At 44.3% G+C, this 119,164-nt stretch overlaps 1 protein-coding gene across 1 annotated transcript; it reads left to right on the top strand.

Annotated features, from left to right (window-relative positions):
* Positions 1-38,264: 38,264 nt before the first annotated feature.
* On the top strand, positions 38,265-109,853 carry PTGFRN (prostaglandin F2 receptor inhibitor). Its single transcript, XM_065676429.1, has 9 exons — positions 38,265-38,432; positions 69,199-69,564; positions 70,412-70,831; positions 74,151-74,534; positions 78,816-79,241; positions 85,268-85,687; positions 97,874-97,981; positions 104,768-105,073; positions 106,332-109,853. Exons 1-9 carry the CDS (start codon positions 38,372-38,374, stop codon positions 106,496-106,498), a joined length of 2,658 nt encoding a protein of 885 aa, XP_065532501.1. The 5' UTR covers positions 38,265-38,371; the 3' UTR covers positions 106,499-109,853.
* The last annotated feature ends 9,311 nt before the right edge of the window (positions 109,854-119,164 follow it).

Raw genomic sequence — 119,164 nt, 5'->3', positions numbered from 1 at the left:
CTTCCCCCCCCCCCCCCCCCCCGAAAAGCACCCTGAAACATGAAGGTTTCAGTAAAACATCACCTGTGCTCAAACCACAGTGGGGCTTGGAGCCACCTCAGCAAGCAAGAATGGCAAGCTGAAAGCATGTCTTTTTGAAATGCCACCTCATGCTGGCCCTCTTTGCTGGTTGGATGTTGCTCCCTGAAAAGCCTGCTTTTCCAAAGGCTGAAACATTTTAGACAGAGATCCTGCCCATCAGACTCGGGCATCAGGCCTGAGAAATGTACAGAGCCCATCTGCAGTGAGGGGTGGCTGGGTGCAACACCAGTATCAGACAGATTATAAAGCTCCCAGCATGTGTTTGGGGTGAATTTTAACACACGCAGTCACAGTGCAGCATCCCTGCTATGCTTCCCTTCTGGGAACGTGAGCATCCTGTGGTCTTCCCTCTCTCACATGTGCAGGACTGCACTCTTTTTACCCTCAACCCCAAACACACGCTGTTTCCTCCTCACTTCTCATGGGTGCTTGCAGATTCGTGTGAAAGCTCTACCAACAAATGCTTCTTACAATGCTCTGCTATGAAGCCTTGCTGTATACCCTTACGCCTTAACTGCATCGCTTTCCTGCAATTCCCTTCCTCAGGTTAGCACCCCTCTCTCTTCATCGACACATGCACACAATAAACATTTCGTGCTCTATAGCTATGCCCAGAGAGCCCACATATAACTCATATGTACGTCTCCACTTTCTAAGCACAGAGACATTATCTTATCTGTAACGAAATATTACAACAAACTGTGTGTAGATAGGCACCTTTTCCACAACTTTAAGTATAAATATACTCCTTTTCTTTGCACAGACACATATGCACACACTTACTTTCCTTTCTCCGAAACAGACAAGCCTTTGTTGTCAGGCTGTCTCTGTTCCTCTGGTCTTTCTTTCCTGCCTTGTTTCTGACTTGCTTTCCCTAATGCCTGTCTCTCCTGCTTGTTCAGGCTGTCAACTAAGCTGCAAGGTGCTCCAGATGAGCTGCTTGAAATCACATTTGTCCAAAGCCTTTTCCTGTGGTGACATGTGACTTATTAAAATGGGCTCCATGAGTGCTCTCTCTGTGAATCCTTTGCCCCATTTCAAGGGTACAAAATGAAGCATTCTGATGGAGCATTTTCCCCTGTGGAGTGCTCTGTGCTGTAGTGCCAAGGAACTGGGCTCCTCATCAGGGAGATGCAATATACTTCCATTGCTGTTGCAATAGCAAAACCCCTGCTCTTGCCAGGACAGGCTGGGCGGCCATATCCAATCTGCATGGGCTTGCCTGCACACATTGGCCCTGGGCAGTGTGCTGCCATTGCCACTCTTTTTGTTTGACAGGTAGGTTGTTCATATGCTGGAGCTGAGGGAGCAGTGGAAAGCCAGAATGCAACAAGTGGTGAGTGTTGGTGGTGAGTGTTGGTGCTTGGCTGTCCAGGAGAGGCTTTGGGGTGGCTCACTGGTGCCAGCAAAGGCTTGTGGTTTTTGGGAGGGCACTACTCATGGTAGGGGATCCCTGTTGCTGGAATGGGAGGTGGCCAGGCTGTGCTGCAGCACTGGGAGAGGGGAGGTGGTGTGGGTCTCCTCTCACGTCCATCCAGAGCACTCAGCACTGCTCTTTGGCTATTCCTGGAGAGGTTTCTTGCACCTCACTGCTGCCTGGTTTGTCCAGGGCTCTTAAGGACCAGTCTTGCTGGAGCATTTACAAGGGGTGCAGTGTCCCTGCTCTGGGCTGTCAGCCTCTGCAGAAGCACAGCCTGAGCCCTGAGGAAGTGGCTATAGCCCCAGCCAGATTTCAGGTGCTTTTCCAGCTGCATTCTGCAGTTAAATTACAGCTTCCTGCTGCTTGGAGTGAATCACCTCTGGTTGAGACGGGCTGTAAGGAGGTGTGGGAATGACACTGAGAAGTGTTGGCTTTGCGGGATTTGCTTGGTGCAAAACCAGCTTCTGCCTTTGCACACCTGGATGCCAATGGTGTCCTGTCCCAGTGTCAAGGCAATGTGCAGAAAAAGGAGCAGTACTAAATGTCTCTGTCCCTCTTCCCTGTCTGCACTGACCCTAAATGCATCCACCTCTTGTGGGAGGCTCTGCTGAAGCAGGATGTATGGATACCAACTCACCTGAAAGGGATGTGGTGTACTGTGATGTGGTATGGGAGGGAGCTTTGCATTTGAACAAGTCACTTTGACTCCACTGGGAAAGGCACAGCCAGGCTCTGAGAGTGAGTAGTACCTTGTGCTAAGCAGCATTTTTGTTATGAGGGTGACACCGGCGGCAGACTCTCAGGTGAAACAGATTCAAAGACAGCCCACTGAGAAGCTGGCCTCCACTGCCTTTTCCTTGCAGTGCTGTGCCAGCAGCCCCCTTGATACTGGACCCAATTCCCCTCCTCTACTGGCCTCAGTCTACTGGGTCTCTCACTGAGGTTAGAGTCCTAAATTGGTCTTCATTTTGCTTCCTTTTCTTATTTATTTCTTCTGTTCAGAACAGACATGATGCAGGAAGCAATGTCCAGCAGATGTACTGCCTGGCCTGCATGGTTTCCTTGGGACAGCCTATCTCCTCAGAGCAGTGGCACTGGTACTTCCATTTCTCATCTCTTCATCTCAACCATGTGTTGAGTCACAACAGTCATGTCTAACAGAGCCAGATTTCACATAAGTTACTGTATTTTTCATCAAACTCTCTCATCTGCTCAGTCAGGGGATGGCAGCTGCTGCTGTGATGGTGGGGAGGATCTCCAGCTTGTTTTGCTCGGCCTGCTCCATTTGCCTCCTGCACAGGGTTCCCAGCCAAACCAAAGACAGGACACAAATGTCTCTCACATACAGTAAAGCAATGGCTCCAGCTCCACTGGCTCCAGTGGCTCGCTGACCTGAGACCTCTGGGCATAAAGAAAGGGCAATGTTAGTGGAAAACTGGTGCAGCCCCCAGAAGGTCCCTAGGAAACATGTGAGCCTGGATTGAGCCAGCTCTTCTGTGTGGGAAGGCGAGAGGTTAGCCCGGAAGACGCAGAGGGGAAAGGCGAGCCAGAGCTGGAGCACATTATTTGTCTTGTGGCTGAGAAGATGAGTGCATTGGGCTGAATGTGGGTGAATGGTGCTTGGCCACGTTTTGAGGAGTGACCCCCAAGGCAAGCTAGAAGAGCCGTAGGTGTCAGCTCTTGTGAAAAGGATGTTGGAAACCCCACAGCCCTGGGAGGCTGATAGGGCAGTGTATTTCTGTTTGTAACCATTAGCTTGGTTTTTGCACAAGTTTACTGTAGCCTGCTGTTTCCACAGTGAGAGGCGCAAACCCAGTAAGTGGGTAGCTGGGCAGCCTGTCTGATGCACAGCTCCTCCCTTTTCTTCTGGACTCAGATTATGTAACTGATAATCATCCAGACTGCCAAAGGAGACATATGACTCCTTGCATCCTGAGGAGGTGATTCAGGCTGAAAAGGTCATTTCAAACATTGTCTGTGTTCTGGGTACTGGGCTGGATGTGACTATGATACTGTGAAATGCATGTGTTAATCAGGGGGATTTGTTGGTGCTAATGGGGAAGCCACAGCTTTTTAACCACCTTTTGAAATACAGTTGGGCTCTGCATGTGTGTTGAGGGTAATCTGGACTCACACACTGAAAGACCTCCTTCATACCGCTGCCATGGCTTCAAGACTCAAAGCAGAGTGTGAGGCAGCATCCTCTTTGTGCAGTGAGTTGAAATGGTCATTTTCCTTCAGAAGTTTCTGGGTGACCAGCCATGTTAACACAGCTGCAGCTGTGTCTCCACAGGAATGTTGTTTTTTCAAGCTGAAACTGAGAACAATTCCCTCAAAGATGCACTGAGGATAAAAGTGATTATTCTGTAAGAAGCAGTGCTGTCACTCGAGTGGTGCTTTGGCTCAGACCTCTCAAAATTGGAGAACTGTAGGATCAAGGCTTAATTTAGGCTGGAAGGTACCTTCCTGGAGACTATGTAGTGCAAGGCCAAATGAATCCCGGAATGAAGCAGGTAGATTGTGAGGTGTTGTAGCATTGCTGAGTAGAGAAACTGGAGATAAGTCTTGGCTTATTGGGATTCAGTGGGTCTTTTGTGGTGATGTAAGAGGGGTCAGATCTGTGGTTCGCATCCAGACACTTGGATGCTCATATCACCCTCCAGAAGGGTAAGGGTGCTGGTCCAAGCACGATCCTTTGCTTCATTACACATAATGCTGCTGCCTTCCCCATTTCCTGTGTAATCTGGCTGTGACAGTGTGCTCTGCACCCATTGTCATGGTTGTGCTCTCCTTGCTTTGGCTGGGTAAATAACTGCCTCTTTTCCTTCCACGCTGACTATATGTCAGTGCAGTGATAGAAGCACAAGGGCTACATGACACACTGCTTTGACTCCCCAGTGAAAGGATGGTAGGAACATAGCTTGTGGATGTAGCAGGTATGCATGGACCATAGCAGGTATGCATGAACCCAGAAGCAGAGCAAGGAAACCACCTTAGATGCCCTACAGCTTCATGCAGGTGCTGTTTTTGCCTTGCTGCTGCTGCTCCTTCTTCCTGTTGGTGTTCTATGCTCCTCCCCTCCCACCCTTTTGCAGCCATGGGAAGCAAGGAAGGTGCTTAGAAACCTGCCTCTTTAGAAAGCAAATATTCCTGCTAGCTAGCAGCAGTCATGCCCTGCCTTACCCTTGGTAGGAGTTGTATCTTGTTTCACAGAAGGTTAATGCATCTGGTGTTTCTGCTCCCTAGGTCTCTGAGCACATGCTCTTGGGTGCCCAAGCCATTCCCCAGGTTTGTATGAGTTTGCAGCTTTACTTCATGCTACTGGTTGGTGTGGACATAAAAAGGGAACAAATGCTGGATAGTATTTAGCACTTCAGTCAGGTCATGCTGCAGCCAGGAAGCTCAATAGTTTGTAATGGAGAACGTATGGGATCTCATGCAAACATCCTCACTTGCTCTGCCCTCGCTTCCCTGCCTGTGAAATGGAAATAGTAATTCAGTGCCTCAAAGAAGAGCTGTGGGGCTTGCTTAGCAAATTAGGATTTGTGAAATGCTCACAGACCTTCACCCAGAAGGGGTGGCAGGAGGGTGTTGTGTTTTAAGTGCAAGAGCATTGCCAGTCTGTCTCCTTTACTTGCATCTGATGCAAAGGAGATGCTGGTGGCCTATTTGAATAGCAGGCCATGGTGCAAGGCCTTACCACAAGGGAACTTCTGGGGTCCTGTTGTACTGGATGGGGACATAGCATGATGGCCACCCCACATACTTTGTGGCAACAGTACCTGAGGTGAGATCAGTCTCGCTTTGGGAGGTGTTGGATGGTTTCTCTGGCCCTGACATCCTTGTAGCCACCTGGGTCTGTTTCTCACTGCTTGTGTAGGAAACTGGTACCCTCCCATGCAGCTGTCCTTGCACAAGTGTGTTCTGTATCAAATGCTGACTCCAAGAACAGTAGCATTGAAAAAGTCCCAAAAGATAAGAATATATCACCAGATAGTAAATAAAGTACAAGTTAAGGCAGTATATTTTTCCTCTCCTCCACCTCTTTCTGCTTTTTTTTAAGGTGAGGCTTTTTATTTTGACTTCAAGGAAAGCAGTAATTTATCTTAGAGCTGGTTCTAAAAAATCATTTTCCTATTCCATACTGACCTTTCTCAGGCAGATGAAAGGAACAACCTTTAAAGAAGAGAGCTGGGTAAGGCAGAAACCTTTCTTCTTTCTCCTCCTCATTCAAGGTACTGCATCCTCGCTTCCTCCATCCAATGCTCTTGGCATTGGTTTCTAGTGGGGGAGGACATTGGCTCCATTCTGTTACCTGACTGACAGGCTCTGATGTACACACACACGCACACACAGATATATTGGTTGATATTTTCTTGGTCTGTTTGCTCCTCCTGAGCCCAATGCACTGAGGTGATGAGCCTGAGGCTCAAGAGCTTTCAAGAGTGAAAGTCTGGGCTCCCGTAACAGGATGTCCTCTCCAGTTTTCTGTGGCAGGGGTTGTAAGAAGTTCTCCTGGTCCCCAAAGCCGCCTGAGAAGCAGGGTGGCTGAGCTGCACTGTGACCAGCGGTGTTTGTGTTTGGTCAGGGCAAGACTGTGTCTCCCAGCATTTAGTATGGCCTGAAAACCTGTAAGATTGAGCACACAGCATGAACAAATTGCCCATGAAACTCCAGCTGCCACTACCTGGCCAGGACAGAAACCAAACAGCTGGCAGAGCTCCAGGGGCCAACATCGCCAAAGAGGTATCTGCCCAAAGGGCAGGGAAAGAGCTGGCATTGTTACTGGGCCAGGGACTCATCCTGGTAATCCAGTGTAGGAGGTGGTGAAAATCTGTCCAAGCTGAAATGCACTGAGCACACCAACTCACCAGTAAATGAAGTGGCATTCTGCCAGAGAAATTTTTGCTCAGCAGAAACTATGCGGCTGCATCTGATATGGGCTCTGTAAATGACCATTAGCCTGTTCCAGATGACAGCAACATAACTGAATTTAAGGAAAAGGTTTAGGAGGGAATAAACTTTTTCTTTTGCATAGTTTCCCAGAAACTCTTTTTATTTTTTCTCTCCACATGATAGCTGAAAATGTTGATAGGTTGCAGTTAATACACAGAGACAAAAATAAGAACCAAGGGAGGGCAAATGAGAAGGAAAACTAGGGATGTCCATCTTCACTAGAGTTGGGTGTATGTAGCAATAAACGTTCACAAAATGTGCTTGTGAATAAAACATGCAGCCTGTCTTCCTTAGCGATTGTGACCCATTTTGTTCCCAAACACTGCTGAAAAAAAAAGATTCCTACCCACAAAGATGTTCATGAAAGCAAACTATCTTTTAGAGTAATGTGAATAAATATAATTGAATGCTCAGGCTGGCATTATTCTCAAAACCATTTTGAAGAGCCCTATCAGTTGCATAATAGGCTCATGGAACAATTCAGCATGATTGCAAATAACTCGCAATGAGAGGATGTTTTTGCTGTGTGCGAAGCACGGCGCCTAGCTAGAAGCAATACAGGATGACTTACATGACCAATGGCAGAATGTAAACAGTGAGTGAGGAGTAGGATATTTACAGCAAAAGGGGTCCCAACTAAACCATACGTTAGAATGCCTTCACGCAAACCACTTGTCACAGCCACCCAAAAAGCAGACCCATCTGGAAGTAGACAGGCTAATGGCTGATAATTCGGGGACAAGATAACAGGGCTGTATTTGTCAGGGGCTTTATCTGTAGTGAGCAATTTGATCAGCTTTAATCATATGTGACAGAAATGTGTAGTGTAAAGTTGTGGCCAATCAGTTTGAATTAATCCCTCCATCAATGTCACTGAACTGAAGATCGGGGCAATTTGGTGTTATTTTCTGGCTCAGCACATCACCAAGAGAAATGGCTCTCCCCGCCTGCAGGTATCCCCACATTTGCTGCACTGGCCTACATTCCTCTTTGTGAGCCTTCCCTGCCCATGGTATCAAAGGCAGGGATGGAAACGAGCTATTGGTTCACACAGAGTCCATTCACCTCTGGCTGTTGCAAAGTCCTCTCCAGTGGGTTTTTCTTTTTTTCCTGTGTGTAGCAGCAAGTTGCATTTCATACGCCCAAAACGCCTGGGCTTTCCTGGCATCTCCTGGCTGGCTATTACACATTAAACTGTAATTGCACTGTCAGGGAGTTTTCCTTTCTGATGGCCTGCCAACATGCTCCCTTTAAAAAAATTATATCTATCAACATTAGCAGCTTGGGCAGGAAATAATCCAGACAAATTCAGGCTGCCCCATCTTCGGGCCAATTAATCTGAAACAGATATCCAGTGAGAGGGTGATAGAGGAAATGCTGAATGAGATCTGCTGGGAGTGGACAGCAATTTAGCCAGGCTGTAAACTTTCAATTCAAATGCTGGCAGCGGTGCTCAGTGATTATGGGCTATAGAGAGGGCAGAGGAGGACTCTGCTGCAGTGGGCAATGGATGGCACATTTACAGGCAGCAGTTACAATGCTAAGCACTTCAGGCACCCCAGGGCCAGCTCCATATTGCTGGGTGTTTCGAGGAGAAAGGTCCAGCAAAACTGCTAGGCTAGAATAGCATTCTGGTGGAGATAATAGGTTAGTAAAGTGCAGGAGAAAAGTTTGCATTGCTCAGACCTCTACCCAAGAAACAGTTTTCTGTGAAGCACAGCACAGGTAAAGAGCTTCCCCATGCAGGGGCCAGGTCTTGGTACTGCAGAGAGCACACATGGAAAATTAAGAGCATCACTTTTTGAGCAGAAGTAGTTGTAGAATACTGGGTGACTGCATGGATGCGGCAGTGTGGACTGCAGCAGAGCCCAAGGCTAGGTGTTCCGGGTTCAGCTGTAGCAGTCATTTTTCTCCTTCTTAGTAGCTGGTGCAGTGCTATGGAAACAGTGCTGATAACACCAATGTTTTTAGTTGTTGCTCAGCAATGTTTACTCCGATAAGGACTTTTCAGTCTCATGCTCTGCTAGTGGGGAGGGTCACAGGAAGCCAGGAGGAAGCAGAGACAGGACACCTGACCCAAACTAACCAAAGGGGTATTCCATACCACAGCACGTCATGCCCAGTATAGAAACTGAGGGGTGTCACTCGGGAGGCCCAGATCACTGCTTGGGTCAGGCTGGGTATCAGCTGCAGGTGGTGAGAGGTTGTATTCTCTCCCCTTCTTTTCCATTACTATTACACGTGGTAACAGTAGTGGCTTGTGTTATACCTTAATTACTGGACTGTTCTTACCACAAACTGTGGGAGTTATTTTCTTTCCATTCTCCTCCTCATCCCTCCGGGAGTAGGGGGGGAAGAAGTTGGGAAGTGAGTGAGCAGCTGCATGGTTCTGAGTTACTGGCTGGGCTTAAACCATGACAGTAGGGAAGTTGTGAGCACCTCATTCCTTCGGTCTAGAAACTCAGCAGAGCCTGCTGCAGCTGGCAGCTCCCAGCAACCCCAAGAAAGGACCACACATGAAGAAAACATGAACTAACTTAAAACATGGCAAAAGGAAGAGGAAGAGTCATGCATTTAATATTCTTTATTCTGCCTATGAGGATTTGAGACTTTTTTGGTGTAGAAAGAAATGAAAAATTGTTTTGAATGCTTCATTTTGACAATACTGAAATGAAAACTTTTGGTTGGTGACTCCTTTTTTTTTTTTTTTCTTTTTTGGGGTTTTGTTTTGTTTTGTTTTTTGTGCCATCAGATTCATAGATTCATCAGATGGTTTGGGTTGGCAGAGACCTTAAATGTCATTTAATTCCAAACCATGCTATGGGCAGGGACACCTTCCACTCGACCAGGCTGCTCAAAGCCCCATCCAACCCGGCCTTGAACACTGCCAGGGAGGCAGCATATATGGGAATTATATATATACCCGTACTAGATATTACTCCTGTTGTCCTTCAGAAAAATATTCTAAAGAGGAAATCTGAATCTGTGTTGGAAAACGTATTACCAGTTGTATTCAGGTGCAGTATCATCAGTCTGTCACCTGAAAAAGGGAGAGCCATGGGATGGGGCATGAATTTCCTCAAGGAGTGCCACAAAGTCTGTGATAAGATTAGTAGCAATCTGATGAACATTAACCAATGGGGGAGGATGTGTCTAGGAAAAGTTTGATAGCAATGTCTACTAGAAGGAGATTAGCCTGAAATAATGAAAATGCCTTTGCACTACAAATTGATTGGGAAGAAAGAAGTTTTCACTTATTCTCTCTCTCTTCCCCATTTGATTCATAGTTATAATGCAAATAACACAATATCCATGAACCTTGTCTCAGAAGCTCTTCTTCCATTCCTGAACCTAACTTAAGAAAAAAAATCAAAGCAACAGAAAACCTTAGATAAAAATGTTCAGGAATGGGTAGCATGCAATATATTTTGTATAGATTTTAGTGCTGCTAGTTGTCCTGTTTGAGAATGAATTGGATGCAAGCAGGGAGGTCAGCACAAGCTGTCATTAATAGCCATTCTCTTTCAAGATAGATACATATAAAAAAACCCAAACACATTTCCTTTATGAAATACAAAATGACAGGAGCAGGAGCTGCTATCCAAATCACAAGCAGTACAAAAGGCTGGTCAGCTATTTGAGCTATAGGAGGAGATTGTGACTAGAGAAGAGAGTAACTGAGTGTAAGTGCAGGAGGCCAGTGTGGAGCAAGTAGGGGAGCTGTATAATTTTGTGCAGAAAAGCCACCAAAATGTCACAAAAGCAGATAAAGGAGGATGTAAGCAAACATCAAAGCAGGGCTTGCAGCACTACTTAAGAGTTTTAGAGGAAATGAGCCTGAAATAGTGAATGGGAAATCTCTCCTTTGTTTCCCTTCTGTCTTCAGGAAAACAGGCTTTACCCTTGCTTGCATCCTCAGTTCTTCTTCCAAGGAGATGGCGATGTCCCCTGTAAGCAGCTCACTTCCTGCCCTGCTGCAGGACATGGCATGACAACATAGGGATGCTGAGGGGCAGCCACGGCACTTGCTTTCTCTCTAAATCCCTGCTCCCTCATTGCTCAAAATGTTCATCTTTCAAGCAGTAGTCACTGTTGCAGCCTGGGTCTGTGCAGAAAATGGGAAGAAATGTGGTTTGACTGATTCTTAGGAAGAAAAGAAGAATGTTCTTCATGGCCTTTTTGCCGAAACCCAGGAGAATAACAAGCTGAAATTAGGCAGGGAAGTAACCTCTGCTAGAAAGAGCTTTCTCAGCTAATGTCTGCAAAGTTGGCTTTCCTTTAAGCACATTTTGATTGCTTTAAAGTAATGTACTGTGCATGTATGGCACTTTTTGTGCAGCTAAGCTAAGCTCTCAAAGTGAGCAGCTGAACAAGGCTTTGCAGTCTGCATGAGTGGCTGATTTCCCCGCACAGAGACAAGTCTGGTTAAATGAGCCCCTGTCTGACCCTCTGCAAAGCTTGGAGAGAGCAGAAGACCCTGTGCTGCAGCTCCTTGGTGTTTGTCAGAGGCAAAGTGCAGCTGAAATGACTGGCAGGAGAACAGGGGAAGATGTCCTTCCCTAGGGCTTGGGGAGCCCTGCAGCTGCTAATGGTCCTGGAGGACTTCTAGACCTTTCAGGGAAAATGAGGTGGACAAGAGAGGTAAAAGCCAAAGCACTGGGAGATGGAAATGCATGTGGGCTATTCTGCTTTTAGGGTAAACAGCTATTTCTGGTAGGCAGCAGTGCTTCAGAGACCTGCAGAATGAAACTCCTATTTTCTTTCTGTTTGTCTTTAAAGGCAAAAATAACACAAGCCTTTCCTTCCTCAAGAACTAAGAAAAACTGTAGAAAGGGACACTGAGGGGAATGGCTACCTTCTCTGGGATGGGAGGCAGGATTTCTAGTTGGGGTGAGTGGGGAGAAGCCATTAGGCACAAGCAACTTGCTTGAGCCACAGCATGCTGCTGGCTCCTTGCTCTCATGCTCTCCATCTCCCCATGCTGCCCATCTCCCCACACTGCCTCCTCTCACCCCATGTGTCAGCATCTGCCACAGGTGTTAAATCCGTTAGCCCCCGAGCACCCCCTGGGCTTCTGGATGCTGATCCCCCACAGACAGCAGCTTTGTGCACGCAGACATCACCAGTCCCCCAGGTAAAGAGATGGGGCTCAAGCCCAGCATGGGGGTTTCTGGGTGCAGCACTGGGGACAGGCAGAAATGGGGCTGAGGCCAGAGGGGAGCAGCAAGGGGAAGAAACAAATCTGTCCCACTCTTGGGTGTGTGGGGAGGGAAAGTGGGTGCCCTCCAGTGTCCCCCAAAAGGTGCTCCACATTTCTCCTGCCCAACAAGTCTGCTCAGAAATCTCTACTAGGGCCAGTCCTTTTGGACCACTTGACTGCTGCTTCCCTCCACAGCCTGCCGCATCCTCTTTCCCCCATGGGAAGGTGTGCAGCATCCTCAGAGGGCTTGGTAGCACCTTGAGACCCTCCGGAGCTCAGTCTGGGGGCTTCTGTTGTGCGCTGCAGCCCTAGTGTGCCTGGAGGACAGGACGGTTAACCGGAGCTGGCAGTGCTGTGTCTGGCACCTCTTGGGATGGGAAGCTCAGCCTGAACCAAAGGGGCCATTTAGCGTTGTGAATTACTGAGTAGTTAGCAACGCGGAGGAGCTGAGCGAGTCAGCTTTTAGAAACACCACCTGACCAGGGGGGAAAAATTCACACCTGCAGCTTAGCAAAGCTGGGGTGGGCAGGCTGGAGCCCCTTGCAGTGAGGTGGGGATGTGGAGGCGATGCTCGGGGTGTTGCTGACAGCGAGCCAGGCATTGGGAGCAAGGGAGATAGGGACACAGTTTTACCTCTGGGGCTGGGGAGAGCAGGCTGGGCAGTGAGCTGCCAGTGCTTAATATCTACTAATAACTTGGAAAAGTGGGGGAAGCAGCAAGATTTGCAGATGGCATGAGATTATTTAGGTTAGAGGAGATGGTGTAGGCACCCAGCAAGACTTACTCAAGTAGGCAAAGGGGCAGGCAAACCCCGCTGTTTACAAACACGGTGGTGAAGGCTGGCTCCGTGGCGCTGCTGCCGCCTTGCTGGGTTCTCAATAGACTGAAGCCGCCTGGGTGACGACTGGGGGAGTCGGGGTGTCGCCTCGCACAGTTCAGTAGGAACATCTGCTCAGTCTGCAGCAGCCGTCTCAAAAGAGAACAAAATGGCTGGCTATATAAAGAACAGGATTAAAAAAAAACCCACACTGAAAATACCGCCTTTCTGCTGTCTAAGAACAGCAGGTGAATTATGGGTTGGAGTAATCCTCTTGTTGCACAAGTAATGAATGAAGAAGAAAAATGGGCAAAGAAAATGTGGATGCAGAGAAACTGAAAATAGAAACTGTCTTTTTCCCACCTGTATGAAGAGGACATATAAAGACAAATAAGTTTATCCTCTTAAATAAGCCACAATCAGACATCCGTTGACACTGATGGACAAAATGTCTACTATGGGCAGAAGGATGGATTCTTTCAAGCCATTGTCCTGGGTTTAGCAGTAGCAGTCAGTTTTTCTCCTTCTTAGTAGCTGGTGCAGCACTGTGTTTTGACTTTCAGCCTGGGAACAGCACTGATAACACCGATGTTTTTAGTTGTTGCTAAGTAATGTTTACCCTGTATAAGGACTTTCTGAGCCTCATGCTCTGCCAGGGAGGAAGGGAGGCCGGGAGGAAGCAGAGACAGGACACCTGACCCAAACTAGCCAAAGAGGTATTCCATACCACAGCACATCATGCCCAGGATGTAACTGAGAGTTACCTGGAAGGGCATGGGCTCTCTTCTGGGGGTTGGACCTGTTTTGGCAGGTATACGTATTCTTTGGACTGTTCTTATCTCAACCCGTGGGAGTTACATTCTCTCGATGGGGGGGGAGGGGGGGAAGGAAAGAAAGAGGGAGAAAGGGCGGAGGGGAGTGGTTGAGCGAGCTGTGTGGCTGGGTTTAAACCACGACAGCCATGTATCATTACCCCAGGGGAAGAGGTGGCGCAAGATACACCATGCACACCAGAAGTCCAGCATGATTCAGGGTAGGACTGTAGGTGTAAGTGAATCATAAAGCCATTCATGTTTTATTATGGGGTTAGGAGGTGGTGTGGCAGGTACTAAGGTGCAGCTCCTGAGAGCTGCCCTTGAGGTCAGAGTGCACAGATGATGCACCAGCTGGGCAGGCTGGTGAGTGGCCCCCAGCAGTGCAAGGCCATTGGCTAGCATACGGGAACCATCACCACCTCTTCACAAAAGAAGACATAGACAGTGGGCTGTGCCACCAACATAGCTGACGAAAAGAGGAAGAGATGATTGGAGTTTACACCCAAACTCCTGCTCATCTTTGCCTACCCATCAGCACCCAGGACTGAGGTTCAGTCTTCCCCCTGTACCAAGATGGCAGCATCTCTCGGAGTGGGGCTTTCACTGCCTGGTGCAGATAGCTGTGAGATAAACACATCATACAAAGGCTGGATCTCAGTAGCTAATGGAGAAAACGTGAGCTGGAAATAGCTTGTCTCTGAGATACATATATCCATAACACTGAAGAGGAGCTTTTTCTCACCTAGGATTTTAGAGCAGTGAGATGGTAAACAGCATTTGGTCCCTTGCACAGGTCTTTTTTACTCTTCCAGAGCAAGGCAAGGGGAGTAATCACTCATCACCGCTTTATAATGTTTTTCTAGGGTGGCTAAATCACTCATGCAGGGCAAGCCTTTGCCTCCAATACGGTTAGGAAATGTGACCTAGTTAAGCCAAGCTGTTTTTGAGTGCGATTAAATGGAAGCAACTAGTGCTTGCTGAAGCTGGACACTAGAAAAAGGGTATTCACTGCTCTCCTGGCCAGCGGAGCGAGCAAGCCCCAGCCCATAGTGTGTGCAGGTGGGTGCACAGGGAGCACCCTGCTGCAGCAACCCCATTCCAATCTTGCTCATCCGCAGTACTGTGGCTGCCCTGGCAGGCACCAGGGACCCCTGCAGCCCCAGCCATCCCCGCTCTGTGCCTCACTCTCCTCCATGAAATGCAATTAAAGAGTGAAATGAATTTCAGAGTCACTGATAGGGGCTGGGAAATGGCCATGTGTAAGGGAGGGGGAAAGGCCAGTCTACTCGTGTTGGAGACTGGCTCTGGTCTTTTTTTAAGCCCAGCCCCACTGAAAAGCTGCTGCCACAGCTTCAAGAAAACTATAAAGAAAGCATGCAATAATATTATCACTTTGATGGCTGCTGTAAAGGCTTTTTTTCTTTTCTTCCCTTTACACTGTGGTCTTGTACTTTGCAGCCTCCCTTGCTGCAATGTACTTTTTTCTTTTGTAACTCAAATCCTGCCCCTTTCTCTCTCCCTGTCTCTTTTAATGGGCAGAATACCTTTGTTTGCTGCTCCTTTCCCACAGGAAAAGTGAAATGCTCTACCATTTGAGGGAAAAAGCCTTTCTCCACTCCCCTCACTGTTCCCAGGGCAGGTGTAAGCCTCTCCAACACTGATTAGCATGGTGGTGACCAGAAAGCAGCTCCAGCACAGGCTGCTCAAGTGCCTGGGGCTCCTTTCTTGGGGAGGGACTGGCCTTGTAGGGACTGCAGGCTCCTCTGGATGAGAAAGAAACTTACTTCTTGGTCCTGAAAATCATTGGTTTTGGCATTTTCTTCCTCAGAAATAGTTTTCCTTTTGACAGTGTTGTGCTAGAGGTAGTCCACTTGAATGCACTGCTGATGTCTTGGACCCTCCAAGAGTGAGGGTGATTATGAGAGCTTGGGAGTGCACCATGGAGATGCAACCTCCATTTGCCATTTAGGAGTGCTGTGCAAACAGCTGGGCTGGCTGATGCAATAGGTCCTTTCCCAGAAGGATCCCCTCCATCCATCCCCACTTCTCAACAGCTTTCCTTCATCCCTCCCTTCCTCTCCTATGCTTTCCCCCTGTGCATCCTCAGGCTGTGGAGCTCACTGCTGCCAGTTAGGAATGGAGGCCAAAAGCACACAGGGGTTTGCGAAGCAATTAGGTTCAGAGGAGAAAAGGTCCCTGAAGGCTACTAAAATTGCAGGCACAGCCCCTGGCTGGAAGAGATGCTATGGCGTGGACTGCCAGAGGCTGGGAGTCCTCTGGGGAGTCACACGCTATGCCTGTCCTTTCTCCACTCTTCCCTTAAACATATCAACCTGGATGCGCACCAGGCTGGTGAAGTGTGGTCATTCTTGTGTCCTGCTCTCCTGCAGTTTTCTGACCTTGTTCACCCTCCTTCTTTTGTCTCTCTGGCTGTTTCCCTGCTAGGATGACTTCTTTTTCCCACTCTGCTGTGGCTCTGTTCTCACCTCACACAATTTGTTTCAGCATTCAGCCCTTGTTTGGCTTCGGGTGTGGGTGACTCACTCACTGTGCCTTGCCTTGGTCCCACCTCTTGGCTGTCTCTTAGACATCTGCTCTGTGTTGCATCATTCAAAGGTAGCATGCATAGAAACCAGGCCCTGCTCTGTGCCCTGACACAGCCCCATTACAGCAAAAACTTGCCTTCCCTGGAGAGCTGAGGCTTCTCCAAGGTCACAGTGGGCTCCCAGTGGATAGCCTCAATAAGAAGGCATTGGTACAGTCCTCTCCTCCTATCCCCAGCCTAAACATAACTTTATCTCCCAGTCAGCTTGGAGTCAGAAGAGCAGTGCCCATCAGGCTCCACCTGGGTAGTCAGTTAAGGGGATTTTCTAGGCTTGTTGGTTGCAAGGAGCCACTCATAGCCTGCTTGCACTGCTGCCCCATGGCTCCCTCCCTGCTCCTAGACCAATGTTCTGAACATGCCTTGCTCAGCATGCTCTGCTTTGCCTGCCTCTTATTGCCTGTGCTGCTGCAGGGCTGCATAATCTCTCTGTTGAATTCCATCTCATAAAAGAGGAATGGAGAGAGCTACTTTGTGCTACCCGAGGCCCTGCTGAGAAGAAGGGCTGCCCCATCCCTGTTTGTTTCACAAATTAGAACCTCAGGGACCTCAGTTCCGCAGGGGCACTGAGCACAGGGACCTCACTGCAGAAGGATGCATTTGTACCCAAAAAGGTGGAGTAACAGTATAATTTCTTTTGGTCTTACTTCCATATTTGCTTCCACATAGAGCTTTGGAGTCAGATGTAGCTGATCAGCAAGGGTATAAAATCTAACAAAAGTAGAAGGTTGAGTTTCAGGCCAGTATCATTAGACTAGAGAAAACTTAATGAATGTGTTTTCTTTCTTCCCTCCTCTCCTTAAATAAACGCAGACCAGGCCAGTGTTTCCTTCTTGGTTAGGGATGGCTGAGCTTCTGGTTCTATGGAAAATGTGACTGGCATGGGTGTGCGGCCAGTTTTTGAAGACGACATTTGTTGAGGGTTTGCTCAGTGCTTTGAATATAAAACTGAACTAAACATATGTAGAATGTAGAATGTAACTCCCTTTCTGTGTATACTGTGCTTTCTGTGTGTACTGTCCAAACATGCAGGAAGGACTCTGCTGCTGGAAGTGGAAACCCACTGGCCAAATTAAATACAGATGTATGCACGTAAAAAAATCCTGTGCAGATTTGCAGTTGAACAACATCTGTGCTATGAAGAGACAAAACCCAGGTGTATTTCCGAGTGAAGGCTTCCACAGCTTCTTAATGTCAACAAAAAGTTCTTTTATAGGTGCCTTTCACCTTGAAGCATCTTCAAATGCTTTGTAGATCTGTGTGTATATATGATTGTTTGCTGAGCAATGAATGGGAGGCTCTGGGGTGGGATGTAGCAGCCATTCTTTGTTATGTACAGTGCCCTTGGGCTCCTCCTTCTACTTCCAGAGCCCTGCAGTGCACAGGCAGTGTTGTTAGCTCTCTCTAACTTCCTCCTCCAGCCTCCTTTCCCTGCACGTCTCTGGGCTTTCTCCATATCCCTTCCTGCATCCTTTGTTTCCACTCTTGCCATTCTGTGCTGCCTGGACAGCCCACCCTGCTTTCACTTGTGCACGCCCTATTCCTCTTCCTTGGCAGTCCTCTGCATAACTGTCCTCCTGAAGCACTCCCCCATTCCATCTCCTCGTACAGACTCCTCTGTATTTGAACTCTAACTTTCAGTTGAATTTGCATGCCATGCCTGTTTCAGCTTGCATGCTGCCTGGACAGCAAAGATGTTTTATCTGCAGTGACAAATTGCTGCTTAAAGTTACAGTGCTACATGAAAAGAACAACCACCCTAACCTGATGGCCATGATACGCCAGGGAGAAGAAGGTTAAAGAAAACAAAGTGTGGTGCCGATACATTAAGGTCTGAAAGCAAAGAAACATACTTAAAAGGTTTGCTTACCTAATGTTCTGCATCTAGACGCTTTCTGAGATCATCTGTCAATTCACAGAGTCTCCTGTTACAGGCAGAGAAAGTACAAACTTCCTTGCACCTCAGGGGTGGTCAGAGCACTCTGATCTGAAGAGCCATCTGGTAAACCTCCACCGTGCTGGGGTTCCCGGATTTCAGTTTTCCAATGGTACCATTTGAATTGTCTCAAGTGAGGACTCCAATGCCATGAGCCCCACTCAGCCCCTACCGCCTGATCCTCTGCCATACCTGTTCTTAATTTTTGCTTCTGGACTGAGTTTATTCAGGATTTCAGATGACTGTACAAGAGTGAGGGCTGCGTAAGTGCCGGCCAGCTGGCAAGCAAACTGCCCCGAGCTGCTGCTCATCATCTACCTGGCACTTGCAAATCATATTTTAGTACCCTTCTCCATGCCTTTGTCCCAAATCTAGCTCTTCAACACAGAGAGTCATTTATGATGTGCTAGCACTGCAGGAGTGAGGTCTCTATGTGCTTTGGCAGTAATGGTTGATAATAACTGATGTCCCTTCACCCTAGGCAGGAGCAGAGCTTATCTCAGTGCACCAGGCAGCTTGGAGCCTTTGGCTTATTCCCCCATCAGAAACAGGCTTGGGATTATCCTTACCAATTTCCACAAAAAATGGGCTGGAAAGTATCCAGGAGACAGTACCAGGCCTCGGCTGTGAATTCTTCTAGTCAGGAAAACAAGGAAAACCAGATAGCTTTGACAGCCCAAAGGTAACTGAATACCACAGGTGGAAAACCTTAGGTTGTTGAATGAGATAGGCACATGAGGACAGTGGACAATAGGACTGAAAGGGACATTCTGTACCATACTGGCCAATTGCCTGTTGTTTAGGGTGGCTATGGTATCTGTAAATAGCTGCCTCATCTCTGTTAAAAACAGTTGGGATTGTTGTCACAATAAAACCTTCTGGAGGTCAATCCCAGAAATGCATTTCATGGGCAGTCAGGACCTTCTTCTAATTTCCAGCTCAAATGTATTCCTGGCAAATTTATAGGCACTTGTCCTTGTGCCAATGCTGCCCTTCCACTCAAACAGCTCTTCTCTCTTCTTGGTGTTTCCTTCCAGGGTATTTGTAAGCAACAAATATATCTTTTTCCAGCCTGAATTTTGCTAGACTCAAGAAACCAAGCTCATTTGGTCTCTTCTTGTAGAAGAACGCTCTCTCCTGCCCAGGTCATTCTAAGAGACAAAGGCACAGAAAATGCAGGTTTATATTCATTCATATTTTACATGGACATACAATATTCTGTACTTCTGTGATGGCATTAAAATCTTGCTACTTCTGTTAGAAACCCCTCATCTGACATGTCTTAGGTTTGCATTTGTCTTTCTCACATCGGCATGCTATTGCCAACTTACAGACATTTGAGTGGCTCATGTGCTTGGGTCTTTTTCCTCCTCTGTCACTTCCAACTGATGAGCTCCCAGCTGGTAGCAGAAATTCTCATTATTACTCCCTCTGGGCACGACCTCGCATTTTGTACTATTAAATTTGATTCCATCTCTATTGCTTCTGTCCCTTTTTCATAGGAAAGCTGCTCTGATTAGTCACCGTATAATGCGTTAGAGACCTAAAGACATACTCAGTATATTTTTATTTTTAGAAACTGTTTGCTGTTTCAGTATTTTCATTCAGTGAATGATGCTGAAGTCTCTCTGTATTACCACATCTTTCTAACAGAAACTCCAGGCTGACATGGAGAAGGGCAGGGTGAAATTGCCTTGCAGATGAAATATATTGCAAGAACAGGTAGATTTCCAAACAGTTTCAAGGAAATAATTAAGTTCTTTGTCACTGTACTGCATGAAATTATCAGATTTGCTGTCCAATCAACAGCAAAACAGACATGTACAGGTATGAAAATATTCTGTTTTACCTAACTGATTGTTTTCCAGAGTGATCCACTGTTGCAGTGAGTGAATTTACTTCATCTTGCTTCTGGGATGTAGCTCTCGTCTACAGAGCTGTCACAGTGATGACTCCCAGCACTTTGGGTTTTAACCATTAAGACTGTTTTTATGATACTCAGAATACTTCAGAAACAACTAGCTTTATTGCTTAATTGTTGCGTTCAATTACAGAGGCAGTGGGCAGCTTATGAAGATCTGCAGTGGTGAAGAGAATTCATTTATTCTAACCTCTCAATTACAAATAATGCTATGTAGAGATCATTTTACCCAGTGAAAGTCTGATGTAATTCAAAACAACCTCCCTGTTCTCAAGATGCTGTAGCAGCTCTGAAGAGTGTCTGGTGCTGCTGGTGCTTTGCAAGGAGACACCTTTGTGTGCTGAAGAAAATTGCCACCGCAAGAAGTATTTAATGGAAAAAATGTTTTCAGAAAACAGCTTGGGAGAGGTGCACACAATAGTGCTGCAGAATTTTATGTCCCATATCTGAATTGCCTGCTATATGTTTGTGATGTGTTTATAGGGCTCTGAGCTCTTTACTGGCTTTGTAGGTGTTTGAGCAGCACCTAAAGCAATGGGACTTCCCACCCTGAGGCCACCTCTGCAAAGTCCATCTCTGCAAGTGAGTATCGAGGTTACTTTGACTGTTTGGGAACCAGAAAAGGCTCATGCATGTAGGCAGCTGTAGTATTGACATGGTATTAAAATCAAAGGTGGTTTCAGTTTGTTCTCACTTATGCAAACGGGGCACATCCCACAGGCACATGACAATACGCCATGGTGGGCCTTATGAAAAATTGAGTTCTCATGAAAGAAACAAATTTTCTTTCCACACCGTGTTCTCATATGCTCTGAGGATCCCTCATGTTGGGATGATGTGGGGATGCGTGTCTGAGGGGAGGACACTTGCTGTGTGCCCATGATACAGGCTCTGGTAGCACCTCAACACCCTGCTCAAAGCATCAGAAGGGCAGGATATCTGTGCACCTTCCAAGCTGTGCATCATGGTTTTTTGCCAGCAAACCCCGTATTTCCTGCCTTGTCCAGACATGATAACAAGGCACCCATGACATCTGACAGAGCACACCTACAGAGATGTGAAAGAAAACAGCAGGACAGGGAAGGTGAAGTGTCATTTTGGCACCATGAGAACTTCTGAGACATTAATCTGGTGAATAACTCTCTGCCAACAAAATTTCACTAAACCACTGATGTGAATCACGTTGCAGATGGCACCATCTTCCAAAGTGCTGGCAAAACACAGGGCTCAACCTTCAGTGGCCATGCATCGCTATTTCTGATACAGCATAACAACACGCCTGTAAAAGACAGAGCTTGTAATAACTGCAGTTCAGGAAAAAATCCCCACCAACCAACCCGTTTGAGATCTGAATACCTGGCTTGCAGAAGAATTGCCCATTTTGCTCAATGCAGCAGTGAAGATGGGCTCATAGGATAAAGAGCACTGCATGCTCTAGTAGAGTGAGAGATCTGCACTGATGTTTGTTTCTAAGAAGTGTAAAATACTGTCATTTTTTGAGTGGAAGGTGAAGGTGACAGGCTTGGTAAAGTAGGACCAGTCATGGCACAAGTGGAAGGAGGAAGAAGAGATTGCATATCAGCAGGGAACCTCTGCTTATGTTATTTCATGGCTGCAGGAAGAATGCTTGAAACATTGTTTTAAATACTAAAACCAGCGTGACCTGATACCAGGATGGATAAATAGTAGTGCTCTTGGGCATGCGATCTCTTGTATACAAGCTACAACTGTTTGTTTTATCTCAGCCTAAGGTCTTTTTGGCACTCAAATTTAGAGCCCATCCTCAGCTTTTCAATAAGAAAAGATTAAAGGTCCCCATCCCCCTACACCTGATTTCCATGCAGGAGGACATGCTGGCTCCAGATGAGAGCTGCAGTTGCTTTCAGTGGGTGCTCATTCGCATGGCCAGGACTCTGAGAAGAGCCATGGCACATATCCAAGGCAGTTCTAAAATGTGAGCACCTCTCCCAGGTGCCTGGGGTCTGGGCAGCCTCATCTCAGGTGGAGTTTCAAAGGAAGGAGAACCGAGGTTTCCACCACCCTGGATTTCTGAGGAGGGACAGCCCTCCCAGGGGCACTGGTACCTGTGTCCTAGGCTTTACCTTGGCACCCGGCCCAGAGCTGAGAAGTCTTTACAAAAGTTCGCCAGCCTTTGCACACACTCCCCAACACAATGATGTTAAAAGAACGATTCTGAGGATTGCGAAAGCAGGCCCTCCTCAAGCAGGGAGACAATGTAGGAGAGCCAAAATAATGGCTGCCTTGAGCAATCTTATTTTGGGCTCCATGAGTGTCTAACTCACCTGCTGTTTTAGTGCCTGGAGCCTTGCCTTTCTTAGTGCACAGACTGCAGCTGCAGAGGAGCTGAACAGCAAAGCATGTTCAGCTTTGGATGGAGGAGGCTATTGCTAGTTAACTTTTTTGTTGGAGAAACTGGAAGGATGTAGTAGTTGAGGTGGAGGCTGAAGGAAGACATTGTCCCACCGGCAAGACCCTGGACTGCTGTCCCAAAGAGCTGGTCTTTCTCCTTACCTGTGCTGCCATGTACCTGTGGGGTATCACAGACATCACTTCAACCAGGTAAGGTATGCACTGCCTCTGAGTGTTTTCAGTGACCAGTGCCCATCTTGAATTCCTAGGGTGCTGTTCTCTGCAGTGACAGAGATCAACTAGAGTCCTGCTCTCAACCAGTGCATGCTATGGGAACATGGTGGTCCCTGGGTAGGCAGACCCTAGGCAGCTCAAACAGGGTATCAGAAATGACTGACTCTTCCCATCAGGTGGTGAGCTGGTGATAATAAACACAGGAGTTGCTGTAAGCACTTCAGCATTATAATGGTGTTATAGAAGAACTTGAGAGGAAATTAATAGGGCCAGAGTAACCGGACTTGAATAGCATGTAGTACAAAAGGCTGAGGAATTTGTAAGCCCTAGGCAAGACCCCTCACAGAAGATGTCAGCCCAGCCAGTTAAAATCAGGAAGCATTAGAAGATACTGAATATAATGCCAACCTGCATAATAGACACTGCTACCAGCTATCACAGGAATGAAATTTCATAAAGAAGAGCCCATCTTGGTGTTTCCAGAAGGATTTCCTTTAGCAGACAGCTGAGCACCTGGGCTGATTAAACACAGATAAAAGTCTGAGCAACTGGAACAGTCTATCATGTTTTACTGCGCCCTGGCAGTTCCAGCTAAAAAAGATGCAGCAAACACATCCAGACCATATTTAGCTCATCTCTGAATGTATACACACTGTGAGATAACTACCCTGCAATGAACGTAGTGGAACACGTGGTCCATTGGCAGTCCTTCCATGGGAATGGGCACCCTGCTCAGCTGCTAGGGATGGGAATAGCATCTCACAGCCTCTGCCATGAGACAGCAGGAGGCAAAATGCATAGATTTGCTGTCACCCCAACTTGCAGGCTAATGGAGAAAAGCAGGACAATGGCACTTTCTCCTGGTTAGGGAGGACTAATCTCCTCTGTACTAGAGAAGGACCTGAAAGCAGCAGTTAGCCATGAGTCTTTCCATGTTTGGCTCCACACACAGTGCAGCTGTGATGCTTCATGGCTGGCCAGAGCTGCAGGCACAGCCCCACTGCTTTGAGCAATATGTTGGTGAGGTTGTTATACCTCTTTGTTGGTTTGAAAATTAGGTGCTGCCAGGTTCAGTTAAAGCACTCCCAGCTGGAGTTGAGGCTATACTTGTGATTTTGATCTGTGATTGCCTGGTGATTTGTCAAAAGCAGTAAGTCATCAAGGAAAGAGCTGGGGTGAAACCTTGCAGACACTGAGCTTGTAGGCAGGGAGATCCTCAGACCTTGTTTTCCCCCACAGAAAGGTTTTGTTTGACTCTCAGAGTGATCTGGGTCCCAGTTCACTTCCTCAGGACCCCATTGCCTCCCTGACAAATGATGTCACCACTAGTGGCTTCTAGCACCAAGCTTTGTGAAATGTCCTACTTTACACCCAGAGGTCTAGCAATGGAGAGACAATCTAGTGAAAAGAAGGGGACAGTGCAATTAAGTGAAGGGGTGCCAAAGGCAAGAAAGTTTTAGATTTGCTCGTTATCAATCTTTGTAAAGCTGGGACTGAGGCAAGGCTATGATTCCTTAAACCCAACACCTGGAAGCCACTGGCAGGCTCACAGCACAGGCAGATGGGATGTTTCTGTTACTGATATTATTACCATCAACAGTACTACTAACCAAGTGTTGTGGTTTAAACCCAACCACAAACCTTGTTCACTCATTCCCCCCCCCCCTTCTTGCCCTCCCCCTGCTCCTGGAGGGACGGAGAGGAGAATCGAAAAGAATGCAACTCCCATGGGTTGAGATAAGCACAGTTTAGTAACTAAGGTATAACACAAATCACTACTGCTACCACCAATAATAATAATGCTAAAGGAAATAACAAGGGAAGAGAATACAACACCTCAACACCAGCCAACAGATAACTCGCCCCACTCCCCCCAGCCGAGTGCCGACTGATACCTCATCCAACCCTGCAGTGCCCAGCCCTTCCGGGTAACTCCCCGTTACATCCTGGGCATGACATGCTGTGGTATGGAATACCTCTTTGGTCAGTGTGGGTCAGGTGTCCTGTCTCTGCTTCCTCCCAGCCTCCCCTCCTCCCTAGCAGAGCACGAGGCTCAGAAAGTCCTTGGCCAGACCAAACATTTGAGCAGCAACTAAAAACATCAGCGCTATCAGCTCTGTTCCCAGGCCAAAAAATGAAAACATAGCACTGCACTAGCGACTAAGAAGGAGAAAAATGACTGCTACTGCTGAACCCAGGACACCAAGTGATGATAGAAAAACGTATCATCCAACGAACAGTGTCCACCCTCCATTTCTGCACAACATGGCTTTAATTACACTCAAAGGTTCTAATATAACAAATTAGGGCTTAGTCAGTGTCCTTTGAAGTCAACAAAAATATTCTTGTTGACTTGAGTGGGTATCTGCTGAGGACCACAAGCTGCAGAAGTAAGTCTGAATTGCTGTGGCCCCATACAGGACTCTACTAAGGGATGGCTTTGCCTCCATGAAAAGCCATTGATGTCAGAGCCAGCAGAACTGAGACCCCATGACTGGCAAAATCAGGAGCGTGGATTTATCAAAGCCCCCTTGCTGTGCTGTTCTCACAGACTTATGATCTGCAGAGGAGTTGCATGCTGGTCCATAACTCTCACCACTTACCCACACACCATCCTGTCCTATTCCTAGGGAGTCACCCTTCTAGGGCTACTATTTTGCTAGTTGTAGAATGAGACCAGGTCATGAGCTCAGGCACCAGCTCAGAGTCTGGCCTATGTTTCTCTTCATCCAAAAGAAATGGCAATCCACATTAATTTTTAAAACTGGCAGAGCTACCAAATCAGATTCAATTAGGTTCTTTCCACCCCTTGCACATGCCTGAAATAAAGCTTCTGTTATTGGAGTTTAGCTGACAAAGCTTTTGTGTGAGAAAGGAAAGGCTCCAGCTAGTTTTTCTGTAACTGAAGCCATATGAACTTGAAACGTGTTGAATCAATAGCAAAACATGTCTGCGTCACAGAGCAGTTTTGATTCCAAGACATACAATTGACTACAAAGTCACGTTGCTGGTTAAAACTACTTTTTTTGTTTGCTTGTTTTAATTGGACAAATAATTTAGGGACTCAGCTGCTTGGGAGGATATGGTCTAGCTGACTGCCTGAGAAAGCTTTAAAAAGTCCCCAAACCAGCCTGAGGTTCCCTGTTGACTCATTTTCATAATACATTTAACTACACTGTGGCAAATGCTTGCCAGCCATTTAGGCTAGTTGCTTACGACATGCCAAGACACATGAAGAGTAAAAATTATTTCAACCTTCTAATATCCCATCCATCCTTCCCAACACATACATGGTAGCTGCACTAAAAAGCAGGTGAGTTGCTAATGCAGATTAAGCTGTCCTTTGAGGAGCTACAGCAATTAATCCACCCAGTAACCACTGAACAAATAAATATTTCTGTGACACATCAGTGTTTCCAGACTTGGAAAGGACTTGACAAATGCCTAACTGAACTTGCACAGCAAGTGAACTGTGGTGGAGAAAAGAGTGTGCAGCCTCTGGAGGACAGCATGGAATGGCTGAGGGTGCTACTTGCTCAATGGTAGCATTTATTTCATTTTATTTAGGTGCTTGAAGTGAAGGAGGAAGTTGGAGGATGCCAGAAGTGCTTCAGCAAAGCTTGTCAGTGTCAAGAATGTTCTTCACTTTCGCATAGCAAGCTCTTAGCCACCTGAAGTCAGTTCATACAATAGGAGGTATTCCCCCTCGTTCTGATTCTTGGCCTCAGTGTCAAATGGCTTTGTAATACGGATATAAAACAGCATTTTGTGGAACTCGAAAAGCTTTGCTAATTCTTTTCAGAAAGCTGAGATTTTATCAATTTCCTTTATCATAGGCCCTGAGAATATTGCTCTTCATAACCTTTTGGTTCCTACTGGCCCTCAGGCAAGCATAAGACCCCCATGCTTTATGAGCAGGAGGAGCGCTGTGTTGCATGGTGGTGGACTCCAGGCTGGTAACTTGGGTTTCCTCCTCGGGGACTGTGGGAGAGATGCCTTGGAGCTCTGTTTTCCCTGGGTTTTCTCTTTCTGTTCTGATTCTGTGTGAGGTAATGAAAGGTTGCCTTAAGTGCAGCCTTGGGAATTGTATTTTACTGCAGACAGTGTTCCTTGTTATCAGTTATTGTGTTATAACAGGGCCTAAAAATCCAGTGCACATATGATTCTTTCTTGGAAAGGTTTAGTATTGAAAAACATTAACCATAGAGGCAGATAAAAAGATATCTGCGATTATGGTGCACTGTGGCACTGTAAATAGAGGTAACTGAAGCCAGTGTGTGCTGGAAAGAGGCAGGGGTTTTTTTTTTTGTGTGTGTGGTTTTTCTTTTTTTTTTTTTTTTCCCCTCAAATTCCAGTTCGGTGTCTCCAGCAAAATTGGAGTCCTGGAGCAAGGGAATGGAAGCACCATAAGGGACAAAACTGTTACTAACCAAAATAGCTGACATCATCTGCAAGGGAATGGAAGCACCATAAGGGACAAAACTGTTACTAACCAAAATAGCTGACATCATCTGTGCTTGCATGGTAACCTGCCTGTCAATAGGGATATATCTCGATTTTCTGGTGTGAATTTTACATAGTAATTCATAACTTTGGCAAAAATAAAAACCTCAACAAAACCCAAACAAATGAAGTGAAAAAACAAGAGTGCAATGTCTCATAATAAGCCTTCTCTGTTGTGGCAGCAGCTGCAGTTTCTCCTCTCAGATTTCTTTCCTGCTATTACTCAGAAAGAATCAGCAGCTGCTTAGGAAATATTCCAGAAAGATTCACTGAGAAGTTCCTGGTTGTTTTTCACATACTAATCTGACAGAAGTAACGTCTTCAAGGAAGGCACTGGTTCTCCTGGTTTTTGTCTGGTCCTCGTAAATTAGTGGCTTCTGATAACATGGTTATCTAAAAGGAAACAACAGCAGGAAGAGTGCAGGTCCAGGTGATGGGAGACAAGTACAATTTTTATGTTACAGAGGGGGTGTGGGAATTGCTTAGGTTATTATAATGATCGAGTTTGCATCTTTTCAAACACTTTTGCTCTTTTAAAACTGCTTTCCAAGTGGGTGTATCTGGAGGCAACACCCATATGAGGGATCATTTGGAAAAGATGCAGCACAGGCTCCTCTAAAAGTATCATGTCTTCAGGACATACTAACTCTGGAGTTATTTTGGTGCTGTTATTGTGCTCTGTGCTTTAGGGCTGGAGTGTGCTGCATTCAGAGTCTGTCCAGAGAAGCTGTTGAGGTGGAGCTCAGTGGGACACTCCAAATCAGTGCCTCTGAAGAGACAATCCTATTGATGAGCTTTGCTGTTCTTTCTTGTATTCCTTCTTTTAGCTGGGACACCTGCTTGACAAGAGCATTTCTCCCCATAATGAGGATGCCTCACAAGAGTTAGAGCTGATGCCCAACCCCAGTCAGGGAGCTGGAAACTAGTGATTGTTAAAAAGGTCAGGGGGTAGAGGTGAGCAATCGTGTCAAGGCTCAGTTCCTCCAAACTGTGGCTGGAAGCTGTCACCCTGAGCCTTTCCCCTGCCATTGGCCCATAGTTGTAAAATAAATCACATTCCTATTTCCAGGTCTCTGGTGCATGAGGGCATGCACCAGAGATATTTGCCCATCATTCAAAATCAAAGCCTGTTTGCCCTTCCTCTGTCCTTCTGTGTTACAGGCAGCCCTGCCTCTGAGCACACTCCAGGCAAAATCTAAAGCTCTCATTGGCATCCACAAGTGGAGACATGAGTCTTCACAGAGCCAGTATGGAGCCTCCAAAGCTCTCAAGACCATGAATCTTGCTGCATGAAGAATTAAATGTAAAAGTTGCTTCTTCCTCTTCTGCTGTCACTAGAGGAAAAAAATGCAAGCAAATAAAAAACCAAAATCCTTGGTAAAAGCAGTTTGGATCTGTGATGTCCAGTGCTGCAAAACACTGTCCACTGAACTATACAAGCTCTCAGGAATGTGAAACACATAACTGGGGCTTAATAGAGCTTTTACTGCTGGCTGCCTGGCCAATTATTTCTATGGAAAAATTCTCTTTCCCTTTATTGGAGTGAGTTCATGATCATCTGTATAAAAGAAAGCTGTATTCTGAGAACACATACACATTTGCATACGGATGGTGTTCTCTAGAAAATTATTTGAATAAAAATAAAAGAAGAATGAAAACAGGAGTTTTCACTCAAGGGAAAAGTTAATGAACTCACTTCTCTTTCTTTCACTCCCTGATTAAATATTATGTTACCATTTTATCTTTGTGCATGAAGAATAAAGCACCATTCTGTATTTTGCCAGTTTCATTCATGAAGCTTTGTATCATTTTTACTGCAATAAACAATTAAAAATTACTCTCTCCATATGAGAGCAGAATGGAGAAGAGCAATAATTCTCTGCAGTATGGAGGAAGGAGAAAGTGAAAGACTAGATAGCCCCTTTTGTTTGTCTGAATAAGCATGAGATGTGCTCCAACATGTGCTGATGGAAGCAGTTGGAGAAGACTGGCTACAGAAGCTCAACAAGAAATGCAAAAGGCATTACCTACTATGTGAGACCTTTCTTTCTGAAGAGTGTTTTCTCTTTAATGCTCATTATTTCAGTGAGCCTGTGGGCTCAGAAGCAGATTGCAGGGATGTTTTAAAGTTGACAGCTTGGTCATTCTAATTCAGACCCTGTGTATTTTCAGTGTTGGTAACTAGTGGATCTTCACAAGCACCACTGGACTTCTTGTTCTGCAGTGGTCAGGTAGCTCAGCTGAACTGGTTTTACTCACATGGGGCACCACCTAAAAAGGTGGCAGCAGAAGCACTGGCAACATTCAGATAAATTAAGTCCAGAAGTCCTTTGTATGGCCCAAGATTATTGGACATTTTCCAGTGACTTTATATTCAGACACTGCTTTCTCAGTGAGAACCAAAATTTGTCCTCTTCTGAAGAGGTCTACATTAGCAAGACTTTTATATATTGTGATTTGAATCCGAATGTGTTTCCTTGCTTGCAGTCCCTGTGGTCAGAGAGTAGGCAAGGATACTTTGTGCTGTAGTTTACTTTGTGCTGGTTTTGGTTTTGCTATCCTGGTGAGCCACAGTCCCTGTGTTGCCAATAGAGAAGCATCTTCTAAAAGTGAACATCTTCAAGTATGCAAGGTTTGCGAAGGCACAGATGTATGGAGCATTGTCCTAGAAGGTAACAGGAGCCCCCACCTGATGGCTCATCTGAAGGTCTGGGATGAGGTGTAGCTTCTCTAAGTTAGCATCTGAGTTTCCTCCCTGATCATTATCCAAGAGTCACAGAAGTGATCAATGAGCTTATGAGCCTTTTGTACTGCAGATACCCTCAAAATGCTGCAGGGTCAACAGCAAAGTGCCAAATCAGAATCAACAAGGCTTTAGTAGACACTGAGGAGTAACAAGCCAACCAATGGATTTACAGGCAAATAGTAACAGCTTGTTATCTGTTGTCCCCTGGGCATGAACACTGAGACATCTGCAGGTTTTGACCTGTTTTTTTCTCTGCTGGCTCAACAGATAGTTAGCTGGTCATCCAGTGTGAAAACAAAACAGACAGGATAACAGAGCAAATTGCAATAGGCAGAAGATGATAGACTATTAGGATGCCAAAAAGACCGGAAATAAAATGCTCAGGATGCTTTGCTTTTCTTTATTATTTGTGTATCAAGAACTCAGATGTTTGTTTCTGGAACTCTGTTAAAAGAAGAGGTTTCAGTTTGCCAGTTGTCATTGAACTTTTATGTTAGTTTTATTTTGCATATATTTTGCACCTCTAATCTCTTTGCTTGGCACAGCAAATTAGAAATGAACCTGAAAAACACACATTGAAACTTCACTGACTTTCACTGATTTTTATCTGAGAACAAAAAGCTCTTTTCATATCATCTCCTCCAGTCCTATCAGAGGAAGGGAAGACCTCCCCAGAAGACTGACTTTTGGATAGTCCTTTGGACTGAGATCTCTGCTCCTTGGGATGCAGTGGCTGTGTTACCTTATATCATGCCTCTCCTGTTTCTAAGCTCTTGTTAAGTGTGTGCCCAGATTGTCAGACAGGGTCAGGATCAGCAGCCCCAGCCTAATCTCTTAATTAACCCCTGTTAATGTAAATGAATTCAAAAAAATTCTTTTAGCCTCAGTGTTGATTCTTTTAGCCTCAAATCCTCTTTTGAAAAGACAGCATGTTTCTTCTTTCATGTTTAGGTATAGCAAGAACACCGTCTTGCTGTATGAGAAGGACCTGCAACATCCTATGGTGCTCACTTCTCATCCCTGGATTATAGATTATTTTAAATCAACTCAGGATAATAGGTGACAACTCAGTGTATGTTACATGTAGCATTTCAGTTTTGTGTAGGCAAGACACCTCCTGGCTTTTTGTTTCCATAATTTCCATGTCTCAAAAAGGCCTGAAGATTGGGTTATTTTCCTTGTGTAGTAGAAGGTAATACTATGTGAGGTTCTGGGACCTGTCAGAGATATGCACTGTTACTGTTTCTGTTTTAATCTGATTTATCCTCATCGCATATATATTCTACTCATCGCAATCAAGGTCAGAAAAAGATTTGAGCCTGTTTCTGATGTGGGAAGACAGCAGTCTCACAGGTAAAAAACACAAAGAAGAGCTAAACTCAGACTGACCTTAGTGAATAAAACAAACTCCCAAAATGGAGTGTAACTGGACTATATCAAGAGAGTGAATTTGAAGCAGTGTAAGAATTGTACCTGCTCATGTTAAAAGCAGACTCTTCTCTCCCTCATGACTTCAATTTTGCCTAGGAGAATCTGTATAAAAACAAACAAAATGCCAACAGAAATGCTTCTATTGTTTTCCTCCTCTGTTTCTAATGAAAACTGTTCCTTTAAAACAGAGCAATATCCTCCCCTATGATTTTTGCAGTCACAACGCAGAAAGAGAGAAAACCTGAAAGGAAAATTGACTCATTTTGATTTTTCCTAGCTCAAGACAGGAAACATGCCAGTGGGAAAGAGAACAAAAACCATGTTGAGTAAATCTGGATTTTAAACGGCCTCTAATGATCAACAGCAATCATACAAATATTTATTTCTGGTTTTAACAGTTTATTTGTGTTTAAGCTGACAGCTGATCTTTAATTTGATACTCCATTTCCTTTACATAAATATATATATCTTTTAGATTGGTTCTTAAATTACATGCTTTCGTAGACGTTCAGACAGCAACTTGTTGGGGAATGATTTTGTCACATACTGCCTTAACATGCACTTTCTGTTCACTAATTCTTTGGTTGCTGATGTTCAATTCAGTACTTGAGATCAAATACTGTTTGCACTGAAGCTGACAAGAGAATGTCCAATAGTTTCAACAGGGTGCTGATTTTATCCTTAATGTTCATGCCACAGTGGGAGCTGCCATTAACATCTAAAACAAAATTTTTAATACCTATCTAGTGCTTTGAAGTGCAGCTACTCACATTGAATAGTAAGCATTCACAGTTTCAACCAAAAAGCCATGGAGGGACTGTACCACTGCTGCGGGAAGTGTGAAAGAGAGGCATGAAGTAGGAGGACATCTAATTTATGGCATAACAGTTTGGATAACTTTTTTGCATATGGTTTGCTCACATGGCATCATTAACACGGATTGTGCAACCCACAGCCACAAACAGGTCTCTGCAACCTGCCTCTTTCCTAGTTATTATATCTCCAACCTGTAGACCATCTAGACCACCTTGCTGAAAGCAAGCATCTAGAGATACGCTGCTACATCTGTATGTATGCAAGGAAATACCATGACACATGAGTTTTTCTACTTGTGTGTTTAGTGCTGAAAAATGCCATCAAATTCAACAAGAGCTCAGCATGTAACATAAAGCAACTGCTTATGAATGCTTAAATAGTTAGGAATTGAACTTCAGGTAGCCAGATTTGAAAAATGTAGGCAGTCTTTGAAAGATGTGCTGTATTGAACATGAGCCGGCAGTGTGTGCTCGCAGCCCAGAAAGCCAACCGTATCCCGGGCTTCATCAAAAGGAGTGTGACCAGCAGGTTGAAGGAGGTGATCCTGCCCCTCTACTCTGCTCTCATGAGACCTCACTTGGAGTATTGTGTGCAGTTCTGGTGTCCTCAACATAAAAAGGACATGGAACTGCTGGAACAAGTCCAGAGAAGGGCCACGAGGATGATCAGGGGACTGGAGCACCTCCTGTATGAAGACAGGCTGAGGAAGTTGGGGCTGTTCAGCCTGGAGAAGAGAAGGCTGCATTGAGACCTCATAGCAGCCTTCCAGTATCTGAAGGGGGCTATACGGATGCTGGGGATGGACTCTTCATTAGGGACCGTAGTGACAGGACAAGGGGTAACGGGTTAAAACTTAAACAGGGGAAGTTTAGATTGGATATAAGGAAGAAATTCTTTCCTGTTAGGGTGGTGAGGCACTGGAATGGGTTGTCCAGGGAGGTTGTGAGTGCTCCATCCCTGGCAGTGTTTAAGGCCAGGTTGGACAAAGCCTTGGGTGGGATGGTTTAGTGTGAGGTGTCCCTGCCCATGGCAGGGGGGTTAGAACTAGATGATCCTAAGGTTTTTTCCAACCCTAACTATTCTATGATTCGATGAAAGGAGGCTAGTCTAAAACTGCCCATGAAGTCTGAGTGTTTATGATGTAAAGAAACCTGTAGCTTACAGTGTGTGCTCCCTACTTTTCCTGGATTTCATTATGCCTTCCTGCCTGACAGAACAGCTGTAACATTAAACCTATTGAAATTTGTAAAGTGCTTAGAGACTCACTGAAGGGAGGCACTAGAGGAGTAAAAGGTACTCAATTTTCATCGCTATTCTATCAGAAAAGATAGTTTCCAGAGTGTCTTCATAATAAGTAAGAATAAATAACTGCAAATGTAGAATCTGTTCCTTGATCATTAATGGGTATCTTTGGGCCTGTGGTTGAGGAGAATCTCCTTTAAGTAGAAGGTGAGTATAGATTTGAAGATTTGAATTAATATTTCAATACCTTTCATAGGGCCATGGCTTGAACTGGTGTGCTTTACTACTGCATGAACACTATCCAGATCTACTGGCATTTAAATAATAGTGGCAAATTGTTTGACCATTTTCTCCTGTCAAATTTCAACTAGGTTTTCCAATAAATCATTGACTAATGCTTTTTCTTCATTATTTGGTTAGTTCAATAGCCAGCTGAACAATATTCATCAAACAAATTACTTACTTTTTCCCCATCAATCTGCAAATAATTTATTCACAAATACTTTTTACATGAGGCAGCCAGCTCTAGCCAGGACAAATCAAGGTAATTTCCCATTCTTTTGATCAAATGCCAGTAAGACTTTATCTCGGACAGCTCAATAGAGGCAGGTTTTAATGCATAATACATAATGGGTAAGCTGAGGTTTTCACAGTTCTTTGTGAGCTCTCTGCTATTGCCCATATTTCTCAGTAGTTCAACTGAGAGAGGAATGACAGGGGGACATGTATTTTCCATCCAGGTATGTTCAGACACATTTCACAAAGCCAGCTCTACAGCTTTGAGGGTGTAGGGCTCACATCAGCCACAACCATGATGTGGAGCAGCCCCTTGGCTGGAATGCACAAACTGTTTAACAGAGCAGGAGTCGAGGAGAGGAAATGAAAATGAATATTGTGCCCACTCCAAAACACAAACAAAACTTAGAGGCAGAATGAAATCAAGCAACGTGGAATTTGGCCAGTACGCTGGGGATAATGTCTCTAGCTCTTGAGAAAAGAGTCTTTAATGAGTAGCCAAGACACAAGACGGCACATCCCCATGTAGATGTCTCCAGGACAACGTTCACACTGTGGTTCCTTTTCCCCAGGGTTCTCATGCAAGCAGTTTGGAAGCCGCTGACAGTCCCTTCCTGCCCTTAGTGGCCATCATATTGCTGACAGAGCTGATGAGCATGGCCTTATCTGCCTGTATGCCTACACCTCTCTTTTGTTGTGGAGAGCTTAAGGCTGCCACACACCAGCAGCAAGGGGCCTCAAGGAGTGGGGCCAAAAGATTTCTCCCCTGCTTAAGGTTTGCAGCCAGCAATCTGCACTGCATGTTAGCAGTGTTTTTGCAGCCTCTGCCCCTGAACACAGTGCTGGATCCTCATCAGGGTGGATCCTTCTGCTGTTGGTTGGAGATGTATGGGACTTCTGAATGAAGTTTACCTTTGCACTCCATGCTGCATGCAGGCCTGCTACGCAATCGTCTCACCTTTGTCTTCTGCTGCTCGGGCAACAAAGTGGGGAGAACAAGAGCCGTTTATCCATGTTTGTAAAGAGTGAAACTTTGCAACAGCAAGCAAATATATATTGGAGGAGTGGCACAAAAAGGGAGTGGTTGCATATGGGTTTCTGTAGGATCGGTGTGTGTTCATGCACATATGTGCATGTATAATAATATGTCTAATATAACACTTTAATTTTGATCCTTCCTTGAGATTCTGTTGGTTAATCTATTTACTCCCAAATGAGAGATGCCTTCACCCTATGCATTATGCAGAAATCTAGGTATTGATGAAATGCAGGCAAATATTTCTGCAGCATCATCGATAAATGAATTATATGTGGTATCTACTCAAAATAACAACATGCTAAACACTGAAAGTCCAATGGGATGCCTTTCTGAGAAACCAACAACTGACCACATATTTACTCTGCATCTCATTAATAAACATGGTGAAAGCACAAAAACAGAGGAAAATATTTATCCTGACTTTATACTTGGAGAAAGCTTTTGACTCATTCTGGCTCTTGTAGCTGAGCTATGCAAAATGGAATTGGCAAGGGGAAAAAATGACATAATCACATACATGTAACAATCCATTGAAAGTAGGACACACAAAAAAGAAGAAAACAGGCTTTAAAGGAGAAGGCAGACCAACACAGCGGCCAGCTTCATGCTTACTCTTTCTGTCATCTATGCTGGAGAGTTATCAGCCTCAGAGAAACAGTTCTCAAACTGAATGAGGGATCTCAAGCACCTGCTTAAATTGTCACAATACTACGAAATGTATTTTAACACACCCTGCTGCAAGGCCATGTAGTGAGGAGGGCAGAACGTCGGTGATGAATGGCAGGATAAAGATGCTCTCTTAGAAAACACAGATGCAGAGAGAGAATTGGAGTTTCAGCATGGGTAATGGACTCCACAAGGTTTTTGTGCAGTGTAGGCAGTTAATGGTCTAATTCCATTTTTAGAGATGTGAGAGAGGGAAACCAAACAACGACTGAGAGATGATTTTTACTTTGTGCACAGCATGTGTGTATAGAACACAATGACACTGTATCTAGGGTGGGTGCCTGTGAGTCAAAAAGCTCTTAGAAACATTGGAGAGTGAAAAATGCTGCAGTGGCTGAAACTGAATCTTACAGTGTGAGGCTTCAAAGGAAACACTCTATTCAGTTTAACAAGGAGAAGTGGTATGAGCACCATGTATAGTTACTTACCCATGAAAAGGAGAGGGTTACAGTTTTTAGGCCTGTCTTGAAGTTGGATGAATTCAGCCTTAAAGGAAGCATTTTCCTGGCAGCAAGAATAATTACATTGGAATAAATTAGTAAGTAGAGTAAGGCACTTGCCATTACTTGGAGTCTAAAACAAGATGTGCTGTCTTTCAAACTCACTTTGACACAGCTGCTGTGAAAAAAAATAATTTATGGCTTGTGTGTATGGGTCAGATTAACAGGTTACAGTGGTCCCTTCTGGCACTTGTTGAGAACACCACACACCATAGCTCAGAATAGCACGGATTTACCTATTTAGGATTTACCTGTTCTTTTCACTAGTGTAACTAACTGTGGAGCAGTGGTGAAGTAGATGCTGGTATCTAGCAGTTACAGTAAGAGCAATAGGGTATTCAAAATTTTTCCAAGGACATAGCAAAAATCATCAGGTCACTGATGTCCTTTTCAGCATGGTAATTCATGTCCTGGATCAGTGTTCCTCAACTAGCAACAGAGCACAGGAAATAAGAAGTACAAAGCAAATGTGGACTGGGGGTCTGCAAAATCAGTGGCTTTGTGCACCCAGTAAACTTTGTATCCATGACTGCATCCGTGTGTATGTATCAGGATAACTGCTGCCAGGCTTAAGAGGCACAAGGGGATGTATTTTCAGCATGAGAGTTTGATGAAGGTGCAGCAGTTCAACCAGCATGATGGAAGGTGACCAGTGAGAGATGTTCTAACATGTTTTCTAAATTTTGTGTAAGGGACATAGCTTAGTTTACAGAAGTGATGTTTTTCAGTAAAGGAAAGATGTATTTGAATGTTGGCCAAATGAGGAGGTAGAGCAGAAAGATTGGAAACAGGCAGCAAGAACAAACAGGCACAGGAGGGTACTGTAAACATAGGTGAAGAGAGTCTTGTTTTGTTTGGGCAGCCCTTTCTCAGTCATGCTTATGGATTCAGCCTCATTTGCAGTTTGGGAGTTAGGAGAACTTCAGTGCAGACAGGACTAAGTGGCCCCCAGGTACCTCATAGCTGCAGTTCTGCAAAGAGATCTACTGTGTACAGGAACTCAGGTAATTGTGATTGAAGGGTGAAAGTTATCATCATCAGTTTTAGGAGGGTCTTTTTTCATTCCTACAAGGCAACCCTCTCTTCTGTAAAGTGTTACAGAATGAGTAACAAAGGCCAAACTAAAATCCAGTCCGATAATCATGCTCAGTTATGAACACAGCACATACTTCCTGCTAGTGGAAGTAAACAACCTCACCCAAGCCAAGGCATGCTCAAGATCAAGGTGCACCAGAGAAACTACAATAAATCCTAAACCAGCCATTTTGTGTGGCCAAAACTGCATAGGCTCTGGAGATTCCCCACTCACAGAAATGGTGTAACACAGACTCAGCTCCACCAATAACAGAAGAGCTGATAGCCCAAAGGGAGCCTGGGCAGAAAACTGCACGACGCACATGCGGAGAGCTCTGATTTACAGTTAAGGGGAATGAAGGCCAGTGCCTCAGCTCTCCGTTTTTACAAATTAAATCCCCAAGCAAACAAAAATCTCTGTGCGCAGGCTGGGAAAAAAGGTGGTGGAGCAGTGGCAAGAATCCCGTGTGGCAGCAGCCCTTTGCTGAGTTAACGTGAGGAAGTCAAGCAGGTGGAAAGAAACCTTGTCCTAAACAGGGCAGCACTGCTTGTGTGGAAGAGTGACCCTATCCCCTGCTTGGGGCAGAGGGCATCCATGTTGCCCCTGCGCTCCCTATCCTAACCCAGGCTGTGCAGGGCAGGGACAAAAGTGGACCCCCCCCAGAGGTGGGGTTTCAGTCTATGCCTGCATGGGTAGGGTCACGAGCGGACCCTGCAGTTAGGGCTGTGAGACCACGCATAAGAAGCCTCCGCGTTTGGGCTGTGCTCGGATCAGCAGGCAGCCGTCGGCCACGGTTTGCGTGGAGATAGAGATGGGGGTGACCCCCCATGCCTGTGTTGTGGTTCCGTGTGGGGGAACACTGGGCTGCGGATGTGTCCGTGAGCAAAGGGACCCTCAGCCGATCCCTGCGCCGGGGGTACCCGCTCACGGTGGGGGGCACAGCCGACACGAGGAGACCTCACCCCGGAGCGGCGGGGCCGGGGAAGAGTGCAGCAGGGCAGGAGCGGCGCCATGGAGGCCCCGCGCGCTAGCAGGGCCCAACGGCCGTTCCGGGGCGCTAGCAGCGAGGAGCCCAGCTCCGAGACCTCTCCCCACCCCGCGCCCGGGGGCTGTCCCGTGCTACGTGTGCGTGGTGGCTCCAGGAGGCCAGGAGACGCAGACCCGCCACGTGAGCACCCCCGCGGAGCCTGCTCTCCTCCCCTCTCAGGGCGTGTGGGCCAAACCGGGCCGGACCCTCATGCCACGCCCCCTACCTGCAGGAGAGGGCGGGCGCTGGAGAAAGTTTGTCTCTGTGGTTGGCTGCGCCGCGCGGCGCGGCCGGTCGGGGCGGGCGGGCGGCTCCGTGTGCTCTCAGGGCAGCGGCACGCGAGCTGCTGGCCGAGGAGCGCGCTGCTGGCCGTCCTGCTCGCGCGTAACCCTGCCAGCATGGGGCACCGCGGGCTCAAGGCGTCCTGCCCGCCTCTCTTCGTTCTCCTGCTGCTGCTCGGTGAGCGCGCGGGCTGCGAGACCGGGGCAGCGGGGAGGCCGGCGGGGGGGGAGTGGGGGGCGGGTTGTGTTTGAACACCTTACCCTCAGGTAGTGGGGGAGACCCGGGCCCGCGGGCACGGGCCCCTCGGCGCGGGGCGGGGGGACCGCCCGCCGTGCTGTACCCGCCTGAGGCGCGGCGGAGCGCAGCCAGGCGCTGCCCTCCGAGGGGCGGCGAGGCCGGGCTCAGCCGTGCCCAGCCGCGCCGCCGCCTTCGCCCTCTCTTGGTGCGCCCGGTGGCATTAACGGCCGGCGCAGCCCTAACGGCTCCGCATTCCCTCAGCTCCAGGTGCTCCCTCCAAGGCCGGGGCGCGGACTGCTGCCGCGTTATCTCCCCGGAACTTTAAGGGGGATGGAGCGCGGGGCGTGCTGCTTGCCGCGGTTCCCCGGTGAGAGGGGTTTCCACGGGCTGCCGGGGTGACGTGACTGTGTGGCCGTACCTGCTCTTACGCGAGCCGGTGCATAGGCTGTGGTCGCTGCAAGGTAAGGGCAGTGAAATTTCACCTCGCAGGGCGTGAAGTGACTCGTTTCAGGGCCGAGGGGGAGATCCTTTTTCTGTCTTTCTCCCGGCCTCGGGGGAAGCTGCAGGATGGGCCCCCACAGCTGGCCACGGGAGCCCGGGTTCTTGGGGCACCCTGGTGTTGAGGTGGGGAAGAGATACTTGTGCACCCTTCCCTCCTCTTGGTGTTTGCTGCCTCTGCTGTGAAGTTCTGCAAGGAGATAATGAGTAATTGGTAGGTGATGTTTTATGGCGTGTTCACATAATTGTGTAGCTGTCGTTAGTTTAACATGTGGCATTACTCCTTACTGGTGTCAATGCCAGGCAGCGTGTGTGTAGAAATAAAGACACTATAGCAAGAATTACCCAAAAAGGCGAGTGGTGGGTTTTGTTTTTTTGCTCTCCCCTTTCCTCACACATACACTCCCCCCCCCCCTATTTCCAACATTGGACTTATAGCATTGCTGTTAACAGCGTTACTGAAGTAGCAGTATGTTTAACTAGAGAACCAGAAGGTTGTTCAGGTATGATAGTTACGTGTAGTACTTAAGTGGTTCTGCATGGTCAGGAGTACTTCAGGTGCCTGTGAGCAAGCATGCCCCACAAATTACTACATGCAGTTCATTGTTCAGAGCACTTGCAGGTAGTAAGTGGGAGCCTTTTCCAGATTCAGGGCGGAATGGGTAGCAGTGCCCCAGCCCCATGCTGCAATGCTTTTCAAACAAAACTGTATTTACTTAGTTTCTGCTTGTATAACTATATAACTAATTCTTGTTTTAAAGTCTTCCAGAGCACTTTTGTCATGGTTTGGCTGTTGAGTCTTTCATAGCCAGGTCTGCAAAGCAGATAGTAACAGTTGAAAAGTCAGTTTCCTAAAGCTAGCTCATCCTAGTCTCTTTGCTGAAGTTGCTTGCAAGCAGTGAGGCAATTGGGACAGATGGGTGTCTTTCTACAAGTCAAGATCTACCACAAGAAGGTGTCCACTGTGCTTTCTTTTATTTGCAGCTATCAGTCATCTCATTTATCTGTACAATACAGGCATTTTGCCAGCTGGGGAAACAGTGAAGAACTATAGAGAGCACTTGTAGTGTTTCTGTTTAGAAACAAAAGGAATACATTTTTCCAAAAGAATAGTTTAGTAGGACAAGTGGAAAATCAGGGCTCTCAGGTACTCAAGGTAATGTAACAAAAAGTAAAAACTATTAAAGGATGATGTGCAGCAGGAAAGTTGTTACCTTATTAATTCCCCATAAAATAATTAGAAGAACTTAAACTGTGCATGTACAGATATCTGAACACTGTTCATGATACAGTTTGTCTGGATGTTCTGAGTTGCCTTTTGGGGATATCTGGAACCTGTGCTGTTAAAATTGAAAGCACTTTTGTGTGCAAGAGAAAAGAAAAACAATGTAAACTTTTCAGTCTTGTGGTGTGTGTTGCGGTGTGGCTGTCTTTATGATACCATTACTTCATAGCTTCTGTGAGGTATTCAGAGCATTAAGGGGTTGGGAAAATAGTGTTCCTCTCACTCTGGATGGGAAAAGTATGCTTCTGTGAACATATGTTTTCTAGGAGCGTTTTAATAAGAGACATGTTGGAGCTTTTTGTTAACTAAGTGCTGCAAGTGTTGAATTCTTATATAAAGGGTGGTGGAGGGAAGGAGTTGAATCATAGAAGAGTTAGTCCCTTGTGTATACTTAGACTTGATTGTTTTGTTCAGATCTTTATGAAATAACCCAGCAAAAGGATGCAAATGGCTGAAGTATCTGACTGTGACAAATAAGAATATTTTCTCATCCTTTTTCCTGGATCCAGTACAGTTATAATCTGCTTGGTAAGCAGATTGTGTATCCTGAGATTAAGTCTTGATCTAGACTCTTTCTTTTTTTTCCCTTCTCTGGTGTGGTTAGATTCTGAGAAGAAAGGGCAGCATGAGATCATTTTGTACTGCCATTGCCTGTTTTTTATGTGATTTCATTCTGCAGTGAAAGTGTGTTATCCTGTGAAATGCTCTGGAAACCAAGATAACCCTTCTAGGACAAAACATCCAAAACCCAAAGCAGGTATCTGGTGGTTACCAGGTCTCAGACTCTAAAAGTAAAGAGTAAGCCCTACAGCTCCTGGATTATCCCCTACCTTTTCCACCCACCCCCCCACCCCACCACCCCCCCACCCACCCTACCACCCCCCCACCCCCCCCCCCCCCCAGGTTCTTGTTTGAGATTTGAAGTAAGAATTTCAGTGTATCTGAAAAAAGCTTTTTTTTGTTTAAGTGCTGTAGGGCTTGAGGAGAGCAGGCACTCAGTATATCCTGGTGGAAAACCACTGAATATGAGTTTCCCAGTGATGGCCTTTTTCTTACTACTATTTAGGCCTGTGTGACACTTGCTGTCCGCTGTGATGAAAGTCAGTTCCAGCATGCCAGATCCCCAGGAGTCTTGTGTTTACATGAATAGACTTGTTTCCTACAACTCATATCTGAAATTCTTTGTTGTTTTTGTGTTTTCTCTTTTTTTTTTTTTTTTCTTGTCCCCAGAAGCTGCAACATTTAGGCCTTTGAATCAAGGCTTAATTCAAGCTCTAGAATAGAAAGCTTTTGGTAATTAGTGTAAGTTATTGTGATCAGGAACTTCAAGGAAAAGTGTGCTTTAGTCTTTCCCTGCATCTGCAGCTGAAGTGAAAGCATTAGAAAATGGGAGATCCTCAAGGTTTAGGGCAAGGGGCTGGTAGCCCAAGGTGTGTTAAGAGTGGAATCTTCTTCCTGTTCCCTTGCTGGTGCTTGCTCCCTTGCCTGTGAACCCAGGACTGATGCTGGTGGCCTATGCCTTCTGTTGCAAGAAGGCAGGCTCAGATCCTCACTGGTACCCAAAGGAAAAGCTGTCAGCTAGGCCTGCCTATCTCTGTTGTAGCTTTAAAAGAGGTTAAAAAGGCTCCCAAAGGGGAAACACCAGCAAGCCTGTCCTGTTCTTAACAGCTGTGGACTGCTAAGCATGTAGTGAGTGTTGGAACTGGGCTGGTGAGGCACTGAAGGGCAGGTGGTGTTGCTGAGGAGGAAGCACTTTCCATGTCGTTTTGCTATACTGATGTATTTCTTAGCATGTTGTCTGTGGGAAGATGTGGGAACCAAAGAGAGAGCAGTGTCGTGACTGTTTTTCCTTGCATCCTGTGTTCTTTTGGGTTGGCAAATGATAGCTTAGTCACCTTTTCGGGCTCTCTTGTGTGTTTGTAGGTTCTTTTTCAGGGTTCCTTTTTAGGGAGTCTGAGTGCTTTTCCTGAAATCCTTCTACCTATTCTCCAGGCTTCTCAATTCTTAGGTTTCAGCATAGCAACACCTTGCTCTTTCTAGGTAGCCTCTGTTGTATTTGGCTGTAATCCCTGAACTGTGGTACAAACCTGCCTGAACAAGATCTGAAGTAAGCAGTAGAGGTCATTTAAAAATGCAGCCATATGCTTGATTAGAGGGGAATATACTTAAGAAATAATATATGTCCATCCACCTAGCTATATAAACAAACATTCAGGGAAATTTGAGATTTCAGCTTTCACATCTAATAAGTTCATGAGTTGATTTGCTTTTGTGCAATTGTTTAATTTGTTGTTGGGTTGTTTTTTCCAGTCTGCATAATCCTTGTCAAACACTTCCCTGCAAAACAGACCTGGATATTTAATAGGGAAAAGGTTACATATCTCAATAAGATAATTTTAGAACATGAACGTTTAAATTGTCTGGTTTTAGATGCCTTTCACTGGTACATATTTTTGTGCGTGTTTGTAGGTCTGTGTTTTAAAAGTAAGGAAAATGGACGCATTATCTGCAAATGGAAATTCTTTTTGATTATGTAAATAAATCAGTCACTTGAAATTCAGTTGAAAAGAACTTCAGGAAGACATTATTGATATGAGCTGGGTCAAAGCAGGGGTGATGCCAGCGTCTATCAAAGTTTCTAGTAGTTTTAAAAGAAAGATATTAGGTGGTGTGTAAAGTAAGTACCTATATCATAATACAAGGAAAAAATTTTTTGTATTTTGCTTTTGACATTTGTTGGAGATGTTCAAGTTAATTCTCAGGCCCCTGCTCAACATCCTGCTTTCTTAGAAGTACTGCAGTAGTAAGCAGTAAGTTTCAGACCAAACTGCTTTTGGGACAGGCTGATATGAAAAATAGCTGCTCTAATGCCTTAAGACTTGAATAATGTCTTTCCAGATCATTGGCATTTCTGGAATAAGAAGCAAGATGGAAGGTATGGAATTTTAAGAAGTTTCTTCATATTTTGAGTTTCATATCAGAAACTGGCTTATTCATTTATATTAAAGTTTTCATAATTCTAAAGCATAACTAAATTCTTCTAACTGAGACGGAAAAAATGGATGGTCTTTTTTTTTTTCCTCTGGAGTTGGAAGACGTTTCAAAGCTGGGTTTCCAGTGGAAATCATTATCACCTTAAACTTAGTCAGAATGTTCAGTTAAAAGTGAGCTAGATAAGAAGGTAGAACCAGCATTGCTAAATACCTTTGCTGAGTCTTGTGAAGTTGTAAAGGAGTATGGTAATGCCGGTAGATTTGAGTCTATATAATTGACATGGGGACTGCTTGAAACTTGTGGTAGAGTGTTGCAGTTAGTGCTCCTTTTCATTACACTATATGAGGCAAGTTGCAGTGAAAGTCTTATGTGACAGGGTCTGAAGAAACAGCCTGAGGAATAGTATATTTTGTATGTAGCAATGGCAAAATACTGCTGCAGAAATATGGAGAATAGTTGAAGCAAGCTAAAGAATTTGACTAGTGTTAATCTCTGTGGGCAGCTGGAATTTGTAGGGATGCTCTACATGTAGGGAGCTCTACTGTTAGCTGAGCTATGGGAAGAATAGGTAAGTAAGACACTGAGTCCTGGATAGGATTTCCTTTAAAAAAGGATCTAAGGATGGGTTTTTGGCATTAATTGTCTTATGAACTTCAGGAATGAGAGCTAATTAAAGACTGGAGCTGCCAGGCAAGCTGTCGCAGCTGCTGATAGGCAGGGCTGCCAGCAATGCCTGGAGTCTGTCTGCTTGATACTCTCTGTTACAAGGGACGTCTCTTGAATTGTTTGTTATTCAGCAAGACTTTAGGCATTCATGCTGAAATTTTCTGGGCTGTGTGTCTACCACAGGTTGACTTATTTTTTTCTAGGAAATACCCTCTGCCCTGAAAAGCTCCAGTATTTCCAACTGTTACACTTGGGGAGAGGCAGGAAGATTTTTGTTTCTTCTTCTTTTTAATTATCACGTGTGCTGGCCAATTTTCCATCCTCACTCTTGAACAAATAATCATCTCAGCTGCCAAGTTGCGAAGGTCTGGCACCTCCATGCTTTAGAGCAAGAGCTGGAAATTTGGCTGGAGTTAACTGTGCATCAAAAATGTGGCTTTTGCTGTTCTTATGGAAAATGTCCAAATTTGGCTACATTGTAAAACTTGGAAAAGCATTGGCTTTTAAGTGCTGGGTAGGGAATTAGTCTTGGGTGCGTGGAGGAAGCACTCTGTCATTGCTTTTAAGGTGTCAAAGGATTACAGCTGGAATTGGGGGCGGAGAAGTGGAAGCCTCCTTTTTAGTCCAGTTTCAGATTTCTGTAAATGTGAAGTCATGCTCCGCGCCCTCCCCCGCCTCTTCCTGCCTTCCTGCCTCCCTCCCTCTGTAGCACACAAAGTATATATATCACATTTCTTATATGTGGATTTAAAAGGAAAAAAAAAAATCAATGTAAGCTTTATGTGTGGTTTTTAACTTGTTCTCTGGCTTCAGCTCTTCTCTGAAGCTTTTTCCCAGTTGCCCCCCATTGTCCTTTGCTGCATACTGGCTGTAAACCAACTCCTGCTGCTATAGTTGTTGCTCACTCTCTCTCAAAAGAAAAAAGAACTTATGCCACTCTTTCTGTTTAACAGGCTTGATTAGTCTGGACTTGCCTTTCTGCCAACTTTCCTAAAGATGTGGTTTAGCTATGCTGCTTAGTGCTGGCTTAATGACTGCAATTTGCATGCTTTCATGCTTTTAGAGTCACTCTTTTCTTGACCTATCAGTAGCCATTATAAAGAGTTCGGTGGAACCATTACTGGGGGTCATGTTGGTTAGCCAGGGTCCAGTTCTGACAAAAGCTAGCTCTGCTTAGGTTTGCCAGTCTTAAAAAGAATAATTGCCAATGTAAAGGACTTAGTTTCCATGCATGTTCCGCTGTTAGCTCCAACTGCAGAGATTTAGCGTCATGTTTCAGCCGGTCTTCGATGCAATGTGGCTGTGGGGAATCTTTGAGCAGGCTGTAACTGCATTGTTCTTCTACAGGCATTAAAATGATTGTTGCAAGAGTCATCCACGGGGACCAATGCCAGCTTCTTACTGATGTCTTCGGTTTCATCTATTGACACACAACCCTTCATTATTACACAGTGAATCCTGTGGCAGAGGAATTTGCTATTAAAACTGCTGGGCAAAAGGGAATTGGCAGAAGCTGCTTTAAAAGCAGTGTGACCACTGCATTTGCAAAGAATAGCTTCTAAATATGAAACAGATGCTGAGCTAATAGAGGACACTTCCTAAATTTTCAGGGTACCAAACATAATAATTTTGAGGAAAAAAATCTGAAGTCACCTCATTCGTGGATAATCATTCAAGTTTTAATGCCCTTTTCCCCAGAAACATATGTATGTCTAATAAGTACATGTATCTATTTGTGCTTGAGTACAGCAAGTAACAGTAAGGTGAAGACAGGCCATTATTTGTTAATGGATACTGTTAGAATAAAGGGCAAGGTGTTAGCCTTTCCATCTGTGCTCTAATCCTCTTCTGAGTGCTAGAGGGTGGGAGAGGTGATGCATCTTCCTTTGCTTTTTGATACTGCCACAGACAATTTTGTGCTTTCAGAGCACCACCTATAATATTTACCCGGATGTTACAACCTCCACCATCTCCCAAAAGAAGCATTGTGTCGTTTAGAAGCCTGGTGACATACTGTGTACTGGGAGGTGGTGTCAGTGAGTAGAATTTATGTCTATGCAAAGAGCTTTTATGTTGTATATAGAGTGGGCTTGTTCATATTTGGTTCATATGGAGATTTAAATTAATGCAGAGTAGTAAGTCTATTGCATCAACCTTGTTCCCTTTGATCTCTGGGTTTGGTTCTAGACAGGGCATGCTGTACCTTTTGGCTTAGAAAGCTTAAATGCTTGAAGCAGGCTTCATTAGCGAGAAAATAAAAGAGCATGACAGAATCACTCTATGCTTGTCTGGGGGTGGAAGGTAGCAAGGTAAGCCTGGGTCTTTCATGTCTGTCACAAAGCAGGGTTGAATGGAGACTAAAGCTATTGACTAAACCCTGGTTGCTGGCAACTGTATTGATAGGCAGCTGTCAATAACTGTAAAGCTGCTGACATCCATAGGTTTGTGGGTTTGTTTATTAATAAATAAATAAACAAATAAAGAAAATAACATCTATAGCCTGGGGTCAATGAGCACAGAAGTGTAGCTGTTGCTAGAGGTGAGGGAAGGAGGGTGAAGAGAAAGCACTGGAGCAAGACACACTTCCCAGAGAGAAAGGGAAGTGGGTGAATAGCTTGTTTAAAATGGAAAAATGAGCTTCTGCATGAGATGGTGGTGTTGGGGCACTTATCACCACAAGTCAGCCTTGGTAAAAACCACAAGTTACTCAAAGCTCTGCAAACAAATCTTAAAATACCCTAATTTTCTAAGCAGAGTTTTCTGCTTACCACTGGCAGATAAGTAGAATATCTAATTGAGGATTCCTGCAAGAGTTTAAAGCAAGGGCTGGAGTGAGCAAAGCAGCAGCAGGTACTGGCTGGCATCCTAGTCAACAAGGTTGCTGTCTGATCAAGCCTGAGTGACTTTGGTACCCAGTTTCCCATACAAAAAAGCCAGATGTGTGGTGGTTGTGGCTGACACATGTGGAGGCTGTTGAAGGGACAGCCCTGTTTGCTCACCCACACAAGTAAAACAGTCAAGAACTTTGGCCTTCAAAGTTATTCTAGTGCTTCTCAATACTATTTAACATCACCAGCTCCCCATCAATTGCTGTTTTCACACGCATTATAAATCTGAAAGGCTTGTGACTTGATGATTGCTTTAAGTACATACAGCCAAGGAGATTTTTAACTTGGAATTAATGTTCTACCTTTAAACCTAGGACTACAAGGAGGTCTTATGCCACCAGATTATGATAGGAAATATCCTGATGATTGTTCCTCTCTGTCTAGTAAGACTCCTAAATTCCTCACAGTCAATTGCATGTATCCACTTTCTTGTAATTTGTTCTAAAATTTGCTCCTGATTGTTACATTTATCTTGTTTAAAACAGCTCTCTAGTACTTCCTCAGAGACAGTAATGTGTATGGCTAAGTCATGCTGGGTTTGAGCACTTATTTCTAAAGATGTGTGAAATGGAGCAAGTGTGGCTACCTGTGTTCTTGTTTTGCTGTGTCATTCTTTGGGGATGGCAGGTTCATACACTGAGTGTAGCTTGGGCAGTTTCTGGGAGCTTACAGGGACCTGTGGCTCTGCTTCAGTAGTCTCTGCTGCAGGAGCCTGAGACTGTCCCCTAGCTAATCTGCCTGTACTGAGGCAGCTTTCTGAAAGTGCAGTGAATACCTGCTGAGAAATTTGAAAAGCACTCATTTAAACGGAGTTCTGCCTATCTAATGGTATATATTGTTGGTGTTTCTAGGAGGATGGAATCTTTCTTGCCCTCTTTCAGAATATCTGTTTCTGTGTATATAGGCAACTTTTGCACGTCTTTTCATGCATCTGAATCCACTTCTACCTAAACAGCCTTCTCTGTAGTATTGATGCAGAGGGTTAACCAATATACAAGTCGGTCAGAGGAATTCACTTGCTTAAACAAAAGTATTGTCTGTTGTAAACACCTATCATGCCTACTAAGCAGAACAAAGGCACAAACTACTGATAAGGGGAGAAGCAGAGGTCTGGTTCTACTGATAAGCAACTATTGACAAAGAAAAGCGGACGCCTAAGTCTATTGATAAGGGGGAGAAACAGATGGTTTATGGCTGGGACACCGACCAAACCCTAAGGCCATGCGTGAAGATTAAAAGGTGAAAAGTTTAAGAAGAGGAAGACTCATTTACTTCATCTTGAGACCCCTGCCCATGACCAGAGGGGGGCACTGCGCCGGCGCAAAGGACCTTCTAGCTCATTATAATACGAAGTGGGGATAGATACTAAATATATATAGGTGTATCAGTAATCTAATGCATATGTATACCTTAAGAGAATAAATGTAAAGGGAAAAACGACCCTGGGTGTGCATACTTTGGAGGAGCTATCCCCATGCACCTCAGCGCTGAATAAAAAACATACCAACTTCACAACTTTTAACGAGTTGTGGAGTCAATCCGTGTATCAGTATCAGAAGTATGAATGCTAGCAAGGGTTTTGTCAGGTCATCTCGGGTGTTTTGTTCTGCAGGGAAATCACTATAGGTAGAAGTATGGGAGTGTATACTTCTGATAGGGCAGAAATGTGAGAGAGGCCATAGGACTTGAGCTCAGCTGAATGTGAGTTCATTGATGCAAAATGGTAGCAAAGGTATAACTGTGCATGTGAAACTTCACAGAGGTTCCTCACTGCATCTGTCTTGGAAGAAGGACCCTTATGCCATCTCTTCTGACTATAAGCTGGTCTAATAAAAGATCTCCTAAGAATATTGCTTTAGATCACTGTGGTTACATAAATACAGCCATTAGATTATACAGTTATTCTGTGACTTGAAGTTGTAATTCTTATAATGATTTCTACCACATGCATGCTGAATTATGCATTGCATGGAAGCTCCTGTCGCAAGTCCCAACTAATAATAAAACGAATTTAAAACCAACTGAGTCAAAAAATGAAAGGCTGAAGAACATTCTTCGAATTTATGGTGACAGTCATATAGAAATTCCGCTGTCCATTTCTGGATCCCCTCTCACCATCATATGACTCAGATTGTTACGCAAGGTTTTATCTTTTTTTTTTTTTTTTTTTATATATTGAGATAGAAACTAATTGGCATGAGTTGGTGTTTTCTTTCTCTGCCCTTTGACATTTCTGGCATTTAAGGAGGAAATAGGGACAAACATTTAACAGAGTGACATCCAGGCCTCACAGGAGCTTGTGAAATGAAGCTGAGGAAGTCTCTCCTTTTTAATTCGCTTTCACAGACAGAAGTTAAGGAGCTTCATTTTTTGAAATTTTCCTGCAGCATGTTTCTTCTAAATCCAGTGCTGTCTCATGGTGTTAGGCTGGCTTTGAGGTCTACAATTCAACATTCAACTGTTGTGCATTTCCACAAAAATATATAAATGCTGAAACAGTCCACAATACTGATGTTAGATATGTTGACATTCAAGGACACAGCTTTTACTTCTGTTGTTTCAGGCTCTCTGCGGATAATTTATAGCTTGGCTTGCAGTATATCTGTTTGGGTTGGTTCCACTCAAAGTCTGGGCTAAACAGGGTATATAAATATGTATCCTTCCTGTGGAAAATAGGGTTCTCTCTGATTATGGTCTCAGATGAGTTCTGCTTAAAAGATGATTGTTTCAGATAACTGGTTGACTGATCATGCCTGTGACTTTTCCCTAGCAGTCAGCTATGTAACATACCCTGTCTTCAAGTGTTTATCTGCCAAGAATAAGAAGTGCTTTTGATTACAGCACCATGCCCAAGAGCTTTCTTTTTTCACAGATTTTGTAATCTGAATAATGTGATGTGAGTACAGCTGTATTAGAATTGTAAACTCCCATAACGATTAGAAAGGAAGAATACACCCGTCAGAAGGATTAATGAAGATGGTTCTTTTCATCAGAAGAGAGATGTTTTTCCATACAATCTCAGAATTCTGGGAGATCTTACTTATTGTGCTGAGCAACTGTAGGTGATGGACAGGTAGTGACTTTCTGACATTGAACTGCTAGTAGATGGAAGTGCAGTAGTGTGAATGGGGCAGTTAAAATTACAAATACCTTAAAACTTAGTGCCCAGGGAAGATAATTACTCACGTGTTAAACTGTTGTTTTTTTAAAACCAGTTTTCTCTGGCAGAGGATCTGCTTTCACAATAAATGCAAAGAGTGCTTCTTTCGAATTTAGGGACAGGCTGTGCTTTTAGACTTTGTAGCAGTCCCTTGTCCAATGCTTGCTTATTCCTTGTGAAGGGAGCAAAGGTCTTGAAATAATCTCTGTTTTTCTGGGGAAAGGTAAAATCTGATCTAGCTTTGTGCTTTGTACCCTGCATTTGGAGTCTTGGTAGGTTTAGGCTATAAAATTGCAAACAGTGGAGGCACTTGTAGGCTGCTCTTGCATTGCATTACGGTGGGTGCTCTTCTGCTTGAATTCTTTGAACTGTCTTAATTTGATGTTTGGATTTTAGCTGATTTAAGCTCCTGGGAAATGTTCCTCACAACATTCGTCTCTAAAAAACTGTTCTTATTTCTGAAAAATTAAGTGGGGAAGCAGGGGGTGAAGTGACAGGACAGCTGTGTGGTTAACTAGAGCTCTGTAAACGCTTCTAAACCTTCTCTTTAGGTCTTTCCTAGCACCAAGAGTGCCTTCTAGGTACTTCGCTACTTTCTGTCCTGGGTTCAGCAGTAGCAGTCTAGCAGTCTAGGGATTGTTCCATGCACTAAGGAATGATATCTGTGTGTGTGCATGTGTGTGTATATGAGATAAGAGTGATAGTATATTGAAAAATGTGGGACCTGAGCATGACGTGAGTGGTATGGAAGTATGCAGTAAGGGGTGGATACTGTCCTGGGTTCAGCAGTAGCAGTGATTTTTCTCCTTCTTAGTAGCTGGTGCAGTGCTGTGTTTCTGACTTTCAGCTTGGGAACAGCGCTGAGAACTCTGATGTTTTTAGTTGTTGCTAAGTAGTGTTTACTCTGACCAAGGACTTTCTGGGTCTCATGCTGTGCCAGGGAGGAGGGGAAGCTGGGAGGAAACAGAAACAGGATACCTGACCCAAACTAGCCAAAGAGGTATTCAATACCACAGCACATCATGCCCAGTATTTAAACTGGGGACAGTTACCCGGGAGGGCTAAATCTCTTCTCAGGTCAGGCTGAGTATCAGTTGGCTGGTGGTGAGTGGTTGTATTCTCTTCCCTTGTTATTTCCTTTATCATTATTATCATTGGTGGTAGCAGTAGTGATTTGTGTTATACCTTAGTTACTGGGCTGTTCTTATCTCAACCCGTGGGAATTACATTCTTTCAATTCTCCTCCCCATCCCTCTGGGAGCTGCAGGAGGAAGAAGGTGGGGGAGGGAGGGGGGGAAGAGTGAGCAAGCAGCTGCATGGCTCTGAGCTACTTGCTGGGCTTAAACCATGACACTTTCTTACAACACTAATAATACTGATTACTCTCTACAAAACTTATTGTTATAGGATAGTGGTGTTAACGTGATTTGACTGCCATACCAACAAGTGAACTAAGCCGTGGGGATTTAGTGATATACTAAAATAAAAAGTGAATAGGGAGTTTAAATAGTACTTTTAAGCTTCAAAGTATGAATTTACAAACAATGAAGAAATTAAAAGAAGAATGAAGAGTTTTGATATATTTGTGTATGAAGGGCTTGTCAGTCTTTTTGTTACGGTTCTTAAATTCTAATGTATTGCTGACACTGGACATGGCTACGTGCAGAGCTGCGAGGAGGATTCTTTATATTTAAACCATCCATTGACAATTCTGACTACATGCATACAACATCTTTTTCTGAGTATAGGGCATGAGTCTTTTTCTTTTGTCCACTGGGGCTTAGATGTAACACTGACTTTTCCAAGCAATTTTATCTTCAGATATTAACATGAAGTGTAAGAGCAAGGGGAATTTCCTGGTATTGCACAGCATTCAGGGCCTTTCTTGCTTATCACCTTTTTCGTTAATGTCTGAGTTTGGATATTTTGTAGCCCGAGTTCAAGGTGTAAGTGCCAAATGAGCATCTCTTGGGTGTAGGTTGATATGGTACAAGTGTATTTCACATTTCTATTTTTTTTTCCTCTGTTTTCTTACATATGGGTGCGTGTTTTGTGTCTACATTCCGAAGGATATGCCAGTTCATATCATCTCTGGTGCTAAGGCTGGATGAACAGGACATGGCTTCCAGGGTATTTTCTGGTAAAGAAATTGGGGCTTGCTCTGGACATTTGACAGCAATGTTTAGGCCCAGAAAACTGGACCATAAATCAGAAGTACCTGTGGGGAATATTGGCTCTCCCTGTGCACTGAATACATCTGTCGCCTTTGTAACCCAAGGGCTGTTTGCCCTCAAGTGAAGGGGGCAGTTCAGGGAGACACCTGTTAGCTGGAAATCTTAAAGGTGCTTAAAATGTACTACTAAAAATATTCTCTCATAGTTTAAAGGTGTAGACTGCTAATCCTAGTGTCTGTGGCCAAGTCTATCTACAGCTTTCCAGGGGAATTTTACCACCTTTGACTTTCTAAATGGGTGGTGTACTTTTCACTTCTATTCTTATGCTGCTTTATATTGTTATGTTGTTAGCTGCTGTCTTTGCAGCCAGGCATAATTTATTTTCAGTTGATGTGAAAATTGTTTTTCTGTGTTAATGCAGTGACTGGTAGAGACTTTTGAGACTTGGTCTGCAGTGCACTGTTGCCATTGCAATGGGTATTTGCAACTGGCAATGTTGCTTTTATGCTGCGTGAATGTACCCGTTCAGGATCCTGAAAATGGCTAGCATGCTCTCTGTTGGGATGAAATTTGGCTGTTAGAAGTCTTTGTTCTGTTGAACAGTGTACGACATAACTGTTCTTAGCATACCAAAAGTGAGGATGCCTAGGGTGAATGCAATCTGCTGTCTGTAACAATGTAAGTTGATTATAAGTGATAGTTACTGAATAATTTCAGGGTATTTCAAAGTTCACCCAAATATTACAGCTACTTATTTTGTATGTAGGTTGTCTTATTAAATAGTGTAACCTAGAGCAGCTCTGCAAGGAGACGAGCAGAAAAGAAGCAATTAAGTGTTTTCCCTCTGCGTATCTTTCAAAAATGGTATTCTCTTCCTCCTGGTATTTTAATGTCCTGTTGGTTCTCTACCCACCTTTCTCTTGTTTCATGCTCAAAAGGATTCCCTCTCTTCTGTTTTTTAAGAGTTACTTGAAAATTCTGTGTTCTTTTATTACTTTTTTTGTCTCTCTTCCCACTGCTGAGCACCATGTGGTCACGAGCCTTGGTGCCACTGGGGAGCAGCAGCAGCAGTAAAAGGTGTTTCTTCCAAACTCCTACTTCCTAAAGATGTAGAAAGAGAGGGAAGGCTGACACCAAAGATCTGTTCAGCCTCATGTTTTGCCTCTGACAGTGGCCAAGAGCAGATGCCTAGGGAAGAGTGAGCACACCCCGTTACTGTCCTAGTGTTTTGTCTCATGATCATCTATAGCTTGGAGTTCAGTTGGTGGTAGTGTCCTTATGTTTAACCTTGGATGCTTCCTCCAAGATTTAGCTGGCTCACGGGTGTTGTATTTGGCTATCTCTGAAGCTTCATCTTCTGGAATGTGCAGGGTGATGAGGATTCGTATGAGCTGATCTCCACATGTTAACTTTCCCTTCCTCTTTTATCACCTGTGGTGTTGACCTGCCTATACACAGAATGCCAGTGACAGCAGCGAAGTACATCTGAGGCACATTTCTTAAGAGTGGGAATAACAAGAAATATTTTAAGATGTGTATTTAGGTGTGCTTATCTGAAAATTAGCAGCTAATGGCTGAATGCCAAGCTCTACTTGACTTCAAGCCAGTAATACGATGTGATACAGACTCTTATTACATGGCTACAAAGGGGTTTTCTCATGTCTAAGGGCATATGTTTCCTCCAAAGCTTAAATGTGTGTCACATTCTGTAGCGTTGTGTGTTACTCTGTATACCAGGGGAGACTATTCAGTATTGGCTGTAGGGGTAAGAGTAGTTACTGCTGCAAGTGGTGTGACTTAATCAAAACAGGTAACAATGAAAACTTGCTCGCATGTAATCTAAAGGGAGCAAAGCCTTCAATTTGTGATGGGAACATGAGAAAACTAATGGACTTCTACAGCCAGGTGCTGAATTGATGAACCTTGCTATTCTGCTACTAGAGATAACAAAATACCTGCATTGAATACGGGCAAGGTTTTCAGAGGTGATGGAAAGGCCTGAGGGCTGTGAGCCTGAAATGCTACAAAGAGACTTGCTTCCCTAGAAGGTTAATGCACAGGGTTTTTTGAAAATGGAACCTCTTCATTTCTTGAGCTATCTAACTTTGGTTACAAGAGGGGAGGGTTTCTTTCTTCTGCTTGCTCTTGAAGGTTTAAGTACAGAGGAGGTGTTTCTCTTCCAGGACTGCAGTAATTGCAAGTGGAGTTGTACCAGGTGTATGTCTTGCATGAGATAGTTCAGTGCTCTGCTGGTTTCCGAATCTCCTGTACGTTGCTCAAGTGCACTTACCTGCCCTCCCATTCCAGAAAACCTCTTCCTTTTGTGCAGTAAAATTAATCTTCTAGTAAATTAAACAGCAGACTCATGCAATACCACTTACTTTCATGTGTGAGAACTGCTTTTTGGAGGTAAAATTTAGGGGCATGGACAAGTAATTACACAGCTAATTTGCCTTTAAGGTCCTGGCAGCCAGGATTGCCAGCAAATTTTTGACTCTTGCATGCTTTTTTTACATTTTGGCTGTTAAATTTGTTGATCAGGGATAAGCAACACTGCGAAGTGTGAGTGGATTTCATACACTTGCCATACACTTGTTCATGGCTCAACTTACGTTTGTGATTTAGGGAAGGAAGAGTTCCCATTTCCACACTGAAGTTAAATGTGAACAGCCCTTTAAGTATCCTTGCGGAGCATGCAGGTTGCATTTTCATTACCATATTAGTTGGGGTGAGGATTGAACTTCTGAATCTCCTCACTGTCCCACTTTCTGCACATTGCTGTTTACTGGGAAGCAATCTGAGTGTAATTAGGATTTCTTCGGATGTAAATGAACCAGAGGTGTCACTGTGGGAGTGTATCTTCCGTGCTTTAGGTGCCCTTGGGTCTTTAGCCTGTGGAACCAGACATAGTCCAATGCAAACTCCCAGACATGCGTAGTGAGATTCTAGAGGCCTCAGAACCAACTGCCCCCATAGCCTTTTCTCCTTTTGGACTGTGCCAGGGGCTAAAGTAGACAGTTGTGCTAGTCTTAAATTTTTATGTGATGAGGTTTAAGGTTTTTTGCTTTTTAAACATCAGTGAAGTAAATAGGTAAGCCCTCTTCAGTTCCATCTATTGATCTAATACCTTGTTCTCATTTTTCAGGAGTCTTAATGCAATCAACCAGATGGATTTGAATGTTGTTTGTGAAGCTTTTTCCTGTGTTTCCAGAACTGTCCATGTTGGTATTTGTCTTCTATAAATAATGAAGAGGGCTGTGGCATGCCTTTTTTAAAGCCAACTGTTTTGCATACCCATGTGGGTGTAATTTTATTCAATTGTCTGCGTGTAGGTCACACTCTTTGTACCTTCTAGATGGTGTTTAATGTCCATGGCCAATCATCTTTTTCTTACCTGGACCTCTTTCCTCCTTTTACCCCTCCGAACTGCTGATCCTCCCCTTTGCAAGAGGGAAACAAAAATGTAATGAAAAATGTCCTTTCCTGAAACAGAAGTAATTTCATGTGCCTGCTTTTTTTTTTTTTTATGCCAGAGACCAGGCTTGCTGCCTTTTCTAGGGCAAGAGAGCTTCTCATCATTCGGCACCATAGCAAATAACCTTGCAGTCCTGTTCTCAGTTACAGAATTAGTTATGTAAATCTTGTATTAAATGAGGAAGAGCCCTGATGTCTCCTAGATCATATTCTATGTGTGCATGCATGCTTACAATTCCTTCTTGTCTAGGAGGAAATATCTGTGCTCCTAATATGCAGGCTACATAGAGAATAGCATAATAAACAGTATTGCTCTGTATGAACTGAAATTGGCTTTTGAGTGCTAATTGGATCTATGGGCTTTGAGAGAAGGGTTTGGACAACTCTGGCTTCTGGTTTTCTAGGTTGCAGGTAGCAGTATGAATATAGTGGTGGTGTAGGTGTCTTGGTGAAGACCTTGTGGGGGCTCCTGAGCTACAGGGGTACCAGCTAATGGGGCTCAAGCTAAACTGTCTGCTTTGCATTTGCTTATGCCTTTTTTCTGGCTATACATATCTTTCTGTTTTCATCTTAATATAAAGAAACGGTGTGATAAAGTGAAATGAGCACTAAGCCTGAGAACAGGAATGCCTGTGGTGTGTTCCTAGTTGCTCTTGCTCCTACTACATGAGTTTGGTCAGTTGGTTAATTTGTCCAAGATGGCAATAGGTGTGCTACTGCACTTAACCTCTGTGTGGACAGGCATTCATTTTCATGCTGTAACACCCATTCTGTGTGCATCTGTTGTTGGCATTTTTAATGTGGCTGCTTGCTTGGAGATTATTTGGTGAAATATTATACGGTGAAGGTGGGACTGTTAGATAATTAAATTACAGATGAAAAGGATAATCCTATAAACACTGAGATCCATTCCTCCACTGGCTCCTATGGCTACAAATCAATTGTCAAGCATGGAGCTAAGGTGGGCCAGTGCCATATTCTACCTTGTTCAGCAGTTCCAGCAGTCTTGCTGCCCAGCCACCTACTTACATAATCTCCTACAACAGACAGACTGAAGCTGCCTTTCAGGATCCAAATCAGAAAGTGTGAGAGCCCAATATGTGTGTTGGGTTGTTCAGCATTGTGACTGCTGATGTTTGTAATCAAGCTTTCCTCTGTTGCTGTTTTTGCTGAACCCTGCATGATGCCTTCGTTCATCCACTGGAATGCTTGCTGGAAAACTACTGTCTGTGTACTGAGATTTGAAATGATCCACAAAACCAATTTTTGAGGAGGTGGAGATTAAGATTTTAATCATATCTGGATTATGAAAGCGTATGGCTTTTTTTTTTTTTTGTTATTAAAAAACCTCATCTTCTGATCCCCTTTAGATTTAATTGGCTTTAAATAGGACTATGTCTGGTATGGATGGTGTGTGATAAGTTAAATTGCAGTGGATGAGTGCTACCAAATTGAAGCAGGTGAAAAAAACCCAAAAAACCACCACCACCAGGAAACCACAGAAATGCCCCCCCCCAAAACAAAAAATAAAATCAAACCACAACCCCTCAAAACCCCCTGCACCCCCAAAAAAAAAACCAACCAGTAAAAAAGCCCCACCAAAACTCAAAGCAAAACAATGACTCTACAAAAACATCACACAAAACCCCCACTTGTTTTTTTTTTCTTTGCTTTTTTGTTTTAGTATAATTGTCAATAAAAAGATTTTGTATTGGATTCAGCACTTGCTAAATTTGAAAGCATTTTGAGCAATGAAAATGGTTAGTCTCTGCCCAGAGGAAATGGCAGTATAAAATGAATGGATTTGGACAGCTCTGCACAGTTCCAACTGCTTTGGGGAAGATTTAAGATAACATATAAATGCAAGTTAATGATGTTTCAGAACAGCACTTATTTTAATTCCATATATTCCAGTTTGAGGACTTTTTTTAAATTGGTAAACATTTTCACTCCTTTTGAGTTGGAATTGGTGTTACAGCTTTTAAAATGTGTCCTTCCTCCTCACTAAAGAAAATATTAAGATACTTTAGATACAGCATTTCTGCAAGTATTTACAGCTTCCAACTGTGCTAGCTCTTCAGCTTTGAGTTGTGGTCCTTACTGCTTTGTCAACTGTTTTCCTTAAAATGTAACATATTGAACATCTCCTCTGGCAGCACAAATTACTTCTGAGGCAGAAAAACTGAAAATCACCTGTCTTGCATGGAGGTCTAAATGCCACCTCTAGAGTCCCTGGACTTTTTGGGTCAGATGTCACCAGGTAACCTAAATGGGCTTCTCTGGCAGACTAGGGTAAAAATCGGGTTTTGTGAGACTATTTGGAGAGAAGTAAATGAAAGTTGTTAGCAGGGACAGGTATTCCAGGTGAGGCCCAGGAAGAAGCAGCATATTGACTATTGCATTGCATTGCTTTTTTTTCTCCTGCTTCCCTTTTTATTCTTAGCTATTTTTGGAGCTTATCAAAAGTAATTCTTTTGATACAGCCTTTTCTCTTCAACTATCAGTCAGTGGTAGGGAAGGGAAATAGAAATGAAATTGTTTGACACTCAGAGGAATCTAAAACATGATCTTTACTGTTATCTCTGTGTCTGCTAGATGTTTGTTCTGTTTGGACCAGTGGTGCCACGGTTCTCTGCCTGCCAAGGGTGGCTCTGTTTGACAAACTAGCCTTCTGCTTTGTACAGCTGGGAAGGGTTTATATGGCTTATCCTTTCCCCTCTGCCTGCTGTATGCCTTGCTTTACCTTCCAGTAGCATACCTGTCCTCTTGACTGGGAAGCAGTGGTGCACAGTGGGATCTGTGCTGTCAACAGCTGGCAGTGGTGTTTTAAATTCTAATTAGTACTGCATAGGGAACATGGTTACTGCCTTACAAGCTCCCACTGTAGTTTATGGTCTCCTCTTGTTGTAGCAGGAATAATCCACAGAAACACTTACAGTAAATTCCTATGGCTCATTTTGGCAGAGAATTGAAATGACTTGTGTGCTTTGGTGGAAGAGGTCTTCAAAAGGGTGGAGCTGTACAATGCTTTATTCCTGATAGCCCAAGAGATGGTAAGAGAGGCAGTTCTACCTGTTGCATTTGCCTTAGCAGAGAGACATGACAAAGGAAGAAGGCCTTCCTTCTTATGAGGCAGTTCAGTGAAGTTTTTCCAAAACAGTCATCTTTGGGCAGCGATCAGATGATCTGCTGACTATCTGCAGTGATACAGTGTTTTATATGGTGAAGTACTGTTCTCTTACTATCCTGGTCTTTTTAGATAAGGCCTTCTGTCTGCTCTTTTCAGATCTGAACTGGCCAGTTACTATGTAGTTATCCAAAGCGATATGGTCCAAACACTTCTGTTGAGCAGAACAGTTCAGATCGGACTCGATAGATGTTAATCTGTCCCATTTGGGCCAGATGTGGCTGCTGTGTTTTGTGTATTTAGGGTAGGAGTGATGGTGGCTTTTTTTAGTGGGTTGTGTTCGTGGTTTTTTTTTTTTTTTTTTTTTAAAGAGTAGGGGTGAAGCATGGAAAATCTATTTAGTTTTAATGCTGAGCTCAGGTGGTTGTCTCCCTAGGTTTCAACTATAATCAGCAGTGGGAGAGAAGTTTTTTCAGAGAGCTTTTGTCCATTGGTGACAGAGCCATATAAGGTAGCAAACATCTAACAGTTGTGTACAAGAACTCCTGGAAATGGAAAGGCACACCATAGCATAACTGAACTGCTTCGCTTATCTAGTGGCCTTCTACGATGAAGCGACTGCTTTGGTGAATAAGGAAAGAGCAACTGATGTCATCTACCTTGACTCTTGTAAGGCTTTTAGCCCAGTCCTTGTCACTAAATTGGAGAGAGAAGGGTTTGATGGATGGGCTACTTGAAGGATAAGGAGCTGGCTGCATCTAAAGAGTTGCCCTCAATGGTTCAGTGTCCAAATGGTGATGAGAAAAAGGTATGTCCCTCATGGGTCTGTATTAAGACTGATACTCTTCAGCATCATCATTAATGACAGACAGTGGGGATAAATGCACTGTCAGTAAGTTTGTGGGCAACACCTACCTGAATGATGCAGCTGATTTACTAAGGTGAAGGGATGCCATCCAGAGAGACCCATTGAGGAGTGGGCCCATGTGAACCTCATGAGGTTCAACAAGGCCAAGTCCTTCACCTGGATCAGGGCAATCCCCTATATCAGTGCAGTCTGGGGGATGAAGGGACTGAGAGGAGCCCTGTGGAGAAGGACTGAGGATACTGGGGAATATAAAAATGGACTTGAGCTAGCAGTGTAAGCTCACAAACCAGAAAGCCAACCGTACGCTGGGCTGCATCAAAAGATGCATGACCAAATCGAGGGATGTGATTCTGCCCCTCTACTCTGGTGAGACCTCACCTGTGGTACTGCATCTGGCTCTGGGCCCCCCAGCACAAGAAGGGCATGGATCTGCTAGAGAGGGTTTAGAGGAGGGCTGGAGCACCTCTTCAGTTAGGAAGAACTGAGAGAGTTGGTAGTGTTTAAGCCTGGAGAGTGCTGAGGAGACCATATTACGGCCTTTCGACACTTAAATGGATCTTACAAGAAAGATGGAGACTTTTACCAAGGCTGATAATGACAGGACAAGGGACAACAGTTTTAAACTGAAAGAGGGTAGGTTTAGTTTGAACATAAGGAAGAAATTCTACTATGTGGGTGGTGAGGCACTGGCACATGGTGCCCAGAGGAGCTGTGGCTGCCCCATTCCTGCCACTGTTCAAGGCCAGGTTGGATGGGTTTTGAGTGACCTGGTCTAGTGGGAGGTGCCCCTGCCTGTGGCAGAGCGGTTGGCAGTAGGTGATCTTTAAGGTCCCTTCAAACCCAAACCATTCTCTGGTTCTCTGATAATTAAGAAGTGTGTCCTTGTGAAAGCCTTGTGGTTTGCTTGGGTGTATTTGAAATCCCTTTTCTTGGGGGTAGTGGGTGAAGGGTGAATAGGGAAGACAGCAGGTCACTGTTCTGCAAAATATGTTGCTTTAACCTTTTCATGTGAATCTTAATCCACATGGTATAGATGGAGTCCAGCAGGAAAGGTGGTTGCGTTTTCACTCAGTGCTGGAGATACAGCTTTTCTGAGATATCTCAGATGGTTTTGGAGATTAGAGCAATCCAGCAGCCTTGCAGTTTGATAGTGTTTCTGGGGCTTCACTTAAGATGCAGGGTGTGTTTCTTCATCCTGATAGAGATAATGGGTTTTAAGCAATTACACCCAGGCTAATTCCTTTTGATAAGAGCTCTACATTATCTAAAAAAAGAATCCTAACCGCCTGGGAAAGAACAATGTAAATGTCTCTCTCATGGACTGTTTCTTTTGCTCTTCTCCGATATCTTCAGATGATATGCCACAGATCTTTCAGGCCTTAAAAACCTATCAGTCTTTTTTTAGGTAGGGAGTATTGCTGTCAGGGAAGTGTAATAGTACTGTTGGCTTGCAAGGTGTGGAGGGAGCCCTGCTATTTCAGATGAATTGGGACTACTATGGGGATTACAGCTTCAACATAAGGAATCAAATTTGGTCTCTCTTAAAGGAGCCCTTGTTCCCTCCCTGTGCAGGCTGTCTGGTGGTAGGGAGCAGGTTGCTTCTGCCGATTAGGGAGATGTAGTTTTGTAATTTGGAAAGAATATCAAAAGCCTACCACTTTATTTAGCACAGATTCCACCCCTTACTCTGTGTTTGCACTGGAAAGAAGAATATGTTATTGTTGTGTGTTAACCAGACATTTTAAGAGATCTCATTTATTTAGATTTTTTTCTTTTTCTTTTTGAGACCAGTAAAGAAATTTCAAGTTATGAAGTTGCTAAGCCACTGGCCATCATATTTGAAAAATCATGGCAGTCAGGTGAAGTTCCCAACGACTGGAAAAAGGGAAATATAGCCCCCATTTTCAAGAAGGGGAAAATGGAAGACCCGGGGAATTGCAGACCAGTCAGTCTCACCTCTGTGCCTGGCAAAATCTCGGAGTACATTCTTCTGGAATGCATGCTAAGCACATGAAAAACAACAAGGTGCTTGGTGACAGCCAGCATGGCTTCAGTAAGGGGAAATCCTGCCTGACCAATTTGGTGGCCTTCTATGATGGGGCTACAGAATTGATGTACAAGGGTAAAGCAGTTGATGTCATCTACCTGGACTTGTGCGAAGCGTTTGACACTGTCCCACACAACATCCTTCTCTCTAAATTGAAGAGACATCAGTTTGATGGATTGACCATCGGTGAATAAAGAACTGGCTGGATGGCCGCACACAAGGAGTTGTAGTCAATGGCTCGATGTCTGGCTGGAGACCGGTAATGAGTGATGTCCCTCAGGGATCGGTGTTGGGACCGGTCTTGTTCAACATCTTCGTCGCTGACATGGACAGTGGGATTGAGTGCGCCCTCAGCAAGTTTGCCGATGACACCAAGCTGTGTGGTCCGGTTGATACGCTGGAGGGAAGGGATGCCATCCAGAGGGACCTTGACACGCTTGTGAGGTGGGCTGATGTCAACCTCATGAAGTTCAACCATGCCAAGTGCAAGGTCTTACACCTGGGTCAGAGCAATCACAGGCACAGCTACAGACTGGGCAAAGAAGAGATTCAGAGCAGCCCTGCAGAGAAGGACTTGGGGGTGCTGGTCGATGAGAAAATGAACATGAGCCAGCAGTGTGCGCTCGCAGCCCAGAAAGCCAACCGTATCCTGGGCCGCATCAAAAGGAGCGTGACCAGCAGGTCGAAGGGGGTGATCCTGCCCCTTTAGTCTGCTCTTGTGAGACCTCACCTGGAGTATTGTGTGCAGTTCTGGTGTCCTCAACATAAAAAGGACATGGAACTGTTGGAACATGTCGAGAGGAGGGCCACGAGGATCATCAGGGGACTGGAGCACCTCCCGTATGAAGACAGGCTGAGGAAGTTGGGGCTGTTCAGCCTGGAGAAGAGAAGGCTGCGTTGAGACCTCATAGCAGCCTTCCAGTATCTGAAGGAGGCCTATAAGGATGCTGGGGAGGGACTGTTCATCAGGGACCGTAGTGACAGGACAAGGGGTAACGGGTTAAAACTTAAACAGGGGAAGTGTAGATTGGATATAAGGAGGAAGTTCTTTCCTGTTAGGGTGGTGAGACACTGGAATGGATTGCCCAGGGAGGTTGTGAGTGCTCCATCCCTGGTAGTGTTTAAGGCCAGGTTGGATGAAGCCCTGGGTGGGATGATTTAGTGTGAGGTGTCCCTGCCCATGGCAGGGGGGGTGGAACTAGATGATCTTGAGGTCCTTTCCAACCCTAACTATTCTATGATTCTATGTTTCTATGATTTCTGATACTTAAATTTCTTTTATTCTGCTTAATCTCTCTGTTTTTTTCCACTCATACAGTGTAGGATAGAAAATTTAATTGATTGTGTTTAAAAAGAGGAGGAAATCACAAAGCAACAAAAGTTCATGTAAATGTGCCACTTCTAAGAAAATCATGTTTTTATCTATCTATCTATCTATCTATCTATCTATCTATCTATCTATCTATCCATCTATAAAAAAAAAAGTGTTAGCATTATTGAAAGGTTTTCAAACATTGTGGGTATATTTGCTGTAACTTGTGCTTTCCCTCCTAGATAGTCATAGATGGCATTCTTGATGTGCAGCTGCCTGATGACAATTGGAGCTGGGAGGAGAGGCAATGGGAAAAGGGAGAGGTTAGAGATCAGGATTATAATGTCCTGTGCTGATATGCTTTGGTTCTCCTTCCCCAGAGAAGAGCCTGTGAATGTGTGGCATGTGTCTGTCCCTTCACCTGCCTACTGACTAGGGAAAGTCCCTCCCAGGTGAAGCCTGAGCAGTTCTTTTTCAAAGGGGGATTTGTGTGCATGTGTGTCTGGTGGGACAAAACAAGATGCAAAATCAAAATGTTTCTTTTTTTCTCCCCTCCACTTGTAAAATGGCTTAGTGTGTCTCAAACCATGTAGTTAAGTAGTGCAGGACAGGAATGGGAGATTTGGGATTTTGCTGAAAATAGGAGGCAGAGTGCACAGCTTTAATGGTGGGGAATCCATTGCTTATTCTCCTATGTGACACTAGAAGGGTTGTCCCTGCTCAACCCTCTCATTTACACAGTGCTGCAGCAAAGTGGTGCCTAGATTGAAAATAAATTGAGGGGTTCAGGGAGGGAGAAGTAATTACCACCACTTGCTAAGTTGGCTACAGTATCTTTTTCCTGTCATAAAGTGTTGTGAATTTGAAAGGACTGGTGTGTTTCCTTCTCAGATATGGTAAAGTTTAGTCAGCAAATGAAACAACCTTTTGTTGAGAATGCTCTTTTGAGATGAAAGGCATCAGCAAAGTTGTTGCTGTGTCTCCCCTGACTGCCTTGGTTGAGGAGCAGGACGGTGTGTTCTGTCTTCCTGATGCAGAGGCTCAAGTGCTTAGTCTGAGCCAATTTACTCATTCTTCAGCTCTTACATTTTGGCTTTAACTGGCTTCCTACTGCATGTCACATTGCATTCCCCATTGGCTAGTGGATGTAGAGAGGCAACCTGCCCCTCTGGGCTGCTAGGAGAACTTGTTTACTTATTAGAGCTGTCTAGTGCAGGGTGGGGGAAGTGCCTTGTGTAAGAGAGTATTGAAGCAGAAGTGTGTTCTTTGCAATGAATAATACCTTCTCAGCCTTGAAAGCAGCTCCACCATACTTCCCATCTTGTTCTTTCACAAATGATACATAGGTGCGAAACCTGTGAGAAGATGAAGGTCCTGAAAGACTTTTCTCATCTATAGCAATGCCCCTAATGCAAGAGGAAATCCTCACCAGCCCTTTTCTTGAGGAATTGTATCGCTTGTTGAGAGTTTAAACATATCGCTTGTTGAGAGTTTAAACAGATCACTTGTTCTGTAGATCCTGCACAATTTTGCTGGCTTGTTTTCTTGATTTTCCTAAAAATGACATGTTGCTATTTAATGTACTCAGATTGACTTCACAATCTATCTATTCAGTCATTTGCTTTCCTTGAGCTCCTTTTTGAAAGGATTTCATTTAATGACAGCAATGAGATGGTGCATCTAGGTGATGAGGTAAATTAATATAAATACTTCATGGACTATTGCTAGGGAACAAACACTAGCTGCAAACTGCCTAAGTTATGTCTTGGCTCTCTTGCCACTGTATTATTGAGATGGCAGGTCCCAGTTTATTAAGTTGAGCCATACTTTGCCTGTGTTCCTGGTAGATTATTTCATGCATTTCCTTGGGAGAATCCTCTAATTGAGCTGCTTGACAAACAGCTATCATGGCTCTGTGGTTGCTCTACTTTTTGGGTGTTTCTGGCCTAACCCTGCAAAAGGACCAGTATTGCCTGGTAGTCCTGTCACCTGATGAGCCTGAGGAACAAATCCTATCCCTTGTGTTTGTGTGCTGGCATCCTTACAGGAGCTTCATTATTTTTTGTTTTGGAAAACAAATTGTGATTTCATCTGGTGGTCTGGTAAAGTTTTGCATTTAGGCTTTTAATCTTGCCGTCAGGCAGGTTTGATGTCCAGCATTGCTGTTTATGATACAGAGACAGTTACGGAGTTCCTGCTAAATACACATCTTTGATGGTCTCAGTGATACTGAAAAATACTGAATTGTCTAAGTTCTGTTGTTTTTTGTCACTAGTGTGTACACTGTTCTGTCCTGCTCCATCTGTTTCTACCATTACATGGGATTCAAATGAAATCACTAAGAACATGTCACCTTATATTAACAGTGAAATATATTAGGTGTCATGGAAAATAAATGTTTCCAACAAATTTACAGCGTTTGTAGCTCTTGCTTCATGAATGCTGAACCTGGATTTCTTCGGGAGGATTGAGAGAGTGTATGTGAGTAATATGGAGCACCGCAAGAATGAAACATTTGTAAAAGCTCATTTTTTTGCCAGAATAATATGGAGCTCACCTCTTGCCAAGATCAGTGTCTGTAGCTCTGTGCCTTCAGCTACATTTGCATGAAATGTTAATCCCTAATGCACAGCAAAGAACATAACACCCTGTTCAGTACCTAGGGATGCTCTTGCTGTTCACTGTTGCAGCACGAAAGACAGAAAGGACCCTGAATTCAAGCTTGCTAGATACTGAGTCACCTGGGTTGCCTAGAAATGCACCTCACCCTTTGGAGTGTCTGCCCTGCACAGGCTCCTCCTTACCTGTCAGTCATGGCACAGGAGGTGCTCTGCAGTTAAGTTCTCATTCTCTTAACATTGTGATGCTGAATCTGCTCCTGCCTTAGAAGAATCCTGATTAATCTTAGCACTAACAAATGTTATTGCTTGCGAAGAACAAAAGTATAACTGCTACAAGATGTCCCTCTTCTCTTCTGCAGCCTGTTCCTCTACCCTCCTTCCAACTTCATGTTTAACTGGAATTGCTTGTGCGACTGTGCTGTGAGAAGGGGGATAGTCATTGCTTCACAGCAATAGGCTATGGACTCTGAGCAGATCCACTGAGGAGTCCCTGCACCCCCATCTTTCCCTTTGGCCTGCTGTTCAGCAGTAGCAGTCATTTTTTCTCCTTCTTGGTAGCTGGCGCAGCGCTGTGTTTTTGACTTTCTTTCTGGGAACAGTGCTGATAATGCCAATGTTTTTAGTTGCTGCTCAAATGTTTGGTCTGGCCAAGGACTTTCTGAGTCTCATGCTCTGCCAGGGAGGAGGGAAGGCCGGGAGGAAGCAGAGACAGGACACCTGACCCAAACTAGCCAAAGAGGTATTCCATACCACAGCACGTCATGCCCAGGATGTAACTGAGTTACCTGGAAGGGCTAGCGCACTGAGGTGTTGGACTAGGTATCGATCGGTGCTTGGTCAGGCGGGGTGGGGTGAGTTATCAGTCGGTGAGTGGTGAGCAATTGTATTCTCTTCCCTTGTTATTTCCCGTATCATTATTATTATTGGTGGTAGCAACAGTGGTTTGTGTTATACCTTAGTTACTGGGCTGTTCTTATCTCAACCCGTGGGAGTTGCATTCTTTTGATTCTCCTCCCCATCCCTCTGGGAGCAGGGGGAGGGCAAGAAGGGGGGGAGGGGTGAGAGAGAGACTTCATGGCTGACTTGCCACAGGGCTTAAACCACAACACCTGCCTTGTCTTATGAAGGTGCTAATCACCCCCTAACTTCATTCACTGTCAAATGGTCTTTAGTGACCTTGGAAGAAGAGAATCTGAGCTGTCAGTGCTAACCTCAAACACAAATGTGCAACCCTTGCCACATTAGTCATGCCTTTGTGACCTCTAGGTTGGGTTAGTGCAGTGGTGGTAGGTAGGTGGTAGGCAGTATGTGGGTCTAAAGATGAAGACGTGCAAAACTGTGTTGTCTACTTGTTTTAGTGTCACATGAGAGTATTTTTTAGCCAGATGTCAGTGTTTGAGGGGTGCCCTCAGTCAGGATCCTAAGCTGACTTCTCACAGTGGTCTGCTGGAAGATGGTTTGGCTGTCAGGCAGCACTTTAAAGCTTACCTGCTGCTCTAAGAGGGTAAGTTGAAAGATTGAATAGGGCTGCAACTTAAGACCTAGTAAGGAAATACATCAAGAGTCCTGCAGCTTTATTTTTTGTTGGTTATTTTTGTGTACCAATGATTTTACTATATGGTGCTTGTGTTTAGAGAGATGGCCTTAAAGACATCTGATTGTGGAACATTACATAGTGGAGGTCTTCTGCTCTGATCTACATGTGAATGGTGCAGAGAAGTCCAGCTTCCGTGTTAGGACTAGTCAATAATTTGGTCAGGTACATAATAACCATCTTCTGGGAGGGATATAAGGGGTAAGAGATTAACCCCAGTCTGCCTTACAAGTAAGTTTCATGAAGTATTCAGGTTGAATATAGAAGGTCATGGCAATGACGAAATTGGAATGTTATGACTGTTATGTTATGGTGTCCCTGTCCACGGCAGGGGGGTTGGAACGTAATGATCTTAAGGTCTTTCCCAACCCTAACTATTCTATGATTCTGTGATTCTGTTATTCTGTGACTGAGCCTGTACATGTGAACAGCCTGCAAAGCAAAGAGTTAGGAACCAGGGAGGTAAAGTCAGTGTCAGTCCTTGGTTCAGCTGTTTGCTGAGCAGTAACTGGGGATAAAAATACACTTTTTAGTTGTGCTTCATAACAGGTTCCCCTGTTGTGAAGTGGTTTCTGTCCATGAGACTAACTTCTTTCCCACACCTGGATACCTATTGGCGTGATGGTCCTAAGCCTGTGAGTGGGGTCTTAATCTGCAGCAAGAAGACACACAGAGTGATAGGAAGGGAAAGGCTCAGCAAGTATCTTGGTGTTCATGTCACTAACTGGTGGCTTTCCCAATGTAGCTCGTGAATTAGAACAGTTGTGGGTTGCTGGACTTAGTGTGTTGGATGTTTTGTTTGTTTAAATTTGGGTTTGCCTCTGTGGTATCAGCTCAGCCTTTTGGTCTGACTGCTTTTGATGTTGTTATGGCCACTGTCTTGGTTTTAGCAAGATTTGTCCTTCACCTTTCTGGCTTCTCCTGTTCTACCTGGCTGCTAGAATACTTTGCTATGGATACGGAGGTGGTGAGATGCAGTAGGCTGTTCATGTTTGGAGACTGAGTTTAAGTAGTAACACTCACATTCTGAAAAGATTTTTCTGGTTGGAACTATGAATGAAATTGGTTTGCTCTTTTGGGAAGTAAGAAGCTGCTAAAATCCACGCACACCTGCTGCAGTTATACTTTGGGATACAGAGCCAAATCAACCAGAAAAGTCTCCTGCTGGCATCTTTGCCAGGTTCTCTAGCTACTTGAAGTGGATCACACTTCAAGTAACATGCTGTTCTGCCACCCTTCTGTAGAAAACTGCTCTTGTTCTTCTATCATTGTAGCAAGACAAGGTCCATCCTGACAGGTTCAGACATGGTCTGAACATTGTGTGTTCCTCTGATCTGGAGGGAGCCTGCTCTGCTCATGCTGTCCTGTTCTGGGACTTCCACCAAAGAGGAAATGTGTGCTAGAAACAGATGTGGTTGCACAAATCTGTTCAAGCAAACTGTGTTGAAATCTGTTCTTACGAATCAATTAGGAATGTGAGGAAGCTCACTTGTGTTAGAGAAGCCATGACTCTTCAGGGCAGAAATGACTATGCTCATTTTTCGAGGAAGTCAACTTACTGTACTTATGGCCCTCAAGCTAGGGAAGAATTAGTTTTGTACTTTGAACCCTCTACTGATGTCAGGAGAAGTCATAAAAATGTCTAAGTTGTGCCCTCAATTTAGTAATCAAGCATCTCGTATAGCACTTGGCGCGTAGTAGAGAAACTCGTACATGTTGGATCTATGGCTACTTCTCTCACTTTTTATTTTTCTTCCTCCTCCTTATAGTTTTCTCTCTTGCAGTATTTTGTTACTTAATGTGTTAAGTAATGAAACTAAGATTGTACTCCCTAAAAATAGTGTGTTTAGGGGCTCCTGCTCCAATGAGATTACAAGTTACTGGGAAATAGTGTTTTTACTACTTCTAGCTTTCTGCAGTGAGATGCCCAATCTTATTCTACGCTGTCCTGGTAATTCCTTTGTTAACTGTGTGTTCTCTCTCTATCCTCCTGCCTAGCTGTCTGCAGAGGGCGTGTTGTGAGGGTTCCCAAAGGTCCTCTTATTCGAGTCGTGGGAACGGAGGTGGAGATCCCTTGCAGCGTTAGTGACTACGATGGACCCAGTGAACAGAACTTTGACTGGGAATTTTCCCAGGAGACTGACTTCGTAAGGATAGTGAGTACCTGGGATTCTACATTCACCTCTGAGGAGTACCAAAACCGCGTAGGCTACGGGGATATCAAACTGAGACGGAACAGCAATAATGCTGTGGACCTTGTGATTAGAAACATCCAGCCAACTGACCAAGGGAGATACAAATGCTCCACGCCCAGCACTGATGCCACCGTTCAGGGAAATTATGATGCAGAGGTCCAAGTGAAAGGTATTTCTGAAGAGTGAGGTGTGCTCTAAATTTGTTTTTGATGTTGATTATAGATGTACTCTTAAGAATGTTGAACTTCTGTTGCTTATGAACATTGTGATTATTTTTTTCCTCTTCTTCTTGTTTCTGTTTAATTCTTCTAAAGCCAGCATCAAAAGTTGGGAAGTGTGATAGCAAAGGCAAGTGAGGTGAAGAAACAAAGAGAAGCTGTTTTCTATAAACACCACTTTACTTTTTTCTGTCTAGTAAATATGTAAATAAAAATGGGAAAACTAAGCAGAAGGATTTCTGAAGATGTCTGCAAATATTTAATATCCCTAAGCCTCTGGGTAGAGAGGCTAACTTCAGGTAAAAAACAGCCTGTCTTCCCTCTCATTTATAGTGTCATTTAGGGATCCTTCTGAATGAAAGAGGTAATCTTTCTTTTCCTCTTTAGCATGATGATACTGCAGTCATACCCTAACTTTGCTCTCTCATTTAAGGCTCTTCAGTAATAACTTAGGAAGCTATTTTTTAAAGTGTTTTATCTTTTACTCCAATGAAAATCAAGATGGTTTTCTGGATGGAAATAGTCAAAATGATGATGTTTGGATGAGAAACTAAAGTGAGGGGAAAGATAAATGAATTTGAATGCTTGTCTTGGCTTGTTTAAAATGGAGCACTTCCTTTAGTGGATTTTCAGCCGAATTTCCTTGTTCCTTGAATATATTGATGTGTGGAAGAAGGAATGATTGGCCAAGTGTTGTTCTGTGGTAGTTTTATTGCCTTATATCTGGACAGGTCAATGTGAGTATTCTTTTTTTGATTCTGTTTTATGATGCTTGTGTCTTTGATCTTCTTTTAATAGTGATTTCCGATGGCTTATCTGTGAGTGGTTCCAAAGCACATTCCTCAGTGTCTCTCAGGCTGTCTGAGGGTGACTCTTTCAAGCTGCACTGCTCAGCAATTACCACCTCACCAGAGCACACTCACCTGCATGTGACTTGGCAGAGCAAAAATGGGTCGACTTGGTGTGATATCCTGTCTTTGACTCATGAGGGCAAATTCCAGCCGGGCCCTGGCTATGAAGAGCGCTACCGTAATGGAGATATTCGCTTGGACACGGGGGCAAATGACACGTACTGGTTATCTGTGTCCCAGGCCTCGTTGGTGGATGAGGGTGCCTACAGGTGTCTTGTGAGTGAGTGGGTAAGAGGGGCAGATAGCTCATGGCAGAAGATCCAGGAGAAGAGCGTGGAGATAGCAAGTGTGGCAATCCAGCGCACTGGTGAGTGTTACTTATGGGCTGGGGTTGCATCTTGTAGCTACAGTAGTGCTATGTCCATACTGTGATACTTTGAGAGCAGAAATTGGGTGAGCTGAACTAAATGAGGATGTGTTCCAGAAGAACCTAGAGTACTGTTTGGAGAGCTGGCCTGTTGTCGTGGTTTAAACCCAACCACAAACCTCGTTCACTCCCTCCCCCCTTCTTGCCCTCCCCTTGCTCCTGGAGGGACGGAGAGGAGAATCGAAAAGAATGCAACTCCCACAGGTTGAGATAAGAACACTTTAGTAACTAAGGTATAACACAAATCACTGCTGCTACCACCAATAATAGTAATGATAAAAGAAATAACAAGAGGAAAGAATACAACCCCTCAGCACCAGCCGACCAATAACTCGCCCCACTCCCCCTAGCCGAGCACTGACCAATACCTCATCCAACCCTGCAGTCCCCCAGCCCTTCTGCGAAACTCTCCGTTACATCCTGGGCATGACGTACTGTGGTATGGAATACCCCTTTGGTCAGTTTGGGTCAGGTGTCCTGTCTCTGCTTCCTCCTGGCCTCCCCTCCTCCCTGGCAGAGCATGAGACTCAGAAAGTCCTTGGCCAGACCAAACATCCGAGCAGCAACTGAAAACATCGGCACTATCAGCACTGTTCCCAGGCCAAAAGATCAAAACACAGCACTGCACTAGCTACTAAGAAGGATTAAAATGACTGCTGCTGCTCAACCCAGGACACCTGTTTACATCTGAGCTGATAGAAAATGCCTGACATATTTTTTTCTAGCTTCTATTTGGGGGAGAAGGGGAATGATGGCATGGAAGCATTGACTTGGACTTCTTAGATGCCTAGATCAAGATTTTATCTCATGCTTAGTTCACTTCAGATTTTTTCTGTTTTTTTTTTCTTATATTTCTTATTGTATTTAACCCCTGAGAACCCCAAACCTTCCTTCTGCTCTCTCATAGCACAGGGCTGTCCCATGGCACTAAACAACTGCACTTCCCCTGTAAAAGTGGCTTGTGATTCAGTGACTGATATGAAGCTTTTTGTACATTGTTTATTAAAATATCATAAAAAGATCAAGATAAGCAGTGATAATTTAACATGACAAATTATCCAGTGACTTTTATCACCAGCACTGAATCACTGGTCTGATTGTTCCATTGTGTTGGCAGGGGTCTAGGACAATAATGGTTCTGTTAAAAACATCATTGCATGCTTGACTAAGGAGACAAAAATATATATAGTGCTGTGTGGAAGATACCCAGATATCCCTGCCCATACTGGTGTCAGCAGTAGATGCACCTAAGCACTTAATTGTATTAGCATTACCACTTGCTAGTTGGAGGAGGGAAAGTGAGGACTGATGCATCTTGTCACTCAAGAGGTGTAAAAATAGGCAGTGATGGTACATCAGAAAGTGACGCTATTTTAGAAGTGTTCAGAGAGTAAGGCTATCTTTTCAGTTTTGTAATCCTTTAATTACTATAGGAAGAACCCAGAACTGCTGCGTTTTTCTTGGTAGCTCATCTGGATGTAGTTTTAGTATCCTGGTCGTATGTAGACTGTGAAGTCTGACAGGATCAATCTGTGTCCTCTTTTTCAGGGTGCCTGTTACGCAGTAAAGCTTGCAGGTGCTTTCTGCTGAGGCAGGGCTTGCTTAATCAAGAACTGTAATTCTCCATTTTGTCATGCTTTTGAAGAGCTTGGTTTAAGTAGGTTGGGTTTAATCAATGGCTAAAACCAGGAAGATAGCCAGGGCCAGTGCAGTTTTTAATGTGGTTTGGGTGTGTGGTTTTCTTTGTGTTTGTTTTTTGTTTGTTAGTGAAGTATTTGTTTGCCTTCATTTTTAGTTCAGTCACTGGCAGCACTGGCACTTTGTTGGGGCATGAAGGCTTTTTTTAAAGTTATGCTAGATGGGATAGATTACCCTCCAGCAAAATGTTGTGGGATTTTTTACCCATGCATCCTGTAGTAGGGCTTGAAGTTGTAAATGCAACTTGAAGTTGTAAATGCATCTTGAAGTTTTAAATGCAACAACCAGCTATGCCTGGTAGTTTCACTTCCCTCATTCTCACCTGCTGTAACCTGTAGAGTTAAATCTGTAGAAACAAACTTAAAAACCCCAAACTGAAAGATGAATTAACTTATCTAACAAAGTCATGCACAGGTTACTTGTGTAACTGTGTAGTAGGTTTATTTTTCTGTTGCTCTTCTACCTACTTGCTCATCACTTCCATCTCCTAAAATCATGATGTCTTTGGGCCCAACTTTGTTCTCGTATGTCTTTTTTTTAATAGTGCATTGCACAATAGGTATATAACTGAGGCCTTTAGACATGTCTGTAACAACAACAAAAAAGGCATTTGAGAATATATGTATGGGTAAACTCTTTTTTAGAGTTCTTCTGTATGCATACACTGCCAGCTTCTGAATGGCTGTCACTGTTTCATGAAGACAGAAGCTGTCTCATTCCTGATGATAATCCTAGAAAGCTTTTACAGATGGGTACCTATTATGTAATAGAACATGGTTTTACATAGAAGTAAGCAATTTGCACAGAGTCATGGCTGCCTGTTTAAGGCAGCAATCTGTATTCTTGCTTTTGGTCTTTGTCATAGATCTGCTGGGAAGAGCCACTGCTCTAGCCGCCCTGTCTACTGGCCTCAGTTGAGACATTAAGAGCAGCTGCATTACAAACTGGGAGTGGTGCTGTGCTGAGATCCAAATCAAATCTTTAGGCAACATAGAATGAGGGAACGAGCAAGTGAAGACATGTGGTAACCTGGTGAATGATTTGCATTGAGGTTTACAAACAACACATACAGCACCCCTGGTTCACCTCTAACCAGTAACTAAGGCCAGCTTTTCTAATCCTTGTCTTGAAACTTTCATTCTGTGGGTTTCTTTTAACAAGCTGCGGCTAGCCTGATAACCTGCAGAATGCAGGTTACATTTGAATGCTGGCTAATGACCATATGTGCTGGCCATAAAAATACTGGCCAGTGGAGGAGTTTAAATGTATTTTAAGTGGCTATTGGCATTGCTTTAAAGTCTACAGTGAATGTTGGTCAGAGCAGTAAGTGGAGGAGTTGGCAGTATAGCTATTGCTGCCTTCTGTTTGCTTTTGTTTCGTGTCTCTGCAACACACCTGAGATCATGCAGTTCAATATCCTGCAGACTTGAAGGTAGGGCTACTGAGCAGTTTCAAAAGCTTCTGTAATAGAATATGAAGCCCTGAATAAGTTACAGTGGCTTTAAAAACAAAATAATTTTTTTTGTTTGATTTTTTTTTTTTTTATCTCTTCATTTCTAAGCTCTAGATGTGGTCATCTCAACAAGCAATGTGTCTGTGACTGAAAGAGGTTCCCTGGATCTTACATGCAACATCACAACAGACCGGAGTGGTATTTTCCAAGCAGAGGTGATGTGGTATTTTTCTGCATCACCTGGTGCTACCTTGTCAGATGCTCAGGTTTTGCTGAGCATGGACCATGATTCTGTTGTCAGTGATTCAACTCTCATTAGCCTGAGCCATGTCGATAGGAACTCCTATCGCCTGTTGGTACGTGATGTGGATGTGGGAGACTCTGGCTACTACTTCTGCCAAGCAGCTGTCTGGGTGCCACTGCATAACGGGAGTTGGCATAAGGTGGTGGAGAGAACATCTGCACCAGTCAGTGTGGTGGTGACAGCATTAGGTGAGTGATTCTGCTTTCAGAGTTCATGGGTAATGTATTACTCATTCTGTGGTCCCGTCTTGATCCTGCAAGAGAGGATCTTGCAGAAACTCTTCTGCACAAGTTTCTCTCTTGTTTGCACCTATTATTATCTATGTAAAGTATCTCTCTCACATATAAAAATACTGATGCTGCAGGGTTTTGGATTTGTACATTATAGGTCTTATGGCTTCTCCCACTTACGCATTCCACTTTCTGGTGTCAACAGTCTGCAGCTGGGAAACAGAACTTAAAAGCCTGCCTTGTTTTCTAGGTCTGAAGCTGCCCTTGTTGTCATATTGTCCCCTTCCATTTCCCTCATACCATTAGCAGGGCTCTGATCCAGCAACAGACATTCTGTCTGAGCTCTGAACGCAGTGGTATCAGATGCTTTCCCAATTTTTCACAAAAAAACTATTTATAATAGAAACTTGATAATGAGAGCTTTCAAAGTTGCTGGGCTTTGTTTTGTTTTTTAATTGCAAGAGAGATACACATCCTATTGGTGGATTTAGTATAAATTTTATACTGTTTTATTCTCCTTCCTCGATAAACAAGTAAATTTTATGAGACCATGTCACAAAGCTGTTGAGTAGTGTGACTGAGTGAGAGAGACCTGGCTGGTGGCTAACTTAATGCTAGTGGTATTGATTAGCATAGTGGCCACGAAAACAGATTTTCCTGTGGTATTTAGTGTCCTACTCAGTTTGGTGCATTTTTCGTCTTGTAGTTCTAGAGGTGAGTGGATTTTTAGCCTTTTGGAAAAGAGAAGGATTATCTGTGCTCTTAAAGTTATGGGTTCCATACATTAGTTCAGCATTTCTGCAGGAAGTTCCTATAATTCACCAGTGGGGTGGGGGAAGCTACTTAAACATAAGCTTGATGATCTCTTTATTTTATCCTTCCTTTATCTCCCAATTGTTCTTCGCAGTTTTCCTTTCTTAAAGCTCTAATACTGTCAATGTCCACATTGTTTTGCAAGGCGCTGGTTAGAAGCAGCTGTGTTTAATTGTTGTCTATTTAAGACTTGTTGACTAGGTGAGGAACAGAAGCTGTAAAAGAGATTCAGCAGGCTTAGCTGATTTACCTGGCCTACAAGAGCAGCCTGACAGTATCTTTTCCTGTACCACTTTTCCAAGACAAATCTGTTTTGGAGAGCCACTGTTTCATATGCATACTGCAGATCGTAAAGCAAAAGCTTTGTATTATCCCAGCTGAACTCTGTTTATGCAACTATCCTTAGTTGCTTGGGAGAAATACTAAAAATTAAACTCCAGTAAAATTTCTAAAAAGCCTCTTATTTTAGGGATGGGTCTAGGTGTGTCAGCCTACACATCCTGTCTCCTAAGCTTAATCCTGAAGAGAGAATAGCTTCAATTTAGAAGCAGTGAAACTCAAGATTATGTTGCAGGATGCTGTAGGTAAGGTTTCTGTGCCTGCTAAAATTAACAAACTATTGGTTGTGTTGTAAACATGAATGAGCCTAGGTAGGAGCTGGGGGAGAACTGACAGAGCTGTAGCGCTTGGTGCTTGTTCCCAGCTTTGACTGGATGCAAGTATCCAGACCTAAACCCTCTCAATGTACCTGTTCAGAGCCTCTTGTCACCAGAAAATGGTGCTGCTGTCTGGTTACAAAGGCAGAGTTGCTCCAACATAAATGTGCTGAATGAGCCCAATATAGAGAGAGTCTGCTCTGAAGTCTGGTTTTCAGAAGTAAATAGATCAAAAGGTTAAAACCCAGCAATAATTACTTTAAATTTTGCATTTTACCATTGTACAGAGCAGTTGAGCCGTGGCTGTTTCCACATATACTTGTAATGTGTTCTAGAAGTGCTCAAGTGATGAATGTCTTCTTTTCCTGTCCTCATTCAGCCGTTCAAATTGCATATTAAATTTGTGAGTGTTCCCTTCTTCCCCCACTTGCATGCACACTCATGCAGGCACATGTGTTCACGTATGCACAGGTGCACTGCATGCTTATGTACTCTCTTGTAGTGCCTGTACCTCTAGAACTATTCCTTACACTCTCCATTCCAATTTGGCATTATTTGGAGCAGGAGAGAATAAAATCTGCTCTTCAGTAGTTGCTTGGTTGTTAGGGCAAGGGAAAGTAGAATAAATTTTCAGCATTTGAGGTTTTCAACTGCATACAGAATTCACCAACTCCTCCTTAATGAACTTTAAGAGCTGCTGGAGTATTAAGTCATTGGACTATCAGTGAGGCTGTTCTTTGACAGCTGACAGAGCAGAGGAACCAGGTTTACCTAGCCAGTCTTTTGTTCTTTCTAAATCCTCTGTTTGAGTGTCTGTCAGGGTGAAGCGCCTAGCTGGAGTGGTGCTGTCAGAGCCAAAACTCTCTTTAGTGGTCCTTCTCCTGCCTGCAAATAAAACAAACCTGAAGTGATTTTCTGAGAAAGCAAGTTTCTTGCAGCTTTTTCCTTGTGTTCCTGTCTAGAGAAGAGTCTCTCCTTTCATAGTGTTTGCTGCTCTGAAAATATTAATTGGTATTGCATGCCTTCTATTTTTGGGGGGAAGGGAAGGTGAGGGGGAGTGATAAGAAAATTGCGGAGCATGAGCAATATATCATGAGGCCCTGGAGAAGAACAGTGTTTTTTGACCAAGACAGGAAGAGTAGTGTAGCTGTAGGATCTATGGGGGCTTAAAAGTGGGGTTTGGTCACCATTAATAATCTATGCCTGGTTGCACAGATTTTTGTTTTGCCTTCCTTACACTGAAAATGTGCAGAAATTAGCACTGTTTTCACTGGCAATACATACTACAGACTTCTGTAAACAGTAATTTTATGTTTTTAATACTGCAGATACTCAGCATCTCTTGTGTCTGGTGTGTATTAATGCCCTTGTTCTTGCTGGATGCAAGGACGCTGCATGCAGAACGCTTAATGGTGAGAAATCTTTTCTGCAAGCAGCCAGCTTGCTTGATATGCTTGTTTTTATCCTTTGCATCCAAAGTCCGAAAGTGTGTGTGCACACACAATTTGCGCAGCAGTTCTATTAAGATGCTTTATTATCTTGGCTCATTGGTGAGCTAAGCCTAAGTTTTACCCTTGGATTGCAGTCTCTGTCCCAATTATAGCTTCAGTTAATTGTTTCTAGGAGGGCAATATGCCAAGTAAAACATAAAGCAAGAAATAAATATAGAGCACTGAACACAATGTAAAAGCCATGTGATGAGTGCTGGCCAAACAGTTGGAAATCTAGTCTTTTTTTCTGAATTATAGTAGACAGAGGGCAGGAAAATATTTTAATACTGGTAAATAAATATTTCCTTTGCGGTGTGAGGTTGTTGCTGTGATCTTTTTCCTTTACTATCTCTGTAGTCTGAGAGAAAATAGTCATGTGGCTGCCTTATCGCTTTTAGGTTTTGGAGAGCCAGCTATTTCAGATTTAAATACAACAGCCCCATTCTTAACCCGTGAATTTCAGGCACTCCTTTTCAAGCTTGAGGTATTCCAGTCTCACAGCTGCATAAGATGTACTTCTCTTCAGACTGTGAAGCTCTTCTGATTTTTGACTCTTCACCTACTTAGTGTTTATTATGCTGCCTGTTGAAATGTACTGTGCCCCACTCTTGGTGCTGCCTGCAGCCAGTGCTGATGGTGGTACCCATGCCCCCTGCTTTTGGTGTCTGGGTGGGCAAGGTGGGTTTTTTTTGGGTTGTTTTTTAACATTATTAAACTGTATCGTAGAGACATAATGGGATGGTTAAGTGTGGAAAAGAGGCACTTCAGGATGGGAAATGGCCTCCTATCCTAGAGAGGAATTGGGGAAATAGGATGTCTTTGGTTAATCCAAAGCTAGAGAATAAGTCCCCTGTTGCTGCAGGCTACCCTCAGGCATTTGAATAGGTGAAGAAGGTGACTGCCTGAGCTGAAACTGAACCCACATGGTAGGTTCTTGGGGCCAGGCCTAAAGAAGGGGAAAATTTTGCTCAACAAGATCTTAGTCCTGATTTTTCTGAAATGGCATGACTAGACATATGAAATAGAAACTCTTATTCAGAAATGTGGGCCTCAGGGTACTTGTGTCAGACTGGTGCAAGTCTGAGAGCTGGAGTCAAAGTTCACAGTCCCCAGGTCTTGTAAGAAAAATTCGTATTCTGGCATTTGGCTTCTAGCTCAGATACTTTTGCAAAAATGATGTTAGAAGTTAGAAATATCTCTTAATAAGCTCTGGCACTTTAGCTCTTCTGCTTGTAGCTTCTAACCTCTTTTTTTTTTTTTCTGTGTTTCCTCTCCTGCAGAGCCAGACTATGAGGTATTTCTGAATGCCTCTAAAACACCCAAGTTCTCAGATGACCCCACAGAGCTCAACTGCGGAATCACAAACGCACAGGACACTGAAGCAAGCATCCGCTTCACGGTTTCCTGGTACTACAGACAGCGTCTGCGCAGTGATGATGTGGTGACAGCGGAACTCCTGGCCACCATGGACACAGACTGGACTCTGCAGCTTGGGGACAGGAGCAGAGAGAGAACTCAGAATGGAGCAATTATATTCTCTAAAAAGGCTGTTGACACCTTCAGTTTTCGAATTCAGTGGACTTCAGAAAGCGACAGAGGGGATTATTTCTGTGTCATCTCTGCGTGGAGCAGGCACCGAAACAACAGCTGGGTAAAGAGTAAAGATGTGAGTTCTGCATCTGTCAGCATTTTCTGGGCAACCCAAGGTAGGAATCTTGCACCTGTTTGCTGAAAGCTTGCTAATGGGCTTTGGAAATGGGCTCCGTGTTATAAAGAGGATAAAAAGTACTATATAGTGTAAAGGCCTCTTATTTGTGGAGGGAAGTAACTACTTAACAGCACTCGCCAGTTTTATGCAACAGTTTGGAGTGGAAGTGCAAAGCAGAGGTATGTCAGTCAACCTGTGCTGAGACTTCCAGGAGCCAGGCTGTCATTGTGGCAGGGGTGGCATCACTATGCTGCGGTCATTGTACCCTTTCATTACTTGGAGTGTTTCGATCTCTATAGGATGCATCTTTCTCCTAGCAACATGGTTGTCTTGAGGTGAAAAGAGGAATGTCACTCACTTTCAGTCTTCTCTGTCTGACTGAGGTGGTTTTTTTCCTCTTTCCTATAAGCCCACATTTAGAAGACACTTCTGAGGAAGTTTATGAGCACAGTAGTACCAGATAGACCATCAAAAAATAAGCAGGTGACAGAGCAAAGTAATTCAGTGATTTGCATGGATCGGGGCCTTTTTTCAGGCTGAAGTGAACTAGCTCAGGCATCCACAGGCAGAGAACTTTATTTCAGAGACAAGTATTTTGAAATCAGTTTAGAGATAATTCCTAATCAGCAAACTGGAGAGCTTCTGCTGTGATTCTGCTTTAGTGGAAAGAGAAATGGTGAGCTGCTTGTTCAGTACCCCCTTCATCCACAGAATGGCCCACAAAGATCTTTTCCAACCTAGTTGATTCTGTGATTCTATGTTGTTTTTTGTTTTTCGTTTTTCTTCTGAAGCTGACTTCTCCAGTGGCAATGAGATCTCTCATTAATGCTGAATGCTGGTCACCATTCAGTTGTTGTGGCATAACACAGAGTGTGTATGTGCATGCATGGATCATTGCCTTTGGAACAGCTAGGACGACCAGCTGGAGATGAAAAGTCTCAGCCTGTGTTGACATTTCTGAGGGAAAACAAACTATGACAGGTGTGAACATTCCCTTGTTTCTGGCTTTGTTCCAAAAAAGCTGCTGATTCTGCAACACAAATGTAAATGTTATAGTCTCCATGCTGAAAAATACGTTTTGTTGACAAAACTCTGAGTTGGGAGATTTATGATCTGAAAGCGAGCTCTCCTACAAGCACTTTCTGCTGAAAAAGCATGTTATATATGTATAAGGGGGGGGACGAAAATTATATGAGGGTTTGATTTCCCTTGCTGCTTTTCCACTCCTCATGCACATCCTCCCTCTCCCCCCCAGCTTTCAGCAGTTGCCTTTCTCTGCATGCCCTGTCCCTTTCCATATCCTATTCATGTGAGCTCCGGACTTGGCTGTGAGCCCAGTGCTGTAGCCAGCACGTATGAAGGAGTTAATCTGCTGCTGCCTCTGCTCTCTGACTCTTGTTTTGACAAGTATCTCTGGTGATTTGAGTCCCAAACTGCTCCCAGTGCTTGTAAAAGAGAGCAGCCAGGTTCCCATGAGTTTGTCTAAGCAGACAACAGAAACTTGCCTCGTCCTCAGATAGCTAGTGCCTACATAGAGGCTTTTCTTCCCAACAATTTTATTACTTGCATTCTCTGTGTTAACTTTAGAGCAGTGCTCCAAGGACTTCACAGAAATCTTACTTTGAAAAAGGCTGGTTTTAATAGAAGAGCAATGGTTTTGTGTTGTGTGGTGGGTCAGTCAGCACAGAGGGCATTTGGGGTAAGGATGCCTTTGCTTGAAATGTAAACACCATGTGAAGATGTCAGTCCTTTTTGTGTGTTGTATAAGAAGTTGTATATTTGCCAGTTTTGAACTTGAGAGTTTTTTGTCACCTGTTTCTAGTTTGTTCCATTGGGACCAATAATGCTCACATCTCTCTGCTTACTCAACTTTACAAATGCAGCCGATTTCTTTCATAGATCGCCATTGATTTTCACATGGTCTGCCTGATTTGTTTCTTCCATTTCACTTCTTTCTTTTACCCTCTTCCCTGCCAAGGTGACAAAGAAAGCATCTTTATGTCATCTCAAAAATGAAAAGCATCAATTATGTTGGTTTCTTCCTAGAGTACAAATTCCAATCAGTAAAAAGGGGCAAAGGAAGGGAGGAAGACTTTTTTGACTGGCTCTGTAGATGAATTTCAACCCAGAAAAGAGTTCAATAGTTTAAAAGATAACTTTACTTACAGAGTGTGAGTACTGCCTGCATTTAAAACACAGTTGCTGTATGCAGTGGAATGCAGAACTGGTGCTTTTTTCCTAAACCAGTGTTTTCAACTTTAGTTCTGCATGGAATTCTTTGCAAAAGAGAACATTATCTTTTAATTGAAATTGTAAATCTCAAAGGATTATTTGGGGTTTAGTTAATACTTCTGTCTTTAATTTACAAAGTAATTGTATTTAACATATTGTTACGTGTGCTAAATGCTTGCCTAGGCCTTCCCATCACATTTAATTGGGTGTAAGGGCATCTTAATTATTCAGAAAGCCCTGTGAATAGAAAACAGGTGATACGCCTACACCCATTTGACTTAACCATTGCTGGCGTATAACACACTGCATAGTACAGACAGGAAGCTCTTCCTGAGCAAAAAATTCCCGTACCTATGTCATCAAGCTGCCAGGTATATGTGCTGGTTTGGGTACAGGAACAAGAAAGTTCATTAGGTGTACAAGCCCCAGTCAGGGGCAGGTGGGCTCCTTATGCACATTGTCTGCATGAAGGTGAAGTGTTCATGCGCTTTGCTTGGCAGGGGAGCAGGCCAGTGAGGGTGCTCTGGGGGTGTGTGTGTGTGTGTGTGTGTGGCTGTTGGGAGCACCACTGCATTGTATATACACATGACATCAGGCTGTGGTGCAGGCCTTGGTGTGCTTGCTGTATTTTCAGAGCTGTTAGTATCAGAGCTGCTGGGGCTACAATTATACCTCAGGTTGTTGTATAGCCATCTTCTCCTACAAAAGCAAAGCTGTTATTACCTTTAATGGCTGTTACACTCTCTGTACTTGCAGTCTTGTTAGTGCACTGAAGGATGAAGAAGCCTTTATGAGTATTGAGATGGTGGTACCAGAGGCTGCTGACAAGACATTAGGATCTGAGGTTACTGTTAGCCATGGCCATCATGCTGCTTTTCTAACTTGAGTCAGTGGAGTGCAGGGAACATGTTTGCTGTTTCCTGAAGCCTCCTTGCCCTCATAGTTGTTAGGCTTCTCCAGCAATTTGAGTGAGTTAGATTAGGTGAAAACTCTTTTTGGTCACTACCCAGGACGTACTCTTGAAGCTGAGCATGCACTTTGTGGTAGAGAGCAACAGGAGAATTATAGTGTGGCTTAACTACTTAGAATGGCCACTGATGGAAGGCAGAGGCATGCATTGCCAGGCTCCAGAGTAGTTTATTACTCACATTTTATCTGAATCATTTGGCTGGGATTTCTTCTGCTGCTAGCCCTCTGTTTTGAAGTAGTGCCCAAACTTTATAAGTTTTGGGTATGGTTTACTTAGGATCTCTTACCTTACCACTTTTCAACATAAACTCTGCAGATTGCAGCCTTCTGTATATGACCAACTAGGGTGTGTCTGATCGTGCTTCTCATTCATGGAGTTTTACAAGGAGATGAGACTCTGGTGGGATTACAGGCATGTGTGCAGAGGGGCAAGTGTGCAGAGCAGCGATCAAGACAGACATTGCTTTCTTGGCAATTCTTAGAGTAGAAATGAGATCTTAAGCTGTAGTTCTTGGAGGAAAATGTTCTTTGATTTCTTTGGCCCCTCTTATGTTATAAGATCGGATGGATAGTTTCTGTTAATATAGGAAATGTGAAGAAACTTTTTTTTCCCACTTAACTTTCCTTGCAGATTACTGTTATTTCTAAACTAAGTGCCAAATCTTTGGTCTCTTCTCTTTCTCGTAACATGCAGAGACAACTACTTGCTTTTCTAGGTAGGGCTGATGGAATGCTAATTTCATCTGCTGCTACTGGAGGAGAACAGTTTTGGCAAGTTGTCTCTTCTGAGCTACATCTGTACTGCTATGATAATGTGGAAGTGTTTGTGTTAAGCACTTGTATGACAGACCAAATGCAAGATTTCTTTTTGGTGTCTAGAACACAGTGCTCTGACAAGAAAATTGACAGCACAAAGAATGCTTGCATCAGGAGGAATTTTTGCCCAGAATTTGGCCTCATAAGGCCTAAAAAGCAGCAATATGCAGCAGGAAAGTACAGCTAGCTGTTTGTTCTTCTGTTTTTGGAGCAAAGTATAATTGTCTACTATATTCCTAAAATATGTGGTAGGCTGATCTATGCTGTCTCCTAAATGCTGCAACCTTATGAAGAAGGTGATAGCAGAATCTCATGGACACAGAATGAGGAAAAAATGGATTTGAAGTCTAGAATCATAAGCATGAAGAGCTATCTCACAAGGGAGTGGAGAATGACTCTATGTGTGCAACTTCAATTGTGATTGTACCCTGAGTGCTTAAATGTGCCATTCTTGTATTCCCGCTTAGTGGGTAGAAGCGTGATGGTGCTTTGATGTGGGGTATCAAGTAATTCTGTGCTCAGCTAGACCACTAGAAGCAGCTCAGCCTTCGTCACTCCTGGTGTTTCTTAGTAGAGCTTTGTACTGTGATCTACTTTATACAGTACTGATTTAAAGTTGTCATACCCGGTTTCTCATCTTGTGGGCTGTGTTTACTCATTGTGAAAACTGCTGCTTGAAGGCAAAACACTGTGAAATGTAATCTTGACAAGTTATCTTTGTTGCTTTTGTGGGGAGGGCATAAATAGTACTGCATTTACTTCAGTTTTGGGGTATGTGTTGCAATCTTGCCATTGCATATTTCCCTTTTCCTGAGAAGTTCCACCTTGCATGAAAGTGATCTGTGTAGTTTTTTGTTTAACGTGTCTATGTTTTGGTTTTTTTTGTTTGTTTGTTTGTTTTGTTTTGTTTTGTTTTCAATAAAGGGGAGGGGGGAAATTTTATGGTGCACCAAAGTAAGTCCAGAAAGTCCGACTGGCTGTATTTTTGCAAAACTGCTACTTTGGGAAGTGACTGTAAGCTACATATTATGCCTCAGCCCTCCCTCCCTTGGGAAGAACCTGGGTGTGCAGGGTGCCTCTTCATTACAGTGCCAGGAAACAAGCAACTCCCTTTCATTGATCTGGTTCTGATTTCAGTCAGTCCTCATATTCTCCCTGTGAGCTTGTATTTTTTGTGTCTTGAGGCTATGCTCCTAGATGTATAATTTTCTCTAACCCTGTAATTAAGGGATTCTTGGGGTTGAGGAGTTGGCAGACTTTGCAGAATGCTGAAGAAAGGGAAGGAAATGAAACAGTGTTACTGGCATTCTTTATGCCAAAGGGGCTGTTGGGAAGTATCAAGGCTTCTGGTAGGTTTGTACTCAGGTGAATACATGCGAAGCAAGAGAAAAGAAGATGGAGATGGAGGCGGATGTTTACTGAACCTTTCTCTTTAAATGCAGAGGTGTGTGTATATGGAGGTGCTGGGGATGGAGACTTCTGTTACCACCAACTTCTTTATCATGCAGTTTCAACTAATCTTGGGAGTTCAGCTGAGTGTGTCTGTATTGCTGTTAGGCTGTTAAGTTTTCAAGGGAAATAAAAGAAGCTACACTAAGTGTTGCCATTCAGTTAGTGGCAGCTTTTGTCACTAGTCACGAATACTCTAGCAGTGTCCTCATCCAGTATAAAACTAGGACTCTGAATCTTATATGACTAATATCTTTACTTTTAAATAAAAAAACCCTGGAGGTCCTGTCATGTTGTGACCTGTGTAGTGCATTAATTGTTCAGTATTTGGTGTTTGTTTGTTCGAAATCTTGCATCTTGACCCAAACTGGTGTGTACTGGTGTACGCATGCAGTTGAGTAGCATTCTGGGATGTCCATATGTGTTAAGATAAATGTGCTGGGACTTGTCTGTACTTTGCTTCTTTGTAATCTTCTGCATTGAAAGCTGCTGCAGAAATTTCTGCACATATTTATTGTATTAACCCCTCTTTTGCGGCTTATTTCCTTTCTTCTTCAGATTACACACTCACAGTGGAGGCGGTGAAATTGAAGCCATTCTTTGTAGCAGGCCACACCTTTGAGATGACATGCAAAGTGTCTTCAAAAAACATCAAGACACCACGCTATTCTGTCCTCATTACAGCTGAGAAGCCATTAGCAGATCAGTCGAATCCCAACGGAACTACTCGCATCATCTCTTTGAACCAGGATTCAGTAGTGCGGCTGGAAGACTGGACAGACCAGACTCGTGTGGATGGCGTGGTGCTGGAGAAGGTCCAGGAGAATGAGTTCCGCTACAGGATGTATCAGACCCAGATTTCTGATGCTGGGCTCTATCGCTGTGTGGTGACTGCCTGGTCTCCAGGTGGTGGTGGCATGTGGCGCGAAGCAGTGAATGGCTTATCCAACCCTATCCAGATAGACTTCCAGATGTCAGGTTGGTATAGAATCTGGCAGCGGTGTGTCTGAGCCAGAAAGTCTGTCTCTGGGAAATACCTACTGTGTGGAACATGGAAGGGGTCTCCAAATGGTATGATGGCCGAGAGCTATGCCTGTCTCTTTTGGTGGTACTTGTGTCCTTTGTGCTATTGCTTGTTTACAGAAAGATGTTTATTGACTTCGCTGTAATCATAACACCTGGATTTTTCTTTACTAGTGCAGTATTTATGGTCCTTCAGGTTCAGAGTTGGTTCTTGGTATGGAATAACTGATGCCACATTTGCCAGCTTTATCACTAGATTGCTGTTAGGTAGTGGCTGCTTTGGAAGAACACTAGTATAAACTGGATTTCTGTTCCAAAACAGACTTGATCAGGATAGCAGCAGATTACCTAAGTACACCTTCCTGCTGATGTAATCGCAGAAAATGGGCAGGTCAAGACAACTGTAACACTTCAGTAACATCTTGTCAGGTGTATCCTGACACTGGAAGCTCTTAGAGGCCCCTTGTTGCTGGATTACAGAACTCCGCAAATTGGGATGAATGTGAAAGCCTAACCCTTCAGCTGTAGCAAAGCCTTACCTGTTGAGATTTTTCAAGACAAGTGTGCCAGTCCTGGTATGTTTTTGTGGGGAGGTAGAGAGAGACAGCATTGGTTTTGATCATTGGAGATGCATGTTAACGCTGACTTCTTATTGTGTGGAAGGGAGTGCCTTGGGAGTTGTTTTTATAACTGGTGCACTTATGAGTGGAAGGGTCACCTAAGCTGGTGACCTCTTGAGCACTTTTGAAGAGCTCTCAGCGTAGCTCAAAGGTGCATTCTATGATGGAGCTCTCTAGTTAGCTGCTTTATCTCAAACCTTCTGCACTCACCCATTGCTATTCACAAACACAGCTTGGAAGAAGGTCTCTTTTCACATCCCTTGTTCTTCATATGAGCTATTCCACATTGTTATATTCTATTCTTATAACAGCAGTATAGGGGTTTTAGGAGATGTATCTATGACTAGGCAAGAACAGCCTGACTTACAATTGCATCCATAGCTAAGGCAATTATTCTCTATGAGGTGACTTCTGAAAACTGAACTTCCTTATACTAGGCACACTGGGAAAAGGACAAGAGCTGAGTGTAGGGGAATAGCCTTGCAGTGAGGACATCACTGTGTAGTTTTGGCATTATTACTCTTGATACCTGGGTCAGGCACAGTGGGAGTGCAGCATTTGCAAAGGGGTGATGCAAGAAACCAGCAAGAATGAATTCTGTCCCAGTCCCCTCTAAACCCTTATGTGGAAGCTTTCCTGCACAAAAGTGGTATGTCTCCCAACACTGCTTGTGTGATGTCACTTTGAACTCCCATCCAAAAAGTTTGGTGGGATGCTATTAATATGCCCGTGGTTCAGAGAGAAACTTGGGAGCTATGCAAAGGAGGGAAGTGTGCATGTTGTAGTCTTGACTTCTTTTTGTTATCACACTCCCAGCCTCTTCACTCAGATAGGATTTCTGGAGTGTGGATTGAAGAAAGGGAGGCAGTCCATAGAACTGCCCTGGGAATGTGTGAATTCCAGTAGTAGGGCTGGAGAAGGGGGGAGGGGGATGGTCCTGAGACCCTTGCAGCCTTTCATTCTTTACAAAAGAACGAAGGGAGAAATGAGATCCCAAGCACAATTTACTGGAGAGCTATTTCCCAAAATAATCTTTACATGTATTAAAATCTGGCTTGGAATACCTTCCTTTCTTCAGCTGATGGATGAACTTCATGTCCTTCAGTTGTTGCTCAGATATCCCTGCTGGGCATTCATCTCTAGGCATGATGAGGTCACATGCTGAGCACAGAACGGAATAACTGGAATTATTATTTGGAAAATTGTTTGGAATCAGGTGTACAAGACAGAAGCTGTTTTGTGGGTGTGTTACTTTGTTTGGTTTTTTTTTTTTTTTGCTGAGGTGCACTGTCTCTGCAAAATGAGACTGAGTCAGGGAGCTGGGGTTAAATGGCAAAGTTGTGGAGCAGCTATAAAAGCACAGCTCAGCTATCACGCCTTCGTCTTGCATCCTGTGGTGCAGGCAGCTGTCACACTTGTTCTTTAGGAAAAGAAGTTGGTGCCAGATTTTTCCGAATGGGAATGGTGAAAGGCAGAACTGCTGAGGTAGCTAGTGGTTTCTGGGGAGAATGAGAGGGTGCCCAAAATTGGAGGGAAAATACTAACAGGAAAAGGTCAGAAAAAGCAATGGCATGCAGCTCTCCATGCAACTGTTAAAGCTTGGGAGCACTGCTCTGCTAAATCCTGAGTTAAAGGGAGGATGATGAGTAGCTTAAGGGTGTGTTTATCCTTTATAGGGAAACTATTAAGTCAATTGCACTGACTTCTGGGGCTCCCCAAGTGTAACAGAAAGACGTTTTAACTGTGACTGCTGGAGAGGATATAACAAGGCAGTATAATTTCAAAACCCAGAAGGTATTCCAGTCTCTTCCATACTCTGAAGGCTTGGACTTAGACGGCATTTTCAGCTTGTGATGAAGTGGGAGATGAAGTGGGGAGGTGATAGGTGTAGAAGCAACATTTTCAGAAGAAAGCTCTTAAAGGGTTTTACATAAAGCTTTTAGTGGTCGGAGGGATTTCTTTCTCAGTTGTTTTTATTCATTCGCCTTTGATACAGGGTGGGGAAACTTGTTAGGGTTGGAAATCCTTCCCTCCAGTTTGACTGTCTCCTTGATCTCAGGGTGATGTTTCAAGGAGAGTTTTTCAGTGTGTACATGCATTGTGCAATGTGATCTATTTGAATGGCAGGAGGCCTGTAAGCTTTTTATATATGAGCTGGGGACTGCGCACATGAAACTTCAGTGTTTTCTGCCACAATAGGCTTGAAATGTAGCAGTACTCTGAAATATTTTTTCCATGAACATCTGTGGAAAATGTCTTGCTCAGATTCTTTCCATTCAAGGCAGAGCTTGCTGGCTGCAAGCAGAGACCTCCTCTCTTCTTTCTTCACTTGCTGTTGCAGAGGGACATATTTATTCCATTTGGTTAATGATCTGAAATGTTAATGTAAAGGCATTTGTGAAGTAGCTGGGAACTTGCTTGAGATCAGAGTGCTTATCTGATGCATGTCTGTGCACAGCTACCTGCATCAAATGGCTCCAGCTGACTGCAGATGTTTAGTTTATTTGTTTTGGGGGTGGTTTGTGTGATTTTTTGCTTGTTTGTTTTTTATTTTCCTGTCATAAAAAAATTTCTTGGCATTTTTACTTTTATTTATTTTTTACCCTTTACCCTGAACCCAGCAACCCAGATCAGTGTTTTAGAGTGGCTTCACCACTATATGCTCACAGGGATTTCCACAGAAGTGGCTTACTTTCCTTTGAGGATAGCAGAGAGAAGGAAGCTTTTAATCTGGTGTTGAGAAGTTTGTTGTAAGAGAGAAAAATTTGGAGCTTGGCTGTGCTCTGAACTGGCTTTGCTCTGTGCCATTCAGCAGAGGGTAGAAAGCTCTGGGGAGGCCAAAATGAAACAAAACTTTAAGGGAAGTGTCTCAATGAAATCTTCAGCTCTGGATTACATCTGTACATGAGCTCATTGCACAGCAAGTTTGCTTTGGATGAAGCTGAGATAAACTGAGAGCTGCTGGAAATACGAGCTGAGTTGTGATGTTAAACTTGCAATTAAAATGAAATGATGCCCTGCAGTGACCTCATGATATACTCAGTTTCAGGAAAGGAGAATAGAAAGATTCCTAAAGGAAAGAAACCTTAATCATGGAAATGTATAAAGACCATTACAGCACAAACTGACAAGAAAGGCTGGTATTTTCCTGCCACTGTTGATAGGCAGGAACATGCTTTGTCATTGTGTTCCTGTGTGCATTAATTTGTAGCTGGAATGGAAACCACAGACTAAACTACTGGGAGCTTCTTCCAGTAACAGCTATTATGAGGCTTGGGGTAAAATTTGTTGGGGATCAGCTCCGTGAAGAAGCAGGGAGAGGGCAGAGGGCTGGAGTAGCAGGAGTGAAGGAGCTCATTATCTGGAGGAAAGCAGGTCATGGGATCTCAGTTCAAGAGTGAATGATTTGGTGCCATGGCAGATATGAGTAATATTTTGGAAGACAGAACTTGTTGGTTGCATCAGGTTTTTTTACCCGTTGTGGTCAGCAGTGTTGGCTGACTCCAGATAGGGAAGCTCCATGCAGGAACTGCAGTCTCCCGGCTGGGTAATGGACGGCGTGCAGGCATCTTGAATGGAGTAGCCTGTTCTAGATCTCTGTCAGTCAGGTTACTTGACCTTTCTAAGTCCTACTTTACTTGTGTAGAAAATAAAGGCAGCTCATGTCTGTAAGGAGAAAACAGCTTATATTTTTGCAGAAAAGAGCTTGCAAAAATGACACAAAAAAGATCAAAATGTCACTTAGGACCTAAGTAGTTGGATCTCTACTATTGTTTCTCTTTAAGCACACCTAGATTTGTATTAGTAAACTTCTAACTTCAGTTTCTTCACTTTGTTTAAAATATAGTGTTTTTCAAGCTTTCAGAAGTCAAGAAATGCTCTGAAAACTTCTTACTCCTATCTTGACTGCAGATGCTTTTTAATATAGAATTGTTAACACTTTAAAGAAGAAAACTTGTTTTCATAGAACCATAGAACAGTTAGGGTTGGAAAGGACCTCAAGATCATCTAGTTCCAACCCCCCTGCCATGGACAGGGACACCTCACACTAAACCATCCCACACAAGGCTTCATCCAACCTGGCCTTGAACACCGCCAGGGATGGAGCACTCACAACCCCCCTGGGCAACCCATTCCAGTGTCTCACCACCCTAACAGGAAAGAATTTCCTCCTTATATCCAATCTAAACTTCCCCTGTTTAAGTTTTAACCCGTTACCCCTTGTCCTGTCACTACAGTCCCTGACGAAGAGTCCCTCCCCAGCATCCCTATAGGCCCCCTTCAGGTACTGGAAGGTTGCTATTAGGTCCCCACGCAGCCTTCTCTTCTCCAGGCTGAACAGCCCCAACTTCCTCAGCCTGTCTTCATACGGGAGGTGCTCCAGTCCCCTGATCATCCTCGTGGCCCTCCTCTGGACTTGTTCCAACAGTTCCATGTCCTTTTTATGTTGAGGACACCAGAACTGCACACAATACTCCAGGTGAGGTCTCACAAGAGCAGACTAAAGAGGCAGGATCACCCCCTTCGACCTGCTGGTCACGCCGCTTTTGATGCGGCCCAGGATACGGTTGGCTTTCTGGGCTGCGAGCGCACACTGCCGGCTCATGTTCATTTTCTCATCGACCAGCACCCCCAAGTCCTTCTCTGTAGGGCCGCTCTGAATCTCTTCTTTGCCCAGTCTGTAGCTGTGCCTGGGATTGCTCCGACCCAGGTGTAGGACCTTGCACTTGTCATGGTTGAACTTCATGAGGTTGACATCAGCCCACCTCACAAGCGTGTCAAGGTCCCTCTGGATGGCATCCCTTCCCTCCAGCGTATCAACCAGACCACACAGCTTGGTGTCATCGGCAAACTTGCTGGGGGCGCACTCAATCCCACTGTCCATGTCAGCAACGAAGATGTTGAACAAGACCGGTCCCAACACTGATCCCTGAGGGACACCACTCGTTACCGGTCTCCAGCCGGACATCGAGCCATTGACCACAACTCTTTGTGTGCGGCCGTCCAGCCAGTTCTTTATTCACCGATGGTCAATCCATCAAACTGATGTCTCTTCAATTTAGAGAGAAGGATGTCGTGTGGGACAGTGTCAAACGCTTCGCACAAGTCCAGGTAGATGACGTCAACTGCTTTACCCTTATCCATCAATTCTGTAGCCCCATCATAGAAGGCCACCAAATAGGTCAGGCAGGATTTCCCCTTAGTGAAGCCATGCTGGCTGTCACCAAGCACCTTGTTGTTTTTCATGTGCCTTAGCATGCTGTCCAGGAGAATGTGCTCCAAGATTTTACCAGGCACAGAGGTGAGACTGACTGGTCTGTAATTCCCCGGGTCTTCCATTTTCCCCTTCTTGAAAATGGGGGTTATATTTCCCTTTTTCCAGTCGTTGGGAACTTCACCTGACTGCCATGATTTTTCAAATATGATGGCCAGTGGCTTAGCAACTTCATTCGCCAGCTCCTTCAGGACCTGTGGATGGATTCCATCAGGTCCCACGGACTTGTGTGCGTTCAGTTTTTGAAGATGGTCTCGAACCAGATCCTCTCCTACAGTGGGCCCAAGGTCTTCATTCTCACAGTCCCTGCGTCTACCTTCTAAGACCTGGGTGGTGCAGTCAGAGCCTTTGCCAGTGAAGACCGAGGCGAAGAAGTCATTCAGAACCTCAGCCTTCTCCAAATCCTGTGTAGCCAGTTCTCCCGAGAGCTTCCTCAGGGGGCCTATTTTGTCCCTAGTCTGTTTTTTGTTTGCTATGTACCTGTAGAATCCCTTCCTATTATCCTTAACATCGCTGGCTAGGTTTAATTCTAACTGGGCTTTAGCCTTCCTAACCTGGTCCCTAGCTTCCCGGACAACATCCCTGTACTCTACCCAGGCCGCCTGTCCTTGCTTCCATTTTTTATAAGCCTCTTTTTTCCTTTGAATTTTCCTCAGCAGCTCCTTATCCATCCAAGGAGGTCTCCTGGCCCTTCTGCCGCACTTCCTTCTAGTTGGGATGCAGCACTCCTGAGCTTGTAGCAGGTGATCCTTGAATATCAACCAAGAGTCTTGGGCCCCCCTGCCCTCCAGGGCTATATCCCATGGAACCTTACTAAGCAGGCTCCTGAAGAGGCCAAAGTCTGCTCTTTTGAAGTGCAGGGCAGTGAGCTTGCTACATGCTCTTCTCACTGTCCTGGGGATCTCAAATTCGACCATCTCGTGATTGCTGCATCCAAGGCTGCCCTGGAGTACCACATTCTCAACAAGCCCTTCCCTGTTGGTGAGCACAAGGTCAAGCATGGCACCTCTCCTTGTCAGCTCCTCTATTACTTGCAGAAGGAAGTTGTCTTCCACACAATCGAGGAACCTCCTGGATTGCTTGTGCCGTGCAGTGCCATCGTTCCAACAAGCTGTATCTAAGCTTACTTATTGGCTTAGTTTAAATCAAAGGTCTCAGCCGAAGATTGCAATTTAGGGAAAGTGTCGTGTTTTAAGCCCAGCTGGTAACTCAAAAACATGAAACCGCTTGCTCACTTGCCCTCTTTTTTCCATCTCCAGGGGAGGAGAAGCGAAAGAATGTAAACCACATGGGTTGAGGTAAGAGCAGTTCAGTAACTATAATACAAACCCCATCAGTTTGTGAAAGAAACCACAGCACTGCACCAGCTACTAAGAAGGAGAAAAATGACTGCTACAGCTGAACCCTGGATAGGAAGGTTGATGCTTAGCTCTTACAATTGAGAATGCTGGTTTGTTTTGTAAGCCTGTGCCCTTTAGTTTCTGAATTAACTGAGGGCTTATCTTCAAACCTGAAGTTATTTAAAACCCAGTTATTTCTCAGTTTTCAAAGTCCTGAGCAGCTTTCCTGCGCTTAACTTAGCTTTGTTCTTGATGAGCTTTACAGTCATGCTTGATCTGTCATCCTGGCAATTGAAACTAAATTCTGGTTTGTTTATTCTCCTGAGTGACCAGTAGGTGCCAATAACAGTATTTCAAACTGTTAAATACAAGTGGTGGGGTGAGCAAAGGCACATCATCCATTAGCTCTAAAGTTCTACTTTTCTCAGTGTTAATGTAGCATGAACTCGGATCTCATTGAGGGAGAGTTCATGTTACATCCCCAAACCTTTTTTGGATGTTGCAAGTGCAACATCCAAAGTGTGGTGATGCCGAGACCAGTGTCTGCTGGGAGCTGCCTGTTATCACATGCTTGCATCTGTAAGCTTAGGGTTGAGGTTTTTCTGGTTTTGTTTTTGTCTTGGAGGGTAAAAACTTAAGAAAAGCACTTGTGTTTTGTGTGCCAAGCGCTGCTTGGTAGATCTAGATCCAGATCTTGAATACTGTGGTGTAATGAAGGGCAGAAAAAAAAACCAGACAGGATCCGCACCTTGAAGAAGGCTTTTGTGGCACATTGTGACCTCTCTTGGGAGGTCTTGAGGAGCCTTGAAAATGTGTCTGGAAGCATCCTGTGTATGCTCTCATGCTGTTTTTTGCCCAGCTGCTTTTCTTGAGCCTGCAGTAAAGCAGATGCCCAGTTAGATAAAGTAATGGTTTTGCTAGTAACCCACTAACAAATACTGTTTTGCTGCTGCTTTTGCTGGAGATGGGCATACAGCTGATTCCTGCTTCTCTCATCTTGTTGCCAGACAGCTTCAGCTGAAGCCGGATTAAATTGTTTAAGATGGGGACATAAATCAGATGAGTTATAATCAGATTAAAAGCACTAGTCATTTGGGTGTTTTTAAAATAAAAGCAAACAAACGCAGAACCCTTCTACAGAGAAGGGTGGCATGCGGATCACAGAATCACAGAATCCCAAGGGTTGGAAGGGACCTAAAAAGATCATCTAGTCCAACCCCCCCACAAGAGCAGGGTAACCTACAGTACATCACAGAGGAACTTGTCCAGGCGGGCCTTGAATATCTCCAGTGTAGGAGACTCCACAACCCCCCTGGGCAACCTGTTCCAGTGCTCTGTCACTCTTACAGTAAAGAAGTTCTTCCCTGATGTTAACGTGGAACTTCCTATGCTCCAGTTTACACCCATTGCCCCTTGTCCTATCACTGGATATCACTGAAAAAAGCCTAGCTCCATCATCCTGACACCTACCCTTTACATATTTGTAAACATTGATGAGGTCACCCCTCAGTCTCCTCTTCTCCAAGCTAAAGAGACCCAGCTCCCTCAGCCTCTCCTCATAAGGGAGATGTTCCACTCCCTTAATCATCTTTGTGGCTCTGCGCTGGACTCCTTCAAGCAATTCCCTGTCCTTCTTGAACAGAGGGGCCCAGAACTGGATGCAATATTCCAGATGCGGCCTCACCAAGGCTGAGTAGAGGGGGAGGAGAACCTCTCTTGACCTACTAACCACTCCCTTTCTAATGCACCCTAAGATGCCATTTGCCTTCTTGGCCACAAGAGCACATTGCTGGCTCATGGTCATCCTCCTATCCACTAGGACCCCCAGGTCCCTTTCCCCTTCACTACTTTCCAGCAGGTCACCCCCCAACCTGTACTGGTACATGGGGTTGTTCTTCCCCAGATGCAAGACTCTACACTTGCCCTTGTTAAATTTCATCAAGTTTCTCCCCGCCCAACTCTCCAGCCTGTCCAGCGGATGACTTTCAGTGAGGTATTATAGCTGTATTATAGTTTAGGTTTAAAAATAGTTTTCCCTCTTCAGCTGGAGGGGGGAAAAGCACCACACTTGACACATTTCTCAACACTGTTGAAATCCAGTTTTTCTAACACAGGGCAGTGATTTCTCCCTGTAGGTACAGATGGTAATTTGCAGGAGATGTACCCTAATAGGGAAATAACTGTGGCTTACCAAAGGGAAGTATATTCATGAAATGACAGAGGAGGTGCTGCCTAGCAGCCTTCTTACAGTCCAGGAAGCTTTGAGTCTTCATGTGGGAGGCAGAGTAGAGATGTGTTTGGTGACCCAGAACTGAAGAGTATGTAGGGAGTGCTGCATTACCATGATACATGGCTTTTCCTGGCTGAGTGCCCAAACAAGCTTAGCTTTTGCCCTCATGATGTTCAATGTCCAGGAATGTTCAGACTCCCTTCTCTGTTAGTGGTTTGTTGGCATGCCAGTGTTGAAGCCAGTGTCTGTTGGATGCAGTAGATGCCTGGATTTTTATACTAGAAATAAAACCCGAGAAGTCCTGTCTATATGTCTGTCCTTGTTTACCCTGCCAGGGCAGCAGTGACGCACCCCATCCTTAGCTTGATGAAGTTGGGATCATGCAGTTCATTTCAGCACCTAGCCAGAACACAGCCTGTTTCCTGGAGCAGAGCATGTCCCATATTCCTGGCATAAAGTCACCTCGCTTGCTGCTGGGACTTAGGATAGATAGACCCTGAGCTATAGACCGTACCAGGATTATTATGGTGCCAGTTTGCCACTGGTCAGTGCAGCAGAGGGTATGTGCTGTGAATGTAGGGATGCTCCTGGCAGAGTCTTATAGTCTGTTTCTGTTTTTGTGACACTTCACACGCAGCTTGAGAGTTTTATGGTTACAGCTGGCTGGAGTGCCTTGGTCCATGCTGCCTTTAGACTTCTAGGACCTTGAATTTTTTTTTGCACAACTTTGAAGATGATGATGGGAAAATATGGGAAAATAAACATATATATGTAAATATGTATATATACAAATAATAGATGAGCTGCAACAGGAACATGGTTGGGTGTGTGTGTGTGAATGTTGGGAAACAAACTGAATTCACGTAGGAGAAGAAGTTTGGATAGAGGCTGAGGGAGCAATCAGATTAATCTCTCTCCATTTCCCCAGAAAAGGATCCCATCGTGTTGAGCTGCAGCCTGCTTGTGAAGTCACTACCTAAAGAGCTGAACTTCAAAGTATTCTGGGTCTCTTTATTTCCTTAAATATGTTCTAGCATAAGCATGTAGGAGTCTCATCTGGTAGTCCACATGTAACCTCTGCTGCATCTCTATCACCCTTGTATCCTTGCTTGGTGGGGTAATTTGCAATCTTAATTTATGATAGAGAGGACTTCTAATGTCAAAATGGTACAAACCTCTGGGATTGTATATTTGCATACTTCCCTTGTACACAAAGTACAACTGCTTCTGGGACAGAGGAGAGGGCTGTCAGAAATGTATGGTGTAACAAAAAGCAGCACAGTTTCCCTGTGGAAATTGTGGGGGGAATTTTGGAAGCCACAGGAGTAATTATTGCATTGTAATTAATTTCTTAGTGTGCTGTGTAATCGGTGCTGACCAAGACAGGCCAGGCCCTTATCGTGTAGAATAGTTTCACCAAAAATGACAGCTCTAGCTTCACAGAACATCCAAGTTTCTTTCCAGAACCTCAGTCTGGAAGTGATGTGATGAGTACGTTCAGTGTGGTGAGTTAACAGCATAGGTTTCCACAGAAACGTGTTGGGAGGGCAAGGGTCAAGTGGGATGTCTTGAATGATTTCCTTATATGTTCTCCATCAAAAGCCTTGCTTGCCACTGATCTTCAGTGGATTTGAAATTTACAGTTCCTGTGCTAAAACAGTAACATGCAAGAGTGGAGGAGGGCAGACCTTCCAGCAGCTTTTCTGTCCTCCCTTTTTATGCTGCTTGTTCCAGAGGTAGCTGAGCCAGGTAATGATAGCAGCTAATGGATTTTAGAAAAGGTAAATCTGGCTCCCAAGTTCTTTCTTGAGTCCATGGCCCCTTCCTCCAAAGCCACCATTAGCATAAGCTTTCCTCCTTCCTACTCGCCTCATTTGCCTTGTTTTGTAGAAAAATCACTAAGGGTATTTTCACACTTGCTTCAGTTTCTGCCCCATGAAATAGGCAGTACTATCAACGTTGTCATATCTGAGCAGTTGTGGTTTTGTTAATTTTGCACCAGAGATGTAGCTGTTGTCAAAATTTCGGGAAGTTTGGGTTTTTAACTTAAGCACCTCAGAAGTCTTTGCCACACGTTGTTCCGGTGTTTGAGTATTTCATACCAGCCTAATGATTTTCATCAATATCATCACCACATTGCAGGTGATGGAGTTATTGTACGTTTAGGCTTTGAGACATCTTCTACAGATGAAGCTATCTGTGGCAGAGCCTGAAGGAAAACCCAAGGAAGTGTTATCGGATGCGCTTTTTGTATTGTCTGTGTTTCAGTTCTGTATTGTTAAAATACTGAACTGTGAATTTTGCTCTAATGTGAATTCCTATCAACAGCCTCAGCCAAAAAAGATCCATGTTGGATTAACCTGAAGACCTGAACTCTTGTGCTCTTACAGGAGTCATCAGTGGAAGACTGGCTCTTTTTGTGCAAGACAGTAGAAGCCAGGTTCGGGCAACAGCTTCTATGTTGGGTGACAGGTCTGGCAGTTTGGGTACTTTGTCTTAGTGGAGGAACTAATGGCTAAGAATGGATAATTATTTTGCAAAAGCTTACACAATTGCTTATTCCTGTTTCAGTGTTCTGTCTCTAAAAATGAGCAGAGAATATTTCAAAACATGCAAGAAAGATTTTGGACACCGAATAAAAACCTGTCGTTAATAATTGTGGTTACTCTTTTCTAGGTCCCGTGTTTAATGTCTCGGTGCATTCTGACAACCCGACAGTTTACCAGGGTGAAGTGGCAGATTTGTGGTGTATTGTCACAACAGAAGGAATGGCACTTGAACCAGGTATTTTGGCAAAGTTATTTTACTTGTAACTCATTTACCTTCACCAAGCAGAATAATGTCAGCAATAACAACCCTATGTCCTTTAAGTGAGGCTGGAGAATGGACAATCAGCATTGAAAATCCCATAGAACTCAATAAATACAGGAGAGCATGTTTGCTTTACACAACCCAATTTAAAACAAGGGGGTTTGTTTCACTTTCTGAGGGGAGGGGCCGAAAGTGTTCTTGCAGCTAAACCCCTCTGTGCTATCTGTACCAACTGACCTCACTGCTGGCAGTCTCAGCCTACAGCCACTAGGGCTGTGAAAACTGTTCCTGTTTCCCTTCATGGGAAAGGAATTGTTAAATCCTCCTGGGAGAAAATGGTTGTCTGTGAACAAATCTTAGTCACTTGGCCAGTCAGCTTCATAATTCAGAGTTAATTTAAGGCTTAATATGTATCTAAAAATAGCATTAATTGCTGCAGCCTAAATGTTAAAAATGAATGTTTATCGCTGATGCCTTCAGAGGTGAGCATTCTTTTTTGTGTGGAAGAAGTAGCAAGGTGCATAATTGCTATGAAAAAGATAGCAGACACTTTAAAGGCAAATTTTTTGAAGAGCTGAAAAGTTCAGAGAATTTCTCAAAACCTAGCTGCTTGCCAAGCACAGCCTTGAGCTGCTTTTCATCACAATGCTGTGACAATAACTATGGTTATTATGCCCTAAATTCAGAGAGAGATTAGGGGTTTTTTTTTTAAGTCTTTCCCTTTCTCTCTCTGTGTATGAATATAAAAAACTATTTAAAATCCATAAATACATAGGTAAATATAAATACATATACCTAAATAAAAATGTCATGATTCATGTAAAACTTAGAAATCTACATGTAAACCATGTGCAGAAAATACTACTTACAATGTAGTAGCTGATGAGATAAAGTACCAAGCTTGGTAAAGAACCATCACTTTGAAATTCCTAGGTGCCTGTTTTGCATTACATCTGAGTGTAGTGGGGAAGCAATTTGCCATAGTACAGTTCTGTGCTGCCTGTGGAAAAAATTGTAGAAGTCTGTAGATTGTATTATTGAAATGCTTGGTAGGGAGAAAAAAGCTGAGTAAACTTTGTCAAAAGATTCATAGCCTGGGATATTGGACATGCTAAGCAGCGTTGTATCCCTGTACCTCAGTCTGTCCCATAGCTTCTGCTCAGCAGGAAGCTTCTTCTAAGTTGAGGTGTGCCCAAGCTCTTACAGGTACTGTTGTGAGGGAGTACCCAAAATGGCTGGCTTCCTTTGCAAAACGCTAATTGCTGGCAGGGAGCCGCTGCTGCTTCTGCTGGTGCTTGACAGCTAAAAGAAGCTTAGGGTTGCCTTGTGAAAGAGGCCTCAGCATCCCTGACTCACTTAAAACTTGAAAAGGAGGCTACTTAGTAACAGTGGGGCTCTCAGTGCTGTGTTGCATTTGGGTTTGTAATGGCTTTTTGTGTGTTTGGTAGCTTGAGATGGGGAAGAAGTACTGATAAGGTAAGAATAATCAAAGGGATCGAAGTAAAAAGATGTCCTCTTGAAGGAGTTGCTCATTAGCACAATTACCTTTTAGCTGGGCAGCTTTGTAAGGGTTTGTGGTTGTCTGCTGAATTGATGGATGATGCCTAGACTTGGAAATGATGCTGTTTCCAGCGGCTGTAGGCAGCCAGTGCAGAGTTTTAAATGTCAGCACTGCAATCTGTTCCATAAATGGATAATGTCATCTTGAACACGGCAGATGTCTGCCTCTTTGTGGTTTTGGGGGGTGGTGGAAGTTGATTGTTTGTTTTGAGTTGGGGTTTTTTTGGGTTTCGAGTGTTTTTTTTGGGGGGGTGTTTGGGCTGTTTTTTTGTCTGTAATGGAGCAGATGAGGCATAGGCAACAGATATGCCTGGAATTAAGTGTAGTGTTGTGGCAGATTTTGAGGGAACCTTTCAGTCCATGCTCTGAGCCTCCAGTTGCTGAATAAGCAGGATTTGGGGCCTAACCAGCCATTCTGTTCAGAGAAACTCTATCTGTACCTTTCCCATGGGCCTGAGAAGCTGACCTCTCTCCTGTTCTTGCTGGTCCTCTGGATGAGACTAGCAGAATTGCTGCAGGGAACAGCTGGAATCTGCAACAGCTGCAGCATGCGCAGACTTCCCTTGTCAGTCTAACTTCTTGTCCTTCAGCTATAAAGGGTACTAGAGCAGTGGGATAATGGAGCAGGTTAGGTGAAGGACCTTAAGGGCTCATATGATAACAAACAGATGTAGTTCCTCAGTAGTTCCTTATTCCCCTTTATCCCATCTTAGATTTGTCTCTGTGCTGAGTCAGTATCACAATTTAATTCACAACTAGAATGGAGAACTGGCTTTTTAAATTAGTGTGAAAATAACAGAGGCTGTCTCATTCCAGTGGGAAAATGAGGCACATTGTTAGGGAAAGCCTATACCAGGTATTCTCGTAAACAGAACAAGAGTTGCCAGCATCTACTAGAAAACAGATGACAGGAGTACAGACGTGGTCTTTCCATTTGGGAATGTGGTGAGAAAGGAGAGCAGAGCAATTGCATTTGAACATGAGTGGGCAAGATGCCTTTCAAAAGCCATCTGCTCTTCTGGTGCAGGGCTGTGTTTTGGGCCCCTCTTCTGAGCAAAGAAGGATCAGGGAATTTGATAGGATATCTTGTTTAATGCACATCCAAAACACTTTGAACACACTTGGTATTCCAGCCAGCTCTGCTCTTGTATACATAGGCACTCAACTTTGGAAGCATGTATGTGGATCAGTATGCATGCTTCCTGTAATAAGCTGAGGTGTCAGGTGCTACCTCTTCTCTCTTTTGCATACATAATCACAAAAATAAAGTACTTCCAAGGAGCTGAGGAAAAGTTAAATCACCTATTGTCATTGTCAGTGCCCTTGGTTATTGCAGTTAGATTGATCCATTTATTTCTAGAAGTGTTATTTATGGGTTGGGCTTTTGTCTGGTAGAGGTAATTCACAATACTCTGTGTGTGTTTCTGTGTACCCACCCTGTGGGAAACTTTCAAAAGGATGGGAAAGGTTTTGGCATGACTGCTGTGTGCTTTAATTTCCTCTGCTTCTTTGAGACCCTGCTGAAATGGAGTATGCATTACTAAGCTCAGTACATGGCAGCAACCTCTCCATCTAACAAAGCGCTTCTTTGGCTTGGCAGCTGTGGTTGGTGTTTTGAATTGATAAGAGAGGAGTATGTGTGTGTCAGGGGAATAGTAGTTCTTCTGTGTCTTGAAGATATAAAAGCTGCTTCTGATATTTCTGTTGAATACACATTTTCACAAATGATCTCTCTAGACTTCCCAGATCACCCCTTCTTGGGCTATGTGCTTAGAGATTTAAAAGTATTACTTATTGTGCCTGAAAGGAGATGGTTGTTTTTATCTGCTCCAGACAGATGCAGTGGGCACTCTAGAGGATTTTACAAAACCAGCTTGTTCACCTCTTGTATGGCTTGAAGTGGTTTCCTCAGCTGTGTAGGAACCCCTATTCAACATCATTTAAATGTAGTAAACAAAAAGGGTCTGAAAATTGTGATTCAGTACTGTAACAAGATGCTGAGAGAGCTCCATTCTGAGCAGTGGAAGTGTATGGTTCCTGAAAGCTGGTCTAGAAACAGGATTCCCCGTTTTGAGGAGTGATTGGCCAGGGAAGCAGCTAAGACCCACACAGCTTAGTCCTGTGTGTCAAATTGAAATGTGCATAAGGATGTGCTTTACATGTTGATGATCCTCACTAACTGAGGAGGGGAGGAAGCATAGCGTCACTATTACTCTGCTTGCAGATCTCTGAAGGGTCCAAATCCTGGTGCTTTGTTCTTTATAAAATCAGCTAAGTTGCATGACCTGAGGACACTGAGTCCTTGATGGCCTTCTGAGCTTGGCACTGGGATATTATGCTTTCCTGTAGTACAGGGCACTTTGTCCAGATGCCCTGTAGTATTTATAACATTGTAGAGCATGGAAGAAACCAGTGAAAGAAACCTTTGTAGTGTTAAGTGGGAGTGTGGTTCTTGTGGTTTGGTTTGGTTTTGTAAATCTGGGACAAAAATTGTGAGAGTGACTTGTCAACACTGGTGCAAGGTGTGTGTAGGATGCTACAGATGCTTTTGGGAAACCTAGTGTGTGACCTGTTTTATGTTAGTAAAACTATATTTATTATCACTTGTCATGTTCATCACTGATCTTTAGAGAGCACCTGATTTATGTCACAGGTTTGCTGAATTTTCTGTGGTTTTATTGCATGAAAACCAGAGATATATTGAAACAAATCAGATGACTTTTCTGTATTAAGCTATTTCAAGGAGGATAGTGACTTGGAGCAAAATCCTCCGACTGTCTGTAGTGAGTCACTAATTGCACACTATGTATACTGACTAATAAAATATGTTGGCATAATACTGTTGTCCCATATTGTAATTACAGAAGATAGATTCAGCTATTTCAGAATGACAGCAAGTGCCTGCACTTGTCTCTGTATGTGGAGGGAAAGGAACCTCAAATTAATTGGAACTTAAAAAAAGGAATTCTTTAGAGATAGCAAGTTGCCTGGGAATCTGAAGGCTAGAGTATTTCTATTTATATCTAGACTTATTGTTTAAACCTTTTTTAGCCTGTGCAATGGTGTGTTTAGGACTTGGCCTGAAAGGTGTCTGTAGGCCCCTATGGTATCTGCAAATACAAGAGCTCATGGCAGTCTTGATGATATTTGGAAGGAATTGGTTGTTCCCAACATGCCTGCCTGTGGACCAGTGTTATTACCGTATTTGGCATAAACAGGCAGCAGAACGAAGAACAGTTTATAGAAACAGAGCTCGCTCCAGTAGAGGCCCCGTTTCCCACAGACAGTTGGATGAGTACACAAAGCAGAAGTCAAAGTTTGGTCCTGTTAACTGGATATATGTTTATGGTAATTTTTATTAACATCACTTTCAGGAGAAGGCCTGTGCCAAGTAACCAATAGTAGTATTTGTAGTATGACAGGCAAGAGTGACTGCTGTGGGGTCTGCTGGTCCTCATGACTTACACTGACCCCATGTAGGACTAGGAGACCTACTCCTGCTGTAGGCCTGCAAAATAGGCCAGGTGCTCTCTTGAGCCTCTGTACTGTCACCTGGAGCACCTGGCTAAGGCATGAAATTAGCTGTTGTTCCAGAAAAGAGCTTGGTCAGCCAGCATCTCTGATAGTAACATCTGCTGTCACACCTTTTTGTTTTGTTTTGAAGAAGTGTGTAAAACCAGCGCACCTACACGAGAGCTGAATATACCCCGAGCAGTGGGTAATCTTCTGTCTACAGTAAAGGGGAATGTTCTGTCTGGCCAGCTGATGCTATACTTCACATAGCAGAGCTGAGGATGTCCCTTAACTTTACATTTAAAATATCATTTTAAGGTTCCCTTCTTTCCTAAAGTGTTAACTTGCCTGATAGAGGCTGAAAAATCATTTGCTCTTATACCTGTAAAGAATTTGAGTACAGCAGCAGGTTTGCAGCAGGTTTAGGGCTTTACTTTTAACATTAGCCTGGAGATCAAATGTGAAAGTTTAGAGAAGAGCAAGCTCAATTAGAAAAAAAAAATGTTTGAAATTTCAGGTTGCTAATACTGTATTTTTCAGAGGTCTTGATACTACCAAATGGAGGTTTGATACATTGCCAAAGTCACTGGGGACTGCCTTTAGCTGTGAAAAGGTCAAGCCCTGTGCACACATTCTACCAGTACCCAAACCTCAGGATAGAGATAGTAACCTCTGTTTCCAGTTTGGGCCCTTCAGTTTGCTAATGTATCAGGAAAGAAGACTTGTTAATGAAACAAGTGAGTGGGCTCTCCTGTCTATGCCCTAAGTTATGACAGGATTCAGACTCTGACAGATGTTGCTAGGCTAATGTTAGCAAAGAATAGCACTGGCTTTTAAAATAAGTACTCTGCTACATAAGCCTAATAGGGTTAAGACTGAGGTCTGCTAAAGGGGTCAATAGGATCTTGTATGGACGTTGGAAGAACTAGATGTGCTGATGAACTCTGACTACCTGTCAGCTTTGTTAAACATGGAAGGTGTTGCAAATGCATTTTGTAGATTGTCTCCTTGGGTGGTAAAAATTGTACAAGGCATAATGCCTGATGATGTGTGACAGCAACCCACAACTCTGGGAAAAAGCCTGTATAAAAGCATTGTGGTCAGGCCTTGCTCCTGAATGCTTTGTGTTTTTGTAAGTAATTTTTTGTGCTCTGTATAGAATCTCTGTATTCTTTTAGGCAGACTAAATGTAACAAAGCGGCCTTCAGCAAAGAGCCTTCTGACTTTTTGGCTGTGCAGGCCCTGCATGAAGATAGTGATTGCAAATCACTTTCTGATAGTAAATACCTAGGTCTTCCACTCCCATTTCACTGTAGGTTCAGCATAGTTCTAGAACTGCTTATGACACTATGCCTGCTTGGTGAAAACTTAGATCAGAGATTAAGCATAAATTTTGGGATAGCAAGTAGGAAAGGAAGAAATCTCTTCGTTGTCCCTGTATTAAGTCACCCTTTCTGTGCAACTGCATCCTTCCTGCCAGTGCATTTCATTACAATTCACTACTTGAATCCTCCTAGAAAGGACATGTTCAGAGCACTTTCTTTTTCTTCTTTTCTTTCTTTCTTCCACTGTCAGACCAGTGTTGGCTGTGCTGCTTGCAGATTAATCTTTCTGCTGAGAATGACACTATGAATACTTTTCAGAGCTCACCACCATGTCTAAATTCTTCTTTGTCCTCAAACACAGATGATATGTCCTTTGATGTCTTCTGGTTTGCCATGCGCTCCTTTGCATTGGACAGAGAGCCCATCTTGCTGGCCTCACTGGACCGGAGAGGGATTGTGACACAGAGCAGGAGAAATGGGAGCAGTGATCTCAGCCTGGAGAGAACCAGCCCATTGGAATTCCGTCTCCGTGTGCATGGCTGTGAGGACCATGACTTTGGGAACCACTACTGCGTAGTGACTCCGTGGGTGCGATCTGCCACTGGTGTATGGCAGCGGGAACCTGACATCAAAGCCAAACCTGTTTTTCTATCTGTGAAAATGGATGGTAAGAGATTGCAATGTGTCTTACACAATCTCTTTCTTTTTTAACACCTTGCTATGCCTTTCTCTGAAAAATATTTCCTATGACTATTTTTAAAGGTCCCTGTGATAATCTCAGATTTTGTTACCCTTTTCTATAGTTTGCAACTTCTGATTCCAGATTCTGTAGACTAGGTAGGCCTGAACAGATCACAATCATAAGACTGGAGTGTCTTCTTTCCTGATCATTTCCTGGTGATGTTTTGCATAGCTGGGGCATCTCTTAATCAGGGCATAGTATCCTCTTCAAGTGTTCACCCTTCGGCTGCCTGCATGAGGAAGCCTAGGTTTGCAGATGGGGTGTGCTGAAGTGGTTGTGTTGTGGTTAATGTCAAAGCTGAGAACAGAAAGTCAGAGCTCTGACTCCTTCCTCCCTCTCCTAACCACAAGACATGCTGCTGCCTGCGCTTAATGCCTTGTCCGCTTCCTACCCTGAGTTGCAAGAGCTGCTGGACTTCATAAGAAGCAAGTTGCATGCTAGATGCTGCATTCAACATGTAGCTAAGGAAAATTAATTCGGGAGGGGTTTTGAACTACTTGCTTTCTTCTCAATATTTCTGTGAAATGTCATATTGGGAAGTTCCATGAACTTGAAAGGAATCAAAAGTTTTGTTCTCCCTATTGTGTAGATAACTATGATAGCTGTACTTTCCAAACTCCTTACAGTTCTTGACCCTGCCTTTTGACTGAGCAGTAGGTGCTTACAAATCAAATTTTGTGTTTAGGTACCAACTTTGGAGGTTGATTAGACAGGGTTGTGAGTAGCAGTGGATATACTGTACAAGTAGTTCTAATCAAGCAAAGCATAAAGGAGTCCTCCTTGTCATTTGGAAACAAACTACAAAGAGCGCAGCCACAGTCTGCCTCTGATGAGGGAAGCTTACAAGGCTTTTGTTTGGAGGAAGAGGTGATGGGATACCCCTTGGAACTAGCTCTGCTTTGCTATCTCACTCCAAGGCTCCTCTCGTGCTTCCAGCCTCCCTGAGGCTTTGAAAGGATAGAGGAAGAAGTGGTAGAAGAAGAACGAGGATGAGGAGGTAAGGGAGTCCAGTAAAACTAATTTTCGAGCCTCAAAAGAAAATCAGTGTAATTTCTTTCTGAAATAATTAATGTGCCTGTAAGTGAATACTATGGGATTTGTTTTTTTATTTTTGTTCTTAAGGAAAGAACAAAAATCTCTGAATTTCTTAGTGATATCTAATAATGTTGCCTTCCTCTTTCAGTTTTGAATGCTTTCAAGTATCCCCTGTTGATTGGCATTGGTCTGGCCACTGTCATTGGACTCTTATCCTGCCTCATTGGCTACTGCAGCTCCCGTTGGTGCTGCAAGAAGGAAGTACAGGAAACAAGACGAGAGCGCCGCCGGCTAATGTCAATGGAGATGGACTAAGCATGGAGCCAGACACACTTGTATTTTGGGAGAGACTCAAATGGCTCTTGGACTGTGCTGAGACACTTGCTCGCAGGCCCAGAAAAGACAGTGAATTTCCTCTCTGATTGCAGCTTGGACCTCAAGCTTCTCCTTGTTACACATCATGCCCTAAGAGCATTCAGGCCATATTTAGCAACTTGGAATTCTCCTTTTCCAGCAGCACTTTCTGCACAGGGATCATGTCCTTCTAATGTGCAAACTGTTGAGTCTTCTTTCAGCAGGGCCCTGTGACAAAATTCACTAAGGTTTTTCTGTTTGTTTGATTGGTGTTTTTTTTCCCCTCCTCTTGGTTTTGAATAGATGTATGAAAACATGATGGTGAGGGTGTTGAGTGGGAAAAGGGCTGGTAAAATGTCAGATTTTCAACCTATCTACTTTTCACTTCCACCCCCATCACACCCTCCTATTCCCTTCCTCTGTCCACCTTGGTATCTCACAGACTTCTCTGTGCTGGGTTGAAGGCTGGAGAAGGTTCCTCTGCTAGTTCCTCATGAGGCTGTTCCAGCAAAGAATTGTTTTTCTGGTTGTCTGCATGCCTCCTCTACCCTGGCTTTAAAGGGTTTGCATCATAACATGCCTGAAGATCTTTGGGACACTTCTCTTTAAACTCATTTTTTTCTTTTATTTTCAGTGCTTAAATCTCTTGGTAGTGGTGAATAGGGGCAAATTTGGCAACCCTGAAAAGTCAGTCCTGAGAGAAGGATTTGTTGGATGTCTGCTTATGGCAACCTTCTTGCCCACCTTTTCACCTTGTTTTCTTCCCATTACAGCTGCTCATGTGCCTGAGACCCTGTTCTGCTTGTGTAGAGGGGAATGTGGTGTCTAGAGGCAAGGCCCAGCCTTCTGTTGGCCTTGGTGGAGAGCTGAAAGACCTTGCTCCTAGTGATGGTATGACTTACAGGGGAGGAGGAAAGAGGTGGGTCTTTGTCTGCAGTTGGTCCACTGGTAGTGATTAGAGAAGAACTGTAAACTATCTGTTACCAGATGCACAGACCAGACTCCAGTGCTGCTTCTTCCAGTCACTCAGTGGTAACCCTTGAACCTGTGGGCAGAATCTGAGACCTGCAGTAGCTGAAGTGCAGCTCAGGGTAGGAATAGGAGCAAGCCCAAGAGGGCAGCAAGAATCCCTCAGCTTCCAGTGGTCCTCATTTTCAGCATAGGCCTGCAACAGGGCTCCCCATGGGTTTGAGACATTTTCCTAGGTGCTATAGTATAGAAGTCCTTTGGTCTTCCATGCATACTGACCTGGCTCCTGAGCAGGAGCAGCTCCTTTTCGGGGCAGTTCTGTCTTCCCAACACAGCTGCTGTTATAAGCAATAGAAGCCAGAATAATGACACTATATGTAAACAGACAAGGAAGCAGGACTGCACCGCAGTCTGAAGTCCCAGCCGGGGCTTGGCTTGCATCAAGAAGGGTCAGAAATGTAGAGCTGAGGCCAGGGCTCAGTCATTCCAAGATTATTTTGTTTTTATTTAAGATAAAAGATGCTGAAGGAGAGCATCCATGGAAAATAGTGTCTGTGGTGTGCTGTTGCCAGTCTAGACATTAGTTATATATTAGACAATCTGCTTCACTAATAGCTTATCTCACTGTATATTCCAGGGGAGCTGGAGGGTTATTATTTGTGCTACGAAGGCTTCATTTCGCATTAGTGTTTGTGTGACCTTGCACTCAACACAATAGCTATTCCAAAACTGAAGTTTTTGCCATAAGCTTTGTGTGTCTTTTGGGTTGTTTTGGTTTTTTTCCCCCATCTTGCATTGTGACCTTTGTTCTGACATTGACATGAGGCTTTTGTCTAGAAGGCTGTTCTGCTGCCTGTATGTGAACATGCATGCTGTCACATATGCATACATATGTATGCATAGAGGTGTCCAGTGATTTTTGGAAGCTGAACATGAGGCGTCTTCAAAATAGACTAGATTTGCAGAGTTGGGGCTTGCAGCTTGTCATTTGACTCTTTAAAGACACCTGATATAGTGTTCCAAAACTGGGACACCCAGAGTCTATCAATCTCTGAAAGACTTTTGCCTGAACATTCATAGCAACTTTTCTTTCTGACCTGATGTTTTCTTTTCTGAAATAGGCCTATACTGGAGGCAGATGTAGCTGCCTTTGCTGAGGAGCAGGGCAGAACCAGTATTTAGCTTTTGATGTGAAGGCCCAGAAATCTGTAGCGATGCTTTCCAAGGGAAGGGAGTTGAGGAAAGGATTCACTTGGATATTGCTTAGACAGAAAGATTTTTTCTTCCTCTCCTGTTAGTCTTCTATAGTGAAATCTTGCCTTTTCCTTCTTGCATTAAAAACCGCTTTCTTCACAGAAGGCCTGTGGCATTGGGGCATCTTAGGAGGGATGTAGCAGTGGTGAAGTTTGAAGCACAGCCATCTGTTGCTTTCTGACTCCTTGTTTATGTGTTCTTGGTTAAGTTTTAGGGAGAGAGGATCATGACCATAATGCAATAATTAGGGAATGAATGAGCAGGGAACTGCCAGCTCTTCCCAAGCACACAACATAGCACACTTTCTCCCCGCTGGAAGAAACTCAGGGTTATTTTGGTCAGGGCTCCCTGCTCCTCTAGTGAAAGGTCCCAATGTCCTTAGCTAATGCTGACCTTCCTTCGTGGCCTGTAACAAACCATCATTATCATTCCAAGTGAAGCAAGTTTGCTGCTAGCTCATACTGCTGCCAGCCTCTTTGAAGGCAATGTTGCATCCCCTTCCACCCTGTGTTTGCTGTAGCTGGAAGGCTAGAAGCGGAGGGGCTAGATTTACCCACACCAGGTTTCCTTCTACTTGTGCCAATTTTGTATTATCCCCCCTTTTTTAAATAGAGTGGAAATCTTATCTCTAATGAAAACAAAAATATAGGTAACTTTTCATGTTTTTATTATTATTACCTGTGTGACCAGGGTTTGTGTGAGTGGAGGTGTGTGTGCATCTGGTGGTGTATTAAACCTCCAGAGTATCAGAAGAGTAAGCTGCCTGAGATGCAGTGCAAGCATCCATATTCTCCTGCTGCAACCTGTGGTATTGTCAAAGTATCCTAAGGGCTCATGTCTTCCTCTGTTCACATTGCCACATCTTCTGGTTAAGCTGGTAAATTCCTCCAGGCACTTGGAATTTTGATCCAGGACAAGCTTGAATATCATATAGCAGAAGGGCAAGATATTTTCTTTCTTTCATTTTAATTTCAGAGTTATAAAGTAAAGTGTTTGGCACAAATCTGGAATGCAGGTACTGAATAGTTCTAACAATGCTGTGTAAAATGTTTCTTTTTATGTTTAAAATAAAGAGCAAGCCTTTTTAATTACATCTGTCCTGTGGGCCAAGATGTTTGAGCTATGGCAGTTCTTTTCTTGGACCTTGTATGTACGCAGACACTATTGTTGAGGCAAGGGTATCAAATGTAAACCTTACAGCCCTGTTTCCAGCACTGTTTACCCTATAAAATAAGCATGAGTCCTATTTTGCAGTAAGTTTTAAATATTTCTCTACATTTGTGTGATGAATTGGGGAACGTAATTGTTTTGAGACTCTACTGTTTCCACCCCACTATATACATTTTGTTGGGGGGAGTTTCCTTTTGGTTACCTAGAGCCAGGAGTCACTTTCCCCAGTTCTACATACTGACCATGACACCATATGGTCTGGGATATTGCTTTGGTCAGTTGGGGTCAGCTGTCCTGTCCATGTCCCCTCCCAGTTTCTTGTGCACCCCCAACCTATTTGCAGTTGGATAGTGTGAGAAGAAGAGGCCTTGACTATGTGTAAGCACTGCTCAGCAGTAACTAAAACATCTCTGCATTATCAACACTGCACAAATTTCTAGCACAAATCCAGAGCATAGTCCCCATACCAGCTACTGTGAAGAAAATTAACTCTATCCCAGCCAAAACCAACACACTTGCGTTCCAACAGGAAGTTCCTTGAGGCAGAAGTGGTTTGGGGATGCCAAGACAGGTTTTAGCAATCTGGGTTTGCGTTCAAACTAGTGCATGCTTTGCCTGAGATGGCTGCAGTGCAGGCCAGTTAACATCAAAGTGTGTGGCTTCTTTCCAGATGATGGTGTTGTGGCAGGCATGGAAAGATGTCCTTCTGTAAACTGTACTTATAGGAAGCTGAGAGCTGGCACTAAGCTGTAAATTCTTATGGGGTGACAGGGACCATTAGCTGAGAAAATGTCATAAATGGTGTCTGAACTCCCAGCAGAGCCTCTGTCGGCTGTAGATGTTTAATGCATACATGTACACATGGCATGCTTGTGGGACAGTAGTCGTTGGCCTCTAGCTGTGCAGGTTACAGCTTACTGGTAAGTTTGGATTAGCTTTATGAAATCCTCTTGCCTCCCCGACCCTTCTGGCATGACCTGGATCTTAATGCTGTTCTTGTCGGTGTGGTAGGATTTTATCAGAACAAAAAAAAAAAAAAAAAAAGGGACAAAACTTGAAGTCTGGAGATGAAAGGGGATACTTGCAAGTAGCTGCCTGAGTGTTGCAGTGGAAGATGGCAGCTACCGAGTCTCCAGCATTGCCTTTTATCTGCTGTGGGTTCAGCTCAGCTACCTACCTGTGAGGATGGTATCTAGCTGCCTACTGCCATAGAGGCAGTCTGAAAAGCACTTTCGTGCCAGAGACTGGGAGTTTAGTTGCTTCTATAGCATCAGGCTCAGGCAACATGCTTGGTTGTGCCTGTTCTACACCAGAGCCTACATGTGCTGCGATGGCTCTGGCTGACTGCCCTGCTTGGGTCAGGGCCAGTTCTAAAACCTCTGCTGGGCTGAAGCTGACTGGTGTTGAGTAGGATGCATGAGAAGATCTGCCTCCTCTGTCATGTGAAGGTAAAGCCTGGTCATGCAAATCTTCCAAGGAAACATGGTTTTTACCTTTTCACTGTAACTTTCTACATTTCTATGGTTGCAGGGAGCCAAGATCTGCACAGCAGGTATCAGGAAGTTGGTGTTTCAAGAAACAGCCTTTAGCAACTGACTGAAGCCGTGCGACATACTAGCTGAATAAAAAGCCACTGCTCATTCTTGTGCAAGGTAAATACACCGTGAACACAGCATGTAGTCTTCTATTGGACAGCCCTTTGCTAGGGATCTCCTTCTGTTACTGAGGAATCATAGAATCACATAGGTTGGAAAAGACCTTTAAGATCAACAAGTCCAACCATTACCCCAGGACTGCCAAGACCACTATGGTTTAGTAGGGAAAACACTAAACACTGAGGGAAAACAGCATTCAGCTGTAGCCAGCCCATGATTGGTACTGAAAGCTCCAGGGGAATGCCTGGGTTATTGAGGAAACAGGGTTCTGATTTCCAGGTCATTGAAAAGAGCTGCCATAAAGACAAGCTGTTCTCTCCCTGGCAGTCAAACTACACTCCGCAAAGTGCCTGAAGTCTAAGTGTATGTCTGCTTCTACCTCTGGGATAGAAAGGCAGGACTTTCCAAAGCAGACTTTGTGAAAACAAGTTAGTATCATAATCATACTTTGCTCATGTGGGATTTTTATGAACTCTGGCACATACTGGGCCTTAGACCAGACCACAGACTTGGTCTGAGTACACTTTTGCTGGCTTCAGAAGTGAATAATGAAGCTGCAGATAGATGGACATGAAGTTCTGTTTCTTGTTGGCAACTTCAGCTGGCTTATGCCCTCTGGATCCTAGTTTGTACAATCCTGCCAATGATTTGGCATATTCAACAGACAGTAAGAAGTCTCAAAGATACAGAGGTTCCCAAAAGTTTCTTAAAGGGTGAGGCTAGTGAGAATGCTTCCAGAGCTCTTCTAGCAAAACTAGCAATAGGAGCATACCGGTTACTGGTCATCCAAAACCCCACAGAGATGTCTGAGAGGACAGAACTGGTGGTGTCTTTGTTGCTTTTGTTGCCTCTGTGCTGGCTTCAGCTCTACAAAAGCCCTGGGCATAGGCTGGGATACTGGGATAGGGCTGTGGTAAACTGGGAAAATATCCGTGCTGCTTAGCATTTGTCTGCATATATATTTCAGCTGTGTGCACTACAGCCAAATGCAGGCTTTGAATGCAAGTACGGTAGTACTAACCTTCCTCTTGGTGTTCAGGTACATCCTCTTTTTTCTGTCCCCAGCCTTGGTTGCTCATTTCCTCTATGTTTTGTTCCCTTTGCCTCTCCTCTTTCAGTTCTCTTCAGGAGTTTTTTTTCTACTTTTTGTCTCTCTGAATCTGTAAAGGATTATGCTCTTCTGTGCTCATCTCTCTGACCAGGGATATGTTGTTGTGGTGTATCCTTCAGCCATCTGAGAGGTCAAGATACAGGACTCCAGCCCAGACCCCACTGTAGATCATCTGCAAAACATGCACACAAATGTTTTGTAGTCTCTTTCCTTGTGAGGACTTAAGAAAATATGCAAGGAAGCTAAGTGCTTCTAATGGGGAAATGACTCCAAAGAGACATTCAGATTCCCTTTGCCAAAGCAGAAGGACAGATTTTCTTTCTTAATAACATGGGTTTGGCCTTCTTTCTCCAGAGTGGCTGTTTGCTATCATAACACTAATACTGTTCAGTGCCTGTGAGTTCCAGACAAGCAGCTGCTGTGCTAAATATTGTACTTAGTATGAAGCAAATTAATTTATCATGATAATGATGGGATTCATCTTCAACACCCAGGTTAGACACGCTGGCTTGAGAAACAGATACCTGAAGAATGCAATTTATCTAACCTACTTGAGATGTTTGTTTTAGAATAAGAATCTGAAGGTACCTGTTCCTCACCAAGTCAGCTCACCTAAGACATGAGAATTAGGGAAGACACAAGTAAGGAAGTACTGGCCAGGCACGTAAGGGCTGAACGAAATGAGGCAGTGGCAACTCCCCCTAGTGATGGGCTAGGGAAGGAGGGAGGAAGCCACAGCAGATAGCTGTAGTCATTATTCAACTCAGAGATGGAAAATGGGTCTTCAAGAGCTCTGTAACAACCATTCTTATATAGATTCATTAAAAAATTGGAAAATACCTTTAAGAATAATTTATGGTTTTGTGAAAACAGTTCCAGGATGGATTTTAATCTCTATTTTCTTACTTGTATAACATCTCTGCCTTTGCATAAGAGTAGTCTTTGGATGGCAGTTATGTGTATGGATCCAATCCATTCTAATTGTGTTTTCTTATCCTTTGTGGAGGCTCCCAGTCTTCAGCCATGCAGCTTTTCTGCCTTGTGACTTCTGGAGTCAACCAAGTCTTGTACTGAGGTCCCTTGTGTGTTATCCACAGTGCCCAGTCCCTCTGAAGGTGTCCTTCTAGTAGCTGTACCAATAGTGAGTGACCAGGCTTCTTGCAGTATTTAGAGAAAAAAAACATTGCCATAAGGTGAGTCTTCCAGCAATGAAAAGGATAATGTCTTTCTACGTTACTGGGTGTTTGGCCTTTTTCCACCTTACCAGCTGTTTTCAGTCACTGCACACTTTCTTCCCCACATCACAGTGGGCTGATAAGCATAGCCTCTTCCTCTAGCTCAGAAATGGCCATCTCTGATGTTTCATCTCTGAGAGCATAGCCTGTCAGAAGTATACATTTCTTTAGAAATAAGATGTTATGGTCCTTTTGAAACTGATGGCTTTTCCTGTAGCCTTTCAAGTACTTGATGAGATGTCCTTGCCTGGTGCCGTTATCTTTTTGTTTCTCCCTTCCATCTCCCACAGTCCCCTGCATTCATCCAAGAAAGTCTGTTTTAAGTCACTATTCAGTAAATTCCCCTTCCTCAATCTGACTGTATACAGTTTTAACAAGATAACTCTCAGGAATCTTGGGAATGGCATTGCTGTGTTTAAACCCCTCCCCCCCTTAACTTCGTCAGTGGTGGCAGCAGTGTGTAATCGAGTGTTACCTCTTCCCAACTTGACTCCAACCCATGTTTCAGTGGTGGAAGATACTCTCCAAGTCTCTGGGCATAGCAGGGGAGGTGTGCTGCAGGCTCTCTCAGGTAGAAACTGACACGTAACAGTGAGAAAACTGCTGCTATGTTGTGGTTCTGGGTGCATACTTCATCAGGCTCTTCAGTGGCAACACTGAAGGAGGAGTTGCTTTCATACTGAAGACTGACAATCTGAGCACAAAGGAGTGAGATCTAGTGTGTACATTTGCAACTCTTCCTGACATCTCTGTTTAATCAAAGCTGTGTACCCCTCAGGCTTTCCCTGGAGTTCACTGCAGCTCCTGTCTTTTGTTTGAAGGAAATTTGGTTTAGCGTAAGTGTAACTGAGTCTTTCTGTGACTATAGCCAAAACATCCCCCTTTAGTGTAAAATGAGGATACCAGCAGCAACAGCATCAGTATAGCCTATACTGTGTTCTGGTCTTGAGATGCTTGCATGGCAGTGAGGGCACCATGGCATGGTGTTGTCCAGAGTGCTCTACTCACACCTAGGAGGGTGAAAAGGTGGCATACAGGAGCAGCATATCTACTGCATGGCCAAGTACAGCTGCCTGGTAGCTAAACACATCCAGACCTCTAAACAGTATGTTAATACCACATTTTGAGTCAAGGTCCCCCTGACAACCTCTTCCGCCCCAAGCTGAGCTTCTTTGAACACCTGTGTATGTGTACTTGGAGAGAAGCTTCATATTCACAGATGATGGATGCTTTAGGAGCTTCAAGAGGAACTGAAACTGGCAGTTCTGGGATTTTTAAAAGGGATGTTCTGACTCTGTTGTTGGACCTTGCAAAACTGCTGCTTTTCCCATGATCTCAAAGGAGTGGGGAAAGAGGAAGTTGTTTCAAAAGCCTGATGCTAGGTAAGCTGTAAGCATAGTTCTGCCATTGTTATCTTGCTTTACCACTTCAGGAGCAGAGCTGTGTATTGCCCCCATGATGTTCATAGTGCTGGACTGGCGACACTCCTCTGGTGCATACAGCACTTTAGTGTCCTGGCTGGTAAGGGTGAGACTTTTTGCCTATGTATGTAGCAGGGTTTCCTCAGGTAGCTGTTGTGCTGCTCTGTGAGTCCTGCCACCTCTTCTCCAGCCCCAGCCCTGCCTACAGTTCCTGGATGCTCACTGCAGTGGATTCAGAGCAGGGAAAAATCCATGTGCTTTCGTATTAATGCACTGCCTTTGGAGTAGGCACATGCTTCCCGAAGGGCCTTGGAGACCCTCTGCCTATCTCTGAGACTGGGAAACACACCTTTTGTGCATCTTCCACACAGGCCTCTTAGGAGAGCAATTCCCTACTGCATCCACTGGTTTTGGTGCTGGAGTTGTCATTTTTTCCCAGCTTAGATGTATTTAACAATTGGCTGCAGCAATAGCTTTTTAATTCCCTTGCTAACATTTCCAGGGCAGCTTTTTTTTTTTTTTTTTTTTTTTTTTAAGCCCTCTTGCTTCTGGAAATCCTGTAATCAAATCCAAGCTCTGTCAATCTAATTAGTTTTGAAGTGCAGCATCTCCATAACTTAGAGACCTAAATCAGCAGCTTAATATTCAAACCTAGCTTCTCTCCCAACACATAATACACTGTTCTGTATCCCCCAACAGAAGTTCCTACTGAACAACAGCCCACTGCAATTGCACTGCCTCTTTCCCTCTCTTAACCTGCCTCGTCTCTTCTCCAGCCTCTGCCCTCTCTGTATTCGTCGGAAACCAAAAATGACGAGGCGCAACCCTCTGCTGCTCTGCTTCAGATGCTCTTCTCATGTTCTTCTCATGATGCTGCTTGCTTAGAAGATGCTGATGCTGCTTTGAATGCCAGCACACAAAGGTCTGGGGGCAACGTGTAGCAGCTTCTGGTGGCAGGCAAGGGAGCTGCGCTTGCAGACTGCCTTCTTATGTGACTGGGCCCTGCATGTGCCTGTGGGATGTACAGAGGACAGGCTGTGCTGCCACTGAGCCAAGCCCTGCAGCCAGAGGAGCATGGCCAGATGCAGCAAAGGAAAGAGCAGCTGCTGAGCAATGCCTCTCTGCTGAGGTGCTGTGCTTCTGGCTCCTTCCTGGGCTGCTGTGAGGAGGGAGGTTAATTGTCTCCAGTGGTGCAGCATCCCTCCTGGTCTGTAGTTGCTTGTTGTCCCTCTGAGCTTTCTGCTGCCTGCAGCAAGGGTGAGATGTCCAGTAGATTTATGTCAAAAATGCACTGTTGGTCCAAGCTACAAACGCTGGTGGAGCTGTGACTATAGAGGAATGAGGCTTTTCAGCCCTTTTGTGGAGGTAGAAGATTAAAAAAATAAGGGTGGCAGGAAGGAACTAAAGAACACTTTCATCAGGATAAATGAAGCATGTGCTCCAGGCTCTGCCTGCTGCTGTGGCAGTGAAGCAGAAATAACCCATCCCACTTTCCTGAAGGGCTTTGGTGTCTCTGCAGCGCCCCAGACAATTTTGTTCTTGTTTGAATTTTGCAGTGGAAGTGATGGTGCAAACCCAAGCAAGCACGAGCTCTTCAAAAAAGAGCTGTGGGTATTCTCCTCCTAAGCCAGCCCTGGCTGCTCACTACTGAGAGAGGACAGAGTCCTAGAAAACTGCAGTTGCACAGCGTGGGTGTTTCCTTGCTTTCCAGCTTTTTCTGCTCTTAGGTTTCAATTACCTTTTTTAAATAATGTGTTGTAGTTGCTGTACCAATAATACTGTGTTTTTCAGTGCCAAACAATCACAGCAGCCTTTCTGTGCTGCTGTGGGTTTTGCTCATGAAGACCCTGTCCTTGCCAGGCATCAGAGCCATGTCCCATGAGGGCCCAGGACACTCAGAAGTTGAGTAGCAAAAGCAGTTCTTCACACTCCCATGAGCAAAGGTTGCTATTTTCTTCACCTTCTCTAGGCTTCCCCCTGTTCTCATGGCTGCCTGGTCTCCCTGGGACTGGCAGGAGGTTTAGTTTGGGAGCACATCAGCAGGAGAGATCTTTGTCCACTGAGATCATGCTTGGCTCCAAATAGCCCAAGGTGAAAGCCCATGTGCTCCCTGCAAAGCGAGCCTTGCTCCAGCAGAAGCATTTGTGCTCTGTCAGGAGGTTCCTGTCCACAGGAGCGTGCCCAGGGGACTGCAGCTGAGCCAACCGGCCTTAGGGAAGCCGGGAAGCCGGCCGGCTCCCGCTTCGTAACCGGGGGAAGCAACCAGCTGCCTTTGAAGTCTGAGCTGGGCTGAGCAAGCCTGACAGCAGACTTCAAAGTCTGTTGTGCCAGCTCCCCTGATTATCTGTAGGCTTCTGGCACATCCCCCAAGACTGCCAGATTATCCCTACTAATGCTATGCTCTTCCCTGCATCCCCTTACCCTGCCTGGCACCAGTCCCTTTGCTTTCAAGGCTGCAGCCTCCATCCCTCCCTGTCCTTGTCCCCCTCCCCAGTCACTGTGGATATGTGACAATGGCATTTCTGAGCTTGGGACATGGCTCCTGAGATCTATGAAGCAAAGGCAGAGGAGGCATTTTTGGAGAGCTTCCCTGTAGCCTGCACCTCTGGACTATATCCCCCCTCCCCATCTGGTCACAAGAACAGCCTGAAATTCAGGGACCTCTCTGTGACACCCAGGTGCTAACAACTAAGCAGGCACCGTGTGCCTTCCCACTCCAAAAAAGCCTTTGGGCAACAGGGCTCCCCTCCAGGGCAGGTTATGCAAACCAAAGGGTGAGGGGGGACCAGGAAGAGAGGGCTGTTTTCTCCTTGCCCCTTCAGCCTCTTTGCTGGGACCTTGCTGCCTCAAATTACTCTCTAGCTCTTTTGCCACCTGTGCTCCAGTATATGGGGAGCCCCAGGGTGCTTGTCTGTGTGAGTAGATGCAGATGGTGAGTCATTGCTGAGGACTGTTTTGGATATGGGGCTGAGGAGATGGTAGAGCCACGGCTCTGGGCAGAGGTCACAGAGCACATGCTCCTCTCAGAGCAACTGGCTTTCACTTGGCATGTTGCATAACAATGTCAAAACCTCATGGGAGATCCATTTCTGTAATAAGCTGGGTTTTATTTCTCCCAGAGCAAGCAACCTTGGCAGCGGCTGAAAACCGTTCCTGTGCAAAGCCGGATTTGCCCAAGACATGGTTTGAGGTCTGCTTTCCTTTGGAAGGTAGGATTTGTTGGTACTTTCCAGCAGGTGGGTTTGGCTGTGGCCTCTGCTGTGTTGTGTGGAAGCCAGCAGTAAATGTGATGGCAGCAGGCAGAGGAAGCTGCAGGTGCCCTAGTGTCAGGCACCCAAATGGGATGGGGAGCTCATGGGGGCAGTATGGCGAGACAGGGCATCTGACTGCAGCCTCTCCCCTGTGCTTACCTAATTGCTTTTGGCTCTTAGCAGCCTGTTCCCCCTAAAAACCAACACTGACCATGAAGGTTGCCTCCTTCATCCTCAACAGATTTTTCTGTAGCATTTCTACCCTGCTATGGAGTGATCCTGCCTTATTGCCCATTCCTCCTCAGGCTCCTTGCAGTGTGCCAGGGGGGCATCTGGTCAGCATTTGCCTGTCCAGGAAGTTTCCAGGTCTCTGTGGATGTTGCTGATTGCTGCTGTGCTGTTTTGGGCAGAGTCTAACTCCACCTTGGCTGCATTGGGTCTGGTGAAACTTTCCATGCTGCATTTTTGGGGGTGTTTTTCTGGTAAACTTTGGCTCAAAGTGGCTGGGCAGCATCCAAAAAAGAATGCCTGCAAAAGGGATCCAGAAGGAAACAGAATGGG

This window comes from Lathamus discolor, chromosome 4 (genome assembly GCF_037157495.1).
Source record: "Lathamus discolor isolate bLatDis1 chromosome 4, bLatDis1.hap1, whole genome shotgun sequence".
NCBI lineage: Eukaryota > Metazoa > Chordata > Aves > Psittaciformes > Psittacidae > Lathamus > Lathamus discolor.
The sequence above is the reverse complement of the archived record's forward strand: the minus strand, read 5'-3'. Positions and strand labels throughout refer to the sequence as shown.

Excerpts from the sequence above, each read along its gene's own strand:
- PTGFRN (XM_065676429.1), top strand. The coding sequence starts at position 38,372 with ATGGGGCACCGCGGGCTCAAGGCGTCCTGCCCGCCTCTCTTCGTTCTC. Across the intron at positions 97,982-104,767 it reads AGGAATGGCACTTGAACCAG|ATGATATGTCCTTTGATGTC; the intron begins GTATTTTGGCAA and ends CCTCAAACACAG. Across the intron at positions 105,074-106,331 it reads TCTATCTGTGAAAATGGATG|TTTTGAATGCTTTCAAGTAT; the intron begins GTAAGAGATTGC and ends TTCCTCTTTCAG.